The sequence below is a fragment of the Pinus tabuliformis genome, chromosome 1_1 (genome assembly GCF_031772625.1).
Source record: "Pinus tabuliformis cultivar Carrire ecotype Pingquan chromosome 1_1, CPIR1, whole genome shotgun sequence".
NCBI lineage: Eukaryota > Viridiplantae > Streptophyta > Pinopsida > Pinales > Pinaceae > Pinus > Pinus tabuliformis.
Genome location: NC_142297.1, coordinates 837108254 through 837252432, shown reverse-complemented (window position 1 = coordinate 837252432; position 144179 = coordinate 837108254). Strand labels below are relative to the sequence as shown.

General features: G+C 38.5%; 2 protein-coding genes and 1 pseudogene across 3 annotated transcripts; 2 read left to right on the top strand and 1 right to left on the bottom strand.

The window, feature by feature from the left end:
- The first annotated feature begins 3386 nt into the window (after nucleotides 1–3386).
- On the top strand, nucleotides 3387–3986 carry LOC149216743 (protein DMP3-like; annotated as a pseudogene).
- Nucleotides 3987–29619: 25633 nt separating this feature from the next.
- LOC149216741 (uncharacterized) lies at nucleotides 29620–131577 on the bottom strand. 2 transcript variants are annotated; one of them, XR_016251135.1, is made up of 10 exons: nucleotides 131374–131577; nucleotides 126189–126301; nucleotides 124666–124737; nucleotides 91470–91505; nucleotides 70227–70272; nucleotides 39543–39630; nucleotides 39028–39085; nucleotides 38579–38652; nucleotides 29976–30026; nucleotides 29800–29868 (listed from the first exon to the last, which is right to left on the bottom strand). XR_016251135.1 is itself a non-coding variant. In XM_089392833.1 (9 exons), exons 1-8 carry the CDS (start codon nucleotides 131450–131452, stop codon nucleotides 38602–38604), a joined length of 543 nt encoding a protein of 180 aa, XP_089248959.1. In that variant the 5' UTR covers nucleotides 131453–131577; the 3' UTR covers nucleotides 29620–29868; nucleotides 38579–38601. The 2 variants fall into 2 exon arrangements, 1 of the variants encoding a protein (XP_089248959.1); XM_089392833.1 differs by lacking the exon at nucleotides 29976–30026 and having other exon boundaries at nucleotides 29620–29868.
- LOC149216742 (ATP synthase delta chain, chloroplastic-like) lies at nucleotides 119472–119995 on the top strand. The gene has a single exon (XM_089391272.1). The coding sequence runs from the start codon at nucleotides 119472–119474 to the stop codon at nucleotides 119985–119987; it is 516 nt and encodes a 171-aa protein (XP_089247398.1). The 3' UTR covers nucleotides 119988–119995.
- Nucleotides 131578–144179: the final 12602 nt, after the last annotated feature.

Here is a 144179-nt window from a genome sequence, read left to right as displayed (position 1 = left end):
TGATAGTTCTCCAAGGCAACCAATTATCCAACTGTGTGTCCTAGAAATCTTTCCAGGTGTGGAAAAAAATTTGGTAGAGGTCTTCCCTTAAAAAAGGAAAAAGAAAAAAAAGACACTATATGACAATTTTGTCAAATCCTTTTAAGGATACCTTATCTAGGGATTTTTAAAAGGTTCAACAACACCAATTATATCATAGTTTTCTGAAAGAAGTTTCTTACACTTGCATGAATATCACTTGGTAAGTTTGTATGTAATCCTATACAATAATATGCCAAGGCACATCTCCATTCATGTCTCTTGCAGCACATTTGTTACAAGCACAACCGCTAGTTGTGTATATTACTCAAACATGGAAAACAGGATAAAAAGATAGAGATAGATTTTCTCTATAATTCGGTAAAAATTGTGTATTAAGGAATCATCCCCCAGAGTGATTCTCTTAAAATGTCATTGCTCTCACCATTGAACTACAAACTCCTTTGCGAAAATAACATATTTAACACTTTTCTATCTCATTAGTGACTACATTTAATAATATTATGGGATTCAAAAGAACTTCTAATCACTAGAAAACATATTATATATACAACTGGACCTTTCCCTTTGCAAAAAAGCAATAGACTATATCAAAGAAAATAAGAACTATCATTGAATAAAAAGTATATTAACAAGGTTCTTATGTTGTACTTTAGACATCATATCAACTTCTCGTGCAAATTATTTCTCCAATATAGCTTTTTCTTCAGGAGTCTCACCCCTTTGAATTATTTTGACAACATCATTCTCACCCTAGTACCTATTAGGGACTAACAATGTAGGTCAGTGAAAACTACTCTTTAACCTAAGCTTAAAAGGTAACATACTATCAGGCTTAGTAAGCATCAAACCACCATACACTGCACAATTTCAAAGCCCTGACAAACTAGGATAAATAACAATCTAGCTAAGTGATAGATAGAAAAATTTAAAGTAGAACGGACCTCATAAAAAATACCACACTTAAGTTTACACAAGTATAATCTCGGCTAAAGTGAACCATTTAAAACAACATATTTTAAACTCAAACAGACCTCAAAAAAATCACCACAATTCACTTCAAATCAGTGTAAGCCGGTCAAAAATAGATGAAATGGAGTTAGCCCCCCTCTCAATTTAAAGTGACATTTTGGAAAGAATTGGGGAGGGTGGTTTAGCGAGTGAAAAATTATGTGAAACTTGAGTGTTGTTGTGACATGTCCTGCACATAAAAATAAAACACAAGTAAAATAAACAATATTTTTTAGAAACCCTTGTTGAAAAACACAAGTAAACATTATTTTCTAGAAACCCTCATTGAAAAACAAAAGTAAACATTATTTTCTAGAAACCCTTGCTAAAAACTATAGAGCATGGGCTCAAGCAAGAACAACAAACTAGAGGTGGAAGAGACTCAACAGCATGCCTCCTGAGAACGGAGAAGCCCCCATGAGTGCTTGTGTTTGAGGTAGTGAGAGTCTTGTAAAAAAATGCACATTCGTTTTTGGCTTTAGTAGAGCGGGAGAATCCACATCACTGCATGACCCCTGGAATAATGAAACTACACCTAAGATCTAGTTATTCCATGTATGTTCAACCACAATAAACAAAAATACTACCTCATCTTCTTGAACCTAAGTAAAATGCACATACCTTTCGTCTGTCTCTTGTTCAACCTGCAAAAAGCATCAAAGAAAGCTCAAAAGGGAAGATAGTGGAGGCAGGCCCATGGCTGACAGGATAACCAGTACAAATACTGGAACAGTGAACTAAAAACAAAATACAATTTGAATCCTAGGAACAACGAAATTCAGACTGACTTTCCTTCGCCACCGACGCGACTTCCATGAAACAAATTACAAAGAAGTGAACAAAAAAATCCAAAATTAAAAGCATACATGAATTGAGAAGGAGTTGAACTCGCCATGTAATGTTGAGTTGAGTGGTTGTAGACTGCACCTACGCAGAGCATCCCGATCCGAGTGGTTGTAGACTGCACTTGTGCATAGCATCCCACCACAATGTAACAAAAACAAAAGAAAGATTGAAGAAATGAATGGATGGATAGGAAAATGATTTCAACAAGAGACCGTGAATAAACTATATCTCTCTCGTCCATAAGCATATTGTGAAATACCAAAACCCTCAAGGGTTGTCAGAAACCCTGCCAGTCGTCTATCTGTTTCAATGGACTACCACACTAAAAGACAGATGTAATTGTGTAAAACATTTGAACTTTGGACAAAAGTTACGCATTTGGATGGGGACATATGTCATTCTCATACCAATGGGATAAATGTATGCCTAGAGGAAAAATGATAGACAATGCTTGGCTTGATCATTTTAAAAAAGAAACACCTATCCAGGTAATAAGTGAAAAATAGTAATTAAAACACAATGTACACATTTTACTTTGTTATATTAATTAATTAATTCATAACAAATAAAGAAAATGAGTATCACCTTTGGAAATGAAAGCAAAAGATAAAAGGATTGTATAAGTCAATTTTTAATCCCATCCCTCTTAGAGACATGGAGTTTGCATCCAAGAGCTTCCTTTGCGTGAGGACGACTCTGAAAGAACTATATAATTATTCGTCAACGTTCCCGTAATATCAAATTACATTTTATTGACCAATCCTTCAACGTTTGTGTTTCAAAAGAAATCATTGTCAAAGGCTCTACTCTAATGACCATCCTTCAACGATCAAGATAATTTGTAATCAATTTTTAATTTTTAACAAGTCGATATTTTATTTTATATAATTTCCACGTTTGGCAAAAATAAAAAATTAAAAAATGTGATTACAAGTCTCAATTTAACACGGCTGAAAATTGTTTTCAGACGAATGAAAATAACACTGTAATGCCATTTTTTTGGGTCATGAACACTTTCAAATGACATCTGTTAAAATTATGAGGACGAGATCAAGAAGATGTGATGAATTAGTGATGGTGGAAAATACAAATCCCATGTGTATTATAATGTTGAGGAGGTAGTTTGGGATAATACAATGGCAATATGCAACATGACATTCAAATTTTCCCCAACAGTTATCCATCATAATTGACAATTTCAACGACGACTACAGTAGACAGAGTAACCTAAACGCGCGCATTAATCGGGGTTACTGTGATCCACCACGCAAGTAATTTCTCCTATGCATCTTTGTAAGAAGATTCACTTGCCAGTGACAATTACTTATCAGATCGCCTATACTGATGCATGAGTTCAGTGTTCATCAATAGCAAGGAAACCAAGACCTTGCCCATATATTTGATTTTGGTTTGTGCAATATCTAATTTTTCTATAGTGCATTTTTGCAGTTTTAGAGGTGTTAAATAGAACGATAAAGACAAGTTGAAACATGGGATATTCCACTGGTGACAACGAGACAAGTACAATGAAGGCCATCAATTACTCTTTATCATCTTTATTTAATCTTGCAAAAAATGTTGCCCACAACCGTTATTTTCATATTTGAGATGTTGTTGAATCGTCTCTCCCACAACAACGACTATGGAAAGGGAAATGAGGTTTTGGTGGGAATTTTCCTGGGTATTCTTGGAATTGTGTGCTTCATTCTCTTATTCTTTGATACGTTCACAAAGAGCAATAGCAAAGTCCATTACAGAATCGCCACCAAAAGTGAGATAGTTACGTTCGGTAGTAGGAAAAGTAAGTCTAAGCCTTCAAACGTCTCAGAGTATTAGCTTACATTAAAGATATTTTGGTAGTTGGTTTAGCAGTTATGGTCTTCACAGTTGTGTCTCTCACAGACAAAAATGTGGTTCAGTGTTTGTATTCGTCAACTCAAAGCAACATACATAAGTGGGTTCAAGCTTTACCTATAATGGTCAGTGTGGTAACTGGTGTGGTGCTCGTTTTATTTTTATCCAAGAGGCAAGGAATTAGTCATCCTGTCACAGCAAAATGGCATTATATACAAGCATGTGTTCACCTCTGATTGTTGTCTGGTTGTCTAGGCGACTCTCGTGGTGCCTTTGTAATAGTTTATTAAAATTTACAATTCAAAAAAAAAAGATAAGTGTAATTGGGTAAAGCATTTGAATTGTGTACACATATCATTCTCAGACCAACTGGATAGATGTCAACACAAAGGCAAAAGGGTAGACAATGCTTGGCCTGACCATTTTCAAAAGGAGAAAGTAATACATGAGCCCCACGTCCTTCATTTCGAATTCTCTTATAAAATCTTCTTTGCAAGATTTTATCATCTTCTCATCACATGTTATAATCAAATCATCAATGTATAATACTATAATCAACAATTTACCTTCAACCAAAATATGGTAAAGGTTCATATCTGCTTCACTTTTGGTAAAGCCCAACTCAATGAAATAGTTGTCAATTGTGGTGTACCAAGCATGTGGTGTTTGGTTTAGTCCATACATCACTCGCTTGAGTCTGCACACATGTGACTCTCTGTTGAAGGTCTCAAATCCTTCCGGTTTCTCAATATATACCTCTTCCTCTATCATGTCGTTGAGCAATCTTGTCTTCACATCCATCTGATGTATCTTCCATCCCATCTGCGTTGATAATGCTAGAATAGATCTGATTGAAGAGTACTTTGCTACTGGATCAAAGGTCTCCTCATAATCAATTCCCTCCACCTGAGAGAATCCTTTGGAGACAAATTTGGCTTTGTGTTTCTCCACACTCCCATCTGTTGCTTGCTTTACCTTGTAAAGCCATCTAGAAATCACCACTGACTTGTCTATTGGTCTTGGGACTACTTCCCAAACATTGTTTCTGATAATGGAGTCATACTCCTCAACCATGGCATCAACCCATACTGGTTGTTGCACTTCTTCCTCGAATGGGGATGGCTCAACCTCTACACTCTCGCTCATTACAGTGATGTAGGCAGTGTACCAATCTAGTGACCTCCTCTTCTTGCGGTGTGATGTGGTTGCTCCGACATTCTCTCTAGCATCATGCATCAATATGTCAGCCTCTTTGGTTCACTTCCTTCCATCTCTGGAAGTATCTGCATGAGTGGGTGCTTCCACTCTCTCCTCCTGTGCATGTGATTGCTCCACATCATCCTGAATTTCCTCCTTTGGAGCTAAAAGTTTCTCTTTTACATGTAACTGAAGCTCCCTCTCAAGGGAACATCTCATGGACTTCTCTTCATCGAACTTCACATCTCTATGAACCATTTTCATCTTGTTGGATGGAAGGTACACTCGATAGTTGTGAGGTGTATCAGTGTACCCCACAAATATTCCCAACTCAACTATTGGCTCTAGCTTTTTTTGTGCATCCTTGGTAACATGACAGTAGACTGATGAACCAAAGATCCTGAAGTGTGCCACATCTGGTTTCTTACCTAAAAAATCTTCTTCTGGTGTACTCATCCTGAGAATTCAATGAGGGCTTTTGTTCTGCAAATAAACAATTGTGTTGCATGCTTCAACCCACAAGTGCAACGATAGGCCTTGATCATGTAACATCGCCCGTGCAGCTCCCACAATACTTATGTTCTTCCTTTTAGCCACCCCATTATGTTGTGGGTTATGAGGTGCTATTAACTCCCATTGAATGCCTTCTGATGCACAAAAGTTCTTGAATTCATTTGACACATATTCTCCATCATTATCGCTTCTGAGAGCTTTAACTTTCTTGCTAGTATCTTTCTTGACAAGTGCTTTAAATTCACAAAATTTAGTGAACATCTAATATTTCTTATACATGAAGAAAATCCAGCACTTACAGGAAAAATCATCAACAAATATTACATAATACATGTGCTTGGATGTGGATGTTGTCGAGAACAATCCACACACATCTGATTGAACTCGATCAAGGATCACTTGCCCTCGATTGTCTTTATCATGAAAGGAAGTTTTGTGTACTTCCCTAATGTACACCCTTTGCATGTGTCTCTTTGCTCTAGCGTACCCTTGGGAAGTCCTATATAAATTTGTTGCATGATCTTCAAGGCTTTGTGGTGCAAGTGACACAATCTTCTATGCCACAACTCATCGATGTCTCAACTTTGCACTTTATTTTCTTTAGTGCTCAAACCAACGCAGTCTTCTACAACCAATTTGTAGACGTTCTTCACCTGAACCTCGATCTGCTTCACCTGAACTTAGGCTATGTGACGAAGGGAAGCATTTCCCTTGCTAAATATCATATCGTAGCCACGGTCCTCCAACATGGAAACTGAAACCAAATTCTTCTTCAAACCCGAAACATACATGACATCTTTTAATGTGAGATGAGAAACAAAATCCCTCTTAACGATTACAATACCAATGTCGGTTGCGCTATACCTCCCATCATCTCCCATCTCGATGTGCATTTGGAGGTCCTTCTCCTCCAAGTCACTAAAGAACTCTTTGTTGTTGGTCATATGGAATGAGGCTCCACTATCCAGGTACCACACACTACCCATCACCGATGTCACCATGCAATCAATGAGGGTGAAATCCAATTTGAATTGTGAAGCAAGAGCTTCACCTGCTACTCCCCCTGAGGGCTTGTTACCGACCTTCTTGTGCAGATACTTTGTGGCATAGTGTCCCATCTCATGACAGTGAAAACATTTAATCTTCGACATGTCCTTCTTCTTGCCGCCCTAACTGGAATCTGATTTGGAATGGGATGATTTCCTCTTCTCTTTCTTCGCCTTTCCAACTAAGGCACAACTCTCCTCATCCTCATGCTTGGATGAGGACCCATCTCTAGTGTTCTGCTGAATCTCTTCTTGTACCAAGTCGGACCACAATCGCTCCCACTCTGGTAGTTTCTCCCTTCCATTAATTGATTCCTGGTAGTTGTGCCAGCTCTTGGGGAGGCCTAAAAGTGTTAGGCTCACCAGATCGTCTTCAACAACTATAACACCAACACTTCCAATCTCATCCCAACATTGGGTGAACTTGGTTAAGTACTTCAGTATTGTGTCGCCCTTTTCCATCTTGATTTTTCTGAGCTTGTCCTTCAATGCCATCTCCAGTGGTCACTGTTGTTTTGTAACAAGTATGCCAAGGCCTTCCATAATGCAAATGGATTTTCCTTACCATGGAGGTTCAAGACAATATGATCTCGAAATCCTTCTAGGATAATCTTTCTCGTCTTTGCCACACACTTTCTCCACTTTGCCAAATCTTGAGCATCAATTGGCTTAGGAATATCTTTGTCTATGAATACCTTAAGCCAATTGTATTCCAACGCTGCCTACGTCCTATCCTTCCAAGCAATATAATTCGAAGTACCCTCAAGAGAATATTCGAGTCTCAATCCGCAAAACGACATCCTACTAGCTCTGAATTATGATACTGCAAATTTGATTTCTCCTGCAAAAGACAAACTCGTATTCTCCTCTTCTATAGTGATTCCATATCTGATACCATGTAGAAATTCCTTGTAGATTCAAACTGAATATTGTAATATGCTAAAATAATTGATTTGAATCTACTTTACTCATCAACAAAAATAATAATTGTTCCATGAAATCACGAAGCACAAAAGAGAAAGAATTCAATCACACATAAAATAATGATTTTCTGGGGAAAGCCACAACTAAAAACCCATGCTATTTGTATATTGCATTAATAAAAAAAAAATGAGAAGATTACAATGATTTGCTCAAGCCCGAGTAACCTTTACACTATCTCACTGCTTCACAAACCAACACAAGCCAATACTTAAGCCAATTTCGCTGCATGCTAAGCTCCTATTTCCTTGCGCATTTTCTTAGGGAATTATCCCATATTTAATCAGGAAATTCCACAAATATGAATTGTGCAATCCTCATAGGCCCGCCTCTAATTGCATGCACAGCTTATACAATTTGGATGATTATACAACTGATAGTACATTGTCCCTAAACTCCAATCTCAACTGGGTATTTCTCTGATCTGATATGCATGAGTTAATTATGAGTGAATCTTCAATTTACTGGTTGATCAGTGTTAGTTAACCCCACTACTGCAGGTTAAACCCCACTAATTCCTCCATCAGTTGGAACTAGTTTAACTGAATTTAACTTAGTTAAACTAAATTAAATAATTACAACTCAAAATAAGCTCAACTAGAGCTGCTAAAAAGGTAGGAGACACTCTACATGACTCTAGTTAGACTCCCAACTCGAATTTACTGAGCCAATTAAGTCAAATTAACTCAGTTAACTATTACAAGTTGCTATGAGAAATGGAATTACAATTTAATTCTTAACTTAATTTAAGGACATAATTAAATTAGGATTTCCTTGTTGCATTTTCAACAAAAATTAAATACATTCATTTTTAGGATGTGGTTATGGAGCTTCATTTTCAAAATCCATGATACCTACGATGTAGTAGGGAATTGACACTTCACATTAATTTTGATTTAAACAAGCCATTTTCGAAATGGCGTTTTAAACCATTCTCCATGCTAGCATATTAATAAATATGATAAGATTTACATTAAATTATGTATTTTTAAATATTTCCTTTAGGTGTTTAAGGGATTTTTTTAGGTAGAATGATATAAAATGTTTAATTGAAAAATTAAATGGGCTTAATTTTGATTTTTTTTCAACCAATTTACAATTAGATCATAACCTAACCAATTTTTTATATAACAGAAAATATCTAAATTTTTGGTCAAGTTCGTATAGAAATTCTGGCTTTGGGGATTCTTAAGATAACTCCCATGCAAAATTGCTTTAACTAATTATGATAAAATCCCACCTTAAATCATGTTCAACCCGAGACGTTATTGGGTGTTTTTTTGTTTAGGAATGGCCATCCTTAACATAAAGACTTCTTAACTACGATTAACTTACATGGTCACTCGTTATTTTGGGACCTGCACGCGCTGTGCAAAGGCAACCGTAATTACTTTTGGAAAGATGAGAAAGAAAGAAAGAAAATGATAACATCCACAAGGCTAATGATAGCCTATTGGACCTCTTATAGAGTGCAAAACTTGGAAAAAAGTATGCACCTCAAGAGATTTAATCCTCTTTAAAATGGATCTATATTGGTTCTATGTATGCATACAACATGTGTATCTTTTCATTTTTAAAACTGTATTTTTGAATGCATAAATGGATACAATGCCTGAAAGTTTACATGGACACTTGGATTTTGTAAACTACACCACATAAATTTGCAATTCCAAGAAATATTTGCTAGAAAAAATTTAAATTTAAATTTAAAACTGGGATTAATGGCTCCAAATTAATTTAAATTAAAAAAAAAGAGCTAAAATTCTAAAACAAACTCTTTTATGTTGATTGTAAAATATCATGAAATCTAAAGGTCACTCCGGTGAAAGATGCTCTTTATTTAATCTCATTATCAACACACACTGACTTTAGTCATTTCCTATGTGCAATTACATTTTTGGTGCGTCAGTGCCCACGAGGACCTATGGTAATGTTTCTCCTCATTACCTTGCATGTTATAGCTTGGATATAATATGTATATAAATTTTTGACATAGTGATATGATTGGAAAAAATGATTTAGCTAGGTGGTTCGAGCAAAGTCTGTTAGACATGCATCGACACAAGTGTGAGACTATTGCAAACTTGAACACATTTCCTCCCCTCCATCCTCCACCTTTTAGGTTGTTATCTTTCCTTTGTTGCAACATTTTTGCAGTGACATCATAGGCATGTTCAATTCCTTCAGTGTATCTATGCACCTTTAAGGGCAATTGCTAGTTTTAAATTGACTAGCAGAGACTAAGCTACCCTACAATAACAATAATGTTAACTTCTAATTACTTGCATTTGATCACGCCATCAAAATGTCAAGCTTAATTTTCCGGTATTTTTTTCAAAGAATTATAGGAGGATAACATGCTTTGAACAACTTAAAAAGAATATTAAGTAAATTTAACAAATAAAATATAGCTTATGATGACATGGTCTCCATTGATCTTCTCTATACACTCTTCTTGTGAAAGTTATGTGTATGGCTAATTTTTTTATGTTTAAATTGATATTTAAAAAATGAATGTGAAAATAAATTTATGTACAAATTCAAAATTTATTTTAATTTTGAATTTATTAAGTATTCTAGTGGAAGTTTAAATTTTTTAATTTGTTTGAATATTTAATAAATTTGAGATTAAAATAGATTTAGATTAATTATAATAAAGTTTTCATCTATTTATTATTTAATAAGATAAATATATATTCAAGATTTAATGAGTAGGTTGTTAGCGATGACAGGATGAGAGTACAAGCGGTTTGTGTGAGGAGGGGAGGACAATTCCTCGACCTCTTGTTTTAGCTTCTCACTGTGGTCATTTTATACGAGAGGTGTTGTATTTGGACCACATTTTCTCTAGTCTGGTCTGTGTTTCATTGGAAGAACCTCTCAAGGTGGTTATTTTGTTTTTTGCAGTGGTTTTATTGTCTTATATTTCTTCTAGTGTGCTCTGGGATCACTTAGAGAAGCTTCATTTTTGTTCTTCTTTGGTATTTATTATATCACCTGGATTTTCCTACTCTATACATTCTAGTGTCTGGGTCTTGGAAGTTGAATTAATTTGCCGGTGGGTATCTTTGCTTCTTCATTCCTCTTCTGGTATGTATTGAGGGTCACTTAGTATTGACAAGATTTAACTTCTACGTCTTGACTTTGTGCCTTAATTTGTTGATTTTAGGGCATCTATTGAGTTTTCCAATCTTATATACCTTTATGTCAAAGAATTTGGGGGAAAATCAATTTTTTTCTTCCAGTGTGTCAGTGGGATTAATTTCTTGGTCGTCGGGGGTTATTGAATGGATTTTGGAGGTGGTTGTAAAGGTGCCTAGATTTTTATTTTTTATTTTTTTATTTTTTTTCTCTCTAGTCCAATTGTGTTTGGGTATGTTTTTGGTCGCACTATTTGTTTGTAGGTTCGGTGGGTTGTGGGGATCAAATGTTAATGTATTGTTGTTTCACTGTTGGTTATATGTTGATTACTATATTTCGCCAGCAATTGGTATCAAAGGATTTTTTTGGTCTATGGTTACATGGTTTCATGATCCAAACTAATTGTAATTGGTCTACTACGTTCTTGAAGTTACTACGTACAACAAATTTTGAGTTTTTAATTGATTTCACTTGTTTCTTGTATGTTGATTTATCCTCTGTTGTATCCATTTGATATGATGTATGTTTTATGGTGCGTAGACGTATGGTCTCTCTGGTCTAGTAGAGAATATCTATGTCGTTATTGTTGTTGGGTAGCCTTTCTAGACACTGCTTGATATGGTTGTTTCTTTGTTCATGAGAATAGTGTGATTATGGGCATTGTAATTCTCATTATGTAAACCTCAATTTTTGATGCAATATGAAATACTTATTTTCACAAAAAAAGATAAATATACATTTAATAAATTTTAAAAATTAACTACAATTTTTTAAAGAAAAAATCCATATATATATATATATATATATATATATAAGTGACAAATGACATATTAAACTAATTATTTTGGTTTAAGATGGAAGGACGATTTGCCCAACTATAAGATGTTGTCACCAAGATTATATCATATAATAATTTTTATTTCACAAGTTGGCTCCCATCCTCACCCCCTTCCATGAAATATGAACATGGGACCTAATAGGAACTAAACCATACATAAACCAATAAGCTACATCTCATAAGTTAATATTAAACCATAGGATAACCCCGAGGAGGGTGTCCCAACACAAGCATGATGGAGTTAATAGTTCATCAGCATAGGAGAAGGCACAAAAGAACAACACCCTCCACCTAGCACACAACCAATGAACTTGATTTCAAAGGGGTTGTTGCCACACCTTGCCATACCACCCTATGCATTCAAGGTGCTTGCAGTGAGAGTGTAGGTATGATTACTAGTTGGAGAATTGACTATTCCATAGAGTCTTTGAGGCACCAATCTATTATGGAGGATGCAGGGGTCAATTACAAGAAGGATACATGCATTAGTGTCAGGATAGGAGGTCCAAAGATCATGCAAATCTTTGAAGGTCAAGGACTCTCCACTTGCTATTAAACTAGGTGTTTCCATTCCACCCTTGGTTGTGTTTCCTGTTAATTTTCTCTGCTCCAACTTTTTTGTCTCCTTAGTTATATGTCATTTTATTTAGTGGTGGGCTATCATATGGTCACATGCTTTGCATGTTGTGGGGATTTTTCAAAGAAAGGAAGGTTACTCTTGTATAACTGGTAGTTGACAATTCCAAGATGTATGCAACTTGCTACTGTTGGCTCTTTTTGGTCACGTTTTTCCTAAATAGAAGAGGATATCTTCTCTTTGGAAGATGTTGAGTTCAGGATTAAGAAACTCGCTAATGGGAAAGCTAGGGATATTGAAATCTATCAAGTTGAAATTCTCAAAATGGGAAGGTCTGTCATTTTTCTTCATATACATAAACTCCTCAATCTTGCAGTGAAACAAGGTTTCCCTAAGCCTTCGACGCAAATCGTTATCATTCCTATCTTTAAAAGTGGGGATAAAAACATTCTCTCTAACCACAGGACCATTATGATTAACCACATTTTAGCCAAGTTGTATGGGGTCATTTTGGAAAAGAAGATTAGCCTTTGGTTTCAAAGCCATGGTAAAAGAGCTAAACGACAAGCTAGATTTAGGAGACATCACTCAACTATAGACCATCTTGTTGCTCTTTGGATCATTGCAGAGGAATGTCAAAATAATAATACTAATCCCTTATGTTGTTTTGTTGACTTTAGAAAGCCTTTCGACACCATTCCTCGAGATAAGCTATAAAAGAGGCTAGAAGAGATGTCCTCTCGCATTGAGTCTGTCGTGACTAGGCTATATGAGAATGTTATTTCCAAGCTCAAGACATCCAAGGGTTAGTCAGAATAAATTACATGCAATATCATAGTTAAACAAAGATGTTCCTTATCCCATACCCTTCTTGGTATTTACATTGATAAGCTAGAAGAGTGTATGGAAGTCGCAGGGTGTGATGGCCCCAGACTCACTAGTATGGTCACTACTCTTCTCCTTTGTGCTAGGATATCATTCTTGTAGCTAGGAGCCATAACGATCTCAACAAGCAACTTAGAATCCTCCAAGATGGATATGACTATTAATACTGACAAGACTAAATTCATGATAATTAAATCCAAAAGTATCAACTATAATAATTTCATTTATGATAATAACTACTTGGAGAGGGTTCCTCATACAAATATCTGAGAATCGACATTCATCACTAGCTCAATTAGAACTACAACATTGGAAAAAGGATAGTTGGAGGTTGGAAAGCTTATTATGGGCTTGAAAACGCGTGTAACTAGATTGATCTTTGGGCATGGAATTAAAAAATAAATAAATAAATGTGAGACTCTTGTCACCCCTATTATTGTATATGGATGTGAGGTTTAGGGTTGTAGTATATGTAGAGAACTGTGGGGGAATATTGAGTTGATCCAAAAGCAATGTATAACCTACAACCTCAAGATTAAAAGAAACACTCTCTACCCTATCCTCCTAATTGAATTTGGGCATTTTCCCAATTAAAAGCATGGCTATGACTAGGTATTTCATGTATAAGAAGAAGTTATACAACATGGGAGCCAAGAGGTATCCTAAAATTGCTTCTAACTCTAGCCAAAACCCCCACCTCCAGCTCAAGCGCGACTAGCATAAGGATGATCAGTCCTGACTAGACCATTGGGGGTAAAGGAGGAGATCATCTTGAAGAATAAGGATAATATTAAAAATATCTATACTTGCAGATTTAAGGATAAGGAGTTAGAGGGAAAAACGAAGTTAAGGTATTATAAAGAGGTGATCAACCCCAATCTAGAAAACCATAATTATTTGACTATCTTGACCAGTGTTGAGAAGAAAATGAATATTGCCGATATAAGAACTAATTTCTTGTGAGCTTCGAGTGAAATCATGCGTCAGTCTATTCCCAAAACACCTTGGGACAAACGAGTTTGTCACCTTTGTGACACTAAAAAGGTTGAAGATGAAAAACAAGTTTTTATTAGATTCCCAGCTCTTACTGACATCTGTTTTAATTGTCATAATCTTTGTCACACTACCAACCTTCTTGACATGTTCAATTTGCAAGACTTATCTTTAATCATGGAAATAAAATGTTAAAAAATCTCAATTAATTTCTTACTTTTTTTTAAAATCTGATAGACCACACTGAACTTAATGGACATTAATCATCGTCATCATTCTTAATACCTTCAAATTGATTAACCATTCAATTCGACATTTGAATGTCTCACAAGAAATTAGCATAGTTCTCCTAAAAGATTAACTATTTGATGTATATTTCACATGGAAAGATATCTTTAAAAAGACAACCACATTAAAGAATATTACATACAAAAAATTAGGACAAGTCAAAATTAATTATAATGAAATTCAATAATAATAATAATTATTTATTTTTATCATTTATTTTTTTATAATTAATATTCCATAATAATTTTAATTAGTTATACAAAAATAAATAATTATTAATGTTTATAAAATTTAAATTACATATAATACTAATACAACCATATAAACTAAATGGCTTGATAGACATCACTCCATAGTCACTTCATGATACATTTCAAGTTGCTAAAAATTAAATAATAATAACTATAAAAACTAATCAAATTATAACCTTATTTTAAATTACTATTATTAATTATAAAAAAATCAATATAAATTAAATACATATACATTTAAACAAAACAAAAAACATGGAACATAATTCTTAATTATGGAAAGTTACCTCTACTTTACCATGGAGATTCTTGATATGTAAATAGGTTTTGTTATAATACTATGGCTTATCAAAACTACATGCCTAAAAAAATCATAATTCATTTCATATGACATTTTTAATTAAATTTCGAAAATAAATCTCAATCTTTTATTTGGGCATATTATTAAAAATATTCTAAAATATTTTATAAAAGTTAAATTTCTACTCTCCACACAATAAGTATTAATAATTAAATTAAAATTCTAAATTTTTTATTCCAAAATAAACATATCTCTGACCATAATTATAAACTATTTTAACATAATAATATTTTTTTTAATCAAAATTTCATTTTATGTGTGAAAATTAAAATATTCTATAAATATTATAAAATAAATGATTTATAAAGCATCCATCAAATTTTCATTTTATGAGTATTCCTGTAAATTAAGTAAAGATTAGAAAACTTTATTGGCATATATCATAATTATAAATTATTTTAATATAATAATATATTTTTATATCAAAATTTCATTTTATTTCTATATGGAGATTAAAACATTCTATTATAAAAAAATTATTTATAAACCATCCATCAAATTTTCATTTTACGAGTATCCTGGAAAATTAAGTAAAGATTAGAAAACTTTGTTATATATAATAATTTTATTAATTGATATAAAATTTAAATTAATTTTTTTTAAATATAATTTTTTATTAAATTAAATTAAATTAAAATTATATCAAATAAAAAATATATTATATTAATTTATATTAAATAACTTAAAAATTGTCCCTAATATTTAGGAATACTTAATAAATCTTGATTATTCATAAAAACACATTTAAAAAGGATGGTAATGAATACTTAATAAACCCATATTTAAAATGGATGCTTTTCATGCCAATGAATACTTAATAAGTCCATATTTAAAACAAAGATATTGATGAAGAAGCGTCTAGATAGTCAAAAGTGGATTGAATTTAAAAGAAGAAGGATATTGATGAGGAATCCTCTCGATAATCAAAAGTGGACTGAATTTAAAAGAAGGATATTGATGAGGAATTGTCTCTCCATTTGCTATTAAACTAAGTGTTTCCATTCCACCCTTGGTTGTGTTTCTTATTAATTTTCTCTGCTCCAACTTTTTTGTCTTCTTAGTTATATGTCATTTTATTTAGTGGTGGGCTATCATATGATCACATGCTTTGCATGTTGTTGGGATTTTTCAAATAAAGGCAAGTTCCTCTTGTATAACCTGTAGTTGACATTTCCAAGATGTATGCAACTTGCTATTGTTGGCTCTTTTTGGTCACGTTTTTCCTAAATAGAAGAGGATATCTTCTCTTTGGAAGATGTTGAGTTCGGGATTAAGAAACTCGCTAATGGGAAAGCTAGGGATATTGAAGGCTATCAAGCTGAAATTCTCGAAATGGGAAGGTCTGTCATTTTTCTTCATATACATAAACTCCTCAATCTTGCAGTGAAACAAGGTTTCCCTCAGCCTTCTGTTTGGTCAATTTAGTGTGTCCTAAATTGCTATTTAAAATGTCAATCCGAGAGTCGTAAACTGCTTAAGTGAAGTGCATTGTATATGCAAGATAACCGATTTCTTAGTTCTTTGTCGTTTTTGAGTTTTTGGTTTGTTTTTGGGTTTATCTTCTGTTGATTCCCTAATGTGAGATGGCGGAATTGAAAGTCAAGTATGGATGGTAATGTTGATTTCGACAATGATTTTCCAAACTTTAAAGTTCTCAAAAAAGTTTCAAACTGGCTGTGATGAAATCAATTCTCAAAAGAAAATAAAAATGTACCAAAACAGTGAACTAGTGACAATGAAGCCCAGTATCCTTACTGCTGTATAAAAAGAAAATAAAAACTGAACTCAAAGCAATTCAAAGACTGTAAGCAAAGCAAACTAAATCAAACTACTTCAACTCATATTCTGACCCTTCACCTTTCGACTCGCTCTGGCTATAGGAAGTAATCATAAACAAATTGAGTAATATGATATCTAAATTGCAGGAAATGAAATTGCATAAAATGAAACTAAGATTTAAACTACTCATTCATACTTCAATCCCTAAAAATGACATAAGTAATTTAATCACTAACTTGAAGGAAAGTAAACTAAATCATACTACATCAAGTAATATTCTGTTTCCTCACTAGTTGAGTCGCTTGGCTATAGGAAGGAAATCATAAACAAATGAGTAATATGATATCTAAATTGCATAAAAGTAAATAAGCAAAGCAGAACTGAAAGAAATGACAATGCTGGAATTAAAACTCAGAAAATGAATCAGCAGAAAGGACAAGATGATCTCATGTCATTAGTCATTAAAACTATGTAAATTGCCCGGGTTGCCTACAAGAACCTGAAAGAAAAACATTGATCAGCTAACAATCATGAGAAAGCATAAAAGGAAATATGGACAACAGTTAACATGAATAATATACAAGTAAACGATTATGAAAGAAGTGACATAATGAAAGAAAGCGAGAAACTATACAGTAGATACAGAGCCTTGGTGTACAAGGGCCCTCTGCAACCTCGGCCAATCAATACTCAGTCACAAATTGAACTTAAGAATGTTGTCTTCTCATATATTGAAGTGCAGTCAAAACATAAAGATAGAGCATGACACAGTGGGCTCGTAAACACAGTCAAGATTACATGTAAAAGCTAACTATCAAGCGTATGATAACGCGTTATTTATAAGAGAAGGTGCTATAACTGATTCCTAAATTCTACACTGCCAAACAGACACGTAAATCTCCACGTCCTGAAATCTAGCAGTATGGTAGCCGTGACAAATAAATCTATGGAGTGGTGGCTATTCGATTTGGTTCACGGATTGATCCACAAGTGTTAGCACACCTCCGCAGATTGAGGAACTTGCCACGCAAAACTTCACGTGGGCAAAACAGAGTCGTGTCACCGCAAAACTCTTGGTTTGACCACTCCTTTGACCGTCCTTGACCATGGCTGTTTGTGAGTGATTCGGCTGAACCAAGGGGACACGCTCCATGTACATGTCATTTGCAGCTTGCCCATGTGGTCAGATTCTCCATTGGACACCTGTAACATAGTCTTCAACAAAATGGCTGCAGAAACTTGAGCTGGCTACGGAAAGTGACAAGTTCCCGCAGCTGATTGAACAAAAATCTAAATCAAACAGCAGTCATAAACATAGTTAGGAAACCATTTTATAAGCTCTTTTTAAACTAATATGCAATGGTTTGACAGCGTGGTGGGTCAAGTAAATGGAAAAGAAGGCTGAAAAGGTGTAGAAGAGACATGCAAGTTTGGGACTCAAAACCTTCGATGCAAATCATTATCATTCCTATCTTTAAAAGTGGGGATAAAAACATTCTCTTTAACCACCGGACCGTTATGATTAACCACATTTTAGCGAAGTTGTGTGGGGTCATTTTAGAAAAGAAGATTAGCCTTTGGTTTCAAAGCCATGGTAAAAGAGCTAAACGGCAAGCTAGATTTAGGAGACATCACTCAACTATAGACCATCTTGTTACTCTTTGGATCATTGCAGAGCAATGTCACAATACTAATATTAATCTCTTATATTGTTTTGCTGACTTTAGAAAACCTTTCGACACCATTCCTCGGGATAAGTTATAAAAGAGGCTAGAAGAGATTTCCTCTCGCGCTGACTCTGTTGTAACTAGGCTATATGAGAATGTTATTTCCAAGCTCAAGATATCCAAGGGTTAGTCAGAAGAAATTACATGCAATATCAGAGTTAAACAAAGATGTTCCTTATCCCATATCCTTCTTGGTATTTACATCGATAAGCTAGAAGAGTGCATGAAAGTCGCAGGGTGTGATGGCCCCAGACTCACTAGTATGGTCACTACTCTTCTCCTTTTTGCTAGGATATCATTCTTGTAGCTAGGAGCCATAACGATCTCAACAAGCAACTTAGAACCCTCCAAGATGGATATGACTGTTAATACTGACAAGACTAAATTCATGATAATTAAAACCAAAAATATCAACTATAATAATTTCATTTATGATAATAACTACTTGGAGAGGGTTCCTCATACAAATATCTGAGAATCGACATTCATCACTAGCTCAATTGGAACTACATCAATGAAAAAAGGATAACTAGAGGTTGGAAAGCTTATTATGGGCTTGAAAACACTTGTAAGTCGATTGATCTTTGGGCATGGAATTAAGTTAAATATATATATATATATATATATATATATATATATATATATATTTGAGACTCTTGTCAACCCTATTATTTTATATGGATGTGAGGTTTAGGGTTGTAGTATATGTAGAGAACTATGGGGGAATATTGAGTTGATCCAAACACAATGTATAACCTACAACCTCAAGATTAAAAGAAACACTCTCTACCCTATCCTCCTAATTGAATTTGGGCATTTTCCCAATTAAACGCATGGTTATGACTAGGTATTTCATGTATAAGAAGAAGTTATACAACATGGGAGCCAAGAGATATCCTAAAATTGCTTCTAACTCTAGCCAAAACCCCCACCTCCAGCTCAAGCGCGACTAGCATAAGGATGATTAGTCCTGACTAGACCATTGGGGGTAAAGGAGGAGATCATCTTGAAGAATAAGGATAATATTAAAAATATTATTACTTGCAAATTTAAGGATAAAGAGTTAAAGGGAAAAATGAAGTTAGGGTATTATAAAGAGGTGATCAACCCCAAACTAGAAAACCATAATTATGTGACTATCTTGATCAATGTTGAGAAGAAAATGAATATTGCCAATATAAGAACTAATTTCTTGTGAGTTTCGAGTGAAATCATGCATCGGTCTATTCCCAAAACACCTTGGGACGAAAGAGTTTGTCACCTTTGTGACACTAAAAAGGTTGAAGATGAAAAACAATTTTTTATTAGATTCCCAGCTCTTACTTACATTCGTTTTAACTTTCATAATCTTTGTCATACTACCAACCTTCTTGACTTGTTCAATTCGCAAAACTATGGGGATCTAGGAATGCTTATTTCCCTTATCTTTGATCATGGAAATAAAATGTTAAGAAATCTCAATTAATTTCTTACTTTTTTTAAAATCTGATAGACCACACTGAACTTAATGGACATTAATCATCGTCATCATTCTTAATACCTTCAAATTGATCAACCATTCAATTCGACATCTGAATGTCTCACAAGAAATTAGCATAGTTCTCCTAAAAAATTAACTATTTGATGTATATTTCACATGGAAAGATATCTTAAAAAAAGACAACCACATTAAAGAATATCACATACAAAAAATTAGGTCAAGTCAAAATTAATTATAATATAATTCAATAATAATAATAATTATTTATTTTGAGCTCTCGCTCTGCGCCGCTGCCCTCTGTTGTGTCTCGCTCTGCGCTGCTAAGTCTGGGCGCTGCCCGCTCAGCCGTCTCTCGCCCTCAGGGACTCTCGGCTCTATTCGGTTCCCTCTTTTCCCTGCTCCTCCCTCGGGGACTCTCTAATCCGTCCCTTGCCAGATCTGCTGGGTTCCGCTCCTCTGCCTCGGGGCCTCTTCTTGCAGGGTCTAACCAGTTCTTTTCCTGCTTCTCTTCAGCTCTGAGATGCTTCGTCTTCTACTTTTGCTTTGTGCAGTTTGGGTTTTTTGCTGCTGACCAAATCTTCTCGGCCATGGAGACCTAGGGCTCGCCCCTCAGTTCTTCGCATTCTTCTCCCCCTGATGCTGAAGCTGCTTTCTCCACTTTGCTAGCTTCGTTGCCTAAGAAGAAGAAGTCTGAAGCCGCCAAGTTTGTCAAAAAACTTGCTGATGTTCCTGAGGTAAACCTTCCTTCTGAGGGCCCGATCCAGGTCGCTTTGTCCCTGGTAGATCGAGCCCTGGTGGGTCAGTTCACAGGCCTTTGGCCCTCGCCAAAATCAACGGAAAATTGGGTTGTTAAGAACTGGATCCCGCTGATCAAGAACAAAGTCACTTCATATTTCCTGGGAAGAGGTTATTTCCTGTTTGAGTTCAACACTAAGGAGGACAAAGACTTGATCTTCAGGAATGGGCCCTATTTCATGGGCCCTCAGGGTCTCTACCTAAATAAATGGACCCCTGACTTCGATCCGGCCGTGGATGTCCCGACGGCAGTCCCTGTCTGGGTTCGGCTCCCTAATCTTCCAGTGCACTGTTGGAACTGGGAGTCCCTCATGCACATTGGCAATGCTTTGGGAAAGTTCATTGACAGAGCAAATAACAACGATCAGTATGATTGCGCCCGAATCTGTGTCGAGGTGGACTTAGAGGTGGGACTCCCAGAGGCTATCAAAATAAAGGTTGGCAGTTGGATGCATGTGCAAGTGTTGGACTATGAGCAGCTCCCTTTCAAATGTCGTAAATGTCACGTCTACGGTCATTTTGCAAGAGGGTGTCCGAACAAAGGGGAATCAGAGAAAGGAAAGGAAGATGGTTGGAATCAAGTTAAGCGGTCAAAGACCTCTCACAAGAAATCTGGGGCCCCAAATGGCCAAGGCTCCCAGCCTGCCTCCGCCCAAAATGTTCCTCAGCCAATAAGTCAAAAAAATAGGTATGAGTTCTTAAGCTCTGAAGAAGAGGTTCCTCACGAAGAGGATAGCCAAGATAAACCCTCAGAAAGAATGGCCTCAGCAGGAACAAGACCTGAAGAAAGTGCCATAGCAAGAAATAAGGATAAGAAAACTGAAGCCTCTGAGGAGGAACATGACTCGAAGGAGTCAAAGGAGGAAGGAAAAATAGGGGATACGCAGACATCGGTCAGAAGATCAACAAGGGGTCGCAAAACAGTTAGAGAAAAGAGAGATCAGGAAACTTATAAAGACAAACTTCAGGGTAGTCAGCCCACGCTGGAGAAACCCCTTGGCAAAACTCTGAAGATACATAAAAACCAAGCACAGGGTTCCAAGGGGCCCATCATCATAAATCTAAATGATGAAGATCGTCTCCTAGAACTGTAGAGGAATGGGAAGTAAAGTGAAAGAAGAAGCAACGAGAAGCCTTATTAGAAGAGAAGCCCCAGATATTCTTCTAATCCAGGAGACCAAAATGGAGGACAATGGGTTTCTCCAAACCAATAAAAAATTCTGGAAGGGAAGCAGAGGCCAAGTAATTTCAGCTCGGGGAGCCTCTGGGCGCTGGGCTCTCTCTGGAATCCTCTAAAGTATAGGTTGGTCTCTGAGATTCAAAATACCCACTGGCTGTTCTTGAAGCTACAACCTGTGGACTCGAGGGAGACATTCTGCCTTTTTAATGTCTATGTCCCAGTAAATATAGGGGAGAAAAGGGAGTGTTGGGACTCCGTCAAACACCTGTTGGAGTCTGAGAACTTGGAAAACATCATTATTGTGGGTGATCTAAATCTCACTCTGCGCATGGAGGAAAAGCGAGGAGGCACAATCGTAAGGGACCCAGCAAGGGAGTGGGTGGAGGATCTCATGCATGACTGGGATCTACTCGATATCCCCACAGAAAATGGTAAGTACACCTGGTCCAATAAAAGAATAGGGCCCGGTCACATTGCTGCTAGACTTGATACCCGACAGCTACAAAATCGATCATAGGGTGGGAGGCTAGAAGAAACAACACTTCCATCTTCATAGTTGTGAGGGGTAGACTTCCTTGTTTGCATAATTTTATTTTCCACTATGTAACAAATCCTTTTTACTCTTTCCAATTGTTGTGGTATCGCTCTAAAGAAGGTGTTACTCTTTGTATCCTCATAATGTGTTATCATTTCCTCCGTAAAGATTGACCATGTAACAATTTGTTTATGAGAACAAAGATCATACCATAAAAATTGATCCGGTTCTAAATATGAAGATGCAATACATACCTTTTCTAACAGTGGTACACCATGTAGATCAAAATATTGCTCCATCTGAAGTATCCAATTTACCGGATCCTTGCCATCAAACTTCCTCATCTTGCTTTTTCTTGATTTTAGGAGCTTGATCTTGAAACGACTGTAACTCTGTACTTTTAGATCTTTAATTTCTAAAATTGCGACCTGAAGTAGCCCTTTGCGTCCTCTTTCCAATGCCACCAGTCTGATCCAAATTGGATTCTCCAAGGAAGAGTTATGTCAAATCTCCCACAATGATCTGATTATAGACTAGTTCAGTAGAGCGAACTTGTACGACATGCCAAGTGTCATTGTTTCGACCATTGGCTCTGAAAAATATATACAAGAAACTACAGTTCATCCTCTTTCTGTAACTTCTTACGAAATTTCAATCCGATGCTCAGAGAGAAAGTTATGACGATTTTCCTCAGGTCACCTGTTTGGAATGTAATTCAGAAGTTTGCAAAAAGACCAACTTCCTCAGATCATATCTCCGCAAATATAGAGCGAAAAGCTCTGAAATTCGGACCCGAGGTTCAGCGCGATTTTTCCTCAAGTGCATTTTTTTCTTTAGCTTCTGAAACGTCGCAAAAAAAAAATTATAGCAACAATGCCACGATGACCTATTTGGAGCAACGAAACCCTAGAATCCAAAGCTCTGATACCAAATGTTATGAAACCAGCTCACAAAAAGATAGAAAAGATAGATGAAAGCCTAAGAAATAAGCCTCTTCAAGGGGGAAACCTCCTTTACATTACACAAATGAACAATTATTGGATGATACAAATGAAAAGACCTCCTTTCTATATATAAGAGTCTAAGGGGTCATAATATAATCAGAGCCGACATAGCAATAATAATGTAAGGGCACAATAATAACAATAGTGGGCTTCTATGGGGCACAATAGTAACAATATGGGCACTACATGGGTACATTAATATAATAAGGAGGTTGTACTAATAACAATAAGGGGTTACACTAATAGTATAGAGGCCTAACAAGACGACAGCATCATGATGCATCCCCCATTATCGAGCTACAGTTCTCTGCATGTGCTATGACCGTGGCTGGAAAGAGCAGGTTGCGTTTCTCTTTGGGACATCTCGCTGTGGGCTGGCAGCAACTGGCTGCGATGGAGACTTCCGCCTGTTCCTCCAGAGCTGATACAAGAACGTGATCTCCTTCTCACTCTGTTGAATGGTAAGGCGCCTCTGCGCGTTGGAAGGAAGGACGCCCGTGGTTGGGGAGCCGCCCCAGGGCTGTATACTGTTGCGCAGGGGTATAAAAGCCTCCAAGATCGTCCTCACGTCCCTCCAGACCCTGCTGTGTGGAAGGGGCTCTGGACTTACAAAACCATGCCAAAAGTTGACTCATTTTGTTGGTTATTATGCCACAAAGGAATTTTAACAGAAGACAGATTGAAGAAGAAAGGATTCCAAGGTCCCTCACGATGCCACTTGTGCTGTGACAGTGAAGAGAACGCCCAACACATTATCTTGGACTGCAAATTCTCAAAAGAAATCTGGCAGAACCTCTTGAGTCATTGGAAAACAGAATTCATCTTACCTACGTCTATCTCTGACTTATTTGCAAACTGGCGAAACTTCTACCCAGAAACGCTCCCAAAAAATGAAAGTTTCAAAGCTGCATGGCTCTCCTTGCCGAAATTTATCTGCTGGCAAATCTGGCTGGAGAGAAATAGAAGAGTCTTCAGAGATGAAAGCTTAAATCCGCAGTTCACCATCATCAAAATAAAAAGTCTATGGAAAGAAAGTCTGGGGGAGCATTTGTCGGACTCGAACCTAAGCCAGCAAGACTTAGACTGGGGTGCCTCGTTGGATCTCCAATTCTCTGGAGAAACAAGGCAACACAAGGATACAAAAGAGTGGCAATTCAGAGGGAAGGAGAATGAACTATCTGATTTGCTCATCAGGCAAGCCAGATACACTCTGTTCTTTGATGGGGCAGCGAAAGGCAACCCCGGATTGGCTGGGGCAGGAGGAGTTATAAAGAATAAGGAGGGCAGAATTGTGACTAAGTTCGCTTGGGGATTAGGACAATCCACCAGCATTCAAGCAGAAGCCTTGGCACTTCTTCAAGGTCTCAAGCAAGCAAAGGCCTCTGGTCTATCAGATGTTAATATTATAGGAGGTTCTTAGTCCATAATAAAAGTCTTATTGGAGGATTCTTCTCCTGCAGATCTTAGATTGGCAGTAGTGATTTCAAGAATCAGAATTCTGGTGAAATCTGTCCAGACTGCAAATTTCCTTCATGTATTAAGGGGGAACAATAAAGATGTTGATTTGGAAGCCAACAGGGCGGTGCCACTTCCCGCTGGCTCTCTCTTGAAAGACGGAATTGAGGAGTGGGACTCCATACCATAAAATAGATTTATGTTTTACTGCATTATTCTGAATCAATTTGTTTGTACATTTAAGATAGGAAAATTAACGGAGATAGATTCTCTAGTCTCGAGTAAAATACGTGGATCTCCAAATTTTGGGGCCTATGATCAGTTAGTGGAAGAAAATTCAAGGGCTATGCCCGATCTATTGTAACCGGTGAAAGGCATTTTGGCCAATATCTAATATAAATCCATATCCGTTTCTGTAAAAAAATAATAATAATAATAATTATTTATTTTTATCATTTATTTTTTATAATTAATATTCTATAATAATTTTAATTAGTTATATAGAAATAAATAATTATTAATGTTTATAAAATTCAAATTACATATAATACTAATACAACAATATAAACTAAATGGCTTGAGAGACATCACTCCATACTCACTTCATCACTTCATGATACATTTCAAGTTGCTAAAAATTAAAAAATAATAACTATAAAAACTAATTAAATTATAACCTTATTTTAAATTATTATTATTAATTAAAATAATAATAATAATATAAATTAAATATATATACATTTAAACAAAACAAAAAACATGGAACATAATTCTTAATTATGGAAAGTTACCTCTACTTTACCATAGAGATTCTTGATATGTAAATAGGTTTTGTTATAATACTCTGGCTTATCAAAACTACATGCCTAAAAAAATCATATTTCATTTCATATGATATTTTTTAATCAAATTTTGAGAATAAATCTCAATTTATTTGGGCATATTATTAAAAATATTTTAAAATATTTTATAAAAGTTAAATCTCTCCTATCAACACAATAAGTGTCTGAATAGTCAAAAGTGGTGGATTGAATTTAAAAGAAGGATATTGATGAGGAATCTTTTGGATAATCAAAAGTGGATTGAATTTAAAATTAAAATTCTAAATTTTTTATTCCAAAATAAACATACCTCTCACCATAATTATAAACTATTTTAACATAATAATATATTTTTATATCAAAATTCCATTTTATTTGTGAAAATTAAAACATTCTATAAATATTATAAAATAAATGATTTATAAAACATCCATCAAATTTTCATTTTATGAGTATTCTTGTAAATTAAATAAAGATTAGAAAACTTTGTTGGCATATATCATAATTATAAATTATTTTAATATAATAATATATTTTTATATCAAATTTTATTTTATTTCTATTTGAAGATTAAAACATTTTATAATTATTATAAAGTAAATGATTTATAGCCCCAAGAGTTAGCTCAATCGGTCAAATCAGTGCCTCGCCAATCGGGAGGTCACAGGGTCAATTCCCGAAAGCTCTTGGGGTCAGGTCAGCATAGGCCGAGGGGTGTGCTCCCCTTCGGGGTCGAGCTACCCAGTTCTTACCGTGGACGTAGCGGCTGCCCATTGACCATGGGTATCCGTGAACCACATGTGAAAAAAAAAAAAATGATTTATAAAGCATCCATCAAATTTTCATTTTACAAGTATCCTTGTAAATTAAGTAAAGATTAGAAAACTTTGTTATATATAATAATTTTAATGAAATAATAATTTTATTAATTGATATAAAATTTAAATTAATTATTTTTTTAAATTATTTTTTTATTAAATTAAATTAAATTAAAATTATATTAAATAAAAAATATATTATATTAATTTATATTAAATAACTTAAAAATTGTCCCTAATATTTAGGGATACTTGATAAACCCTGATTACTTCATAAAAACATATTTAAAATAGATGACAATGAATACTTAATAAACCCATATTTAAAATAAGAAGCGTACTTAATAAATCCATATTTAAAATGGTTGCCTTTCATGGCAATGAATACTTAATAAGTCCATATTTAAAAAAAAGATATTGATGAAGAAGTGTCTGAATAGTCAAAAGTGGTGGATTGAATTTAAAAGAAGGATATTGATGAGGAATCTTTTGGATAATCAAAAGTGGATTGAATTTAAAAAAAGGATATTGATGAAGAATTGTTTGGATTGTCAAAAGTGGCTGGAATTCAAGCAAAAAAAATTCTAAAAATTTTGCACTAACGGTGTTTGAATCGTGTTTTTGATCATGGAGATGGATTCAGCGCCATCAAAAACCTCTAACGCACCCAAAATCTTGAAGTTTGACAATTGTGACCTGGATTTACAAAAATCTGCCAGACTTTATAAAAATCTTGCCAAATTTTCCATGATTTTCGAGAAAAAAACAATGTCGTAGTCTAATGATTATGCTTTTTTGCCCTCAAAGTTATGGAAATTCCGGCCATATTTTGAAAAAATCCGGCAGGGATTTTTGTAAATCCATGTAAAAGCTGTCAAGCTTCATAATTTTAGGTGCTTTCAAAGTTTTGGATGGTGCTGAATCCATATCCACCATTAAAAACACGATTCAAACACTGCATCTACAAGATTTTTTGAAATTTCTTGTCCGAATTCCAGCCACTTTTAGCTGTCTGAGCAATTCCTCTGCCTCCGTAGACGACTCCAAAAACAATCTATTTAGACTCCGGCTATTTAAAATGGATACCTCACATATAATTGCCTTATATGGCAATGGCATTGATACTTTAATGTAGAATAATAATTTATGACTAAAAAGAAATCGTACCTGATCTTACTCACTGCTGAATAGATCCATCTTTCAAATGAATCCGTCACACATGTGGCAATAATGATGCTTTAACATAGACGAACTTTAACATAAACGAATAATTTATGACGTAGACTTTCAAGATACGAGATCTAATAATAGAGATTGCTTCCCAGAGAAATCCATTAGTGATGATAACGTGCAAAGGAAAGGATATGAGAGTGATCTAACAATGGACGTTACAATTACAAGAAAGTACAAAACCAGTTTTCGCTTTCGGATACGTACTGATGATGAGTGTGTGTCATTCAAATAATTCTGTTGGCGATATATCATACAGGGTATGTTACAGGGCCCTCCAAGGCTTAATCCATACTCTAGGGTCACTCAATCCATTCTCCTGATGATATATTATTATCAAAGGGTCATCATATAGGGCCTTCTGAAGCGTGCTCCATACTCTAGGGCCCTCTAAAGCTTATATTCCACACTCTATAATGTAGGCCCCTCTGAAGCTTATTCCACACTTCTATAACGTAGGCTATTCTAAAGCTGATCCCATACTGTATATTTGGTTCCCTGTACGGTATATACAATGAGTATACATCGATCAAAGTATTCCGTTCATAGGATGTTATACAGGGCCTCGTATAGGTTGGTCTCCTCTGAAGCTTATTTCATGCTTCAATCCAGTGGTTGCCTAACCATTAGCAAGTGAAAAAGAACAGGGAATGAAGCTGATGATGAATTATAAGATCTAATTATTTATCCTTATTCACAGCACAATAGCTACATATCTCTAACAAGAAGCAGAGCCAAATTATTTAAGTTGGCAGTTGCCTTTCACATTTTTCAATGTCGTGTTCCTTGGATATATATATGGAAATATCTAGGCAAAATTCACCCAAAGGATCACATCTCGCCAGTTTATCAGCTGAACCTAACCCCGAGGGTATCAAGGAGAATTGACACATGACTTCCCATTACTAAGGTGCTCTACCAATTGAGCTAACCCTCGGGACTATTTTTTAGATAAATATATAAATAAAGGCTCAAGATTTAAACTCATGGGCAAGTAAAGTTTAAATTCTGTGCATTTATATCTAAAATAATTAAGCACCAAATCACAATAATTAAATTTAGTGACGTATAATGACATGAAAATCATGGACTTTGCTTTACTCAACTGAGCCTGATTCCCTTCGCCTTGCATCAAGATCGTGCTTCAAATTCTCTTTAAAACAGAAGAATTTAATGGAATCTCATCCGAAATCAATATTATGGATACTCTGTTACTCACAATCTGACGTACTAGTGGCCACAATGCAGTTATCCGGACAAATAGTAATCCAATAATCGGATAGTAGAATCATCCCCCAACAGTATTCCATTTAGAACTTGGTGTAGTACAAATTCGGACAAAACGTCCAGAACATGACAACATTATGGCAGAATGAAAACACATCCTAAAGGTAGTCTTAACAGAAAACTTGAGAGAACACTTATGCCCAGAGTTACAATACTCGATGCCTTAAAAATTAATACAGCATTTTTGCTCTAATCCTCTTCCGCTCTGTACAGAGGAGACTGATAGGTAAGGTGGTTCAAATTTCCTAAAGACATCTCCTACAGTACGAATCCCCATCAAAAGCTATGCAAAATTTAAATCCAAATGCCAATAAAGCAGAATCATTTATGTAAAAGCAACCCGCAACAGGATACAGTTAAGAGTGGGAACAACTATGTAACAGTCAAACATTGTGTAGAATGTTTGACTACTAGGGTCCGGGCAAGAAATGTACGGGTCTGGACAAGAACTGTACCATCATAGCAGTAGTCTAATGCGGTGTAGTTTTTGGTTTAAAACAGTGGAAATTCCAGCATGATTTTGATAAAATCCGGTAGAAATTTTTGGAAATCCGAGTTACAGCTGTCAAACTTCAAGATTTTGGATGCCCCAGATATTTTTGATGGTTTTTTTTAATGGTGTCAAATCCATTTATACCATAAAAACATGATTCAAGCACTGTCAGATTTTTTTTCAAAAAATGGACAGATTCAAATGATTTTTATTCAAATAATTTTTGGCTGTCCGGGAGAAATTGACACCACGATAAACAACGCCAGTTCAATATCTTAATCATCATAATCAAGTGCCATTGTGTATGCAAAGAACGCATCCTAGCGCTGGAAGTATTTCAAGTCTGATAGAACGAATCAAGAGTCAATACAGTATAACTGTATATGGGCAATCGTCAACATGCCCACGAGCATCATAACATCGAAACATGTGATAAGCTCCTCCTACCAAATAGGAAAAGGTTAATACAGATGTCGTCATTATCCAAACAGAAAAATAAGAAATCAAATCTTGCAAGCTTGAGAACACCACGAGAGTCAAAACAACATACCATGATGCCCATGCAAAGCTGAATTTCAAAATGTACTGCTCTAAGCATAACCTAATACACAAATCATAACAAAGGCAGATAAATATAAGTAGGAAACTAAACCATGCATTGTAATGCTGCAGGCAGATTCTAATATACGTTTCCAAACATGAACAACAATACAAACCAATACGATGATATACCAGAAAGAAAAGCCATATTTCAACAGGAGCGAAGAAAATCCAAGAGGCCAAACCAGATAAGTTACCTAGTATATTACTTTATTCAGGTTTTCACAGGTTCGATTCACTGTATGCAACCTTTTCCATGGAAAAGGAAATCTCAGAGGACCAGAAAGATTACCTATTGTATTACTTTATTCAGGCTTCCGCAGATTTGATCCATTGTATTCAAGATTTTTCATGAAGCCCTGTATTCAATTCTTTTATACTCTGTACGGTTAAGACAACCAAGCTGAGTCCTTCATCAGGACCCTTGAAGAAGTAGTAGGCTTTGGTAGTCTGATACATACGTAAGAGTATAGAACTGAACGCAGGGTTTCATGAAAAATCTTGTATACAATTTTTGTTACTTGTCAAACATATATATATAATCAGAACTTGAGAAATACATATTTTACTTATTTCCTTGTAAGGCGGATATATTTACATGTTCATAATATTATAATAAAAGCATAAATCGGTTGGGAATACTGTCTAGCGTAAACAGTCTCTGACAATGGAAAAAATGTTGGCGATGAACATTCATTAATCGAACTGTAAAAAAAATAGATCTCCTCAAAAGACACAAGCCAAAGATTCATCCTAAGTCAATGAAAAATCCTTTAGGAAGAACTCAAAAAAATGGCATCTCACATTGTGTTAAGTGCAGTAATAACTAGTAAGTTCCAGAAAAGAGACAGAAATGCACAAAAACGTCAGAACAGAATATATTTTTTAGAGTCAGTGACTCAGTACCAATTACCATCAACCACCATCCAACTGTACTGATTAGTTATCTCAGAGTCTTTTTGCAAAGAATCTTATATACAATTAAATCAATTTAAATATATGTAAGCACAAAAAATTATGATAAACAACTGTGGACCTTGAAACATGTCAGCAGGCACTTCAAGAAGGAAGAAAAGGTGATACAAATTATTTAGATTCAATTCAACTTACCTTGACAAAATGGCTTAACAGATGTCTGTGAAACAGGCGATTACTAAAATTAAATTTATTTTAATTTAACAAGCTAAGTGAAATAGTTGTTACTCATTTTTCTGTCAACACAACCTGTTAAATTTATTTTAATTTAACAAGCTAAGCGAAATAGTTGTTGTTACTCATTTTTCTCCAAAAACCCTATCGATAAAGGATGGTGTGTCATATCCATATAATGCTCTGAAGGGCGTCATCCTAATGGATAAATAGTAGGTGGTATTGTCGCAATGCTCCCCAAGGTACCTGTCACATAATTACGCAAGTACCCTTCAATCCACTTATTTGTGATTTTTGTTTGCCCATTTGTTTGTGGTTGATAACTAGTGCTAGGGGTTAAATTTGTTCCCACTAGCCTGAAGAGTTCCTGCCAGAATGCACCCATAAACTTGTTGTTCTAGTCGCTAACTATATTTTTAGGTAGTCCATGGAGTCTAAAGACATTTTTGAAAAAAAAACTTTGCTACTTATTTGGCCAAGTAGTCTGCCGAAATTGCAAATAACTGTGCAAACTTCGTTAGTCTGTCCACCACGGCATAAGTACAATTTTTGCCTTACACCTTGGGTAGCCCTGTGATGAAATCCATTGAGATGCTATCCCATTTTTGTTCAGGAATAGGTAGAGGTTTGAGAAGCCCTACAAGATGTGTGCGCTCAACCTTAGTCTATTGGCATGTCATGCATTCCTTGTCGTATTTCATTAGATCTTCCTTGAGACCTTTGCATGAAAATCATTCCCTAATCTGTCAGTGGGTTTGGAAGAACCCCTAATGTCCAACTGATGGAACATCATGCAAAACCTTCCAAATTTTCTCCTTGAGAGCAGAGATTTGAGAACCAGGTATATCCTATATTTGTAGTAAATAATATCATCAACTATTTTGTACTTGTCATCTTCGATGAGTTTGTCAGTAAGCACACGTGCAGACCAATTCTTGGCATATTCTACTAAGAGGTGAGTCTTCCAATCTTCTGCGACTTCTATGAGGGAACATGCTGCCAATTTCCTAGAAATTGCATCAACCACAACATTCCTTTTCCCTTTCACATGCTTAATAACAAAAACATAGGCTTGAACTTTACTTACCCACTTCTGTTGTCGTTCATTCAGGTCTTTTTGCTCCAAGAAATGATAAAAACTATTGTGGTTTGTGCTAACTATGAACTTGTTTCCCACCAAATACTACCAGAATTTTTCCAAAGCGTGCATGATATCGAGCATTTCCTTATCGTATATGGAGTAAAGCTTCTCGGTATCCTGGAGCTCTTGACTTTCGAATGCAATGGGTTGGCCCTTTCGTTTTAAGACAGCCCCTATCCCTTCTCCTGATGCATAGCAAACTAATACAAAGGTTTGACTAAAGTAGGGGAGGGCCAAAACTGGACATGAGCTCATTACTTCCTTGAGCTTGTTAAACGTTTTGTCAAATTCTTCTATCCACTTGAATGCTCCCTTTTTAGTTAAATCCGTCAAGGGTGCACTTAACTAAGAGAAACCTTTGACAAACCATCAGCAATAGTTGCAAATCCCGAAGAATCCTCGTAACTCGGCTAGGCTTTTGGGTGTAGACAGGTCAATATTGCCTAGATCTTCTCTTGATGAACATGTACTCCCTTTGCACTGATTATGTGACCCAAGTAAAGAATCTTTGTCCATCCAAGCTCACACTTTGATGCTTTGGCATAAATTCAATGTTCCTTCATGATGCTCAAGATTTTATCCAAATGTTCTAGGCGATCATCCCATGTCTTGTTGTAAATGAGAAGATCGTCAAAAAATACTAATAAGAACTTCCTTAGCTGCTTGTTGAAGATGTTGTTCATGCAAGATAGTAAGGTGGTAAGAGCATTGGTTAGCCCAAAAGGCATGACCAAAAACTCTAAGTGTCTGTAGTGGCAACGAAATGTTGTTTTCGGCACGTCCTGCTCTCGAACTCAGACTTGGTGATACCTTGATCACAAGTCAATCTTTGAAAAATATACTGCTCCATGAAGCTCGTCCAGTAATTCATCAATCCTGGGAATAGGATACATGTTTTTGATGGTTTTCTTGTTGAGAGATCGGTAATCAATACACATCTTCCATGTGCCATCCTTCTTTACCGAAACAACAAATGAGGCGAACAAACTCGAGCTAGGTATGATATGGCCCATTGTTAATAATTCTTGGATGGTCTTCTCTATCTCGTCCTTGAATTTCTTTGGATGTCGATATGATATGGTGATTATAGACTTGGCCCCTTCTTCCAGCTCTATAGTATGTTCAAATCCTATTTTAGGCAGCAATCCTGGGGGAATATCACTAAATACCTGACCATGCTTGTCCATCATTTATCGAATGTTCGCTTTGTACTATAGTTTGTCATTGTTGGGTGTCTTTTGACTCGTAATCTTGCATTCTACTGCATATGCTACATATTCATGCCTAAAACTGGCCTCCATCCTTCTAGCAAAAAGAACTTGTGGTCCACCATTTGCCATACCCTCAAAACTACCCTACTACCATTCAATGCTTTAAATTCCATTTACAAAGCTTAGTAATCCATAGTGCGTTTTCCCAAAGGATACAACCATTGAACCCCCAATACCATAAAAGTCAATTACATAAAAGTCACTAGTGAAAGTATAATTACCAAGTGTTACACTCAAACCTAGGATCATCCGTGTGCAATCCAAGTTGTACCCATCCGCTACTATTACATCAAGTCCTTCGAATTCTTCTATGGGAAGCCCTCTCTTTGCTACTAACATTGCATCAATGAAGTTATGTGTAGCTCCCCCATCAATCAAGGAGGTGATACGTTGTCCCTTGATGACTCCCCTAACCCTAAAGGTGTAATATCTTAGTGTTCCTGAAATAGTCGCAATCTTGACTTGTGGTCGGGATTTCTTTTCTTCAAGGGGTTTTACTTCCTCTTTTGCTTCTTCCCGTGGGTGTTCTTCCTTGGGGCTGTTAGGTTCAGCAGGTTCATCATTGCTAGGTGTGGATTCTTCTCCTTCTTCTCCGTCATCAAGGAGAACTTCGATGTAGTGAATCTCCCCCTTTCCTAAACAGCAATGTCTAGTTTCCCATAGTTCCCTGCATGTAAAACATAGCTTTTTCCTCCCTAGTTCGCCTCGGGTTTCCTCATCTAACATGTCCCTTTTGGGCCAATCACATTGAGGGGCCTTCTTCTCATTATCTTTTGGGGGAATGAAAGGTTTGGGAGGGGCTTTAGATTTGACTGCTACATTTCCTATATCACAAGTCTTTTTGATAGCATCTTGAAGGATTGTGGGATTGAATGTGTTTACCCAACCCTATAGTGGTTTGGATAAGACCTCCATAGAAAACATGACTAATCTTTCTTCGAATATATTTGTTACCATGACAGCGATACATTCAAATTATGCAATGAACTATTCATGCAATCCCATTTACTTGAGAAGTGCCAATTCTCTGAAGTGGATACTCTGGGTTCTTCCCATCAAATCTTTCTATCAGCCTTTGCGTAAAATGTCCATAAGAAGTAATGTTGGCATGCCCCAATGCTACTAGACCATGATACCACCATTCATGTGCTTCCCCTTCTAGATGCAATGTGGAAAATTGGATTGCGTCTACTTCCGCCATTGGGTTGAGCCTGAAGTAGGTGTCTAATTTTTGCACCCAAGCTCTTGTTGTAATTTTTGATGACCCGTCAAATGAGGGAAGGGAAAGTTTACTCACCTTGCGTATTAGATCAGAATTAGGTTGTCCGCTAGGTCTGTTTCTGAATCTGAAATTACTATATTCATTGAAGACCATGGCTACTCGCATGTTTTATTCTAGTATTGCATATTCCCAAAAGTAACCGTCCAACAATCTGTTTGGTTCAACAGCGTCTTTGTTTGTCGCAGCTTGATTATTTGTGAATTGAGGAAGCAATGGTTAGTGACTATTTATGTTGGTTTCCCTGGTATTAGGAGGACTAGGGTTATGATTACCACTACCTTCAATGATGGTTTTGTTGTTGCCAGTAGCATTTTGTTGTCCTGTGAGATCAACAGTTAGCTGAGTGAGTTATTGTTGTCCTTGAGCCAATACTTGTGAAAGTTCTCGCTGCCCTTGAATCATTTGTCACCCTTGTTGTTGCAACTGTTGATGCATCTGTGGTTGTCCCTGGATTAATTCATGTAGCAGAATGTTAGGGTCATATTCTCCCTGTCCTGCGCTATCTCATATGGTTGAATGATGGATATTCCTCCTTCCTCTTATCATGGCGTTTCTTATATCTGCAAGAAGCATACAAGGCTCATATACTCACAATTGGAAGGATGTTGGCACTTTGATACCATTATAATAGAGTAGGGTAATTTTACCCTAGGGTTTGTTGTAACAATAACTTCCTTTTTCTAGTATAATGGATTCAATGAATACGATCCCAATGCTACAGTAATTCATCAGTTTAGTACTATTATAACAGGACAAATAATTTAAACAAAATATTTTTCACTCATGCATCAATTTCCTTAATACAATATCGAGTTTTCCACGGTAACTATGTATATGTAATCCAACAATAACCATGCATACTTAATCCTCACTAACCATGCATAAGTAAACCAACAGTCTTTGATGAAAAAGTTAGAAGTTGTCGTCCATATATTCAAATTTGGTAAGTGTAAACACCTAACTAGTGACTATGACCGCAACAATCACTCCTAATTAATTAGAACCCTTGAACCTGCTTCGTAACGTAGCTAGATTTGTCATGTTTTGGTTCAGTATTTCTTCTGTACATGCGTTCACGATCTTCGTCCTTTGTTTGCTTCAGGATCACGCGTCAGGAGATCAACTTCGACCAATATTTGTTTCGGGACTTGAATTGTAGGAGGTGATGCTTTCCATGGCAGTGTCAATGTTTCGGTCAACCCACAAGATGGACGCGGCCGGTGGAGTGATACAAATATGAACGTGGGTGGCCCAGAATCGCCGCAACTTAACCTCAAATCTCTTGTTCACAGACAAGAACATGCGACCAACATCACATGATGCCCTTTCATAAATGCCCAGAACCTTAATCAACTCAAAAAATCCCCAACGAAACCGTTAAAACAAAGAGCAAATTGTCGTAGAGTTTTCTCTGGATTAGCCGCCTTAATTGAATGGGATTTGTGGCCAAAGCAAGGAAGAGAACCGAGCAATTTCAAAAATAAAGGATTAAAACCTCCATTGCTTCTCCAAATAATACCCTCATGCCAGGTCTAAAATCAAACAAAACTTCGTTGTGTCTCCAGAACAAAAATAAAAGGCAAACAAAGAGGAGTCAACTAGGGTGGAATCTTTCGCAACCAAAATTGACAAACAAGAAGGGGTCTTAAAACCATCAGAGCTAATGCTCAAGAAACAATTGAATTGATTCACACTTGATGCTCCACAATGAATTCAATCCTCCTATATTTATAGATTTCCATAAGGGGTCTTTTCTACTTAATTGATTGAGTAAATTTTACTCAAAGCCTAGTTGCCCCAAAACTCACCCAGAATTGGCTATTTTCTGGTTTTCCCCCTTTATTAAGGATTGTAGCCAATGGGGATCGATAAGCTATTATATCTTTCATTCATCCTCAATTTGTAGAGGACGTTACAAAAAGGATCTTCTATTTGAATTGAGAATTTGTACATAATAGATCTTGATACCATAACAAAACATTTTTCCACAAATTTTTCTACTGCATGAGGGTCCTATAGTTGTTGAATGATCTTTTATATCTTCTCATCTAGAGCCCCATTCTATCCATGCTTCTTTCACCCAATCAGATTATGGAATGGAAATAGCGCATAGTAAACCATTTGTTTTCCTCTTTCCTTGAGAGTGCATCCGCCACGATATTTTGTTTTACCCTTTTATATATAATTTCAAAGTCATAACCTAACATCTTGGTGACCCATTTTTGTTGCTCCTCTGAAAAAAGTCTTTGCTCCAAGAAGTACTTTAGAGTCTAGACTATCATAATCTGTTTTTAAGTTGTAGTGTCTTCCTATTAGGTACAAACACCATTTCTTAACTGCATGCAGTACGGCCTACATTTCCTTTTACAGATGGGTCTGAGTAAGTTTTTTCCTTTAAGTTCATTATTAATTTATTTTCAAAGGAAAGGGGCCTTCCTTTTTGCATCAAAACTGCACCAATGCCATGACCTGAGGCATCAGAACAAAAAATGCATTTTTGAGCTATAAAAAAAATTGAAACATTTCAGATCAACTTTGGCCTTGTTAAGGTTAAGGGTTGACATAAGCTTGGGATAACAGTATGGCAGGACAACTTAACCTTCACTTCAATACACTGAAAACATAATTGATTGAGTAATCCATATTTTTCAAGTGGATATGATTGTGTTTACATATGGCCGTATGTATCATTTGCTCAAATGGCTACCCCTCACTCCTCAGAGTCCCAGACATGCACAGGATTGCATTGATGTTCCTTACAGCTTGGATTCAGAAAAGAAACCGATTGATAAAGAACTCCTTACCAAGCTTTCAAGGAATATTCACAGGTCCATTCAAGGAAGAAAGCTGGTCAATGTGTGCCTGAGCTTGTGAATTCAAGCATCAATCATTGTGATTTAATCTGTAAGATTGAAATAGCTAGGATAATCTGGCATTGCATAATAGCTGCACATGAGATACAACCTAACGGATAACTGCACCCTATAATTCTCCACAAATGCCTCGTTGGCAACCTAAACCTGGCAAGTAAAAGGTTCCATATTGTCAAATCTGTTTCTCTGATTGATAGTTCAGTGTGAGTCAATGTTCCAATTAGCTTGTTTTACGGAAACCACAGAGACCAGGCAAAAACTCAGTGACAAATGTGAAACTCTATTACTTGATAACTCTAGTAATCCTGAATGCCTGATTCCAATGAATGCATAGATGTATAACAATGACATAAATGTTTAAGATAAGCCTACATACATGAAATAAGCAATTGATTGCAGTTATTTTTTCCAAGGAAAACCTTGTGGGGAAATCTCCAGGCACTTCCCCACACTCCATGGATGGAACCCAATGTAAACCACCAGTGCTCATTACAACACTTGACCTGTAGGGACATTAAGTGAGGCATGCAATAGAGATATTCATCTCGAGGAATTGACCCAGAGACCTCATGTATGAAACCCAAAGCACTCAACTACTCAATCTAACCCACCAGGCTTTTGATTGCACTTATTTACGAGTTATTCCATGTTTCAAGATGTTCACATATTTTTCTATTGAAAAGGGCAATTCTATTATGTTCAAGATATGCAACAATTCAATTTGCTAAACAATTATATTTCGGAGACATACATAAGACAAATGAAAGAAAATGCTTGTAATAAACATAATTGAGAAGAATATGACATAAACATATATAGGGCTTGAATATTACTTACAGAGTCTAAAGTAATGATAATCTCTATTCTTTCGACGTTATTACCAGCAAACCCAATGCTCCTATCAGAATGTACTGGTAAACAAAAAATTCATAATGTCAGAGATACAACATGAACAAACATAAAAGGAGCATCAGTAAACATCTACAGTGACTGCAATCCTTGAAAGCCAAATACAACTTCAATAGTTTGGAGACAAAGTATACAGCAAGGACAGCCTCTTGAAACCCCAATTTAGTGGAGACCTGATAAGGATGTCATGTATGCTTATAGACTAGAAAGTGAGTACAATGGTCATGCATCATACCGATCTCCATCCAATGCTATTTACTACTTCATTAGCTAGCTAAGCACAGGATATTGCCATGAAGCTCGTTGTTTGTCAAGTAAACTAAAGTGTGTAGCATGCTAAGTTAACAGGTATGATAAAAAAAGTTGCAGAAACATACCTTGATTAAGGGCTTTTCGGTCATAAGAATTGTCACCCAGCCAACATATGGTAAAAACCTGCACAAAGGGCATCAAAACTTTCTTTGAAGTTCTATTTAAATTTTAACATATATGAAGGAACACAACTATAACAAACAAGTGTAAGGACAATATAAAAAAATCAAGCCAATGATGGTCAAATTAATTTCATACGCTTCCAATATACAAGAAAATTTAGAAAGGGGTGAAAACCCTTCACTACAAATTACTAAGTTTTTCTTTTCTGATGTACCATGGAAAGAGGAAACCAAAATGAAAGTGAGCAGATCCACCATGGAAAGAAGAAACCAAAATGAAAGTAATCAAACTACTTTCTTCCAACACAACACAATGGAAAGAAGCTACATATAGGAGTTCAAATAGCAGAAACAACATGTGCCTGGTTTTAAAAACTCAGTTTTCCTTTCCACTACTCAATCATTTGACATTACCTCCTTTCAATGATGTGAAGCTTAATCTGTGAAAGAATGTTTACCCAACAGCGCGGCCCATTATATGATGCTTCTGTAGCCATAGCTGACCTTGAGCATACAAAAGCCTATCATCTCCATCATTGTTATCCCCTGCAGGATGATAAATAACCACCACAGGAATAGTCAGCATATGATGTTTTAATGAGATTACTTACCAAAAGAAGTGAAATTTAACTTTTATCATGTCTCTATGAATATAAACATGTTAAATGCTTATATATCGGAAAACGCACAAATTACTGCTTTAGTTATCATTGATCAATAACTATCGGATTGAAAATAATAACTGAGACTTTGAAAACATGAAACTTGGGCATATTCCATATAATTACATGAAATTGATCTTTCGTATCAGTAAGACCATGAAAATATATCCTGTATAAAACAAATTGTACTGTCAATGTTTCTAACTTCATATATATTTTTTCTGTTGAATTTGTATCATAAAACAAGAAAGATTGCTGGCAATCAAGATATGAAATATTTAATATACAATTTCAAAAGTGTCTGCTATCTTAATAAGGCTCGATAATTTTGTAAAAGAAAATTAAATGAAAAAACTTATAAATTAGCCCCAGGAAAAGGCATATATATATTGAAAAGATATCACCTGAGTCTGCAAAGAGTAAGGAAGACAAGAACATCCACATTTGATCTAAATCTAAGCTTCATGATACAGGAAATCAAGTACACATTTCCAAAACGGAAATGCAGTATAAACATACGCATGATAAAATTCATACTTGTGTACACACACACATATATATATCAAGTAGGTGTAGCCGGTTATCCTCCCCACACAGGTTCCAGTCCAACCAATATTCACATGCTCGCTCCTTGGGAGCCATTTCTACATGAAAGATAACCAGCTTGCTTAGACACGAGGGTTTTCCGTGGATATAGCTAGTATCAATCTCTGGTACAGTGAACCACACAATATATATATATATATATATATATATATATTGTTTATCTCAAGTGGTTGGCAGGAATGATTGTTATCCTCCCCACCCAGGTTCAATTCATGCAAGTGACATGTTAAGTTCATAATGAGTATATTGTTATAATGGCTTTGAGCCTTGTTGTTATACATCCTTGAGCCCTTGAAAATATCTTACCCTTGCCCTATGGGCTGGGGGTGGGGTGCGAGAGAAAACAGTTGAAAAAAATTATATATATATAGTGCTATTATATAAATATCACATTACATTGAAACCTAGAAGGAAAGCATTATGAACAAGAACATTTAAATGACAAGCAACGTTCCAACTGCCACCATCAGTTATATTGTGATTCTCATCATTATCACCCTTTGCCTCTACCTCAATCCTCAAGGAACATCAGTCAACACCATCCGATTTTGATGGAACTACCAAATCCAAGCTCTAAATATGGTAGAAAAAGCTTAACATGCCAAATCAATGATTTTGGTTTTGAGTGAGGTGTACATTTTTTCTAAGACCACAATAGAGGAGTCCAACAATCAATATATAGTACTACTACATAAATATCACATTATATAGAAACCTAGAAAAAAAGCATTATGAATAAATGAGCAAGAACATTTAAATGACAAGCAATGTTCCACCATCCCTTATATTGTGATTCTCATCATCAGTATCACCCTTTGCCTCTACCTCAATCCTCAAGGAGCATGAATCAACACCACCCAATTTTGATGGAACTACCGAATCCAAGCTCTAAATATGGTAGAAAAAGCTTTACATGCCAAATCAATGATTTTGGTTTTGAGTGAGGTACACACTTTTTCTATGAAAACAATAGAGGAATCCAACAATCAATATCTCCAACATCAAGATACATAAAGAGCTTGGTGCTCTTGATTAATTGCCAATCCCATACCCTCATAAATGATAGACTAATGAAATACCGCAACCTTAAGAATTCTGAAATCATGAAAACTCTTAAGCACCAACCGACAGGAGACACCAATCTTCTCTGCTACATTGTAGAAACAAACCTACAGTGGACACCTAAGTCGAGTGCATAACTATCAACGCTTACACTTCTTAGCACAGTTCCTTCATTAACCTTTTTAAATAGGCGCTTATACATATAGTCGAGCGCTATGCTAGTGCTTTACTATTTCAGGGAGCTCCCTTCAATCCAACCTTTTCACTTTAGTGCTTATGCATATTATTTCCACATGCCCAAACAAGAAGCCCAAGAGATTTTATATCAATAAATCAGAGAACTCAGCACAAACTTTAACTCATATCGAGACGGGGCAATGGAGGCTTCTGAAAAACCAAATTTCAATTTTTATCAAGAAATCAAAAAAAAGCATGAAATCACTTAACATTGGAAGAACTCATAAAACATGAACCTTCAACGTACAGACAATGGGAAAAGCTTACGTCAATTATCGATGAATATTTTGTCAATTGATGGATCAGGGGCACCAAATATCAAGATATCAATGTTTTCAACATATTTGCACCTCAAAAACATTCGAGTGTTCATATGTCAAGCTAGTGCTAGGCTTTTCATAACCAAGCACTGTGACCAAGAATAGTTCTATCAGATATTGGAAGAATTTAACTAACCTACACCCTTTTGGATATAATGTCGATGTGAAGATATGACAAGGGCTCTTAACCCTCGGGTGCAACACCTTAAAAATCCATGTAACCGAAGTTGTGACCAGGGGTTACTATACCAGATATCATAAGAATTCAACAAGCCTAGGCCCTTTTTGTTGATATGGTTATATGTCGAGGGCATTAAGCCCTTAGGCACAACACCTTAACACCTCCATAACCACAGGTTTGACAATGGGCTACAATATGTCGAGGCATCAAGAAAATGGTGAGGGTCTGATAGACAGATGAGCAATTGACGCCCAAATGTTCGTTTGTTAACTAACAATAAAGCCCTGAAATTGTGGATTTTGCTAGGCTTTCGCGTTATAACCAATTTTGAAGTTTCTACAATAAATTTGAGGTTTCTTCCTTGTGCTCCCGCCTTAGAGCAATTTTGGCGTTTCTTCAATATTTGCCCCACTTCTACTTTTCGTGCCTAAATTGGCTCTCGCCTTAGATTGTGCTCCCCTTTGGGTCGTGCTCCCACCTTGGGGCCTCCCCCTAGCTTTGACATCAATGACAACATTATTCAACAATAGAGACCCAGGGGTGACAAGTGTAGGGGGCATAGTCCTTGCTCCTAGGGGAAACAAAAATTGAATTGTGAATTGTGAATGAGGTATCAAGACAACAACAAACAACCAGGCAGAGGCTTACACACTCCTACAAAGAATAACATTTATAAACTCATCCAATGTGAAGACTTTGATAACCATTAAGGACCAATGTTATTGAAAATGGCCAATCTGACTAGTTTGGAGGCAAAAATAGTCCAACCACTTGCCACAAACCGGAAAGGCCCAATTCGATACTTCACGGAATTGCCCAACTCCATACATAACCAATCGGTTATGTATGGCATTGTACGATGCAACTAAGAACCCACAAAAACTCAAATTAAAACCAAAAAACAAACATAAGAGTGGGTCAGCCTAATACTTAACCTTAGCGACCTAATAATAATATGTAATTAATTGTAATATTAAACTTTTAAAGTAAAGGTGGATCCAACCTCATTGGATTGCACATGGGGAAGTCGAATTTTAGATCCCATTCAAAATTCAAACAATTTTTAGGATTTCAAGATTGGCAAGATTCCAATGTTTCCATTGGAATATTTTATGCATGAGGGGGTATGGAGCTAGCATTTAATCAAGAGCACCAAGCCCTCTATGCCCCTTGATGCTGGCATTGATTATTGAACTCCTTTGTCATGACCCTAGTAAAAATGTACCCTTCACTCAAACAAAATCGTTGATTTGGCATGTTGAGCTTCTTCTATCTTATTTTAATGCTTAGACGGTGATATTCATGATGAGGATCCCAATATAGGCAATGTCTTTTATGATATATAGTTACTTGTAGCATGATTTCTTTTGGACTCAGGAAGCCATTTAGAGCCTCTTTGTTAATGTATTTTTGGTTTAGAGATGGATTGCACTCGATGTTAGTTTTGTTATATGCACCCTTACTACATACATGAGAACTTTTGCATATTTGTGTATAATGGTTTAGATTCATATGGATACACACACACACACACACAACCATATATATATATGAATATTTTATGTATTTTTTGGCCAATCGACTTTTTGGACCATTTTTTCCCGATTCTAGTCCAGTTCATATCTTTGGGGTCAATCGGTTCAACGACCAGTCCAATTATCATAACATTACTGGAGACTCATCCATAACTATCAATCTAATGACAACTTTAAATCCCCATAAAATAGCAAGTTGGGTCATCTCATAGCTAGAATTAAAAAGGAGGTTCTACATTTCAAGGATATCAAGATTTTTCATGTTTTGAGGAACCTAAATCGACAAGCAAACAACCACACCAACAGGACCTCAATATTAAATAAAGGAATCCTAAGAGAAAGCAAGGAAATTTCTTTTTAAGCTAACCCCCAAGTTCATAATTCTATCCTTATTTGCATGTTTCTATGTTCCAAGCGATTTTGCACACAAGTCATTTCATTAAAGCCAGCATATACTATATAGATAGAGGTAGGATGTAGTTTGCTCCATCCTCAAAGCATCCTCGGACGTGCCACTCTTAACTCATTTTTGGCATTTTGGAACAATGGGAAACTTAATGCAAGAGGAAGGTGGGAATATGGATTATGACGAAGGTGACGAAGTGCAGTGAAGACTGGTAAGGGACTTCTGTGATTGTCATCTCTGACTTAGCTATATTTCCAAGTAAGCCATCTCAATAGAGCACTGTTGGTTTATACAATTGTTGGTGAAATTATTTTGGGGCAAACCATGTCATTTTAGATTTGATTTGGTGTTGTTTGTATCTCTTTGCAATGGATTTAGATTGATGTTTGGTGTCTTCTAGCTTTGGGGTCTTTTCCTGTTTCATAGAACTAGTAGCAAGGGGTTAAGTATCTCACCCTCTGGATTTCGAATAGTCTTCTACTATGGCTTGCTTTGAATTTTCAATTCTAGGTAATGTTGGGCAATGTTGGTTATCTTCAAAGTGGAACTTGAACTAGCAATTATGTTGAGAATTCAATAGGGAAATGTATATATTAATTCTCTTAACTTGATAACTGTTTGTGTTACCTTTTTACTTATTAGCTTTGATATTTCTTATTCCAATGTGCAATACATCAAACAGCTACCAAAAACAGTAAAAACAATGACACAGAATATAGGCTGCAAGCCAGGGCCATCCATGTGTTGGTGCAGACTGAATCAAAGTGGTTTCACTTATTCATTTACGAGGCATGGGCATACAAATTCTCTCTCTCTGTCTCTTTTTCTCTCTGGAAATTATGTAATTCCAGCCCTTGCCAACCTCGAAACATTTAGAAGCTTGAAAACTAACATATCCAACAGTAAATAGATAATAAAATGTACCCAATAATAGTATTGTGACAACTATTATAAACTTTAATGCATGCCCTTTTAAATGTATCAAATATGCAAGGTAAAGTTCATTAATCTCAAACTTCAGAGCTAATTGAAAGTAAAAGTAATGTTCATTAATCTTTAACATTAGAGCATATATACTTTAATGCATACACGCTTAAATATAGTAAAGTTAATTAATGTTTAACTTTATACATATTAAAAGTAAAATATGTTCATATTTAATTTCAAAATTAAAGTTAATATATTAAAACATATTTAATAAATAGCTAACCTTACCTTTTATATTAAATACAATACTAAATATTGTTAACTCTACCTTTTGTATATTTAATTTAGTTAACTTCAAAGCATAAAATTATTATATTCAACTTTTTTAGTGTAACTCACTAATATTTAACTTATATAAAATCATTAATGTTGAATATTTATAAATGATTCGTTAATTATAAAATTATTGATCTAATATATTAACTAATTAATTATATACTTATTTAATATTTCTATGTGAATTTCAATATTAAAATTTATAAAAATATATTTATAATTTGTGTACTTGTCATTTTCCTACTGTATTCAGATCCTGGTTTTTCAAAACACTGGAGGATCGATATCTAGATTCGCGCCCTAATAACTTAGGTTGGAACCACTCTCAATTCCTAATTGGATGTAGCTCAGGTGGTTTGAAGATATGATGCTATCCTCCCCACCCAAATTTAATTGTCACATGTGGCATGTTATCGTTGACTCTATAGGGACTCGAAAGGCTCCCTCTCAAATTTCTTCTATTATCAGGACTAGAGATGTTTATCCCAGTGTTGCCAAAATTGCGATTTTTTTTCATTTTCCGGACAATATCGCGCGATTAATTCAACGATTTTTTCATTTTGAAAATCTGGACTTTTTTTGGCCGATTTTTACCGATTTTTACAATTTTTCCCCTCGCCGATTTACTCCCGATAACGATTTTCGCAACACTGGACATTATCCCTCTTCATCAAGGAGATTTTCAGCAATAAATCTCAATTCTTGCATGCCATGCGCCACCCTAAGATGACCAAGCCAATTACCCCATACTTCCCTATTGGTTTGCCAAACCGAAGCAACAAACAACAAGAGAGATCTAAAGTGGACTAGACAACATGATGGTGAGACCCTAGATTTCTCTTCAACCTCGCCCTCCAAGAGACCACTCGATATTATTGAGACTAGCTTGAAGGTGTCGGTCTATACATTACACCACACATTCTCAAAGCATTAGAGAGATCAGCTCCAGACAAATCCAATGTAGAGCACCTCCCACCCATTAGACTACCTCCCATTGTAACCAAAGATCCATTCAGAGTTTCCTTCTTTTGAGATCAGATGCTAGGATTATCCCTAGTTTGTATTTTGCACATTAAGTGGGGAGGGGGAGAGGGGAATATTAGAGAAAATAAAACTTATTTTCTCAAATATTCTCCCCACCCCCACTCTATATATCCCCCCCCCCCTCAACTCATTGTACAAATGGGGGATACTCCTAGTATCCGAGGTTGAGAGAAGGAAACTTAGAATGGATCTCTGGTTACTCCACCAGATTTGGGAGGTAGTCTAATGGGGAGGAGGTCCTCTATGTTGGATCTGCATGGAGTTGATCTCTCTAATTCTTTGAGAATGTGTGGCCTAATGTATAGATTGACACCTCCAAGTTGGTCAAGGTTCACACTAGCCCTTCAAACAATCACAGGCTAATCTGACAGGGGGCATGATGAAGTCGGGAAGTTGCACGTTGAGCAGTCGCAATCCGAGTTGAATTACAGTCACAAGGTCAATAGAGAGAGGGTGAGTGAACGCAATGATCTATATTGAGATACAATGGCAGGTGAGTAGGGTAGAACCATTCAGAGCTCCTAGAACAATCCATCTTATTTAAAATAAGAAATTTGTGAAATTGAAGGACCATGGGGGATGTTTGAATTAGAAGCACATAAATCAAAGGATGGCTATAGAAAATAACTTAGTACACAATATATGAAGATATTGCATGGGAGAGAAAATAAAAATGGCATCTAAATTGCAACAAAAAGTTGTTAAGTTTTGCAAAATAGTCAAGCTGAAATCATGATCTTTTTGACTCATAGTCACCTTGGAGAAAATTAAAAAAAAAAAACAAAAAAAACAAAAAAAAACAAAAAAAAAATTACATAAACTATTTAAATCTTTGAATTTAGGCTTATGTAATCCATATTATGAAAAGTAAGAAAACTTTCAGTAAAATCACATCATCAGAGTTTTGTCGATGTGTTTCGAACCATCCAATGTGGTTCATCGTTAGGACAAGATTACTAAGAAAAAATATATATTTGTGCACATAAATATAATTACGCACAATTACACATCAAAATGCATAAAATTCATTAAAGTAGATGGGATCACTAAGAAACTAATAAATAAGCATATGTTCCAAATAGAATCATAGATGGAGAGTAATTGAAGGAACTAATAAAGCTCGGACATCACAATCCCTTTGACTCAAATTTGACATGGACAAAATTTGAAATACATAAAGCATTCAAATTTTAAATTAGAAAATGTGTATTTATGCCCATCAATGTAAATACAAACACTTAGACACTAAATATGCATATTTGTTGATTTACATAGAATGAAGGGATCGCAAAAGGGTAGTCTTAGAATAGGGTAGTCCACTGACCCAATGGATCCTTGGATCACAAAGCCAGATTGGACGCCTGTCACTTCCAACTCCTACTGCCTGCCACTGCGTAGTACCAATGCCAGCTGGGAACCCCACGTGCCATATAGCTACTCATTGAATGTTGCTAGTAGACGGATATCTGATGCCTGCAATCAACTCAATGTATGCGGAGCTGCCTCGCTCTTGCCAACCATCACCATTAAGTCTGCCATCCGCACTCTCGATGATGTGCCAATATCATGTCTAGATCCGAGACACCCACTAGAAAACTGTCTCAATCATACACGGCATCTTTTGCTCATGCAAAATCCCAACATGCCCTACAAGAGTGGCACGTGTCTACCACATGATCAGATCCCAAAATGTGGGCTTAGTGATGAATGGCATACCACCCTTGCTGAAGATCACCTCATCCCCTAGCCTATGGTTGCCAATTCGTGCACCGACCCTGCTCCTCCAGTGGAGAATCTCTAGTGTGCCCCTAATGCACTAAATCTCATATATTCGTCTTAGGAAAACTCCCCAAATCCTGTTATCCACAATGTGGGCCTCAATCGAACACAACAAGGCTCCCCTCAACTGCACAGAATGCCAAAGTGTGAAAGATGCATGGGTTCTGATGGGTATGACCAAGAACCTGTGTGGAGGCTCTCGCCCAACTTTGTGGTCGATCCTCTCTCCAAACTCGGGTGTGTCCTCCATAATGGCATGCCTAACATCCTCGTCAAGAGATCTCCCTGTTAGCAGCACTCCCCCAGTCTGTTGTTCATCCCCACACTCTACTGCATATAACCATGTATCCTTGTGCCCCTTCGCATACAACTACACCCAATTGCACATCTTTGTGCACAATTGGACCCCGCTACATTTTGTCGCATCACCCCAAATCAGTTGGTATCCCTCTTGTATCGAGGTGTCTATCATTCTATGAAGATATGCACTGGCGATGTGAACCACTCCTCCTACTCTGCAATGCAACCCTGCACACCACTGCGTACCACCATGCACCTCCATGCTCCTCTGCATACAACTGCTCATCGTTACACATCCCTATACCCCATTGGATGTCATGGTCTAAAACTAAGTCAACATGCATCAATCTGCATCTTGCCACTATCACATATCCATAACTACAAGTGAGTAGGCCTCCCCTCCTAATCCTCCCTGAGAGATAGGAAAGGAAAATCTCTCTATGTGCCAGTGTTGGTGACACTATGGCGATGCTCCTCAATGACCTCTGCACCACTCATATCCGGAGGGAATCCTCATCCCCATCCCCATACAAGGCTTTGTCTAGTGGCCCGCCAATGCCACCTCCACCAATCAGTCCCTGCTAGAGTACGTTGATCATCCTATGACCCCATGCATGGCCAACATGCCAGGACAACTCATGGAGTCTATCTGCAACCCTATAAATCCAGTCGGTCACTAGTGTTGCTCGGGACTCTAATGGAGATCTAAAAATGTGTGTGCACTCAATCACCGAATCCATCACACAGCTACTACCGTCATCGACAGACTCCATGATGTGATGGGGAATCCCGCCTGGATCCCAACAATAGTCTGGTCCTCAGACCCCTCTGGTAACCCATGGCCCCTACTAAACTATGGCCATGGATATATCCAGACACCTAGCTCACTCCACCCAGTGCCAACTCAATACCTCTCACCATCCACCCCCATAAGAGGGATTGAATGCAAGAACATTTGTACACATAACAACTCCACCATGAGAGTGTTGCACTTTGCACGATCTGTGTCACCTCGTCTCCTTGTCCTGGTCAACGCATAAGATTTGTCAAGATAACTCTACCTCTCTCTCTCTCCAATGAACAAAGGTAACCTAACAGTGTTGCAAGTCCCCTCTATGTGTGCCTAAAGAGAGCTATTGACTAAAAGTACTGTAGCTCTGTAGGTTGCAAGTGCATTTGTTTTCTCCTCATCAATGGTTGTTATAATTGGAAACTAGGGCCAAATTCCACCTTGGGACAGCTCATTTGATGACGATGGTGTTTGCATTAAATTCCACTTTTTTAGAGGGGACCAAAATTGATCTAAAGATCATCTAATTTGGACAAGCAGAAGTATGTTTTTGAATTTATGCCCACACATGTGCAAATTGTTCGGGTCGGCCACATCATCATGTAGGCTCATGAAGCCCAATGGACACGACTCTTCACCCTCAACGCCTTGTATAAATACAAGTGACCTCTTACCTCATTTGGCATCATCATCACTCACACATTCTTCTCTCTCCTCCTCTCATTGGTTCATACAACATTGGGCATCTCTCTCTCTCTCATGTGTGGCATGAAGAGGACGAATTTATGGACAAAATTGCAGGGCCGAAAATTTCAAGAGTTGACTAGGGGCTGTTTGACCAGAGTTTTGACTGCAATTTTTGGAGGAATATTTTTTATTGACCAAGCAGCATTGACTGTCATGGAAATCGATATCTTTTGGGTTGTTTGACCTGCGTTGACAGCAGAGTTAAACGCAAAGTTGACCAAGTTTTATCGCAGTTTTCAGGATTGTTTTGGGCTGACTTCGACCACCTTATCAGACCGAATTTGACTGGGTTTGACTGAGCTCCAAGTGGATTGTTTGTTGTTTCATTGACCGTCGTTGACTTCCCAGTTAAGGCTAATTTGGTTGTTTTTAACTAAGAGCAGTATTGCAGATTTTACAAGGTTGCTTTGGTTGGACAATAATTTGGCAAGTTAATTTTGACTTTGACTTTGTATTATTGTATTCTCTCTCTCTGTTGAACATTTGATATAATAATAAGAAGATTTGATCAAAGGGTTTTCCCCACATTAGAGTCTTTCCCTGGCAACCGCCACATCTGGTGTCCTCTTGTCGTGGCTTGTCTTCTGCATTTTATTTTATGTTCTATCTACAGTTATTATCTATGTGATTGATGATTAATGTGATTGCTATTGGAAATCTAAATTGTCATTAGGCTAAAGAAAGATTAAAGTAATTGTGCTAAGCATAGAACATAACATTGTTAACTAAAATTAACATGGTATCAGAGCCCATGTGAAGACAAAACCCAAGCAAGAGAGAAAAGAAATCACTAAAGGAGATCTGTTAGATAAGATCATTGGACTAGCCTCAGTGGCTACTACATCTTACTTCAAATCTGACTATCATGCATGGAAGATGAATTTGGACTTGACTTTGGAAGAGTGTGATGCTATGGATTATGTGCAGGGAAAAGTGGTGAAGCCTCCTTCAAACGCACCTGCTACTACAAAGATAAAGTACAAGAAAGGTAAGGTCAAAGCTAAAAGAATTATCATAGACTCCATTCAAAAGCATTTGGTTGCCTATATTTCTGATTTGGGAACATCTAAGGAGATGTATGATAAGCTGATTGGGATGTTCAAGTAAACAATGCAAATCAAATATTCTTTCTCAAGAACAAGGTTAAGGACATCAAGATGGACAAAGGGGATTCTAATCAATCCTACTTCATAAGGATCACAGAAATCAAGAATGACCTCTATCTATTGGAGAAGTAGTTGTTGACAGGGAGCTCACTCTCATCGCTCTTAGAGATCATACAAGAACATGGGATGTGTTTAACACCACCATTCTCAACAATGGCAGAATTCCTAGTTTCGATGAATTGTTGGCTAGATGAACTCAAGAGGAGACAAGGACGATGGAGAGAGACCAGCCCTCAAATGGAAATGAACCTACTGCTTTCTCCACTCATGCAAAGAAGAAAAATAATGTTGCTCCAAGAAAACAGGGTCAAAGGTTCAAGCAGGGATTCAAAGAAGGAAGGAAAGGAAGGTGCTACAATTGTAACAGGTTTGGTTACTATGCTAGAGAGTGTCGTCACAAGAAGGATTCTCCAAGGGATGACAACAACAACAACAATTACAAATGCAATTGCAATCAAAGAAACAACAAGTTCAACAAAAAAGGAAAGAGGAATGCTCCCACTGCTCGATATGGAAAAGGTCGACCTCCCAAAAGGACGAGAAATTCCAGGTATGAAGAAAGTAATGTTGTAGAAAAACAAAAGGAGTTTTATCTTATTTCCGCTCTATCTACTGCCACTCCTCCAAATACTTTGGATCTAAGTTGCAGGAAACGCAGGTACAGGGTTCGTTTCCGGCCGGAAACGAAACGAAAACGCGTTTCCGCGTATCGTACGGCCTGGAAACGCGTTTCCGGCCGTACAGGCACGTTTCCCGAAATGGAAACGTGCCCGTACGGCCGGAAACGCGTTTCCAGGCCGTACGGGCCCCGTTTCCCCAAAAAAATGACTTGTTTTTTAATTTTTTTTTTCTAATTAGTTTTTAAATTTTTTTAGGGTTTCTAAGCTGTTCTAGAAACCATTTCTAAAGTTATAAAAGAGCAGTGCTAACCCCAGTACCATAGTAAAAGTCTGCGCCTCATATCTGTCCAACCATTTCTAAAGTTATAGTTATATATATATATATATATATATATATATATATATATATATATATTCGCGTTTCCCCGTTTCCAAAATTTGGGGAGGTCGCGTTTCGTTTCGCTTCCGCGTTTCGTTTCGCTTCCCCGTTTCCCCGTTTCGTGCAACTTAGCTTTGGATCATTAGTTGATTAATAGTGGAGCCTCAAGACACTATACTAGGTACAAAGAGGCCCCCTCAAATTTGATTGAAAATAAAACTAATTTGTAGATCATACTTGGAGATAATGCCACCTACCCCGTGAAAGGGAAAGGCACTATCACTACTCACTTGAATCAAGGTCAAACCATTCATCTACCAGAAGTGTTGTATGTACCCGATTTGAAGAAGAACCTGGTGTCTATTTTTGCGATGGACGATAAAAGTTTCAAGGTAACATTCATTGATGGAAAGGTACATATTTGGCAAAGAAACCCTAAAGATGCATTTGTAGAAATTTCTGTTTTCCCACCCTGGTTTTCAATTTCTCCTTATTTCTTCCATATAGTTAAATGCCCTTTCTCATAACCATACATTTAACACGCTGAAAAAAAATAAATTTGCTGAAAACACAAATTCTGGAAATTTTACAGAATGCTGGAAATTGCAGAAATAAAAATCAGCAGTAATAAACAGCGATTAAAACACATTTAAACACTGAGATTTTTGGTCAATGTGACCCTGGAAAAACCCCCTACAACTCTTGGGGAAAACCAGTTTGAGAGCTCTTCTTTATTTCTGAAAATTTCCTTTTACAGTGAGAAATTTTCAGCAAAAATCAGCAAGCAAATTTACAACTTATCTCTTTTCCCATGCTTCACAGCAAACTGGAAATTACAGCAAACAGGACAGCAATAAATGTTGTACGGTCTCCTCGATTTTCGTGCCCACTTTCAGCATTAAATGCTGTTGTATGGCCCTCGTTTTGCGTGCAGAAAAACCAGCAAACTGCTCCTCGATTTTTGTGCAAACCTCTCCTCGAAAATCGTGCCAAAATCTGCCTTTCACTGTGTGCTGAATCAGCTGTACAAATCTGCTCAACTGCTGCCTTGGAATGTGTGCCAAGCTGCTGTCTCCTTCTCCTCCCTGCTCAGAAATCTCTCTTGCTCTCTTGCTCTCCTTCTCCCAATCTGCTCATGAAAGAATTGAATCGAATGTGATATTTTCCTCATTTTCCTCCCTTAATATAACTCCAAATGACTTTTGGGTGACCCAAGTGACTTTTCGGTGATCTCTAAATCCAATGGCTGAAATAGATTTAGATCAATGGCTGAGATTAAATGCTCATTTAAATCTCACTTTTTATTTTTTAATTCACCCCACTTTAATAAAGACCCACTTAGTCATTTATTTCCAAAGTCACTTTTCCTTTCTAATTTTTCATTGACTTTATAAAAGTCACTTTAAAATTAGACTTAGTAACTTTATCACTTAAAGTCACTTTTAAATTAGATTTAACTTTATAAAATTATAGTCACTTTAGGAGAAAAATTAAATTCTTTTGGACACTTTTCCCTAGGCCAAAGATCAAAGCCTAAGGGAACCACCTGTCCTCCGGTACCAAATTTCAACAGCATTTACACTTGGATTTAAGGTTGAAGCATCAAGTTGGAGTAAGTCCTTTGGGAGCCTTGACTTTTGATACTTCTCTTCAATCTGAATTATGGCACCGGAGATTTGCCTACCTTCATTACAAAGCCTTACCTGGGGTAAGGAAAATGGTCTCAGGTATGCCCAAGTTCAACATGAATCATTAAGGGTTTGTCAAGGTTGTGCAGTTGGGAAACTTACAAGGGGACCATTCCCTTCAAGTGAAAGTCAAACCACCGACATCATTCAATTGGTCCAATCTAATCAATCTAGTATGTTGCCAGTAACATCATTAGGAGGATACTTATACTATGCAATTTTTGTGGATGACTTCTCTTGCAAAACACGGATCTATTTCTTGAAGAAGAAGAACGAAGTGTTCAGATGGTTATGTTCTTTCAAAGCCTTGGTGGAAAACCAAACAGGGAAGAAGATCAAATACTGAGGACTATGAATGGAACCGAATATGAATCAAATGAATTTAATGACTTTTGCAGAAACCCTGGCATTAAGAGGGAGACCACCACTCCATATACTCCTGATAAAAATGGAGTTGTTGAAAGGAAGAATCGAACATTCATGGAAACCACTCGTGCCATGCTCCATGATCAAGGCCTATCAAAGTTTTTATGGGGAGAAGTTGCCAACACTGTCGTGTATGTTCAAAATTGAAGCCCACATCAAGCATTGGATTTCAAGATACCCGAAGAAGTTTTCACTAGTAAGAAACCTGATGTTTCTCATTTTAGAATATTTTGTTGTCTCGAGTATTTTCATGTGCCTAAAGAGAAAAGAAACAATTTGGAAGCATCTAGGAAGAAAGGTATATTTGTGGGCTACAGTGAAAATTCAAAGGCATATATAATCTATGTGCCTAGTCAAAGAGAAGTGGAAATAAGCCATGATGTCACTTTCGATGAAAATACAACCCTTGGGAAAGCCAGAGATCTCCCTATCCCAAGGAAGGACAATGATGATGTTGCAGGAAAGCAGGATGAACCTCTGACAGATGATTCGATGCCCAATGTTGAAGGCCCGATGGATCCCATAGATCCAACTCCCAGTGGTCCCTCTTCCTCAAGGAAAAGACCTTTGTGGCTCAAAGATACTCTCGAAGATGCTAAAAGACATATTGCTCCAGGAGGGACATTCTGCGAAAGTAAGAAGTCGAACAGGTATCAAGGGTACTTAGCTACTATGAGTATTATAATTCAATCTGAGCCATGTACATTCGAAGAAGTCATAAAGCACCAAGTATGGAAGGATGTGATGAATGAGGAGCATGAATCAATCATGAAGAATGATGTTTGGCATGAAGTTCCTAGACCCAAGGACAAGTCTGCAGTCACCTCAAAACGACTATACAAAAATTATTAAACATGGAGTTGATGGGAGTGCTAAAAAATATAAGGCAAGGTTCGTTGCTCAAGGCTTCTCTCAAAAGGAAGGAGTGGACTATGACGAGATATTCACATTGGTTTCACGATACACCACTATATGATCTATTCTTGCTCTCGTTGCCTCTCAAGGATGGAGCCTTCACCAAATGGACGTTAAGACTGCTTTCTTGCATGGCTCGCTTAAGGAGGATGCCTACGTGGAACAACCTCAAGGGTCCGAAGTACAACATCGAAGGACACACGTATGTAGGTTGAAGAAAGCCCTCTATGGGTTGAAGCAAGCCCCAAGGGCTTGGTATGAGAGGATTAATAGTTATCTTATGAAGTTGGGATTTACAAGGAGCGATGTTGATCTTAACCTATACTTCAAGGTTGAAAAGAACATGCCTCTCATTCTGGTCCTTTATGTAGATGATCTCTTTCTAACAAGTGCAGACCCTCTCATTTATTAATGCAAGAGGGAGTTGGCTTCCGAGTTCGAGATGAAGGACCTGTTACCCACCACTTTGTGGGTGATATCCCTAAGAGAAAAAATTCTCCAAGATGGTCCTCAGTCAATAGCCAGCAGCCCCTTGTAGCCACAAGCTAGCTCAGTGTGCCATTTCTCCGCCACCCGAGCCACCCATGTGGTCCCTCACCCATCTATCATGATCGTATGTTTGAAGGTGGGCCTCCCAAACCTAAAGGTATGTCTTGTCATTTTGTAATTGAGTATTGAGTTTGCTTATCATGGACACTTATGCGCATGGATTAATGGGGGGATTCGGCGAAAAGAGTGGGCTAGGTCTATGCTTCTGACTCCTAGATCTCTTTTGGATGTTACCCTTGGATCTTAGTCCTATGGGATCTCTTTTACTGACCATTTGGTTTTAAGGTGGTACTACATGAGAAACCCTTAATTTTGTTGCATAGTCCTGCTCCCTCATCCACATATATCAATCCCCTTCCAATTATTATAACCCCATTCACCATCTTTCCCATCTAGGTCCACATAGGGTTGGCCTCCCCGTTCCATTGCCCCCACCTTGGGTTAGGCTTGGAACGATGCCCCGAAGTTTGAAGCAGCTAAAAAGAAAAGCAAAAGCATAAATGGCGACATTCAACAAGAAAATGTACCACAAGATGCAAAAGATGGTCGAGACAAAAATATTTAGCACGTGGGCAAAAGCCCATGCATGAGCTCTACCCCATGTATCACACTAGTTCCATAGGCCGTAGATGAGCTTTCTTTATCATTCAAGAACACATGATTGTCCCAACCCCTGGAGGGCAATGAACTGCCCCACCAAAAATGGGGTATCCACTATTAGATCTTACACATCATGCTCTTATCCTTTGAGTCCCGAGCAGTTGATCAAAGAAAGATCATAAAAGACAAAAGGCATATAAAGAAGGGTGGTAAAATCGAGGTCGAGGTACCTGATGTACCATGATTGCTCCCTCCTATACATTATATACCCAGTTGTGGGATTCCCTTTTTCTAACTACCATTGTACCCCGATATGTGGCTCAGGATTGCCCCTTTCGTTCCCTACTCCATTCACCTCTTTATCACATGCCACCACCATTTGAAAGAACGTAACTTGGACATACTATCTCCTCTAAAGGTAGAAACCACCTAATAAGGTACTCGGTTAACCCCCTTTGGAGTTTGGAGACATTAGCACATGCCAAAGCCCATTGTGAAAGGGTGTGCCATTATGACGTGTCCACTTGTTGACCATGGTTTGTAAGCTCTTTCTCCTGATTATTTTAATGACTTGTTGTGTTGGAAGGCTAGGCGACGCATTGGATCTTCTACGGGATTGCAGATGGTTTCCATTCTGAGTTTCGTCTCCCTATACGGGGTCCTAACTCTCCAGAGGTCTACATTAGCACGTGAACGGTGTGTGTAGAGAGTTTAGGCCTCCACAACAGTAGACAACACTCCATGGATCCCCAAATATGTTCAAATATTGCTCGAGATCCACCTATTGGATGAGGAAGATGCACCTAGTACACCATGCTTAGTCGGCCCCATAGTTACACCATACACTTGGCAGGTGACCCAAGACTTGTACACTGATGTGGCATCATTTATTCCATCATTTGAGCCCTTACAAATGGTCTACAGGCATCTTCGACTTACCTGGAGACCCATGAGGTTATTGATGTGCCCCCACACCCACTAGGAGCACCACAGATTTTTTGTTTGGAGAACAAGGAACCACCCCCTTGTCCATCACTTTTCAGAGTCCCGCTCATCATCATGGCACTTACGGACCTCATCATGCCTCTTGGAGGACCCAACAACATGCATTGCTTATCATTTGACCGCTTGAGAGGCCTATTATTTTATTTATGATCTAATTTAGGGGCTTTTCACCAAAAGTTAGTTATTTGCAAATTATTTTATTTCAGGGGCTAATGTAGGCCCAATTAGGTAAGTCGAACTCCTAAGAAGTGTATAAATAGGAGTGACATGATTTCATTTTGGATCATCACTTGGATTGGATCATTCTCTTTCTTGAGATTTTCGCATTTCCTTCTTCGTGGACAAAGTTGGAGCATGGATGAATTTTGATGTTTGGATTGGATTTTCTTATCTTGGAGCTTCTTTGTTGGCAAGTGCATTGATAGTTGGATATATTCTCTTACATGTGAATATGATATTGATGTTATTTTCTTTTACTTTGTCACACACAATGATCATGGGATTTTCGCTATTTTAGGGCTAAATGTTGCATGCATTTACTGCTTCATTGTAGAATTATGTTTCTATATAGCATATCTCTATGTATGGGCCATGTTTGTTGAACGAATTGTCCTAGAGATCGAAGTTATCTTAATAAGCCATCTTCATTTGCAAGCGAAGTATAAACGCTTTAAGGTCACTTTCTTTTCTTCCCTAACATTGGACGAAGTTGCCCTTAGAGCCTCCTTGAGCTAGAAACAAGATCCTTCCTCATAATTCTTCTTGACTCCATATCCCTAAAGGAATTAGGCACTGATCCACCATAAGGTGATCACCTTAAAACCTTTTTTCTTCACCTTTTCCCCCTCTTTTCTAGGTCTAGCCACGCTAGGCCACCTAGGGCATCATTTTCCCAACAAAGTAGCCATATAAAAAGTTCGATCTCCTAGCCTCTACTGCGTTGGTGTGTCATCAAGGCCTCCTCCAATTTGAAGAAATTATAATAGTGGGATTGCGAGATATCCCAAGCCCTAGCTCTGAGATCAAACTTTGCCCTGGTGTTCCCAAGGCTAGTGCCTCATAGGATCAATTTGACACCTTTAAGTGAAAATTCTTGTTTTGATCCCTTCCCCTTCCTTGTTTAGGTTAAGATCATCATCAGTTGCTAAACTCCGTCTCCTTAACCTAGGTTGGGTCCACTTGGCCCTGTGTGGTCTCATTTCTCATCAAAGGCAATTCTTCTAAGACAACTCGGGAATCCAAGTCACATTCCCTTAACCTAACCCTTAAATCATATCCATTCTTAAACTTCTTCTAGGGAAAGGATCATTAAGGTCACTTTCAAAATCCATGAGTGGTTGTAGATATACTTTGTTATGCTTTTGGTATGCTCTACAGTGTTCTTGATGCAATCAATTTTACCAATATCCTCAAGCATGAGGTCTATGCAATGTGCAGCACATGGGATCCAAAAGATGGTTACCTGTTTTTCCTCTAACACTTTACCAGCAAGAACATAGTTAGAGGCATTATCCGTGATGATCTAAACCAATGTGGAAAAAGTCGAAGTCGAGATTAATTCAGCAAGGGTCCAAAAGTTGAAAAACTCATCAAAGTCGGGAGTTTTTTGAAAAAATCAACAAAATTAAAAAAAAACACAAAAGTATTAATTTTTTTATATTTTTTTTAACATCTAGAGTATCCACAACATCAAATAAATGCATTTCCACATAAACATGTAAAGAAAGCTATATATAATATGTATATGAAGTCTAGTTCTACATCACATATCAAAATAGTGAATCAACTCCTGGATTTTGAGTCCTGTCTGAGTCTCAAATCTCAAGAGTCAAAATATCAACAAAAAATATAATAAATGTATATCATGAGTCATCTAAAAGTCATCAAGTAATCAGTCACTGAGATCCCCTTCCCCTTTTAATTTTTGCTTCCGCTAATTGTATTAAGAAATAAGTCATGCATTTATCCAATAGATTGTAATCTGCTTGGGTAATAAGGTTTCAAGTGGTAGGTCGAATGAAAATTGACAGTGAGTATCACAGTAGAGATGTGAAAATTAACGCTTGGTGACTCCAAGCTGCTTATTTTCTAAGAAAACAGTAGATGTCAGATTACTAACCTAGCCTTGACATCTATTATTCAAAAACTCTTGGAGGTAAAATCCACTTCTGATACATAACCTTTCCCCACATTTACAGGGAGTTCACCACTAAATAAGATTCCCTTTCAAAACATGCTCTCATTGCAAGAAGGATCTTTGCTGTAACAAGATTTCACAGGTACTTTGTTCTTGTCTGAAAAAGGGGTTCTTTCTTGCGGCACTGATTTTGTTTTTTTGGACAGGTTGTCGCTGTTTGAACTTCATGACCTCCTCTCTGTTGTTTCTTCTGGAAGCATTCAACAACTGTAACAACGTTTTTGATGGTGTGGAGTTCTTCCTACGAAAGATTGTTGTATGCCTGTCCTTTTGGTACTTTTGTAATCTTTTGAAGGGGCAGTGGCTATTAGAGTCTTGATCACTGAAATCCTGGAGGCTTATCCAATGTATACTTTGCTTTCTAACTAGAAATATGAAGTATAAAGATTTGTTTTTCCTTGGAAAACAAAATCATATCTTAACCTCAAAACTAACAGATTACAAATGAGACTGCTATGCTCGCAAGAAGTATGACAAACAATACAATGCAATAACTTGAAAATGCATGGACGGAAGCTTCAATTTACAATTTTTTCACCTTTGCGGCCTCTCTATCCGCGGCCTGGGAAGGGAGGCCGACTTTTTGTGTCAACTCCCGATTAAATCGGGAGTATAACGAAAAAATCACGATTTTTCCCTTTGTGAAAAAATCACCAAAAAGTCGGGGGATTAAATCGTTTAGTTCAAAAAATCGCGTTTTTAGGATTAAATCACGATTTTTTGCAGACCTTTTCCACACTGATCTAAACAACATTAGCTACCCCCACCTGTTCAACAACCTCATCCAAAAGTTGAAACAAGTGTGCATCTTTCACCTTATCAAATGCATCCACTAATTTTAGAAACATGGTTCCCTGTGGGCAAAAGATAAGAAAATTTATGATGGTATGGTTCCTTTGATCAGTGCATCCATCTGACATAATGGTACATCCTGTTTTCACCCATGAGCTTTTGAAATCTTTCAAATATTCATCAATGGACATAACCTCTTTTTGCAAAAGAGATCCCCTTAACTCATGCATCGTAGGGCCTTTGAAGCCCTTTCTAGCAGCAAATAAGGCATCAAACATATGTTCATAATATGGTGAACGAGAAGCATTGAAGGGGATATCAGCATCATACCACCATCTAGCTATGTAATCACAGGCAGATTCTCTCAATTCTTTCTTCCAATGGTCATCTAAAGTAAGCTACATTTTACCTCTATTAGCTTGAGGACCATGTGCACTATCAAAGGGAGAGGAAGGTGTGACTGTGAAATAGTTTTTGATATCACCCTTCCTTTTAATTTTACGCTTACCCTTTTCTTGAATAGACTCCAAAGAGGAAGGAACATAGCAAAAGGGGTTGGATGCATCAGTGCAAGGGATAGATGAAGAGCCATCATAATTAAAATTGGGGTTGGAAGCCATCATGTGTTTTATACTCCTCTTCCTCCCTATTTCAAATTCTATTTCTTTTTGCCTAGCATTTTCTTCCTCAAATTTCTCAAATTTTCCTAGCAACTCCTTCCTAATATCCCCAATTTGTTTTGTTGGTGTTGCACATGGAACGATTTGGCCTCTAATACCAGTCAAGTGTTGTTTCAGCCTATGAATGCCCCCTCAACCTCCCTTAATTTTTTTATGACAAAATTTGCAATGCATTTGATTATCAATCATCTGAGCATATGCCAATCAGCATCTTTCATTCTAGGACTTGTTTTCTGATATTTGGACTTGGAAATGAAAGGAAAAAAGTCTGAAAATGAAAAGAAAAGAAACAATACCTCTAGGCTCTAGCCTCCTCAATGCTGCTCCAAAAACCAACTCCTCAATGTTGCTCCAATAATTGCCCAAGAAGCTCCTCACTGCTACTCTAATGATTGCCCAAGAGGCTCCTCACTGTTGCTCCAAAAACCAACTCCAACTCTTCACAAATGCTCACACAAATGCAATCAGATAATTGTGAGGAAATGTAAGGGGGTTGGTAGCTTTTATAGGCTTGGGAGAGTGTATATGCATTGAGGAAAACCAAAAAAAAAAAAATCACCTTTCAAGTCCATCTTTCCCTCCCTTTTCCATCGCAGACGAGCTTGGCCTGATTATGACGGGCTCAACTGAGTCGGCCGGTCTGTTACCAAACCATCCGAGTCAGTGTTTGACTCAGCCACTTTAATAACGGACCAACCTTCACACGTGTTTTTGCACCGAGTTGACCCGGGCAAGGTTCCGGCTCAGTGAACAACGCCAAGTCCAATTCGGACCAGCCTGGTTTAAAAACACTAGTGTTACCCCATGATGGTTAACATGTGTGTACGATGAGTAGTTCACCTTCCCCTATGATTGAGGACACGTATGTAGGGTGAGTGGTTCACCTTCCCCTACGATTGAGGACATATGTGTGTTGGGTGAGTGGTTCACCTTCCCCTACAATAGACATATGCATAGGATGAGTGGTTCACCTTCTCCTATGACATATGAGCAGGATGAGTGGTCCACCTTCTCTTGTTGATGCCACAACATACATCCTACCTATGCAGTCCGGGACTCATGGGAAGTACCTCTCATCTGTAAAATGAGTTGAGAAAAGTGGATAGGGACCATAGCACTACCGATGGACGCATCATGGTTCTTCTTCATTATTCATATCACTCTTTAGCGGAGCAAAGATGAGATGAGATATAGAGATAATGATTGACGACAGAATGGCATGATGATCAATGATGATGGGTACATTGGCAGGTGGAATTCTCCCTAGTTTAGAGGGAGTGTTAAAATTGGCAACTTGGGCCAAATCCCACATTGGGACAGCTCATTTGATGAAGATGATGTTTCCAATAAAATCCTCTTTTTTAGAGGACCAAAATTAATATCAAGACCATCCAATTTAGACAAGCAGAAGTGTGTTTTTTAATTTATGCCCACACATGTGCAAATTGTTCAAGTCGGCCACATCATCATGTAGGCTCATGAAGCCCAATGGACATGACTCTTCACCCTCAGCGACTTGTATAAATACAAGTGACCTCTCACCTCATTTGGCATCATCATCACTCACACAATCTTCTCTCTCCTCTCATTGGTTCATAAAACATTGGGCATTCACTCTCTCTCTCACACGTGTGGCACAAGGAGGACAAATTGCTAGACAAAATTGTAGGGCCGAAAATTTCAAGAGTTGACCAAGTTTGACTAGCGTTGATCAAGGGTTGTTTGACCAATTTTCACTGCGATTTTTGGATGAATATTTCTATTTGACTAGGCCGCATTGACTGGCATGGAAATCAAGAATTTATGGGTTTTTTGACCTGCATTGACCACCAAGTTGACCGCGGAGTTGACTAAGTTTGACCACAGTTTACAAGACTGACTTTGACCACCTTATCAGGGCGAATTTGACTGGGGTTGACTGAGCTCCAAGTGGATTGTTTGTTGCTGCATTGACCACCATTGACTTCCTGGATAGGATTGATTTCACTGTTGTTGACTAAAAGCGGTATTGCAAATTTTACAGGGTTGTTTTGGACAATGATTTGGCAAGTCAATTTCGACTTTGACTTTGTATTATTGTACTATCTCCCTGTTGAACATTTGATATAATAATAAGAAGATTTGATCAAAGGGTTTTCCCCACGTTGGGGTTTTTCCCTGGCATCCGCCACATCTAGTGTCCTAGCTCTTCAACATCTTGTCAATATGACATGAGAATTGTGTAGCCAACCATGCGACAATATCCAAAAGGATGTGGATAGTATAAAATAGGAGCAAGAAAATTGAGCTAAGATAGCAATAAAGTAAAAAGTTATTGATTATATGCACAAAATGTTGTGTTACCACATTCAACAACACTGAAGGGAACGTTGAAAGCAAAGAAAGGAAGAACCTAGTAGGCACCCACCTGCATAGATTGAGTAGGCAGTCAGCAAAAACCAGAGCATCACAGTGTGAAGTATTCGCAAGATCACACTTGTCCTTCCAAGTAGAAGACCAAAATAAAAGTCCATGAGATCTTGAGGTATTTGCAACATCACACTATCACAATGTGAGATATTTGCAAACACATTATGTATTGATCTTATAGGGCCAGGAGGATATAAATATTATATCATATAGAGGAGAGAATTCCTAGCATAAAAAAAATAGCTTTAGTAACATAGGGGAGGCCGATTCTGGCATCTTTTGATATTCACGTCATTTCTTTTTCTCGTTGTGCTTACTTCCCCCCAAATCTCATCCCTTTTAACTCTCAACTGTTTAGCTCTTCATCATCTTGTCAATGTGACATGAGAATCGTATAGCAACTATGGGACAATATCCCAAAAGGATGTGGATAGTATAAACTAGGAGCAAGAAAACTGAGCCATGATGGCAAGAATGGATACAGCTATTGATTCTATGCACAAAATGTCTATGAGGGGAAAGTTGAAAGCATAGAAAGAACCTATCTTCTCCTGCTTGTCCTTCTCTCTGAGAGGACTCTGGGTACTATAGTGGCCAAACTAGCCACAATTGAAGCACTTGACCTTAGATAGGTCTTTCTTCTTCTTCGTCTGCTCCCTCTGCCCCTGAATGGGACCCTTTGATGCGAGGGCCACATTCTCTTCCTCCTTCACCACCTTTGATCTGTTGTTATTGTTGCCACTGATGGAGCTCTTTAACAAAGCTCGCCTCAACTCTTCCTATTGCAAATCAGCCCACATTTTTTCCCACCTTGGTAGCATGTCTCTGCCCAATATACCTTGGATGAAGACCAGCCAATCTAGTGAGACGTTGTTGAGTGCCAATCGCACTAGCTCTAATGGTTGAAGCACTGCCCCAACAGCTGCAAACTAGTCTCGAACCTCCTGAATCCTAGTGAGGAAGGGATCTATGCCTTCCCCTTTCTGCATCCTGATGCATCTCAGCTTCTCCTTCAGGAACATCTTCCGTTGCTCAGAAGTACCCTAGTATAGTGTGGAGAGAGCATCCCACATTTCTTTGGTGGTTCCCTTGGCCGCTATATGTGAGACTATATAGTCCCGGACTCCATCCAGGATCAATTGCTTTGCCCGCCATCTCTTTCCTATATTCCTTCAGCTGATCGGCATCCTGAGGAACTACCACCACATTATCAATGTAGGCTTTCAGGCCATATTCATCTAAAAGGAAGGATATCCTGGCCTTCCATCTGACATAGTTGGATGATCCATCCAACCTATCCTCATCTCTAAGCCTTGTAGTGGCCATTTTTGAAATTGACGAAAACTCCCTCTTTCCCTTTGCTTGGTTGTTGCTACTGCTACTCGCACTTCCTTCTGGAATGCGTAGATCTGCTAGCAGCCACTGCCAATATGCCTGAAAAAATCAAACTTTTGAGACCCGACATTCCCTGAGAGATAGTTTCCCTCTGTTGTGTGTGCTTTTCTCTTCCACCCAATGTTGGTTCTACTACTGCAAAACCCTTTGCGTCTAACCAGAAATCTGCTCAACGAAAATTTTAGATGCAGTTGATCCCTCTAACTACTGGAATCACTAATTTGGGAAACTCGATTTTTTTTTACCACCCTGCAACTGAAAATCAAATTGCTACCCAGCGACTCGACCTACCTGTCAATGAACTGCGCTGCCTCTAAAAATTTCGGCCTACTACTCCCTCTGAGCAGCGAAAGTTTCCTCTTCGCTTTTGAGCTTCCCCGTTGATCACTCATGCTCAACTACCACGTGAAAACTTCATCTATCACAGCAACTGGAAATTATTCTCGTAATTGTTAATTTGATTTAACAATTTATTTGCAGTTTGCTACAGCAAATATCAAATAATTCACACTGATTTTCACAAGTAAATTGCGGAAGAAAACAACGCCGGAAACTAAGAAAATACTAGCACACACACACATAAAATGACACTGTTATTTTTGGACAAATGTCCCCGACAAAAGCCAACTTGGGAAAATCGATGCAGCAGTTAGGGTTTTTATTATTATGCAGCAGTGAGAAACTTCGAGTACAATGTGAATGTCGAAATCTAGCTAACCTACAGAGAAAATATTGGCAAAAATACTAGAGGGAACTTTACCCTCACTCTAGGCAATTCCAGCACTAGACTGCCTCTAAAAAGCAAGTTGTCCAACTGGGTCTGCATAGGCTCTGCGTCACTCTAAAGCAACCTGCTCTGCGTGCTACCCGAACTGATTGTTATTCAAGTCATCATCTCTGTTGTTGACTGGGAAAAATCTTCTTTGGCATCTTGGACTCCTCGGGCTCTGGAACTGAAGACGTCTTCCCCTCTCAGCAAATTGAACTGCCTTCTGAGGCTTTTGCGCAACGTCCTAGAGAAATCTCGGCCTCTTTGCAAATGTACTCGTTGGATCTGGAAAACTTCCTCCAACCTCATTGTCCCTGCCCTTCACTATCTTTGTTGCCTCGCTAAAGCTCGAACTCTCTGACCACTGACTATTGCTGCTCTAGAAAATCGAATTCTCCAAGTGACTCTGGTGCATCTTCTCCAAGTGCCCATCGACTTCCTCTTATAATCCATTGTTGGAACACCAACGTTCAGGATTAAAACTTAATCAATGGCTAGGATCATCTTGGAGTTGATTCATGTGAGTTTCGATATGATTCGCACCTTGACTTAATTAATTTTGATTAATTAACCAATTTTCCTAAGTTTAGACTTCGAAAACATTAGAAAATAGGTTAATAATCTAATAATCCAAAAACGATTTCTTGGTTTTGGAGATCTCATGTATTCTAGCCTCTCCGCCAAATTTCGTGGCTAGAACACATCCAATGCTACAAAAACTAACACATATATCTTTGCAGTAGGGTCGAATCTGAAGCAGACATATATCTTGGCAAAGGACCAAATCTGACACAAACATATATCTTGGGAAAACACCAAATTTGGGCAAAACAAATCTCTAGGCAGACTAAATTTGTGAGTTACTTATCTCTATTTGACCAGGTTTGACATGGATTGTCTCTGGTCATATTGACTTGATTTTAGACTGTAAATATTAGATGTATCTCTTGTTGATTTAAATAATTTCTCTAAGGAAAAGGTTGTTGGGTTTTTCCCCCATGTAGCATTTTGTTTCTAATGTTGATGTCTTCTATGTAATTACTTTATGATGAACATGAATGAAAGAAAGATTTCATAAAGAAATCATAAGAAGTAATTACTAGTTTAGAAGACCTATGAAGGGGGCACCTTTGGAGTGTTCAAGAAGCATAGTTCCTCACATAACAGTTCGAAAATTCCAAAATAAAAGCCATGCGAAACCATCTGAGTGGTTTTGGAACTGTGGTTCAAGCCTGCAAAACCGTTTTGGAACCGCAGTTTGGTACCGTCATGGTTCCAAAAGCCCAAGAACTGCAAAAAAAGGACGGAATCACGATTTTGCCCGACAATCATCGACGGATCCATCTGGGACACGAATCCACCTCCTGGACCAGGGGCAGGGGATAGTTCTTGCAACATTGCCACAGGATCTTGATGCTGGATCCACATCGAGTTAGATCCATTTTCAGATTTGGATACAAATACAGATTCGTGTAGCATCCACCACGTATATGGTTCCTTCAAACCCGGAGATGGATCCCATGCTACTGAAATGGATCCTGAGCCAGCGAGCTCTCACAAGCCAAATCCCAAGCAACTAACATTAGAGTTTCAGGTTTTTTAAGCTGTATAAGTTATTAATTCCGTGTAGCATGTAGGTTGTATGGCACACAATAATGCTAGCATGAAAGGTCTGGCACATTAAAATTCTAATTTTCAATTTTTAATAATGCTAACAGAGAATCTGTGGGAGAGCTTTGAGACAATATATAAATAATCGTATATAGTATATATATTTAGTTTTCAGTTCTTTTCGTGTACAAAGGATGGTTGTGTCATTATCAATCCCATCTGACTCTAGGTGGAGAATCCTCCTAGAATAGTATGATACATAGACTATAGCATATTCTCAAACAGTGTACAGTATTCATTTACCGTCATAACTAGCTGGGAATTTTTAGATTTTAAGGCCTATTTCAAGGAAGATGACAGGTTGTACATGAGTTGAAATATTCAGATGATGAGGATATAGACACATTATGTAGTTAGACCTACTCTAGATCATCGTATCAATAGAGTGATCATTAATGAGATACTAAATTTTGTATTTACAGTTATCCTTTTGTATAAGCCATGATGCATCATGATTTCAATATTCAGACTACAAATTATCTAATGGTTTCAGTTCTAATGTTGTGATTCATGAATGGTTTTGATTTTTAACTTAAAATATGTTTTTTAAATTTAAAAAGTATTTTTGTAGTTTCCGTATGTGGCATTTCCGCGCCATATATGAAACATGGCTTTTCAAAAATCTGGTGGATCTGTATCTGGATCCAGATCTGTATCCTAGTAACTTGGCCAAGAAGACCTTTTAATATTTTGGACAAGAAAATTGCCAAAAGATCGGCATTATAACTGAACATAGAATGTGAAATTCACCATTAGTATACCCCACCATAAGTTTCTCTAATGTGAAGAGGTTTCCCCAAATGTTTTCACTCCAAATCAGTGATTCTATATCCTCAAAGATTAGTTTTATATGACGGATGTCGGAGGGATCAATATTGTCTTGGGTATAAGGTGGTTAGTGACACTCCGGGACTATATAACCAATAATCAAAAGAAATATCCCATGTTTGAGCAGAGGAATCAATTATAGACAGTTACTCATATCCAACCCAAAATTGTCAATTTTGCTTTGTGGCTCAATTATTCCATATGGAGGTTCCTTCCCTAACCCATGAGGATCACCAAGTGTTGACTATCAATTGGATCCATCAATAGAAGGTAACATCGCTACCAACACCAACCAGCTTAGCAATAACATTCGTAGAATAAATTCAAATGGAAGGATCTTCTCGTAACAAACACTACACAAGAATCAGAATCCAAATCACCATCCTTCCCATTGAGGATGAAATATTTTATGAAGGAATCATGTTGATCCCCTAGCACAACCTAGCAATATGCACCATAGTTGGCTCAATATGGCTATGTTAGTTGTTTATAAGTTATAATTACATTATGTAATAAATGCTATGTCTGCTCGGATTTCTAATGATAGTATTCGATCATTTTGTATATATAAGCAGGTGGATGGACCATTTGAACATTGGGTTCACATTTTTCTTGTCATTCCACAATGGTAATCATCAATAGGTCTTTAATGGCGAGATCTCGTAATGGACAAAACCAAAAATTCCAGCTGCACACAAACAATAAGCCCGCAGTATCCTTAGTTGTATTTTGGGTGACAAACTGTCTAGCATAAGATATATCTGGAGGGATAAAGAAATAATTAGTAGATGTCGAAGAAACTGATCCAGGAAAAGTTTGACTTGAGATAAATGCATGAGGCTTAAAAGAGAGAAATAAAGTGTGCATATGCAAGGCAGATCATTGCATTATAGATACATGAATAATCAAGGATAGCAATGCATAGATAGATGGCTACCATGGTATTGAATAATCTAACAGTATAATGGGGATAAATGATAGATGCCTGATAACCTGCCTAGAAGGGATCTCTTCATAGCTTCCATGAGCATCATCAAAATAGCAGCAAACAGTAATTCATGGCAAGCATCATAAGAAGAGAAATTTCAAGATGTATATGGCATGTTAGAGATAACATTAGAAATACAGAATAAAATAACAAAGATCATCTTAACCCCGGATCCATTAAGCCCCAAGAAGGATTAAAGAAACCCACATGCAAGGCTCAAGCCTCCCACTGCATAAAAATTGGGGGTTAAAATGGATCTAAGCCAGTTGTTTTTACATCAATCTTTTCTCTTCTTTTCACACTAGACTCTGCCATCATTTTTTTGCATTGTAGTTTATTAGCTTTATATATCTCTTCCACTCAGGCTGTAGAGTATGCCTCACGCCTCAGTACAATATTTGGGGAAAAACTTACACAAAAATGCACCAATAAATATTGATTAATTAAAAAAATTCAAAACAAGGCTCTCACAGACACTCATCAAGAGGAAAGGATATAGAAGAAAGGTCAACCTTGGTCAACCAGAAAATAAATTATATGTTATTTTCCATTTTTAAATGTTAGGAAATTTTATGCACAAGTCAAAAGCTATTATACATAAGAAATCTGCTTGCTTATTTTTCTGCACATTATTTTCCTTATGAACACTACTTTCCTAGGCACACATCTTTTTATTTTTAATTCCTACCATGTACACAAATTCTCTCACTATTTTCTTGACCCGTATGTTACTGCATCACATCTGGTCTCTCCTGCTATAAGACATAATGCCATCTGCTACACTAACAAAGGCTCCATGTTAAAAAAATTATAATCTAATATCAGTGTAAAACAAGCATTTCGGCTTGCTCCAAGGCATTCTTCATGATCAGAGGAACAAGATATATCAGAAGGCCAAATTGGCATAACCCACCTTGACTGATAGGAGCACTAAAGATATGAAAAATGTGCTTGATAAAAGTTGTCAACTTAAAATTTCTGAGTGAATCTTACAATGCAGTACATGGAAAATGCTAGCAAATAACTGATTATGAACCTTCCAAGTCACAGCTTTGGTGCAAAAAGAACTAACTTTTTAGTACAGACATCTTACAATTCAATCTCTGCAGATTCAAACTTTACCATATAATTACCTTTAGTAAGGACTTCAACCTCGCCAGTTTCTCGTCGTTCATGTACCTGCAACATCAGACAAAATTTAACAATCTCCATAACTGACATGTTACAACTGTAAAAGCTACAAGACAAAGTATCTAAAGGAACTTTAAAAGAATGTAAGCATCACTTCAACCAAACAGGTTCATATTACATAACAATTATAGCAACGGATAAGATAAGATAATTGTACTAATACCCAATAAAAGACCACAAAAGTAGGTCAATAATACTGGGGAATACAGGCAGTTTGAATACAATGTGGGAGTGCAAGCACAGCTTCTAGAAATGCTCAAAATTAGCCACACTGATTCTTCGTTGACAAGCAAGATTTGTGTGCAGTCAAAAATAAATGTACATGATGATAAAACAAAAACTGCTCATTCCTCTTCCCTCTAAAGACTGCACTATGTCCTGTTGTCATCTGGAATTGCTTCAAAATTCAGTCAAGAGAATTTTGGACCAAACATATATGAGATGAAAATTCCCTACTTTATGAGCCATGCATTGGTAGAATGAAATGGTCTTTCTCCACCAATACCTAAATCAAACTTCAGAGGGTGATGCAGTTGTCTATGCTGTTCACCTAGTTAACGGCAGAAGTTAAAAAAATATAGTTATTAGACAACGGAGAATGGAAACTCCTCCATTCATTGGGAAGATTAGAGCTTGCATTTGCTCAATTCATACAAGGCAGTACATACAACAGCAACTCATGATGGAAGTACAAGCACTAAACCAGCCTACTAAAATTTGAATTATGAACAAAAATGGAGCCCATAAACAAGAATAACGAAGCATTTTATCCGATGTTATATTTAACCGTGATATTGCAATATACAACGATAAATTTCTGAATCCAATATTATAGACTCTATTTATTGCAATTTGCAATAATTTCACTTTTGAAATTGTTAATTTTCCACTGTTCTATGCTGACACAATCACTTGTTACAATTCTTCTTCAATTAGCAATCACTTTATCCAATAACTTCAATCTTCCAACAACAATAAGCAATTGTAGATAGAAAAGTAAACCAAATGCACAATAGAAGACAACCAAGAACAATAGAGACACAGCAATTTGGTCAAAGACCAGGGAAAAACCCCACAAGGGGGAAAACCCTTTCCAAATTCTTTTTCTATTAGATTGTCATCAAATGTTAATCAGAGAGATACATAATCCAAGTACATCAACAATAAGTCAAAGGTCAAAGCCTTGACTAGTTAAATCAACCATCCAATATCCAATCAAAGATGAGCCCAAAAGTCAAATCTGATCAAACTTGAATTCTGCAATTTCTGGTCAAAGTTAACGGCAATCAATGCATCCCTAACCAGTCCTTGGTCAACGGACAAATGTGCTCCAAACAGTTCAGTCAAAGAGTGTGTCCCTCTTTCCTTAGTCAAACCCTGTCAAAGCAGCTTCAAATTCTCGGTCAAAGGAGAGAGAAAGTCACTATTCAGATCTGCGGTCAACCCTTGTCAAACCTGCAGTCAGCCTTGGTCAACTAACCAGAGAAGTTTGGTCTCTTTCCCAGTCAATGTGGCCTTCCAAATCAAAGAAAAATTCAGAATTTCCAAGTCAAATGAAGTCAAAGCTGGTCAAGGCGGTCTTACAACAGAAAGTCAACAAACCAAACAGAAAAGTCTTCCTTCCCTTCACATGCGTGAAATCAACCTGCAATTTCAGACCAAGTCGAGCTAATGAAGAAGAATGACTGATGAGTTGATGCCTCCAAGTAATGACCCATTAGGCGTGTTTATATGAGGATGAGGAGGTTGAATTTCCTTGCCCAAGCCGACTTGTACTTTTGCGTAGATGTGAGTTCAGCATTAAAAATAAAAATTTTCCTTATGCAAATTAAATTCTTCCAGGAGGGTCTCCAAAGGATGAGGAGGGCTTCCCAAAGGAGGGAATTTCTCCCTGAGCTACCAAATTTCAACAGAAATTATAGCAATAATTTCCAATGATAGAGTAAGTCAATGCAAAATATCACCTTGTCACATCAAACTCGCTTTATAACTGGTTTTTTGGTTATTTAACCCTCATTCTACAAAAGTGAATGAATGGATTGAGCTCTAAGGATACTGCTGATTTTTTGTGTACCATCAGGAGGTATTCTCGCATGACTAAAGGGTCTTCAAGTCGGCCCTAGATGCATTATGTAAATTTTTATTTTACGAAGACTAGTCAGCCCAGGAAAAAGTCAAGACAAACATAAATCACAGAAGACAAACCAACACAAGAGTACACAAGATGTGGCGCCATCCAAGGACAAACCCCAATGTGGGGAAACCCTTGACCAATTCTTCTTATATTCTTCAATAGTTCAGCAGAGAGAGAGAGATAGTACCTATACATCAAAAGTCAACACTTTGACTTGACAAGATAAGCGCAAAGATCTTCACCATGAAGATAACATAATAAGGTAGCTGATCTGAAATCAGGTGAAGGCATACTGCTTCAATTGATCCTCCAAGGTGACTCCATCACCATGTTGCACCCATCACTGTCTTGCACCTCATCATCATGTTGCACACATCACTGTGTTGCACCCAATCACTGCGCTACTCTCATCACTATGTTGCTCCCATCATTGAACCGTACCTCATCATCATGTTGTACCCATCAGGCTTCTCTTCATCATCATTATGCTGCATCCTTCATGTTGCACTATGTTGCACCCTTCATTGCACTATGGTGCACCCAAATGCATACTGCAATACATCATCATCATGTTGTTGCTATACATCCATGTTGTTGTTATACATTCTTGTTGTTTCTATACATCCATGTTGCTACTATACATCCATGCCCATTATCATTGTGTTGCACCATGCAGCACACATCCTTATTGTCATCTATATGTTGCATACTGCAATACTTCTTGCTGCTGCACTACTCACATCATGCTGTTGTGCATCCAATTTGTTGCAAATACATACCAGCCTTAGCTGCTTGCTATGGCTTGCAGCCTAGCAGAGCAACTAGGCTATAGTTACACACTCCTTCAACAGGTCTTCATGACACAGTGATTAGGGTACTTAAGGGCAGCATTCAAACTCGGAGATAGAGGACCTTCTTCATGCTTAAGGTCATCTCCTATGACAGCGTTTAGGCAGCGTAGAGCTTCTCCATGATAGTGTAGTGTAGAGCTTCTTTAGGACAGTGTTGAGGACTTCTTTATGACTGCCTTGATAAGGCATCTCCCTTTAGTCAGTAGGGCTTCCTTATGATAGCGTGAAAGGTTTTTACAAGCAGCGCATAAGACCTCCTTTGACTGCGTCTTTGACTCTTTCATAATAGCGGATTAGGGCATGGCATATCTCCCTTAACAACGTCCAGATGTTCCTCTCTTCACTGCATTTATAGGGTTGCAAAAGTCCTCCTATTTTTTGCGGCTAGGGCATAACAAGACCTTTCTTTGACTACGTCTAGATGACTGCATTTAGGACATATACTGGCAGTGTCTAAGGGTCTGCGTTTAGGGCAAATGGATTGTGCTATGAAAGCCTCCTTTATGACTACGTTAAGGTCCACGTTTAGGACTTCTTTTAGACTGTAATATAGGGCAGTGTTAGGGCATCGTTAGGCTTCTTCTTGCTGTGTAGGAAGGTCACCTTTAGGACAGCGTAGAACCTTTCTTACACTCCACCATAAGGGTTGTCCTTCATGACAGCATTAGGCTTCTAGCCTTCTACAACATTAGGGCAGCATAGAGCCTTCCCATGACTGCATCTAGATCTAGGGCATGTCTTCTTAAGGCAGCGTATATCCTAGGGCACTCCCTCTAGATCTCATCTTCATCAAACCCAAAACAAAATGAAGAGAGATCACAAGAGTGAATGTGTCAAATGACTTAAAGTCCTCTTCTATTTATACTAAAACATGGAGGATAAGTGGGGGCACTTTGGTTGCTGGCCGACCTTGACGAATTGTCCCATAACAGAAATAAATTCATATCTCCGTGAATACATGTCAGAATCGGATGATCTTTAGATCAATCCTACACCTCTCGACGAGAGGAATCCAAGAAAAATATCAGCTGCCATAAATAAGAAGACCCACATGGAGTTTGGCCCTAGTTGCCAATTTTACAGAGATCAGCTATAATATCTCGGCTTACCAGTAATCAAACTTTTGTCGACTCAATACAGCGGAGGCAAAGTATATCGCAACCAGTGTCGCAAGTCAGGAAGCAGTGTAGCTTCAAAAGTTGTTTGTAGGGCTATTTGATTAGATGCTAGAGACCACCTTGAAACATTATGATAATCAAAGTCATGTCCAGATTTTGGAGAATCCAGTAGTTCATGACAAGTCGAAGCACATTGAGATCAAATATCACTTCGTTTGAGACATGGTGCAAAAGAATCAATGAAGCTTCAGTATATATCCACAGACGAGCAGATTGCAGACATTGTCACCAAGCCTTTGTCTAGAGCAAAGTTTGTATACGTAAGAGACAAGCTTGGCATGATGCAAAATGTCTCTCTCGAGAGGGAGTGTTGATGTTTTCTTGCACCATCGGTCAGACATTCTCCCACGAGGTCCTTATACTACTAGTGTAGCCCCTTATTGTTGTTAGTGCAACCCCTTTATTGTATTGTTGTGCCCATGTAGGCACCATATTGTTATTATTGTGCCCCATAGAAGCCCATTATTGTTATTGTTGTGCCCTTACAATATTATTATTATGTAGGCTTTGATTATATTGTCACCCCTTAGACTCCTATATATAGAAAGGAGGTCTTATCATTTGCATCATCCAAGAATTGTTCATTTGTGTAATGTAAAGTGCCCCCTCGAAGAGATTGATTTTGAAGTCGTTGATCTATCTTTCCTTCTATTTTGTGAGCTAGTTGCATCACATTTGGTATCAAAGCTTTGGATTCTAGGGTTTCGTTGCTTCAAACAGATCATCATGGCATTTTCGCTATAACTTTTTTCTACGAAGCTGAAATTAAAACCCATTAGAGTTGTAATCTTGATGAACTTCGTGTTCAAATTTCATGTATTTTCTCGCTATATTTTCAAAGATATGAACTAAGTTAGGGCTTTTGCAGGCTCCAGAATTCCATCTCAAACAAGTGACCTAGAGAAAATCATCATAACTTTCTCCCTGAGCATTGGATTCAAATTTCGTAAGAAGTGACAGAAATAGGACAAACTATAGTTAGTTGGGTATTGTTTTCAGAGTCGAAGGTCAAAACAGTCACACGTGGCACGTCGTACAAGTTCACTCTATTGAACTAGTGTATAATCAGATCATCGTGGGGGACTGGAAATAACTCTTTCTTGGGGAATCCAATCTCAATCAGACTTGTGGGGTTGGAAAGAGGACTGAGAGGGCTACCACAGACCGAAATTTCAGAACTTGGAGATCTAAAATTACAGATTTATAGTTGTTTAAATATTAAGCTCCTAAAAGCAAGAAAAAGAATGACTCGAATCAAGAAAATAGAAACACCTAGGAAGCAAAATTGGATGGATGATTTGAAGAATGCAATCGAAGCTAAGATAAATAGTTTTATCTAGGCAATGGAAGCTCATATCAATGGTAAAGAAGCAAAATTGAAAGGCAAGATGGAAGATTTGAGGAAAGACAAAGAAGGTTTGAAGGAAGGTTGGACAAAGTTGCTACAAGAAAGGCTTCCTAATGACGAAAAGGTAGTAGAGGAAACTCATGATGAGAACAAAAGAAATGTTAATCATGATTTCATAGAATCTAACATTGGATTGAAGACCCACCATATTCCAAAGATAGATATGAGGAAGTTTGATGGCAAGGATCTGGTAACTTGGATACTACAGATGGAGCAATATTTTGATTTACATGATGTGCAACCCTCACAAAAGGTACATATTGCATCTTTATATTTAGAACCCAATCAGTTTGTATGGTATAGATGGTTTTGTTCTCGTAAACCACTTGTCACCTCGTCAATTTTTACAAAGGAAATGATAGCACATTATGAAAATACAAAGAGCAACACCTTGATAGTACTATGGCCCTTACAAGGTGTTGCAAAAAATTGGTACTATGGCATTCAAATTGGAGCTTCCTGCATCTTCTCAAGTGCACCCAGTTTTCCATATTTCAGGCTTAAAGAAGGTTATAGGTAACAAGCTCCCATTTCAAACAATATTGTTGGAACTTGACGCAGAAGGAAAAATCATATTGGAACCTGAAGTAGTCACGGAAATAATAACCCGACAGCTACGAAATCGATCAATTTCATGTATCTCATCAAGTGGAAGAATTTAACCGCTGAAGATTTCCCATGGGAGGATGAAAATTTTATACAGAAGCATCCAGAACTACTCAAGCGCTGAGGACAACACTTTTTTGAAGAATAGGGGCATATTAGGTCCCTATACTACTAGTGTCGCCCCTTATTGTTATTAGTGCAACCCCCTTATTGTATAGCTATGCCCATGCAGTCCCCATATTGTTAATATTGTGCCCCACAGAAGCCCACTATTCTTCTTGTTGTGCCCTTACAATATTATTTTTATGTAAGCTTTGATTATATTGTAACCCCTTATACTCCTATATATAGAAAGGAGGTCTTGTCATTTGTATCATCCAAGAATTGTTCATTTGTGTAATGTAAAGGAGGTTGCCCCCTCGAAGAGGTTGATTTTGAAGTCATTGATCTATCTTTTCTTCTATTTTGTGAGTTGGTTGCATAACATGATTTGACTAGGGGTGGATGATAGATTCACCAAAGAATCCATGTTGATTTGGATGTTCCCTGTCGATTTGGCTAGGGGTGAATGGCCCAGGGCAGACATTCTTCCATTGGGTCCATCCTGATTTGGCATTCATAGGGTCATGTTGATTTGACTAGTGGGGGAATGATAAATTCACCCAAGAAGCCATGTTGATTTAGCTGGGCCATGTTGATTTGGCTAGGGGTGGATGTCCCAGGGTCAGTCTTTCTCCCAAGAAGTCCTGTTGATTGGTTGGACCATGCTGATTTTATCAAGAGAGATTGGCCCAAGATACTCATATTGCCTTATCTGAGATGGAGTGAACTATATCAATAGATGTGCATGTGAGGAGATACTACATCAACATAGCAAGCTCATGAACTTTTCTAATGGAGGAGTAATTTCAGCGCTAGAGAAATTTGCTTTCAGCTAAGGAGAATACTTGATTTTTTGTGTAGCATCAGGAGGTATTCCTACATGATTAAAGGGAGATTTTATTGGACTATGTGTGCCACCCATTGCATTGATTTAATGTTATGGGACATGGGAAAAATCTCATGGATCAAGAAAATTGTTGATTCACAAGAAAAAGTGAGTTTATCATCCCACAATTGTGCATTTCGCCACTAGCTTCAATTCTCTTCAGCCTCTCCACAATTCTATGTTGGAAGTATAGAGGACGTTCAAACAAATGAGTGGAATGCATTTGCCTGTAACAATAAAGTGGATGGGCAAGCCATAGCCCAAACTGCGAGACACAATAAAGATTTTGGAAGGGAGTGCAAGAGTTGTGTGCCATTACTAATCCTTGGGTAAAGGTTCTTCACTCGATTGATGCTGACAAGTTGGGAATGGGCTACTTGTATGAGACCAAGGGAGTTATACAAGGACAAGGGGGAGAAGGAATTCATTAGACAAGCCCAAATAATGGGTGTGATTGATGGGCGATGGAAAAATACTCTCCATTGTTTGATGATTGAATCATGCATTAGGGCTCTACCTCAACCACATGTACTATTTTATGCCTACGGTTTTATATTTGTTACTAAGGTTATGGATGGATTTTTCCAATGTGTTCAAAGCCTTCAAAGGATGATGTTGACTTCAACCAAACACTAAGATTTCCAAACAAATGGAGAATCCGAAATAGGACATTTGGTTATGATTTGGCTATCCAAGATAGGACGACTAGGATGTTAGGTAGGCTTCAAGTATAATTTGTTTCAAACTTACAAAATTCAATGTTTTTTTTATCTATTTGTTACTCCATGGAAATATACTACATTGTCATTCCTTTCCATTTATTCTTTTTAGATGCTTGGTGGACAAACTATGGCAAAAGAGTCCCAAAGTTACAAAAACCTGCCATTTGAGTGGGTTAAATTATGGTATGTTCTATTCTCAGAGCAGTTACTTCTTTTCTTCTTATTAGCCACAGATTAGAAATCACATATACATTAATTAAAGTGCAAATAGAACATTAAATGATCAACAGAAAACAAGCCAAGACAAGAGACACAAGATGTGGGGGCTAGCCAGGGACAAACCCCAATGCGGAGTAACCCTTTGATCAAATCTTCTTTTATCTTCAATAGTTCAGCAGAGAAATAGTACAAAATCAGAATTATGTAATTTTATATCAACAGCAGCAAACCCTACATCAGCGAGTCAAACTTGGTCAAATGAGCTGGAATTGACCTCCAATATGCTTGGTCAATTTCCAATCAACTAGCCCTCGAACAGCCTGAAGAAACAACCCCGAAAACACAGTCAAACTGTTGTTGACTGAAGTCAACCTGCTACCCAAAACTAGGGCAGTCAACGCTAGTCAAACCAGTGGACGATTGCCTCAATTTTTGTGCCAAAATTTGTGGCCTACCTAGGAGAGGCAGCAACAAAAAACAGCACCCTTATTGAGTCAACACAGGTCAAAGATGCCTTCAGATGCCTCAGTCAAACTCGGTCAACGCAATCAACAATTTATGCGTCCTCTTTCAACGTGCGTCTTCTTGTTTCCCACGTGTGAGAGATCCTCTTCCTTGTGTATACCCAATCATACAAGGAGAGAGCGAAGAATGAGAGATGATGAGATGATTTGAAATGAATCAATCTCACTTGTATTTATATGATTTGTGCCACACATTTAGTCGCTTGCCGACCTTGACAATTTGTCAAGTAATTACAAATAAATTCATATCTCCATAAATACTTATCGGAATCGGATGATCTTTAGATCAATCCTACACCTCTCGACAAGAGGAATCTAGGAAAAATATCAGCTGACATAAATGAGGTGACCCACTTGGAGTTTGGCCCTAGTTGCCAATTTTAACACTCCCTCTCAACAACTAGGGAGAACTCCATCTGCAATCCATTTGACCGTCGCTACTATCCCAGCCATCAAATGGATTGCCCTGCACTGCTTTGCCCTGCTTTGCTTTGCTCTGCTCGAACTATGAAGAAGAAGAAATGATCGAGGATGTATCATACCATCCTCCACTGACCCAAAGTCAATCTCAGAGTGTGTCATACCACTCTCACTGATCCCAGATCAGTATCATTGATCCCAAATCAATGGAGATCATCCTAGGATAGGGAGTTCGGTAGATATAACGATGCATCCATCGATAGTACTACTAATGGTCCCTAACCCCATTTCCCTACTAATTGATCAGATGAGAGGTACTTCTCATGAGTCTCAGACTGCATGGATAGGATGCCTTGACAGGAGAACTAATCATCTTGTCCATAGGAGAACGAATCATCCTGTCCAGCAGTCGCCACAAAGAACTAATCATCCTGGCCCACAGGAGAACTAATCATCATGTTCCACAGTCGCCACGAAGAACTAATCATCCTGGCCCATAGGAGAACTAATCATCCTGTCCTACAGTCGCCACGAGGTGTCATAGGGGAAGGTTGAACCTTTCACCCTGTACATAGTGCACCACCAGGGGATGGTGAGTCACCCTGTGGTCGCATGTCGCTCCAAGAAGTACCCCACGCCCCCCCTTGAGCTCCCAGAGCTCAATACATCATACTCAACCCTCATAAGAGGGTCTCTAAACGACACCAAGTCGTTCTCGAAAAGTCAAGAATTTGACCTTTCCTAGGGGCTTCGTCAAAATGTCAGCGACCTGTTCATCTGTACCGATATGTTGGAGCCTTATTGCTCCCCGCTGCACCATATCTCGAATATAGTGGTACCTGATATCGATATGCTTGGAGCAATCATGAAATACGGGATTCTCCGACAAACGAATCCCGCTCTAGTTGTCACATAGGATCACGGTGGTATCCAATGTAAATCCAAACAGCTCACTGAAGATTTTTCGTAACCAGACCGCCTCACAAGAGGCCATACTAGCAGCAATTACTCTGCCTTAGCGGTGCTCAAAGCCACCAACTTCTGCTTCCTGCTCATCCAGGATATCGAGGCAGATCCCAAAGAAAAACAGCACTCGGAAGTGCTCTTTCAGTCCGCCACACCGCCGGCCCAATTAGCATCGATATATCCATGTAGTCTCACATCTCCGGTAGTTTATCTCAACCCATGAGTGATTGTGCCACGAAGATATCTCAACAGATTCTTGGCACCAATCCAATGTGAGTGGTGAGGCTCAACCATATGTTGACTCAACGTGTTGACTGCAAAACATATATCCGAACGAGAGTTCACCAAGAACATCAATGCTCCGATGAGTTGACGATACTCGGTATCATTTCATAAAATGGATCCAGCATCACTACTGCTTAACTTCTTGAAGTCAAGCTGCATCAGGGTAGTCACGGCCTTGCAGTCCACCATACCAAATCTCTCCAATATCTTCACTACATATTTTCCTTGAGATTCGGAAAATCTCCCCTTGCTTCTGCCAGACTTCTAGTCCTAGGAAATAGCGCATCAGTCCTAGGTCCTTTATCGCAAATTCAGAAGCCAACTCCCTCTTACATTTGTGAATGAGAGGCTCTGCACCTGTTAGAAAGAGGTCATCAACGTACAACACTAGTATGAGAGGATTGTCATCTTCAATCTTAAAGTAAAGGTTAAGGTCTGCTTCACTCCTAGTGAATCCCAGCTTCATAAAGTAGCTATCAATCCTCTCATACCACGCTCAGGGTGCTTGCTTCAGCCCATAAAAGGCCTTCTTCAACCTGCACACTTGAGATTCTCGATCATGAATCTCAAATCCTTCGAGTTGCTCCACATAGACCTCTTCTTTGATCGAACCATGCAAGAACGTGGTCTTGACATCCATCTGATGTAGCTTCCATCCTTGCTAAGCAGCGAGGGCTATGATTGATTGGATGGTGGTATATCGGGCAACAGGTGCAAATATCTCGTCATAGTCTATACCTTCCTTCTGAGAGAAGCCACGAGTGACAAAACGAGCCTTATACTTTTCCACACTTCCATTAACTGCATGCTTTATCTTGTAAAGCCATTTTGAAGTGACAATTGCTTTGTCCTGGGGTCTGGGGACCACATCTCAGACATCGTTTTTCATGATGGACTCATATTCCTCAGTCATAGCATCCTTCCATACTTGATGCTTGACAGCTTCTGCGAATTACGAAGGCTCATTTTGGAAGATCGTGCTCATGATGGTCAAGTATCCCTGATACCTAGTTGGCTTCTTACTTTCCCGGAAGGTTCCCCTGGGTGCTATGTGCCCTTCAGCATCATCAAGTGTCCCCCTAAGCCATGAAGGCCTCTTCCTAGAAGAGGAAGGATCTTGCGGAGGGGGATCAATAGGATCCATAGGTTCTTCCACATCAGGCATGGTCTCATCTTCCTTTTCCTTTGGTTCCCTGGTGTCAGCTTCTTTAGATCCCCTTTGAGTAGGAAGATTGTCAACTTTGCTAAGAGCCATATCTTCGTAAAAGGTGACATCATGGCTAATCTCAATTTCCCTTTGACCGGCCACATATATTCTATAGCCCTTAGTGTTTTCGCTATAGCCCACAAAGATTCCTTTCTTTCCAGATGCATCCAATTTATTCCTCTTCTCCTTCAGCACTTGAAAATATACCGGACTTCCAAATATTCTAAAATGAGATACATCAAGTTTCTTACCAATGAACATCTCTTCGGGAGTTTTGGAACCCAATGCTTGATGAGGGCATCGGTTTTGCACATATACAGCGGTATTTGCAGCGTCGACCCATAGAAACTTCGAAAGTCTTTAATCGTGAAGCATAGCACGAACAGCTTCCACAATCGTACTATTCTTCCTTTCCGCCACACCATTCTGCTCAAGAGTATATGGTGTTGTAGTCTCCCTCTTAATGCCAGCTTCTTTGCAAATGTCATTGAACTCATTGGATTCATACTCAGTGCCATTATCAGTCCTTAAGATCTTGATTTTCTTTTCAGTTTGATTCTCGATCAAGGCTTTGAAGTGATGAAACCAAGTGAACACTTCATCCTTCTTTTTCAAGAAGTATATCCAAGTCTTGCGAGAATAGTCATCTGTAAAAGTGAGGTAATATAAATATCCTCCCAAGGAGTTCACAGGCATCATACTAGATATGTCTGAGTGAACCAACTGCAATATATCGAAGGTCTTGCTTTGGCTTGAGGGGAATGGTCCCCTTTTGAGCTTCCCTTCGGCACATCCCGGACATACACCTTCTTGCTCTACTCGGAACTCGGGCATCCCTGTCACCATTTGTCTTGCATTGGGTAGAGCTTTATAATGAAGGTGAGCAAACCTCCAATGCCATAGTTCGGACTGAAGTGATGTGTCACAAGACATGACACCCAGCGGACTTCCTCCAACCTAATATAATGAATCGACTCGAAACCCAAGAGTGAAAGCTTCTTTAAAATTCTTTTTCCATACACATACCTTGCCATCGATGAAGGTTACCTTGTAGCCTTTGTCTTCCATTGCCGAAACGGACACCAAGTTCTTTTTGAGATCAGGTACATATAGGACTTCTTGCAAATGAATCGACTCGAGACCCAAGAGTGAAAGCTTCTTTAAAATTCTTTTTCCATACATGCAACTTGCCATTGATGAAGGTTACCTTGTAGCCTTTGTCTTTCATTGCCGAAACAGACACCAAGTTATTTTGAGATCAAGTACATATAGGACTTCTTGCAAATGAATTGTATTACCCTGATTCAGTTGAAGAGTGACATTCTCTACGCCTTTCACGGGATATTTTGCGTTGTCCCCAAGAACAATTTCTAGGTTGGTCTCCTTCTCTATCAGATTAGAGAGAGCTTCTTTGAAACCAGTGAAGTGCCTTGAGGCACCACTATCAATAAGCCAATTTCTCAGCGTGTACGAGGGAGCGGTAGTAGAGAGGGCCGCTGGTAGACAATATTCATCTTGCTTATCGTTAACAACGTTAGATTCATACCTGGAGTTTCTTGCCTTCTTGAAGGGTTGTCCTCTTCCTTGATTTCCAGCATTTCTTTTACCTCTACCATTGGACCTGCCATTCCTTTGATTGCCTTGAGAGTGATTTTTGTCATCGTCATGGTGTGAGTCCCTTTTATCAATGCACTCCCTCACATAGTGGCCCATTTTGTTGCAATTATAACATTGACCTTTTCTTCCACCCTTAGGTCCAGCCTTTCTGGATTTAGCCCCAGAATTGTTTCTTCTTTTAGCATGAGAAGAAAAGGCAGAGGGATGGCCTTTAAGTGCAGGCATTTCTTGCTCTTCCATCCTTGTCTCTTCTTGAATACATCTAGCCATCAATTCCTCAAATCCTAGGAAGACATTATTGTTGAGAAGAGTGGTCCTGAATATATACCATTCAGCTGGCAGTCCTCCAAGAGTTGTGATAGTCATTTCCTTGTTATGAACTACTTCCCCAATAGATAGGAGATCATTCTTCACCTCGGTGATCCTTAACAAATATGCTTGCATACTCTCATCTTTGCCCTTCTTAATTTCCTTCAGCTTGTTTCTAAGGACCAGAGCTTGATTTGCATCATTAACTTTAAATAAACTAACCAATCTATCGTAGATTTCCTTGGAGGTTGTCAACTCGAAAACATAGGCCACCAGGCGCTTGTCGATAGAGCCCCGGATGATCTTCCTTGCTTTGACTTCTCCCTTGGACCACTTGCTTTTGGCAGCAGCAGATGCATTTGATGGAGGCGCAACAATATTGCCTCTCACATGGTCCAACACTTCCTGATCTTCTAAAGTCAAATCGAGAGACATCTTCCATCCGTGATAGTCAGACTTCTCACGGAGCTTGTCTTCGACAGGGAAGAGTGTTGAGGACCCCATGAAGTTTTTAGGATAGTCTTGCCAACTTTCTCTTCGATGATATCTCTTGCTCTTGCTCTTGCTTGGGCTTTGTCTTCACCTCAGCTCTGATACCATGTTAAATTATGGTATGTTCTATGCTTAGAGCAGTTTACTTATTTTCTTCTTATTAGCCACAGATTAGCAATCACATATACATTAAGTAAAGTGTAGATAGAACATTAAACGATCAACAAAAAACAAGCCAAGACAAGAGACACAAGATGTGGCGACTAGCCAGGGACAAACCCCAATGCAAGGAAACCCTAGTTGTATCCAATGAAACAAATTGGCAAAGCACCTAACACAAATGTCATTTCATTGGATACAACTTTACCAGAATTTTCACCTAAACTAAGAAAAGGACACCAATCCAACTATAGGTGCAGTCACATCAGTATCCACTCCCTTAATACCTGGCATTCAAACACGACTTCATAATTATACTATACAACATGTCATATGTGAATTTCCAATTACTGATGATGGACAAACGACTCGGTGGATGCACTAGATGAACTGCTTGTCTTTGAGTCATTCTATCCAACATTTTTGCAACCTTAATGGCTCACTTTATATTTTAATTCACATGCCATGTAAATTGTAATCACTAGGAGTCTTATTTTTCTCACAAATAAAAACTCCATTCAGGCATTTTTATAAGAGAAGTTGGAATCTCATAAAACCTTTTGATTTTCACCAACCACTTCAATAAAAGGTATCAAGCAGTAAAGAGAATCATGGTTGAACTGAATAGAAAGTCGACAACATAGAGTTGACAACATGAATGGAGAGCTGCAAAACTACCAAAAAGAAGATCAAGGGTAGCCTTTTTCAACTTCTATTCTCTGTTATAGATTTATGGAATTTGGAACTCATGAATCCTTTGTACTTTAGGTCTTAGCAAATTCTCTATGTTGTCAACATGAATGGAGAGCTGCAAAACTACTAAAAAGAAGATCAACAAGGGTAACCCTTTTCAACTTCTATACTCTGTTATAGATTTATGGAATTTGGAACTCATGAATCCTTTGTACTTTAGGTCTTAGCAAATTCTTTTGAGACATAAAAGGTTCAATAGATTGAGTTACATAGATGTACTCATTATTGGAAGCAAAACACTTCTAGATTTAGTTTGTTTGCAGGGATTGAAATGAAAATATTGTTCCTTGTATAATATCACAACACACAGCACCACCCTTGAGAAGCCTGATCCATGAGCCTGATGGATTTGTTCGCTTCAATCGGTTTGAACTGTGAACAGTCAGCCATGAACAGATATTATTAAATCAAAATTACATTTGGAAGCTAAATATATTGTCAAAAAGATCTGCAAGGAGATCGTAATGTGTGTTGTGCATTCCATTTAATTCATTAGGCAACCACCCAGAGAAAATCAGTTGCAATCTATGATGGCCATGTTGATTTTTGGTAGCATCAGATGTGCTCTAAGCCTCAAAATTTGCAAGGAGGATTGAACACATGTATGCCACAATACATAGAAAGCGTTTTGGGAAATTCCACTCGGAATCAGTTTTATTAAAATAATTAATTATTTTTAATGGAGGCCTAAGTCTAAACTTAGCAGATTAAAATAATTAAAGGATATTAATCTAACTGTGGGTGAAACTTCTAGAAGAAGACAAGGATCAAGCCAAAATGAACTGAGCCGTTGATTCTCAACATAAATATTATACGAAGAGTCTTGAAGGGCATTTGGAAAGCACATGGAGTGAAGACCAGAAGATCGAATTTCTGAAGCACAACAGTCGTCAGGAAGAGAATTCGAAGTGATCTTTTGCAATGAGGGACAAGGAGAGTATCCGAACAAATGATTTTCCTGGACCGGAGAGTACAAGGCAGAGAGGGAAAAACGACGTCCAAAGAGGTTGCCACTGCGCCACGCAGAGCTGACACAATGGCAACGCAGAGCATGAAGGGAGATCAAATTCCTGTTGAGGAAATCGAGTTTCTGAAGTCGAGAGTCGGGGTGTGTGATCGGGAGGCTGAGAGCTGATGTTTCCAGCGAACAAAGGATCAAAAGTTAGAGCAGCGCAGTCCCCAGCAGAGGTGACGTAGAGACTGTGTAGAGTTGACGCAAATTTGCGCAGAGGTTGACGCCGAAAGGACGCAGATTTGCGCAGAGGCTGACGCAGAAAGGATGCAAATTTGCGCAGAGGCTCACTTCTAGCAAATCATAGTCGGATCTTCCAATGACAAGGTGAGATCATCTCACTATTTCGTTTTGTCCAATTTCTCTCTATATCGGATTGCCAGTTGGGCCTCCAACGAATTGTACTCAGAATTACTACTACTTAAATAATAAAACCCTCAGTTGTTGCACCGGTTTTCCCACACTGGTTTTTTTCGGGGAGATTTGTCCAAAAATAACTGTGTAGATGTGTGTGATGTTTTTATGCTTTTTATAACTAATTCATCATTTTATATTCTTTTGTTGACCAAGTTTGACTTTGCATCTAAAATGATGAATTAGTTATAAAAAGCATAAAAACATGGATTAAACCATATATCATCAATCATCTAGCAGTTATAATCTTCATCAACCACATGGCCACAAATTACATGTTCTCATTTATATAGCATGTAAGCGTGCACATAACCAAAAGAGCATCAAGTGCAATCCATCTCTGAATGAAAATACATCAACAAACATGTTCTAGATGGCCTGTAGCATCCAAAAAATCCATGCTACAACAAATACCTACATATCATCAAAATCATTGCATGTCTTGGGATCTTTGTCATTAATATCACCCTCTAAGCATTAACATAAGATAGAAAAAATGTAGCATGTCAAATCAAGATTTTGTTTGAGTGATGGGTACATTTTTAGTAGGGTCATGATAGAGGAGTTCGACAACCAATGTCACTAACATCAAGGTACATAGAGGGCTTGGTGTTGTTGATTAAATATGAGTTCCATAGCATAATACATGACAAAATCCAACAGAAACATTGTGATCCCCCCAATCTTGAAATCCTGAAAAAATGATATGTGAGATCTAAAATTCTACTTTCTCCATATGAAATCCAATGAGTTTGGAACGACTCTCAAACATCCTCAGTCATTTTTTAAGAATTTAACATTGTCATGAATTGCATATCAATACAAGGGTCATAGGGTTCAATATTAGGCTGCCCAACTCAAAATTTCTTGTTTCTTCAAAAAAAAAATTGTGTTTGGAATATCTTTGCAAAGAAAAGCTAGGGAGCGAAAAAAAAATTGCAGGAATGTGCTCCCGAAAATCACTCCCAAACAAGATTGATGGGTTGGGGGGGGGGGGGGGGGTGAGGGGGGTTGCGCTCACCAGCAGCACTGTGCACAGCACACAGATTTCTATCAATACTTAGCTTCTAACTGGCTATAAACAATACTGAATCTGACTGATTATTTACAGAATATGCAACATGCTTAATCTGAACCTCTAGCATTATGTTACTCCTCAATTCATCAGCATATAATCCATTGGCCCATAAATGATCATAATTGGATTCATACAATTTTTCTCTCTCCATGCACATTAAACAGAAACCATATCTTGAGTTAACAGAATTACACATACAATCAGCAAGCTAAAATGGTCCATTGATGGAACTGACTACATAGGAGCAATTTGGCTCCCAAACATAGGCATCTTGGGAGATCCAATGTGAACACCACCACCAAGTTGGGCTATGAGGCAACAAAGAGAAATGGATTGACTACAGGCTACAAAATTATCCCTCTCAAAACCACCCATCCTTACTGCACTCCACTACCACCCTCTATTCATTGGTTCATGATTCATTGGCACTGAAATGATCATAAACTGATATCATAATAGAATGCATAATGTTACTCACATAATTTCTCTCTCTTCACGCACACATGAAAGAGAATTCATATAATGATTTAACAGAACTACACGTGAGATCAGCACACTTATCTGTAAAACAGTCTGTCAATGGAACCAACTGCATAGGAGCAATTTACCTGCCAAGTCCCAACTGTAGGCATCTATTGTTGGCACCACCCCCAAGCCAAGCTGTGGTACCACAAGGGTGAAGGACTGCCTACAAAACCTCTCTCTTTACACCAGCCAGCCTTAATGCCGCATGACTCAAGCCATAGAAGCAACTACCATGAAACACAATGATAATGCAACGCTTTCAAATCCTACAGCCAGGGGCCAGGGTGAACCAATAGCAAATTGAGGCAACCAATGGCTCAATGCAGTCAAGAACCAGCATAGGCATGTGTGAATGACAGAATATGCCTTCCTCAGTTCCTAAAACTGCTACAGCCATACTCTCAACCATCAAAATCAACATGAAGACAGTATCATATCAACCACATCTGGTCTGGATCAATACAGCCATCCTACATTCATCTGTCTCACCAGAAATCTGCAATCATAACAGTCACATATAAATAGGTTATTAGGTTCACTACAAGTTTTCCTGATTTGCCCAACCTAGGTCCTATGAGCCACATTGAATGGTTCACTACAGCCCCACGATTATCTATCAGGTAGTCAGGATGACGGATGAGGAAAACCATTCAAACAAATGGAATTAGAAGAGAACTACATTCCCCAGTTCAAAACAAAGGTTCTATATCATATTTTGCACGAAAGTATGTGCATCATCTCCAAGCATATAAGACATTCTCAAGGTGATAAAACTTAATGCACATGTCACATCATAGCCCTTCCTATTTCTAGCAGCCACTTTCATGAACATTATATCATTTCACCATTTTAGCTTTTGAACTTATGGTGTACGACTCCGACATCACCACATGGTACCTAGGAAATATAAAATGACTTAAACCAAAGTCCAAGCACCACCATTCCATAGCCGGCCCTTGGCTTTGAGCTTCATCCTGGGAATGTGCATACATCATGGTGGCCAATTTGCTTATGATGTTTTCAATCCAAGCCTCACACGGCCTATCACTTCGATCAAAAGTCTATCTAAACAAATTATTGCATAAAAGTACACAACTAAAGATAGCAGGATGGCTATTACACATATGTACCATATCTCAACAGAATATCGCATAAAACGCACACTGGATTAATACAATAAGAAACCCCTCAGGTTCATGAAGAATCTAAATCAGTGTGGAAAAAGTCTGCAAAAAATTGTGATTTAATCCTAAAAACGCGATTTTTTGAACTAAACGATTTAATCCCCCAACTTTTTGGCGACTTTTTCACAAAGGAAAAAATCGCGATTTTTTCGTTATAAAGTTGACACAAAAAGTCGGCCTTCCTTCCCAAGGCGTGGATAAAGAGGTCACAAAGGTGAAAAAACTCTAAATTGAAGCTTCCATCCATGCATTTTCAAGTTATTGCATTGTATTGTTTGTCATACTTCTTGCGAGCATAGCAGTCTCATTTGTAATTTGTTAGTTTTGAGGTTAAGATATGATTTTGTTTTCCAAGGAAAAACAAATCTTTATACTTCATATTTCTAGTTAGAAAGCAAAGTATACATTGGCTAAGCCTCCAGGCTTTCAGTGATCCAGACTCTAACAGCCACTGCCCCTTCAAAAGATTACAAAAGTACCAAAAGGATAGGCAAACAAGAGTCTTCCATAGAAAGAACTCCACACCATCAAAAACATTGTTACAGTTGTTGAATGCTTCCAGAAAAAACAACAGAGAGGAGGTCATGAAGATCAAACAGCGACAACCTATCCAAAAAACCAAAACCAGTGCCTCAAAAAAGAACCCCTTTTTCAGACAGGAACAAAGTACCTGTGAAATCTTGTGACAGCAAAGATCCTTCTTGCAATGAGAGCACGTTTTGAAAGGGAATCTTCTTTAGTGGTGAACTCCCTATAAATGTGGGGAAAGGTTATGTATCAGAAGTGGATTTTACCTCCAAGAGTTTTTGAACAATAGATGTCAAGGCTAGGTTAGTAATCTGACATCTACTGTTTTCTCAGAAAATAAGCAGCTTGGAGTCACCAAGCATTAAGTTTCACACCTACTGTGATACTCACTGTTAATTTCACTGGACCTACCACCTGACAGGCTGACACCTTATTACCCAAGCAGATTACAATCTACCGAATAAATGCATGACTTATTTCTTAATACAATTAGCGGAAGCAAAAATTAAAAGGGGAAGAGGATCTCAGTGACTGGTTACTTGATGACTTTTAGATGACTCATGATATTTTGACTCTTGAGAGTTGAGACTCAGACAGGACTCAAAATCCAGGAGTTGATTCACTATTTTGATATGTGATGTAGAACTAGACTTCATATACATACTATATATTAGCTTTCTTTACATGTTTATGTGGAAATGCATTTATTTGATGTTGTGGATACTCTAGATGTTAAAAAAAGTATAAAAAAAAAATGAATAATTTTGTGTTTTTTAATTTTGCCGACTTTTTCAAAAAACTCCAGACTTTGACGAGTTTTTCAACTTTTGGACCCTTGCCGAATTAATCCCGACTTCGACTTTTTCCACATTGATCTAAACACATACATTTAACATCCACTTTTTCATACAAAATTAAATAATAATATTTCTAATTAGCAATCTAAAAAAAGCATAAGCCTAGTGGGTTAGCTCAAGTGGTTGAGTGCTGTGAATTACAAGTAGGAGGTCACAGGATCAAGTCCCCGGGCTAGCTGCCTCTGGATAATATTGGATCTCACTCGATGTCCCTGCTGTCCTCAGTTTCCAAAACTACAACCGGCTCATCTACCATGGGTATCATCCTAGAAATGAGCAGAAGTGACTGGAAGGTTTCCCCAAGATGTATATTCCCTTGAATAAAATTAAATTATATTTACTAAAAACAGAGAAAAAGAAGATAGATTTTGAATTTTAAAAATAAACTATGATCCCTATGCTTTGTAAAAGCATAGTAGTATTTGCAACTTTGTAAAGGTAGAAAGTCTGTGATAACAATGAACAATCTTCATTTTTATACGAACCATGATAAAAGTATTGAAGCAAAAAAAACAAAGTAACTGAAATGAACAGAGGGTGTTGTGTATTGAAAATTGAAATTCGCAGTTGGCTGCAGAAATTAGTACAAGAACAAATTGTTAAAAAGTAAAACTAAACCAACAAAAGAACAATCAAGCCAAGTAAAATGCAGCAAAAAGGAACTACAATGTCCGCTGACAAGTTTGCATCTCCTGAAATTATTTAATCTTCATTTGGGAAAAAGAGCTCAGGAATTCAAAGAATGTTACCTTTATAACACGATGAACTATAGGAATTTCTCGACCCTGAAAAGCAATACAAAAGGATTCAAAAAAAGTTAGACTTCAGGATGTGACACCCTCAGCATGACCTGATACATCTCAAGCAATTAACTTCCTAAACATAAAACAATGCTTGTTCCCTCCGAAACAGGATGAACAAAAAAAAATCTAAAGTTTGTACCCAACACAAGTATAAAGCAACTGCCAATTAAAAACTCTATTTTCCAGTATCACAAAACAAGAATAAAATTTCATTTCTAGAATGAATATGTTTCGGCAACTGCTAATATGAACAATCTTAAACTATTTTATTTTCATATAGACACACAATTTCTCTACTTATTTTGCAGTAGAATAGGAACAGAAATAAACACAATTACACAATAAAAACACATTGTTTTTCTAGGGAACCTTAACTGGGAAAACCTTCTGCTTGATTATTGATAGAAATTAAGCAATAGATCTCTTACGAATACAATTTGTTTCAATCTGAAAACAACCTTGTTTTCCTGCCTTGAACCAAGATTGAAACCCTTGCAAGATTGCTGATCACTGCCTCCTAAATTTATGCGCACTCTTGAACCCCTTGCAATATTGCTGAGCCCTGCCTCCTAAATTTATGCGCACTCTTGAACCCTACTTCCTTACGCTAGAGCTCCTAAATCCTAGCGCAATAGGCCTCATATTAAATAGGGATTCCCCCTATTCCTGTGCGCACTCTCCAAGGAAATCTGCTCTCTATCAAACTCGCTCAAGCCTCAACACACAAGCACCAACCTGTGCTCTCTACTGCCTTGTCTCACCAACTCGTGCTCACAAGACAATGAATCAAACTGTGCCTTCTTTCCTCCTTTTAAAGGCAATTCAAATGGCTAAGTCTAGTGAGTTGCTAATTAAGGAGTTTGTTTTTGTGATTGATTGAGTTAGCATGAGTTAACTACTCAAGCAACTCGTCCTATCTCAAGTCAAGGACTTTCGGATTCAAACGCGCGTTCTTTTCCTCAATTAACTTGCACTAGAAGACTAATAACTTGGCCTTCCACTTTAACACATCAGTTAACTGCTTCATTACTCCTAACTTTTAGCAACAAATCTTAAATTATCGGAATTCGTCCTATCTTATAGGGAACTCGAGCATGGTAAGGAGAAACTCGTTGTGGCTCATTGAATTAAGGCACAAACCAAGGAACCTTTCTCGCTACTATTTTCAACACAAAAGCATAGAGGCATTGCAATGGCTTGGAAATAAGGATAACAGACAAGGATGAATGCAGAAGCTCAATTTCAAGAAACATAAGATGCCACATAGTGTTTCTTAAGATATATATCAAGATGACAAGATTCCAAACAAGATGTTTTATGTTGCAAAGTATTCAAACAAGCTATAGCTTGCAGCTCAAGAAGAAGAGTCCAACCATCTCCCCATTCTGTTCAAGTTTGATAAACAAGGATCAAAGCCCCCTAATCCCTTGGAAGTTCAACCCCTCCTGGCTGCACAAGGAGGCTTACATGGCCCTTATCTCTTCCTCTTGGTCTCATTTGCATCCCTTGAATAGGGCTTACCATATGCTACAGTTTGCTGATAATATTGCTAGGGTCAAAAAAATCTATCTTCAGTTGGCCAAAAAGTTCAATCATAAGTCTCAATAACAATTGTTGGAGACTGAGCAGAAGCTCCAGGCTTTGTTAGTGGATAACCAGCCTCAACTTTTCTCTCCGGAGGAAGAGGACTCTCTCAAGGGCTCTCAAACAAGACCACCTTGCAAAGGAGGAATCTTTTTGACACCTTATGAGCAGGGCTTTATGGCTGGCAGAAGGTAATAACCATAGTTTTAAAAACCAGAACTCTTACCCACCACTTGTGGGTAACACCCATAGGAGAAATTCTCCTCCCAGATGATCCTCAGCCAACAACCAGCAGCCCCTTGTAACCACCATATAGCTTGATGTGCCACCATATCCACCACCTGAGCCAGCCATTATGCTTCCTCGCCCGTTTGTTATGATCATATGTTTGAAGGTGGGCCTTCCAACCCCAAAGGTATGGCTTTCATTATGTAGTTGGGTTTTTTTGCTTACTTATCATGGACACTTTCGGGCATGGATCAGTGGGGGATTCGGCAGAAAAAATGGGTTTGCTTTGTACTCTTGTCCCCTTGTCCAATTTGGTGGTTAACCTTGTATCTTAGTCTCGTGGGATCTCCTCTATTGGCTACTAGCTTTATGAGTAGCACTCCATAGGAAACCCCAATTTTGGTTATGTGGTCCCGCTTCCTAACATCACATACATCACTCCCCTTTGCTCATTATAACCCCATTTCATATATTTCCTATCCGGTTCCACATTTGTCCATTGGGTCCACAAGGAGTTAGCCTCCCCCTTCCCTTCTCCACACTTTGGGTCGGGTGTGGAACAATTCCTTGTAGGTTGACGCAGCTAAAAAGAAAGTTAAAAGCATAATTTGGCCACTCAATATAAAAAGTACCACAAAATGCAAATGATGGTCAGGACATACAAATTTAGCACGTGGGAAAAAGCCAAACATGATCTCTACCCCATTATGGCCATCACCCTGGTTCCTAGGGCCCTCTATATTGCCCCCCTGCATCATTAAGGAACCCATGATTGTCCCAACCCTTGGTGGGCAATGAACTGCCCAACTTTAATGGGTATTCACCGTTGTATCTTTCACATTGTGCTCTCATCCCTTGGATCCCCAAGCAGTATTAAAAGAGAAACTAATAAAGGGCAAAAGGCATATGAAGAAGGGTGGAAAAACAAAGTTCGCAGTAGCTCATGTACCACAATTGCTCCCTCCTACATTCAATCACCCAAGTGTGGGCTTCCCTCATCATAGCTACCCTCGTATTGTGGCATGTGGCTTGGAGCCTTCCCCTGATGCCCAACTATGTTCCATCATTATATCACATGAAACCTACCACTTCAGGGATATACCATCAACCCGTCACTCCCTTTGAGTTTGAAACCACCTAATAGGTTCCTTGATTAACCTCTTTCTTGAACTTGGAGACACTTGTAGACTCTAAAGCCCATTATGGAAGGGCATACCACTATGAAGCATCCACTTGGTTCCATGCTTTGTAAGTTCATTTACTTAATTACATTGATTATTGGTTGTACTAGAAGGTAAGAAGGTTCATTGGATCTTATACAGGATTGCAGGTGGGTCTTCATCTTGGGGTTTGGTCTCCCTATACGGGGTCCAAGCTCTCCCGCGGGTCATATTGGCATTCGTAGGGTGTGTGTTGAAACTTGAGAGTCACTGGCCTCCAATATAGCAAAGAGCAGATAACCTTGTGTTAAATTGGCAACTAGGGCAAAACTCCATGTGGGTCAGCTTATTTATGGCAGCTGATAATTTTATTGGATCCCTCTCGTCGAGAGGTGTAGGATTGATCCAAAGATCATCCGATTCCGATAAGTATTTATGGAGATATGAATTTATTTTGTTTATGTAATTATTATCAAGCCGACCAGCGCTTATGTAGGCTCTAGAAGCCCAACCGACGTGTCTATTCATCATCCTCGTTGTGGTATAAATAGATGAGGATTTGATATCATTTACACACAAGCCTGAAAAGATAGTGTGTTTGCTGTAGGTAACATCGTGATGAAAGAGGTTGTTCAACACATGGTTTTAAGACTGTTTGCTAGATAATGAAGCCGCAGTCATAAGGTCTGACCTTAAGGCTTAGAAAAGATCAGTGTAGGGCTGAATAGCATATGTGGATTAGGTGCTAACATTAAGCTGAGTTCTTATAGTCCCATATTGCTGCGTTGATGATGTTTGTATAGCTGTTTTGAGAACATATGCTACAGAAGTTGCTATGTGCTAGGCCAAAGGCCATGGCATCATAGCAAAGGCTATTTAGGGCTGCTATTTGTGCTCTTATCAGATTTGCAGGTGCTGCAAGCTATCAGTGGAATGTTGCAGCTGTGAGGGTTACTAGATTGATGATCTGCTACAGCACTCTTATTGGTTGAAGACTGTCATGAGAATTCAGGATTGCATCTCAGAACTGTCATCATTAGTAGAATGATGGTCTTGCTACTGCTGTCATAAAATCTCATGTATTTGTACTATCTCTCTCTCTCTGCTGAACTATTGAAGAACATAAAAGAAGATTTGATCAAAGGGTTTCCCCACACATTGTGGGGTTTGTCCCTGGCTCGCGCCATATCTTGTGTCCTCTTGCCTTGGCTTGTCTTCTGCGTTTTATATTTATGTTGTATCTGCAATTTATCTTAATGCTGATGTGATTGATAACTGTGAAAATTTAAATAAATTGCTCTAGCATAGAAATACCTAATCTTAACACCTTGCCATGGGATCCTTCAGTGTTATCCATTGATCACTCGTGTTCCACCTATTTGATGATGTTGATGCACCTAGACCACCTTGCCCAGTCAGCTACACACTTGCACCACACACATGGCAGTGGATCTAGGGCCTAGATGGGGTTGTGTCTCACCATGGGAGACAAAGGGAGCGCTTGCATCATTGTTCCAGCCCTATAGATGAACTACAGGCTTGTTTGGTCCACTTGGAGACCCATGAGGTGGTTTTTGTGCCCCAAAGCCACTTGCAAGCACCATAGGTCATTTGCTTGGAGATCAAGGGGCAACACCCTTTATCATTATATTTGGAGCCCTTCTACTCATTTTGGCACATATTGGACTCCATTTGGCCTTTCAATCGCCCTCCTAGCTACTTACCTATCATTTTGGCCCTTTTGAGAGGCTTATTTTTCATGTTATGGAGCTATCTTGGTGGGTTTGTCACCAGTAATGTTGTTTTGCACATTATTTTATTATTAGGGGCATCATAGGCCTAATTAGGCAAATCGAACCTTTAAAGGATGAAATATATTGATGAGAGGATCATTCTATTTCTCATCATCACTTGGATTTGTATCTCTCTCTTCTTGAGAATTTCGCACTACCTTTCGATGGACAAATTGGAGATCAATTAATGCATTTTGATGTTTGGATATTTGTTATTTGTCTTGGAGCTCCATTCTTCCAAGTATAATGGATGGATATAATCTTCATGTCATGTAAGTCCTTTCTTTTATGTGAAATTTTACATGCTTATTGTCTAATGTATGGAAGGATATTGCTATGGATATTTTTGTGCCCTAAATGTGATGTGAAGTCCTTAAACACTTGGTAATCTTGGCTCGCTGCATATGTTATTCATTTTTGGCAAGAAGATCAAAACAGTCCTAAGGGTGGGTTGACTCTTTGCACCCTGAAACTCCATTACTTGGCAAATCAAAGTATAAATCCTTGTTGTTGCCTTGCAGCTTCCTTTCTAGGGCATGTGAAGTTGCAATAAGGCTCTTTGATGAAGCAAAAACCCTAATCAAAATCACTTTGACTCCATTCTCCTCATTTAGCAAGGCACTGGTCTACAAGTCCTTGGTGATCACCATACTTTTTACCTCCTTTCTCAAATTCTTCTACCCTAACCCTAGCCATCTTATCTAGGGCTTCCAACAATTTCCAATCTAGCCATTGTTTTGCCCAACTAGTTGGTGAGGAGCTGCGTTGGGGTGTCCTCCACATGCCGTCCAAGTTTCAAGTCAATCCTATGGTCAATTTGTGGGATACACAAAGCCCTGTCTCCCAAATCGTTTAACCCTTGGTCCTTCTAGGTTAGCAGCCTTCAAAGGGATCTATTTTGCTAGAAAAATCAAAGGAAATTCATCTATTTATGATCCCTTCTTTCCCCTTGCTTGACCTAGGCTCTTTGTTTGAAGATTCACCCGAAACCCTAGGGCTCGTTTGGGTCCCCTTGGGATTCTCTTTGGTACCACATCTCTACCATTTCTTATTACACAAGGCCACTTAGAAACCTCCTCTTTAGAAACCTTGGGTCTAGGGCATCCATTGTCAAGAGAGATTTCTAATCCCTAGGTCTAGACCTCCTTCCCTCAAACCTTTCATAGAGAGCCCTTCTTTTGCTTCTAAGATAAGGAAACCTATTATCTGAGCCTCTCATGTGAATGGGCTTTGGAAATCACATTGTACATTGTTATTGACCTCATCATTCTAGTGATCTCCACCATACTAGGACTCCTCCCATCAGTGAAAAGAACGTAAAGAGTTGGGGACATCAACTAAGGCGACAGTGGCTCCTTGTCTCGTTGTTGCCACTTGGTTTATTTATAGTCCCTTTGGAATCCCCCTAAGACCCCTATTAAATTGAGCATTAACATTTATGGCGCCGTTGTCGGGGACACAAGACGTGTTTCCCTTATGACAATATTGATATATCATTATTGGCGACTCCATTGGAAGAACGAAGCCCTAGTTAAATGTTTATAGGGTGAAGCAAGCATCTATCAAGGCATCCAAATTCACCTTGGCAACTCCATGTTGAACCTATATGCAAAGACATAAAAATGGTATATGACTTACCTCCATCTCCCTATGATAGCCTTGATCCTAAAGAAGTTCTAAGACTACTAGAATTGAATGGGCGGAATAGGTTTCCCAGGTTCAAAGGAAGTCCCGATCAAGATGCTAATGTTCACATAGATTACTTCTTTTGGTACCTGGGCTCGTATAGAATTAAGAATAATGACATAATTATGTCGTTATTTGCTCTATCACTTGAAGGTCAAGTTAAAGATTGGTATAACAATCTTCCATTGAAAGTGTTGTTGATTATGATAGATTTGAAGATATCTTCCTAGGAAGATGGAGCAGCATCCCATACCAAGAAAGTGGTCTTTATAACCAAGAGAAAGAAGCTCCCTTTCTAGGAGATCAAATAGATCCCTTTCTGCATGATCAACATAAGTCAAGTAATGGGACAAGTAATCTTGAAGGGGATCTTGATAAGAATGTCAATGTGGGATACGCCTTCAAGGGTGAGGCTACTAGTGTCCCTTTGATTCTTGGGGATAGTCCTCCTCTCATTAAGTATGACAAAGCCCCAGAGGAAGAGTCTTCCCTGCCTACCAATAAGGATGATTTTGAGGAAAATCATGATGACCAAGCAAATGAAGAACCTACAAACGATTTTGGGAAGGCTAATTGGGAAATTGGGTGCAAGCATGGCATGAATGAAAACCCCATTGAAGTCCATAATGATGAACATGATGAAGTAGGGCCTCTCATTCAAGAAAGGGTGCTAGAGGAAGGAATATTGTAGCTCCTTGTGAGGGTAACATTTCAGATTTATTTTACGTAAATGAGGGAAAATTGGGATATTAACCATCATTTCGATAATGACCCTATTTATGATACCGACAAGGAAGACGCGATTAAGGTTGGTCTTTCCTTTCTTCAAGGCACTACTCACAATGACATACTTATTCGAACCATTGAGAAGGAGGATCTGTTGGAAGTAGCTAGCCCCATTTATGATACCGACAATGACCCTGACAAGAGCCCTACTTTCCCTTGCCCTCTCCAAGATCCCAATGGCCCTTGCTTTGCCCTTTCTCATACCATCACCAATATTGATGAACCCTTCCCCCTCCTAAGTATGATGTTGAGGAAGAGCCACTCATTAGATGTATCCCTTCTCCCCAGTCATACCCTCAAGATTGTGAGCACACAAATGTTGCCCCTTTTCAATGTGACCATCATATCATGCAATCTATTTGTTGCATCTCCTCTTGTCCCAAATCCCCTTTTCCTTCCCATCATGACCATGAGGCTACCACAAAGCATAGAGTAATGAACAATGATCATGATAGGGAGTTCTTGAACTTGGTCATTCATTCTTCCATTTTCTGCTTACAGGAAAGGCTCCGAACTTCTAAATTGGTATCCTTCCCCTCATCCAAGATTCCTTTCTACATCATATGGATATCATATTCAGCCCCCCTCCCCAACCCGAATCTTCCTCCATGTGTTTGTTTATATGTTGGCTTTTGGGTTTGTTGCATAAGTAATCATATGGGCAAGAATTCTTATAATGATCTAATGATATGTTGGTTGCACTGGCTGTATGATTACCAATGTTCCACCAAGTTTCCGGGACGTGGGGACAAGGGAGCGAGGAAACGCAAGAGCAGCCTATGCAAAAGCTCCCCACCAATTTTTAGGAAATGTGGGGGGACATCAGGGTCTTTAACAAAAGGGACTCCTACAAAAATAGTAAAATTAAAAATACGAAAAAATTATAAACATATCATTCAAATTTTATAATTTAATTGTCTTTATCATTATGTAACACTTACATCATGAAGGATAAATCAATGAATCATATAACTGAATCAAATTTAAAACGAAAAGCATAATACAATCATACATGTAACTGTAACAATGTACAATGAAAATAAAAGTTTAAAGTTTCGACCATACTGAAGTTCCAACTGTGAATATTGAATATTGAAATAAAAGTCAAGTTTGATACATCAAGATTCAAATTTTTATTGAGTCAAGTCTAATATATCATATATCAAGATTCAAAACAAAGTGAAGTCTACAACTTAAGTTTGAAATAGAAAAGTAGATAACATAAGAACATATCAAATGACAAAAGAGCATAACTGCTCAAGGTAATGCCCTACTAGTCTCTGCATCCAACTGTTGCATGAATAAATCAAGATCAACCATGTCACCATCTGAATCTGAATCAGTTGCATTCTCAAACATGCTAAGTGGCACACCAACCAATCCTATCTGTGTCTCATCAAGTCCCTCATCCATATCTACCTTTGCATCATTCTCTGGATCAACATCCCATCATGTTGTTGGTCCCTTCAAATACTCAGGTGTCTTCTTATGCTCAAGACGTAGGGCACTGTGCACAGCGACTAACTTCTTTGCTCTTCTAGAGGTAATCTTGTTCTTCTTGATAGAGTGAATGAAACTATATGTGGACCAATTCCTCTCTATTGAATAGGAACTAGCAATCTGAGACAACAACCCAAGATGTTTGAGCTTTGGAGCACCATCCCCATGCATCGTCCACCAACCAATCGGATCATCTTGGGCTAGATCTATGCGATCTACCCAAGCACCATGTGTGTTGAAGGGGCCACTAAGAGATGCAAACTAAACAAATTGTCTTCAAAGTTTTTCCCCCTCCTCATTGTGCATCTTTGCAAATGCATCTAGGAAGTCATTATTTACCTCAGGATCATCAATAGGAGGCACTCTCCCAAGACTTTCAACATACCATTTTGGGTTTAATGCATATGTTGCCATGTGCAAAGGTGTGTTCATGTGATCCCACCTACACTGAATGAAGGGTCAAATCTAGAATGTATAGAACTCTAATGAGGGCTCCCTCTGATGAATGGCTACTTTCACACGACCCAACATGCTATCAAAGGTCTCATAGATTTCTCCAAGACTAGGAGCATTTGAATCGGTGTAATGAATGACCTCCACACTAGGGACTAAGAATGACACCAAATAAGAACAATCTGCGCACCAATCATTTTTCAACACCTGAAGTTTGACCTTGTTCCCCAAGTATGTATTTGATTTTGACCACCTTACCCACTTTGGACTCACAACCAAGGATTGTAGTGGTGCTTGCACCTCTAGCATCCTCTCCAATAAGAGAATATAGCCAGCATATCTAGTATCAATGGGCTTGAGGAATTCCTTCCTTGTGTGAGCTTTGTACATGGCCAAGGAGGTGTTGTGGTTGCAGATAAACATCTACACATCTCTAGCAGTTGTCACCAAGTCTGATATCCACTAATGCCAATGTCCTTCAGTGCATTATTGAGTGCATGCATACAACAAGGAATCCAAAAAATATGTTGATGCCTGCTTTGAATCAATAACCCAGTTGATCTACAAATTTTTGTTGCATCTGTCACAACTTGAACCACACTATCAACGCCAACATCCTCTATAGCTTCTCAAAGAAGCTAAAATTGGAAAGATGCATCCTTGAGCTTTCCAGAACAGTCAACATCTTTAATAAAGAATGGACGTTCTGCAAATGTCACTATGATGTTGATTAATGGGCTTTTTCAGATGCCAGTCCATCCATCCATAACAATAAAGAATTTTGGACACTTGTCTATCTAAAATTGTTGTTTTTAGCTTATGTTCTCCAGTTGGTACATATGAAGGCCCTATTTTTGCAATTGCTTGAACCATTTCCTTGTAATAAGGAGAACGAACAACATGGAAGGGAATTCCATTAGCAAAAATAAATTTGTCAATTGCATCATCTATGTCATCTCGATCTAGAACATTGTACATCCCAATCATTGTAGCACCCATTGCATAAGAACGAGATGTACCAATAGAACCCTTTGTCTTTTACGATGAAGCATTGGCTGGAGGCATATTTGTGCTTGGATCAACATTTTTCCTAGAAAACAGTCCTTTTCCACTGACTGCCCTTTCTAACCTCCAAAGTTGCTCTCTTTGAGTTGGATTCAGGTTCACCAAGGGACATATATTGACTCCTTTACCTCATACCCAAAATATGTTGCTTCACCTTGGTATAGCTGCCAACAAAGTGATGCCCACAAATATTGCAGACCCGATCACCTGAGCCGCCACTAGTTTTTGGATTTTTTCAGTTGTTTGGCTACATAGATTAGAAGCGGTTTTAAAGAATTAAATGTCCCCTTTGCAAAATTTTCCAGATCTTCTGGTGGGCCTTCAAAATTTATGCTATGCAAAGGCCTATTCTTTATTTCCTTCCCTCCTGTGACTACTTTCAATTTCTTCTTGCGCATCATGTGACTCACTACCACTGTAGCTACTATCATTGTTTCCAGAATAACTCATAGTTGTAACTTGTAGGCTGCAACAAAGCTTTTGAATTGATTTAAAAATTAAAACAAAAAATATGTAAAAAAAAAAACCATGTTCATTTTTTAAAATTTTAAATTGTTGATTGATGAATCTAAATCATTTAAATTTCATTTTTTAAATTTGATTTATGCAAAATTTTCATAAATTTTTGAATCCAAACTTATCCTCCTTCGTTGCTTATCTCTTGTCACTTAGTGTCTCCTTCATTTTCTCCTTCGTTGTTAAGTGGCAATGTTGGCACGATTCCTTGTAGGGTGCCTAAATTGCTGAAGGTTGGCCGCTAGAGTATGGTTATTTTTGTGCCCTAAATGTGATGTGAAATCCTTAAACACTTGGTAATCTTGGCTCGTTGCATATGTTATTCATTTTTGGCAAGAAGATCAAAACATTCCTAGGGGTGGGTTGACTCTTTGCACCCTGAAACTCCATTACTTGGCAAATCATAGTATAAATCCTTGTTGTTGCCTTGCAGCTTCCTTTCTAGGGCGTGTGAAGTTGCAATAAGGTTATTTGATGAAGCAAAAACCCTAATCAAAATCACTTTGACTCCATTCTCCTCATTTAGCAAGGCACTGGTCTACAAGTCCTTGGTGATCACCATACTTTTTACCTCCTTTCTCAAATTCTTCTACCCTAACCCTAGCCATCTTATCTAGGGCTTTCGCCAATTTCTAATCTAGCCATTGTTTTGCCCAATGAGTTGGTGAGGAGCTGCGTTAGGGTGTCCTCCACATGCCCTACAAGTTTCAAGTCAATCCTACGGTCAGTTTGTGAGATACACAAAGCCCTAGCTCCCAAATCGTTTAGCCCATGTTCATTCTAGGTTGGCTGCCTTTAAAGGGATCTATTTTGCTAGAAAACTCAAAGGAAGTTCATCTATATAAGATCCCTTCTTTCCCCTTGCTTGACTTAGGCCCTTTGTTTGAAGATTCACCCAAAACCCTAGGTCTCGTTTGGGTCCCCTTGTGCTTCTTTGTGGTCCCACATCTCTACCATTTCTTATTACACAGGGTCACTTAGACACCTCTTCTCCTTCAAAATCTTGGGTCTAGGGCATTCCTTTTCAAGATATATTCTAATCCCTAGGTTTGGGCCTCCTTCCCTCAAGCCTATTATCTGAGCCTCTCTTATGAATGGTTTGGAAATCGCACTGTACATTGTTATTGAGCTCATCATTCTAGTGATTTCCACCATACCAGGACTCCTCCCATCGGTGAAAGTCTATAAAGAGTAGGGGACATAGAGTGAGGTGATAGTGGGTCCTTGTATTGTTGTTGCCACTTGGTTTAGTTGTGGTCCCTTTGGAATCCCTCCTGGGACTCTTGCTAAATTGAGCAGTAACAAGAACTAGGTTTCAAATCGATCGCCTATCTAACCATGATTTGAACCGGATTCAATAATCCAAAATTGGAAAAAAAAATGCATAAAATAATTATTTTTGAAAGAAAACTTATTTTTAAGATTACAACCCATGATTCCAAACCATTAGAGACAAAATATGGAAATCCTTCTCATCTATATACCATGAAAGGGTGCATATATCAAAAAGGCATTGAGTGCAATACATATCAATGACATTATCGACAAAATATATAACCAATGAGGCTCTAAATGGCTTCCAGAGTCCAAAAACAATGCTACAATGACGTTCTAAATGGCCTCAAGAGTCCAAAAACAATGTTACAGCTCAAGCTACTAGGCCACTAGCCTACTACAAATCATTGATCAACATGATCACTCATCAAATTCATCACCACTACTACATATGGGATCATCATCAGGAGCTACATAAACCTCATCTAGCTCGGAGTCTAAGGACTCAAACTCCTCTCCAGCCTCAATAGCAATACTAGTAGTAGCATGAGCAACAACACTAGGCCTAGCAGAACTAGAAGCATGAGTTCGTCGTGCTACACGACCATTGTTTCCCTCAGAAGTTGCCATGTGCCATGCTTGGTCTTGGTGGTTCACTTCCTTCATCTCCTGGTTCAACTACTAGATCTGCATTGTGATCAACACACCCCCAACTCCACTAGACAGCTCCAAACCAACTCCACGATGACAAAGAACCTCCAAACCTGTTGCTATTGCTCCAAAACTCAATGTTTTTGTAGAACTATCCAAGCTTTCATATGCTCACAAACACTAGAAACCAAATGTGTGAGGCAAATAGGAGCTTAGGCATCATTTTATAAGCTTAGGGGGCTATATTTAGGAGGGAACTTGCCATGGTTTCCCAAAAACCACCTACGGGTCCCATCAACAGCCCAACCATGTGGCTTCCTAACTAGCCAGTTTGGTACCCAATTGGACCTAGCCAACCAACGAATCAGATTATTGGGCTAGTTTGATATCTCAAGGAGCTAACCAGCCAATTTGACCAATTTTTCAGTTCGATAGATCCAATTTTAGAACAATGGCAATAGGGCACCCCTCAAATTCTAAGAAAAGCCTTTCAAAAAAAAACTCCCACCTCAGCGTTCTCTTTAAAGAATGTAGCGGGGATATCATCAACATAAGTTTGCTAATCATAGAAAGAACAGTAATGTTATTTGGGAGATCTCCAATGTGATGGTATCCCTGCTACATCCTTTGAAGAGAAGGTTGAAGCGAGAAATGTTTTTTTAAGGCCTTTTTCAAAATCTAAGGGGTGTCCTATTGCTGAAATCCTCAAAATTATTAGTTTGTTCCCTCAGCTCTTCACTGATGAAATGTTGAATGTGTCATGTCTCTTTCCGAGTGATCACTACAAGGGGAATGATTGATTTAATTAGATTACTATGTGACTATGAGAACAAGGTGAACTCTATAAAGTCACATTAATATCAATTTACTTACCCATGGTATTGGTGCCCATGAAATATTTGATCGTTGTGTTGGAACCCATGGTATTGACACCCATTGAGTACTTACCCACGATATTGGTATTGCAAGAATACTTACTCATGGTATTAGGATGGCCAATGATTATGAAAAGGAGTTCAACATCATTCTTTAGGCATGTTGATAGATGATTTCTCGTATTTGATTTTGAGTTCTTGTGGCTAAGGAAGGGGTAAAACCCTATCCCAAAAGAAAATTGGGTTCAGTGTTGAAACTATACACCCTAGCAATCTAAGGAGGAATCACTAAGGACTTCTCATTGGAGCATATTGATTGGCAAGATAGGTTTGCCAGGAATTTGAGATTTAATTTTGTTTGTAGGGTTAAATTATTGAAGAGCAGCAAAAAGGGTTTCCAAGGAACCACAATTAATTTAGCAAGAATGAGAGATTTAGAAAGGGAACCATATTTTTATTGAGGCCAAATGCATTTGAGGGAGGCTGATAATTTGTGGAGTTAATTTTTGCAGGAAATTATCACCATTATTTTGGAGGTTGAGTTGTGTTACTGCAGGGTTCATAAAAGTAATAGAGACCGAGCTTGAATCAAAAAGGGGCCGAGCTTGTTTATTTGGCACTATGAGCCAAATTCTTTGAATAAATAGTACTTTACTTTGGAGGCCATGAGCGCACTAGTTGGAGGGCCAAATTTCAATTTGTTCAGAGGAGGATTTACATCCCTATCCTGGGCCGTGAGCATTTGGGAGTAGGACAGGGCGGAATTCACCTTAATTCTAGCAGGTCGAGACCTTTTTCCTGTGGCAATCAGGTTCATTGATAACCTGTGTGACAGTTGTGTGGCTATTAGAGGCTGAGAGTGCTTGCAAATAGGAGGAGCAGGGTATAAATTAAGACCACAGCCTGCAGGGGTTGCGATTTCCAGTGGTAACAGCAGCATATATATTGATGCAAAGTCCCATTTATTGTCATGTCAAGGTTTCCCTGATAAAGAAGGCCAAGGGCACACTAGATTTGACCATTGGGGAAGAACTAGGTACTAATTCAGCATAGTTGGGGCTGAATGCATTGCACCATCAACAACATAAATTCTGGTTCACCTACAGCTTAATTCCAGAGGTACCAAGATTGTCTCCAAATGTGGCAGCGACCATTAATACTAGCAATTGTTCTCTTCCTCCTTGGAAATCCAAGCATATATATTACATGGGCCTTCTACTGAGAAATCACCATCACTTGCTACAGCCAGAGTAACCTCACAGGGGGCGAGTAATCAATGAATGAATTGAATTGATTTACAATGAGCAGTGAAGCTCAATAAATAATACAACTATATTTACAAAAACAGCAAGTTTCTCCTAAGAAAGTAGAAACAGCAAGTTTCTACTAAGAATATAGAAACAGCAAGTTTCTAACAAGAAACTTCTAATTACAATCATAGATGAGCATTAAACACTAAAATAGCATTATTCTAATACCCTCCCTTAATGCTCAATTTATTTACCACACCTATAAACCCTCTGAATTTTACAAACTTATCAGGACCAAGAGGCTTGGTGAAGATGTTTGCTGGCTACTCTGTTGTGGGAACATACAGCAACTGAATGGATCTGTCTTCAACAAGCTGTCGAATGTAGTGACAATGGGTTTCCACATGCTTTGTTCGTTCATGGAAGACTGGATTCTTGGCGAGTTTGAGCACTCCCTGATTATCACAGAACAACGGAGTAGGACCTGCCTGGGAAACATGCATATCCACAACCATACGTCGAAGCCAAACTGCCTCACAAGATGCCTTAACTACTCCCCAATACTCTGCGTATGTCGAGGAGCGAGCCACTGCCTGCTGCTTCTTACTAGTCCATGTGACAACGCCAGATCCCAAACTAAACACATACCCAGCTGTAGATTTACAGTCATCAACCAAACCAGCCCAGTCTGAATCTGTGTAACCACTAAGTGTAGGATCTGAACTCCGAGTGTACAGAAGTCCATAATCAGGAGTGCCTCTTACATAACGCAGCACACGCTTTGCTGCTATCCAATGATCAGCCTTAGGAGTTGACATGAAGCGTGAAATGTAGCTCACTGCAAAACTGATATCAGGTCGAGTGGCAGTAAGGTAGATGAGGCTGCCCACTAACTGCCTGAATAAAGTTTCATCCACAAGTGGTGAGGATGACTGAGCTGAAAGTTTGAGCCCTGGTTCCATAGGGGTCGTGGCAGGTTTGCAATCCTGCATTCTGAACAAGTCCATAAGATTTCTGGCATACTTGGACTGAGAGAGAGATGTTCTCAGTCTGCCAGACTTTCACCCCTAAACAATAATGAAGAAGTCCCAAATCTGTGATATCAAAAGTGCTGCACAAATCCTGTTTGATCCCATGGATCAAATGTGCTGAACTGCCAGTAATGATAAGATCAACCACATAGACAACCACAAACAGAATATCATCACCAGTATGTTTGATATACAGGTTTGCATGAGATGGACTCTGCTGAAAGCCATGATTTGTTAGGTACTTGTCAATTTTTATGTACCAAGCCCGAGGGGCTTGTTTCAGACCATAGAGTGCTTTGACTAATCTACAAACTTTCTATTCTTGACCGGTAACCTTGAATCCTGGAGGTTTCATCATGTAGACTTCTTCCTGTAAGTCACCATTCAAAAAAGCACTCTTTACATCCATCTGATGGACTTTCCAATTGAACTGAGCTGCTAAGGCAAGGACAAGTCGTATGGTACTCATCTTGGCTGTAGGAGCAAAGGTCTCCTCATAGTCTATACCTTCCTTCTGTGAGAACCCTCGAGCAACAAGGCGAGCCTTATACTTGTTTAGGGTTCTGTCAGCTTTGTATTTCACTTTATACACCCATTTGCAGCTAATGGGCTTTTTCCCTACAGGAAGATCAGAAAGGGTCCAAGTGTGATTCTTCTGAAGACTCTGGAATTCAGCGTCCATAGTTTGTTCCCACTCAGGTGTACCCTTAGCCTCTGAATAGGTTTGAGGCTCAAAAAAACTGTGTAAGTTAGCCATAAGAGAAAAATTTACTGTAGACTGTTGTTTGCTCTTATTTCTGGAAGTTCTACCTTCAAGAAGCTCATTATCCCGGAGATCACCAATAGTTTTAGCCCACCATTTAGGCCGGAGAGTAGAGGAACCAATATCAGGAGGAGGTGGAGGAGGCTCAGGAACAATAGGAGCAGCAAGAGGAGGGTTATTTTCCAGAGGAAGCTCAGGTAGTGCATCATCAAATACTGATGCTACACCATCCCTCCCATCAGGTGGACCTAACGGAAGAAGAACACTATGAGGCTGATCCTCAGAACACTGCTCAAAAGGAGGAGACTGAAAGAACCCTCTGTCTTCATCAAATACTACGTCCTGACTGAAGCTAAGACGACCAGTGTCTATATCGATCAGCCTATAGGCCTTGTGGTGATCATTGTACCCTATCATCATGAGTTTCTGGCTTTTGGAATCCAACTTAGAGCGCTTAGCAGCTAGAATCCAAACATATGCAACCAAGCCAAACACTTTGAGGTGACTAATCTTAGGCTTACGGCCAGACCAAACCTCTTCTGGAGTCTTCCCCTTAACAGCCTCAGTAGGTGATTGGTTAAGAAGATAGACAGCAGTAAACCCTGCTTCAACCCAAAATTTGTTCGGAACATTCCTGTGTTGTAACATGGAACGAGGCATTTCAACAACTGTATGGTTCCGACGTTCAACAACACTGTTCTACTGAGGAGTGTAGGGTGTAGTTAACTGTTGTTTGATGCCATGGGTATCACAGAAGTTGGAGAAAGCAGAAGAACAAAATTCCCCCCCGTTATCTGTCCTACAACCAAACTCTTTTTCAACTGAGGACTTAAACCTTTGAAAGATATCAAATACATCATATTTATATTTTAGAAAGTACACCCACATCTTTCTACTGAAATCATCTACAATAAGCAAAAAATATTTGCAACCAGTAACTGAAGATGTATTCATAGGACCACAAATATCAGCATGAAGTAATTGGAGTACCTTAGATGCATGCCAAGATTCTCCATCCTTGAATGGAGACCGATGTTGCTTGCCAGCGTGACAGGCAGCGCACACTCCCAAATGCTGAGTCTGAATATCAAGTAACCCTGACACAAGTCCTTCCCGAGATAGCTGAAAGAGATACTCAATGTTTAGATGCCCATATATTTGATGCCACAGAGTGCTGATGGGAGAAACACGCGCTGCTAAAGACACTTCTGGAGAATCACCAAGGTCAAGAAGTCTGTATAAGCCATGATCCTCAAGGCTAACAACAACCGTAAGACGAGTGTCCCTGTCAATAATGGAGCACTTGTGCGCACTGAACACCACATCGAGTTGAGGAGAGTTCCTCATAATCTGGCTGAGAGACAGCAGATTAATTTCCATACCAGGAACATAGTACACATTCAGGAAGATGAGTGTGCGCCCACCAAACTGGATCTGAACTGTACCTCTGCCAACCACTGCGTACTCCTCACCTCCACCGAATACCACGGAATCACTGAAAGATGAGAAGTCAGTAAACCAATCGCGCCTGTGAGAGAAATGACGGGATGCACCAGAGTCAATGTACCAGGAAGAAGATGGGGCATGATCTGAGGACCTCTTAGCCATAAAGGCGTAAAAGGAAGATTCCTTCTGCTCGGAATGTTCAACATTCACTGTCCGATGAGACCCTCCCTATTTCTTCTGTTCAGAAGCAATCCTCTGTCGTTAATCTTTCTTCATATGGTTGAACTTGTGACAGTAATTACACTGCACATTTTTCTTCTTAGCGGGCTCAGAAGACTGAGAATAACCTTTCTACTGAGAGGACTGATTTTTGGTAGCAAAAGCATTTTCTGAGGAGGCTGATGAAGCACCACTACCAAACTGCTATTTCCAACGATCCTGTTGTAGGAGTTTGGTGCATAACTCCGGAAACTTCAGATCAACATTAGTGGTGGTAATGTTGAGTGCTTCAATGAAGCGTTCATAGGGTTTCAGTAGACTTTTCAGAGTGATGACTACCATATCTTCTTCCTCCATGGTCCGACCAATGGCTTCAAGCTGATCTCGAATGTCTTTAATCTTGTTAAGATGTTCCTGAAAAGACATATGTTCATCCATCATGATGGAGAATAACTGATTCTTTAGAAGGAAAGCTCTGCCCTTGTCGGATGTCTCGTGCAATTCCTTCAAATGTTGCCAGATTTCGGCAACTGTCTTGCCGGAAGGAATCTGTGGTAGTTGATCATCTGTCACTAAGAGTTTGAGAAGCATAACAGCCTCTCGATTTCGATCATCAAACTTATCTTGATCTGCACCAGGTCTACCAAGACCGAGTTCTTTTCCCAAAACAAGCTGGTCAACACACTTATATTCAAAAATGGTCAACATTCTCTGTTTCCAGATGTTATAATTTGTGCCATTAAAGCATTGACTACCTTCCAAAATCAGATTGGTTAGCGAGGCCATCTACACGTTTCCCAGACATAGAAAGCAATAAAGGAGTTTGGCACGGATTTCAATGCAGATGACGGCTGATCCAAACAAAATCTGACAGATGCTGGTGTAAATATGAAATAGAACCAGAAATCATTCTGAGAAGCTTAGGCAGGAGGAAATGCCAAATGTTGATTCTTCCACGCAAGATCGAACACTGAGAAGCACGATTTACTTAAATAATCACTGAATTGGAATTTCTGAGGTTGCGCCACCAATTCTGGTTAATTTGGAAGTGAACAATGGCCACAAGAACTAATATCTCATCTCCTGGTAGCTGCCCATCTGCACGACCCTCTGGAAAAAATACCACAGCTCTAAAAGAAGTAACACGACCCACCATACAAATCTGGAAATGAGGCTCAACCTATACACCCAAATTTCTGAATGTCTGCGTGGCCCTCTTAGGAAGCCTTCTGACGAGAACTCAGACCCACCTGTGGGTGGAAACTCACTGCCAAAAACTCAGTCCGGGTGCAATGAACTTGGCAATGAACTCGGCCAAGGGAAAGCTTTAATTTTAAAGACAGCAAAAAATGAGCCGCAGAGCAACGTGCAAACTAACCTTTGAATCCACGATAAAAAAAATTCTTCCACGAGAAAAAACGCGGATTTCACAAACGCTGGTCGTGTCTACGATGAAATTCAAGGTTAGCGGAATGGGGGATCCTGCATCAGAAAGTCTTCGTCCCTGGCATTAATCACACTGTAGGAATGACTCTTGGATCATCGGTCGAGACTGCCGACATTTCGAGCGATCAAAGATTGCAACTTTCGAAGCCTGTGGTGGCTCCTTTCAATAGCTCGGGTTACTCGTTGTGCAGGTGAAAGGTTCTGCCCGTCGAGTAACGGAGAGAGAGGGGAGTCTCTACGTATGAGATCCACTCGTAAAGCTTCAAGGGTCTGTTTTGATGAAAGACCAGTCACGGCCTCCACTGTCACCCAACTACCCAGCGATAAAGCGAGAGCAGCTATAATTAACACAACACGTGAAATAATGTCGGGTCCTTCCAAGGTCACAGGGCTGCCAAGCACGTGTTGTTCTGACATGCAGCAACTAGATCGTTCATGTTCGATCAAAGAGTGTTCATTCGAAACTACAGTACTAGATCACCCCACCTTTCCCCTGGAGGTATCTGGGCAATCATGGCAAACTCCTCCTCCTTGATCTTTGCGGCTGCAGCCTGCAGATCATGTTTTGTATCCTTTTCCTTCTTCTTGAGAGGACATTGTGTAGCGTAGTGACCAAGTTCACCACACCGGAAACATCTGATCTTGAAGACATCCTTCTTCTTTCGTCGTTGCTCTTGTTGCCCCCTAGATGCAAGCGCTACATTTTGTTCCTCCTCCTTGGGCTTCGTCCCACTGCTGTTGCTATCAAGTTTGCACTTGACCAAGTCTCTCCTCATCTCTTCCTACTGAAGAGCAACCCACATCCCTTCCCAATTGGCAATCTCTCTCTGCCCACAGCTACCAACGAGTCTCGGATTTCCTGAAGCTTCGTTAGAAACGGATCAATGTGTTCCCCCTTCTGCATCTATGTCGATCTCATCTTTTGCTCCAAGTACATACTTCGCTGCTCGAAAGATACTTCGTATAGCGTGGCCAATGCTTCCCACATTTGTCACGTCATATCCTTGCCCACAATGTGACACACTACGTGATCTCTCACTCCATCGAAGATCAATCATTTGGCCTTCACCATTTCAGCCTTGTACTTCTTGAGCAAATCTGGATCCATGGGTACAGCTACCACACTATCGACATAGGTTTTGAGATCGTGCTCATCCAGAATGCATGAGATCATTGCTTTCCAGATCACATAGTTGGATGCACCTTCCAACCGATCATGATCGCGTAACCCACCAGCTACCATCTATGCCAATAAAAAAGTTGAATTGCCTCCTCTCTCCTCTGCGCAGCACCAGGCTAGCCTATGCACTCCCTGTTGGAGTTAGTAGATTTGCTCCTCTCTGTTGCTACTCAACAATAAAGAAATTGAATTCCCTGGCTAGGAATCCTTTGAGAAATAAATTCCCTCAACAGTGTCTCTCTTCTTTCTTCTGACGCTTTTCTGCCCCAACAACTGCTACAGAAAACTGCGTCACACCAGTAACCTCCTCTACGCTGAAGCTTTTGCGCTACCCCATCTGACATTTGCAAACTTCGATCTAGAAGTCTTACCTCTCTATCAACTCACTCAGAGAGAGACCTTCCTCAAAAAATTTGCCCTCCTGGCCTGGACTGTGCAATCCCTCTGGGATTCAATTTGCTGCCTACGCAACGCTTCAACCCTACTTCTCTTCAACGTTGGGCTATTCCAGCTCTGCTCTCTTGTTTCCCCTGCAGCTCTGATACCATGTGAAAATTTGGAAGGCCCAAATTTCTACTACAACAACTGATTAAGTTTCCTTTATTTGTTAAATTACTGGACAAATTATTCAATGCATCCTACAGCAAATACTGAAACTAATACACTGCAAGCTTCACCAATTAAATTAATTGTGAAAACAAGAAACTGAGTAAGAAAAAGCTACACAAACATGAGACCGTTATTTGTGGGAAAACCAGTGCAGTAGCTAAGGGTTTGTATTATTAAGCAATATTTTTCTGAATACAATCTTTGGATGCCTTGCTGGCTATCCAATACAAAGAATCTGACTGGCAAAAGATTAGTGAGAAATACCTCACACTATCACTAGCGATCTGACACTGATCCAAGCCCTAGATGGCTATCCCCACGCTAGATTTGCGCAGTGACTACATCAGCCTACGCAGTTATGCGTCAACCTCTCTGGGGATCTGCGTCTGCCTGCAGCTTTGTTCCTCTAGCTCTCCAGTCTCACACCCCGGCTTCTGGCTCTAGAACTCGACTTCCCAACAAAATTTCGGACTCCCTCTGAAGCTTTGCTCTGCCTCTGCATGGCCCTACGCTGCCCAGCATGGCCTCTGCGCTGCCTATTTTGGATCTCTCTCTGCCTCCTCTGCTGTGTATTCTCGGATCAGGAAACTCTCCAACCGGAACTATCCCTGCCCCTCACTACAAAAAATCACTTTGATCTTCTCTCTAGCAACTGTTGCGCTGCCCTCTCTAAGAAATTCGATCTCGTGATCTCTCACTCGATGTATGTTCCAATTGCCCATCGAAGTCCTCCTTATAATCCTCCAATTGAGTAATCAAATTCTAATCAATGGCTCAATCATTTGGACTCGATCTTTGTCTTCTTCTAAAAGTTTCACCCTCAATTTGATTAATACCCTTTAATTATTTTAATTTCCTAAGTTTAGACTTAGGCCTACATTAAAAATAATTAGTTATTTTAATAAAACCTTCTTTGGGTGGAATTTCCCAAAGCGATTTCTCGGTATTTTGGAATACATGTGTCCAAGCCTCCCTGCAAATTTTGAGGCTTAAAGCACGTTTGACGCTACCAGAAAATCAACAATGGGTGGGCAATAGGCCTAACAGCCCACCCAACCAACATAACAGCTAGTAGCGGCCAAGGTCGCTTAATCAACAGCACCCCACACAAAGGTAGCTCGAATGATTATAGTGGTTGTTGTGGAGATGTTAGAAATTGTGTGTGGCAAACAAGGAAGCGACCGACACAGCAAAGTCAGCAACAAAGACTATTGGGGCAACAAACAAACCACGACCCATGGAGTGTTGGGTTTGTGGACCACTTCTGTCAGGCCAGGGTAACTCCAAAATAGGCAGAAGAAAAACTGATATGTAATTTCATTAGAGAACTATTGATTATATACAAAAAGGAGACGGAACAGTTCATCTTCTTGATGACTGTTCACGTTCCAGTTCACCCATCCGTTGAGGATTAGGTGTCAACATTCCCCCCCTTAATCTGAAGGGATGTTGGTGAGTCCAAGCATCGTTCTGAATCTTTCAAGCTTTTCTCTTCCAAGCGCTTTGGTGAAGATGTCTGCAATTTGCTCGTTTGTGGAACAATGACGGAGATGGATTGTTTTGGCCTCAACATGATGTCGGATCAGATGATATTTAGTATTGATGTGCTTAGTACGATCATGGAACTTTGGGTTCTTAACTTTATTGCAGAGGTGTTATCAATCATGAGTGGAGTTGATTGTATTTGTTTTACCTGCAAATCTTCAAGAATTTTCCTGAGCCACACAATTTCTTTCGTTGCTTCAGCTGCTGCCACGTATTCTGCTTCTGTTGTGGAATCTGCTGGTACTGATTGTTTGCGTGATCTCCAGGAGACAGCTCCTGATCCAAGACTCATAGCATATCCTGAAGTAGATACCCCAGTTTCTTTGTCTCCATCGAAGTCTGAATCAGAGTATCCAATCAAGTTGAAGTCGTCCACCTGTGTATACTTGATTCCAAGGTCTTGAGTTCCCTTCAAGTACCTTAGAACTCTTTTTGCAGCAGACCAATGTCCCTCACAAGGCTTTTGCATAAACCTGGAGAGGATTCAAACAGCAAATAAAATGTCTGGTCTGGTAGTAGTGAGGTAGATGAGACTTCCTACAAGCTGTCTATACTTTGTTGCATCCTCAAATTCCTTTCCTTCAATAGATGTGAGCTTCAAGTTTTGTTCCATTGGAGTAGAAAGAGGATTGCACTCTGTCATGCCAAATCTGTTTAACAAATCTCCAATGTATTTCTTTTGAGAAAGAAATATGGATTTTGGATGTTGGGTTACTTCAATGCCAAGATAGTAATGAACATAGCCCAAATCAGTCATTTCAAAACTTTTTCCTAATTCTTTCTTTATGGATGCAATATAGCTTTCATTGTTCCCTGTCATTAAAAGATCATCTACATAAAACACAAGATATACAACTGTTTTACCAACTTTCTTGACAAATAAAGTTGCATCATCAAGATCAAAATGTTTGAAGTTGAGTTTCAGAAGATGCTCAGTTAGTTTTTCATACCAGGCTCGTGGTGCTTGTTTGAGGCCATACAAGGACTTCACAAGTTTGCATACTTTGTGTTCATGTCCTTTCACAGCAAATCCTTCAGGTTGGGACATAAAAACATTCTCTTTTATATCTCCATTCAAGAATGCAGTTTTTACATCCATTTGATGGACTTTCCAACCGTTCTGAGCAGCTAGTGCAAAGAGTGTCCGGATGGTGGCCCATTTTGCTGTGGGGGCAAAAGTTTCCTCATAATCGACCCCTTCCTTCTGTGCAAAACCTTTTGCCACAAGCCTAGCTTTGTGCTTGTCAAGTGAGCCATCAGCGTTGTACTTGTTCTTGTAGACCCACTTACAGCCAATTGGTTTGGTTCCAAATGAGGATCAACCAGCTTCCAAGTGCCATTCTTTATGAGGGCATCATACTCCTTCTGCATCGCTTCTTTCCATTCATCATGAGAAGCAGCTTCTTTGAAGGAAGTTGGTTCAAAATCTGAAGACAAGTTCAATTCACAATCATAAGTAACATCCATATCAACAGGTGAATTAGAGTTATCTACATCACCTCCATCTTGTCGGTTTGTATTTCTGGTTCCTGTTTTTCCAATTTCATCAGGATGAACACTTTCAAGTGTCTTTGTCAGCCACTTTGGGGGACCTTTCTGAGATGGTCCAGGCTGCTCTGTTGATTGAGTTGGGACTGAATCAAGATTGAGTCTCCCAATTCTATCAATTACATCACTTAAAGGATCATCCGGTGTTGGAGTTTCATGCAAGGGAGATTGTTCTTCAGAAGAAGATTCCATATGTTGATCTAGTATAGGAATCCCCCCTTCAAGATGTGGAATCTGATTCTCAAACTCTTGAAATGATTTCGTTTTTGTGAATCTATCCAAGCGATCAAGTTGTCGCTCAACAACACTGTCAAATTTGGATGATTCAAGAAAAATGACATCTCTAGATACAACAAACTTTTTATTTACTTCATCATAGAGACGGTATGTTTTAGAGGTGTTTGAATACCCCAGGAAGATACACTTACGACTTCTAGCACCAAGTTTGTTTCTATGTACCTTTGGTATTAAAGCATAACAGGTGGAACCAAAGATCCTGAGATGTTTTACCGAAGGAACATGTCCATACCACAATTCATAAGGAGTCTTGTTTCTTATAGCACTAGATGGACATCTATTCTTTATATATGCAGCACATAGAACAGCATCAGCCCAAAACATTATCTTTACATTTTTGAAGAAAAGCATGGATCGGACCATATTCAAAATTGTTCTATTCATTCTTTCTGCTAAACCATTCTGTTGGGGATTATAAGGTACAGTTGTTTGATGTTTGATCCCATGTTGGCGAAGATAGTTTTCAAATTCATTTGATGTATATTCTTTTCCATTATCAGTGCGAATAGACCCAATATGAGATTGTGCATCATTTTCAATCCACTTATGAAAATTCTTGAATGTTTGAAAAGCATCAGATTTGTTCTTCAATAAATAAACCCAACACATTCTGGTTTAATCATCAATAAATGTCATGATATATTTATTTCCATTTGCAGAAGGAACAGGCATTGGACCACATAAATCTGAATGAATGAGTTCAAGCTTTCTATGTGCTCTTGAATGTGAATCATGAAAAGACTGTTTGCTATGCTTTCCTAGAATGCAAGCATCAAATTGCTTATGTTTTCTAGGAATTGTAGGCAAACCAGCAACACCATTTTTCTTCAACAAGCGGAGACTATCATAGTTTAAATGTCCAAATCTAGCATGCCATAATAAACTTGACGGAAGTGTACCTTCTTCATGATGAGAAATATATGAGAAATGTTGTGCATGAGCAGAGGTTCCTTGCAGTTTAAGAAGTCTTTCTTCTTCTATACCCCTCATGACAAGTGAGTGGTCAGATGCCTTTCTTACCTCAAGCTTTCCATCAAACATATGAATGGAGTGACCTTGCTGGCGGATGTGGACCAGGGACAGCAAGTTTCTCTTGAGCTGTGGGAGATATAGAACATGATCCAGAAGAAAGTCTGGAAGACCAGGCAGTTTAAGCCTGATTGTGCCAAGCCCTGATGGCTTGATTTTTGACTGATCTGCAAAGTATACTGCTCCATCAACATTGTCAGTGAAATCTTCAAAAAAATCTTTCCTATGAGTCATATGACAGGTTGCTCCTGAATCAAGCAACCAATCATTTTTCGAAGAAGCAAGTGAAGCATTAAACAAATCTTCATTTACTCCAATGTTACATTGTGCCTCAATATAGTGAGCGGATTCAGGTGCTTTACCTTTGTCTGTGTCATCAGTTTTACCTTTCTGCTGATTTCTTCTCTGCTCAATTTTGTCCCATGGTAGCTTGCATGTAGAAGCATCATGTGATCCATTTCGTTTGCAGCGAATGCAATGCAGATCTGCTTTTTCTGCTTGAGAATGTCTGCCCCCCTGCCTCTGAAGTATCTTCCTCTTCCTCTTCGTCCACCTCTTCCTCTTGTAGAATCTTGAGCAGGATGCTTTTCTTTATGAGCAAGGCAAACAGTCTCTTCAGAAGATTCAGGGACTGTTTTCTTTCCAAAGGCTTTCTCTCTTTCAGCAAGCTTTTTCACAAGAGACTCAAAGGTTATGTCTTTAAGATTTCCATTTGCTTGTAAAGACTCAAGATAATTGGAGTAGGTAGGATAGAGTGCTTTGAGAAAGGCAATAAGAGAGATATTCAGCTCAACCTTAGTGGATTTAATATCATGCATTATAGACTTTATTTCAGATGCAAGAGCAAGGGGATCATTATTTTTCAGTTCAAGAGTGAAGAGTTTAATCATGAGCTGAACAACTTCAAGTGCAGAATGTGAATCATAGAGTTCTTTCAGCTTTTGTAAAGCTTCAAAGGCAGTGGAATAGGATGAAATATGACGACTTACTTCTTCATTTACAGATGCTGCGATCAATGCATAGGCTTTGTTGTTCTTGTTTTCCCAAATGACAAGTTCTTTATCTGATGTAGGCTGCACAGGGTCTTTGTCTTCTTCTCCGACACACACTCCTTTCCACAACTCATTGTAGATGAGGGTGTGTTTTACCATCCGAGACCATTCAGAATAGTTCTCCTTGCCAGTGAGAACTATTCCTACCATAGAAATGATTGAATGCATTCTGTAAAAAAATACTTCTGCTAAAAAAACTTCTGCTGATAAAAAAAAACTTCTACTGATGTACAGTGAAATTGTACTCAAAAAAGGGCAAATACTTTACTGTTTCTTCAAAGCCCTCCAAAGATCCTCACCATATTACATATGTATAGACTACGCATTCAAAACTCAAACGCTGGTTAATGTAACCACAGTGCACACATATATACAGCGTTAGTGCACATATAAAGCACCGCTATCTCAGATAAAAGGAACACCGCATATAAAGTGATCATAAAAAATTTCAATGTATTGTAAATACACCAGCATGCAATCAACGCACATACAATCTCAGTTTAGCAGCAGAATCTATTACTGTAAACGCACTTGTTTTTCTACAAGTCCGAAAGGACTTCTCCACAGAACTGAATCACCACAGGACCAAAATCTGAAAGAGATCCTCGCAACACCTAATCACCACATGATCAAATTTTTGAGGAAGACTATTGCACATCCAAGCCTTGCTACTGATCCAAGACAATACAGCCACGGGTTCGAAGCAGATTCGAGACTTTTCAATAGTTTGAAAATTAACTAGGTCATAAGTCCAAAACTTTTCCACAGGTGACAGGTCTGAGACTCCAACAAATGACAAATCTGAACAAATTCTTTACAGGTGAAAGGTCTGAGATTTTAACAGAAGAAAGGATCGAGTCAAACCAAATACATTGACCTTGGCAAACCACAAAAGGCTTACGGGGCTTATATCTCGGGGTTTCCTCGTCAGAACGTCTCAGCAGGCCGTCCTATTGTCCAGATGGATACATTAACGCAATCCCTCGCTTCCTTGAATGTACATTCAAGATCATCTGCACAAGCGCTTCACGCTCGGGAACCTGTTCAACGGCTTCCTGATGCTTTGTCTTCAAGAATCCCACATGCAAATGCAAAAAGTCCTGTACGACGGGCTGTTGTTGTGACGCGTGATTCTGCAGCGGGTGGATATGCGGCAGCTCTTTTGCAATTTGCACAGGCAAATAACATGTTAGAGGTGATTAATGGGGATATGGAAAGACTTTCTCATTTGTTGAAGAACCAGGAACTCTACGATTTTCTCATCAATCCTATTACTGAAAATGGGAAGAAGAAGAGCATTCTCAAGTCTATTGCAGATGATGCTAAGTTTCAAAACTATACTCTGAATTTCCTGAATCTTCTTATCAGTAAGCAAGAGATTGGCATAGTAAAGAATATCTTGAAAGAATTTGAATCATTATACAATGAACTGACATGGACGCGGAGACTCTATGCTATTCAAAACCTACGAGTGTGAAGACCAGTACCGAGGCGCAGAGCGATTGTATGTGTAACGTTTGAATAGCTCAGTGCTTATGGACGCTAAAACGGTAAGATACGTTCATAAAAACAATGCGCAGTCTCTGGCGTTCATGTTAGTCAGAGAGCGCAGAGAATCATCATTGAGACGCAGGACAGAGGCGCAGACAATCAATGATGCGCAGAGAATCAATGACACTCAGGGCAGAGCAGCGCTCAGGACAGAGGCATTATTAGAGGAGTTACAAGGAATATGGGACCTGCGCTCTGATACCATGTCAGGCCAGGGTAACTCCAGAATAGGCAGAAGAAAAACTGATATGTAATTTCATTAGAGAACTATTGATTATATACAAAAAGGAGACGGAACAGTTCATCTTCTTGATGACTATTCACGTTCCAGTTCACCCATCCGTTGAGGATTAGGTGTCAACAACTTCCAATAGGGAAGTGTTGTTGGAAATGTTCGACAGGTTACAGATGTCGTGCAAGTAGTTGAACAGGCAACGAATCAATGCAGATGGTGGTCATGTGGAGGTGGCCAATAGGCATCATGAAAGCGAGGTAGGCATCTATTGTAGCCAACAATCAACATAGCAACCACGCAAAGGAAAAGGCCCATGAAAATAGGGGCCACAACCAAGGTGCACTGGTACAGGGAGGCCCTACGATGGGTTGCAAGTTGCAACCTAGAGGTGGGCGAGAGATGGACCAAGTACAGCAGCTACAAAGGGTTGCAGATCGAGGAGTCCAACAAGGGTTGAGTGAAGAGCAATAAGCAATCGTAAATCTACATAGACAGCGAATGGGGCAGTCAATTCAGCCAATGGAAATCACTAAATTGGGCTTGGAGAGAAAAAGCGGTGAGACAAACAAGGTCGACAACAAGGGAGCTATCGAAGTCTGTCAAGGCGAGAGGCGACCAGCTGCCAAGATAGTGCGAATATAGATGCAAGGTCGTATAGGTCGTATGGCAGCATAGTCAATAGATGGGCACATGTCAGGCTAAGGAAGGATTTGGTGACCAACTTTGTGAGTGCAAAAGTTAGTCTGCAAAAGATCATGCCACGAACAAAATGTTGCGCTGGTAATGGTCATGTTGTTGCAGGATGCAGTGGCTAACTAGAAGTTGTTGGGCAGCCAATGGTACCAGCATACTCAGTATGGCATCATAGTCAATAGATGAGTACAGGTCAGGCTAAACAAGGATTTGGTGACCAAGCTTGTGAGTGGAATAACTAGTTTACAAAGAATCATGTCGTGAGCAAAATGTTGCGCTGGCTATGGTCAAGTTGTTGCAGGATGCAGTGGCTAGTTAAAAGCAGTGTTACTAAAATTGTGATTTGATCGCAAATTTTTCATTTTGAAAAAATAGTGATTTAATCACAATTTTTTCCCAAAAAATCATATTTTTTATATTTTTAATTTTTTTTACTTCTAAAATTTTGTCGATTTTTGCCAATTTTTACCAATTTTATCTTGATTTTTATGATTTTTTCTTTTTCCAGACCCTCGCCGATTTAATCTCGATCGTGTTATTGCAACATTGGCTAGAAGTCGTTGGGCAACCAGTGGTAGCATCCAATAGAAGTCACTAAGTATCCAGTGGCTACCTAGAAATGGTCGGGACAGTCAGTGGTAGCAACCAGTGGAAGTCATTGGGCAGCCAGTGGCTAGCTAGAAGTCGCTGGGCCAGTCAGTGGTAGTAGCCAGTGGAAGTCACTGAACTGGGCTCACAAAGAAAAAGCAGTGACACAGACAAGGTCAACAACAGGGGAGCTATCAAACTCTGTCAAGGTGAGAGGCAACCAGCCGCCAAGACAGCGTGAATACAGAGAGGCAGCCAGCCGCCATATAGGCCATATGGCAGCATAGTCAGTGGATGGGCACAAGTAAGGCTAAGCAAGGATTTGGGACCAAGTTTGTCAGTGCAATGGGTAGTCTGCAGATGGTCATGCCATAGGCAAAATGTTGCATTGGGTATGGTCAAGTTGTTGCAGAATGCAGTGGCAAGCTAAAAGTCATTGGGCAAGGGGTTTATTGTGACAGGCATGAGCCAGCAGTTGCTAACAGAGATAGTACAAAAGACGGTACCAACAGCAAAGAGTGTTGGCAGAGGTCAGACCTCAAAGGGAGAGAGGGAGACCGTACTCATCAGGTGATTGGCAATGGATTTCATGGATGTCTTCAAGGACCAAGACAGACCCACAACAGTGCTAGGACGACTTAGAATGGGAACACATTGTAGAAAATTATGCATTGCTGTAGCCCAACCCAGTTTTCAAGTTTTGCATGGTTTAATGCCCAAACACATCGTCCTATGTTCCAAGCTAAATGCTAATACAAGAGAAAATTGCAAGTGCGCACAAAAATTTGACACTCTTGTTTTTGGTCTAAGACCCTGGAAGAACCCACAAGGGAAAAACAAGTATTCAAGGAGGATTTTACTTGCTGCTTAGAAATTTCTTACAAGAAATTACAAGAAGAAATTTAACTTATCTCTTCACTTGAAGAAGCATCTCTGAGGTCCTCTTTACACTGAGATTTGGACTGTTATTTTCCTCACACAGTCAACTCTCCTTCCAGTGAAATTCTCAACCTTCTGTCTGCTCCTTCAATAATGGAATTTGACCTTTGTACAGACAACACTTAAGCTTAGAAAACTCAGTTATCTTCAACTAGAAATATGCACACTTGAAGCAGCTATCTCCTCCCTCAAACCACAAGCTAAACCACTGTCAAAACCTGGCCCGAGAAACTCGCTAAACAAGCCCAAGATTCTTGTTGTACGTGCCCAAGAACCTCGAACTTAACTGCTCCAAGTACGCACAGGTTTTGGTGACTGTTTCCTCCCAAAAATGCAAATTGATACACCTCTAAACAGTCACTAAAATTTTGCTGGCACTCCTCAGCAAGCCCAAAATGCTCACTAACAAGCACAGGTATACGTGTAGGTTGCTTGAGAGAAATAATGGTTGCCTATGCACTATTGTTCAAACCTGGAAACCTCAAACTGAGTACAAAAGTTTACAGTGACTGCTCCCATGAGATTCGAGCCCCTCCAAAGACTTTAACTTGGCCTCCTAAAAGGATTCAAACTGTTGGTGCTTTTGTTCCTTGATCTTCTTTGTTGTAAGATTTCTCACACAATTTCTCATCCTCCTCAAGCTGCTCTCCTTTCCTCAATAGCTCTCGAGCACCGATCTAGGGCAAATTTGCTAGATCAGATCCAGGTTTATTTTGTATTATGTATTTTCTCAGTTGGGTCATTATCCCAAGACAGGAGCCCAAGTAGGTTCTGAATCATTGTTAATGATGAACTGATTTGATTGGGTAGAATTTGTTTGTATCATTTTATGAGATTGGTTGTTATATTTTTGCTTCCATTGAATGTTAAGAACTTAGCTGTGCCTTTATTCATTAGATCTGTAATCTGCTAGGTCAATAAAGTGCCAGGTGTTAGGTTTGGAGGAAAATTAAGAGTTTACAGATTTCTGAAGCACGATTTGGGTTTGTGGGGTGACCAAGCAGTGGAATAGAAATCATATGTGGGCTTGCTCTGCTCCAATTATATTCAATTGGATGAAAGTGCTAAAGATGTTTTATGCTGGTCAAAGAATTCTGTTTCAAGTAGCTTCACTCTGAAGTTTGGTTACAAACTTACAAAGCTCAAGCTGAAGAAGATTTTTCCAGAGTCAAGCTTTGGTGGTGGGAAAGGGATTGAAAAACTTCATGCCCCTCTGATGGCCAAGTTCATGTTATGGTAGGCTCTGGCCAACAAGTTGCTCACTCAGGATGATGAGTTAAAACATGGCTGAAGTGGCCCTAATCATTGTCAGTTGTGCAAGTGGGACTCTTTCATCATTTCATTTCTTGCTCTTTTTTTGTGCAGGTCTGGTCTTCTTTGAGTTCCAAATTCAGTCCGGAATCTGGCTGGCCTCTGGAACTCTCCTTCTCTAGAAGACTGTAAAAATTTGGTTGTGTAATGCTTTGATCTCCTGCTATGGTTAATTTCCTTGTAGATAAGTGTATTTTATTTGGTGGGTTAGAAATCTCAGTATTTTCCACGATCCGAAGATTCATGTGGAATATGATTGACAGGATGACGAGGGAATATAATTCTGAACCTATAAAATATAAACCTAGTCATCCAGTTATGCCTTCTCTTGAATTTAATGTTTTTTGGGGCTACTTTGATAGTGCTTCCCAAGTGTGGTGTGGAAGCTGTTTTGTATTTGAAATTTGAATGCTTCACATTACTTTCATTTAAGGTATTCTCCTGGTTTGGGTTCAAACATGAAGGCCAAATTTGCTGCTCATCTGGACACTGTTGCATTTTGTTAGAAAGGTTGGGCTGCATTGTTTCAAAAGTGCAGTTCTTCAAAGAAGGGGCAGCATGAATATAAACACATGACTATTGTGGCAGTTAGATTTTAAGTGCTCAATGTAAAGAATTATCTCACATTGCCCACCATGTGCACATGCATATCAAAAACATATTAGGTAATAACTCAAACGAGATCAACCCTTTCAATAGATGTGCATTCAGCATAAGCCAGATAAATTGCTCAAACTTTCCGCTTATTTGAACAGAGGATCTAAACATTGGACAGCAAAAGATTGGAACATGCAAAATTATATTAAATAAAGTAAAGAAACAGAGTAAAGTGACATACATCAACATTAAAGACAACGATTTCTCCAGCACGAATGGGTGCTTTACTCATATGCAGAAACAATATATCACCCTGCAAAAATGACATAGTTTGTCAAAATTGAACTATTTAAAGCCAATGTAATTCCCAAAAGAAATATGCTGACAAACATATAGTCCTCTTAATTCAAAGGCAATGAGACAGGTGTTTATTCTATTTTACATCTCAGAAATAGCATACAAGAGTTTGGTGCAAAATAAGAAAAGCTACAAGAATCAAATTGAATAACACAGTTCAAATCAAAGTTGCAACTTCACCACATGAAAATGAAAGCGAATCTGTCCAATGTTTTCAAATTTCGATAGATCACCACAAACACAAACAATGCCATATATTCTGCCTGAAAACTGAAAGGAAATCAATGAAAAAATATCCATTTGCAGGTGCAATGACATAAAGGCTTTGATATGCTACTCAAAAATAAGAAATCATATACATCAGAGGTTTGCTACAAAGCTGACTTACTAAGTTGTTGGAGAAAAAACGGGTAGTGCTAGGGTTTCTCTGGAGTCATTATGGCTTCTTTCAATTGCTTGTTTAATGGCTTGTAGCCTAATAACAGAACCTCTGAGTAATTGGTTGCACTGCTATTCCTCATATAGAAGCTGAAATAACGAACATTTTTGTGTCACAGGGATTCTCCCATTCTGTCTTCCTTGACGAAAAGATCTTAGATCACCATTGAAGAAAATTTACATATGTCTGGGACTTTGAAGGCACTCCAAATGAAAACGTTGAAAACAGAAAATATATAGATGTCACATAAAAACATGTTGAGTGATTAACCAATATATTGAGTCGATATCATTTGATAGTCTATAGACATAAGGCTGAAAAAGATTATGTATGGTGCAGAATGTAAATCTGAATATTTAACCCAGTGGGCTAGCTCAAGTGGTTGAATGTTTTGAGCTTCAAGCAGGAGGTCTCAGGGTCAATTTCCCAGGATGGTTGCTTCTGTTGTGTGCCTTACCCAATGCCCCTGCCAGGTCAGGCATCATCACAGGCACCAATGGGTTTGCACTGGGTACAATCAGAAAAATCTGGGATGTGCCCGGGAGTTCCCCTGCGAGGTTTTCCTAGGGAAAAGAAAAGGGCAGAGATGGGTATTCCAGATATTGTGAAATGAGAAGAACGATAAAAATCATTGTTAGTACTGATCTGAAAATCACTCTTATTTTTTTGAAGGCACGTAGACAAAGTTTAAGAAAACCAAGATAACCACAAACAATTGTCTCCCATTGAAGACCTGAATAAGTTCTGGCATGTACAGGTAACTCTTCTTTAGAATGTTTGAATAGACAACATCTCTAGCAAATATAAATATAGGCATCTTGTTACGAAAACCAAAATTAAAAACAAAGTGTGCCATGCTCTCAGTTGTTGACTAGATTGATAAGTACACCTTATCAGCAAACAAAACAGTTGCATTATTTTATATAATTTGCATTGTTCAATCAAAAAATTTCATATGTAAGACTCACCCTTTTAAATCCAGGTTCCATGCTACCTGAAAGCACAACTACAACTGGTGATTCACTTCCTGTGACACACATCAGTCCTTTCCATATTATCAAAGCTGACGTGACAATCATTCCTGTGAAATAGTCAAACGATGAAACCTTGTAAGCTGGATTGCAGATATGTTTTAACAAATTCACAAATCTGCAAAATATATTCGTTAGGATTTTAGAAACAAAGACAATATTACAAAGAAAGCATGATACATTATCCATATGATTAAACTCGCACGAAATTTAATTAATGACCAAAGTAGGTCAATGGAACTGGAAAAATACATCAAATAATAACAGCAAAATAAGGAATTCCTAGGGCATTTCCTCAATACAGAGATAAAGATAATTTGAGATAAGATAATTTTATTAATGTCCAACAAATGACTAGAAAAGTAGGTCAATGGGACTAAAGGATACATCATACATCCAACGTGAATACAATGTGGGAGTGCAAAAGCAGCTCCTATATAATGAGAGAAAGATACATGAAAACCGAAAGTAAGGTCTAGGTAAACAATTGACAAGGCTAAGCACCAAGTCTATGACTATATAAGACCAAAAATAAAGTGCACATAACAGTAGCATAGGTGCAGTGATATAATGTGAGAGTGTCCAAGGTAAGAGTTGGACAACTCGATACTAGTCAAAAAGGAGATAGAAATATCTGATGATGAAGGCAATGAGATCAAAGTCTACTGAATCTGATGATCAATGGCGAGGGGGCCAACGGTGGTTGCACTGGTTCACTGTCGGAGCCCTTGAGTACCATAGGGGAATCCATCTATATGACTCTAGGGGTGATGTAGGAGCAAGGAAGCTTAGATCTCCTACCATCCAAGGTCAAAGGAAAGAGAGTCTGAATAGTTCTTGGACTGCTTCGCTGGGGTTGGGAGGCAATCCAACAGGTGAGAGGTGCCCTCCTTTGGATCTGTTTGGAGCTAAACTCTCTGTCACTATGAGGATGCATGGTCCTGCACCTTCGAACCCATCTCAAACATATCAGTCAATCTTCTAGAGGGAGGCTAAGAGGAGACTCGAGGTCTCACCACTCTACGACCTGAAGTTACTTTAGAACTCAGTTTATCACTTGTTGCTCCAATCTGATGACAGGGCATAACTAAATTTAAGGTAAATATAAAAAGTAATATCATAATAGAATGAGTTGAATCCATAATGGATAAACCCTATGCAATATAGTATAACCCTGAAGGTAAAGATACTGAGGTCAAGGAACGCCATAGAAAAGAGAGAGCTGAGGCACTGGAGAATAAATAATGCAGCAATTTCCTTTCAACTCTCAAACACACTTTCCAACATATATGGAGAGCCCATTCTCCTCTTCCAAAGTAAAAAAGGCAATTTTCATCTCATAGTAAATACGAGTTGTGTACTAGACTTAACTCTTGACATCGCTTGCTATGAAGACGTCCTATGCACCTAAAAAAAATTGGTAAATTTGTACAAGGAAAACTCAAGCTGCTTGTGGAACTCCATGCATTGATTAAACCAAACAAATTATAGAGATCACTAGAATTTTACAATGGTTCATAATCATGAGTTTAAACTTTTCATCAATTTTCTCACAATTTTATCAAGAAAGACACATTGTGAAAAATCAACTTAATGGGGCTTGGTTGAACTTCATTACACCTACAGAAAACAAGCAGACAGGACCTTTCATATCTACCCAAGTGGTGCCCTTACAGTATGCCAGCAGACAGCAATCAATGTCATGGACCACATCTTTAATATAGATTGATTAGGGCAGATAAGAAAAACTGTTGTCAAATTCGACTTTCTTAAGAACCTGAAACCAGTGTTGTTAAAATCGCGATAATATCGAGATATTATCGCTTTATCGCGATTTTTCCCTAAGCCGATATTATCGCGAGTAATACTCGCCTTTTTTATACGCAATTTTTTCCCAATTTATCGCCGAGGGTTGGGGCAGTGCGGTTTTATAAGGGATGTTAAATGTTCGAAATGCAATTTTTTTGAAAGAAACAAATAATTTTTGAGTGGGGCAGCTTAATGATCAAGTTTAAGCCCTAGTATTGATATGCTATTCATGGTAATGTTAAATTCTTAAAGTAAAAAGATGAAAATTTTCATCCTTTTACTTAGATTTTTAACATTACCATGAAATGACTCAGGATGTTTGAGAGTGGTTCCGGCCTCATTGGATTTCATATGGAGAAAGTAGAATTTTAGATTTCATTCAAAATCCAGCAGACTTATCAGTTTTTCAAGATTTCAGGATTGGGAGATTGTAATGTTTCCAGGTGAAACCACCTGCCCGGGCTACCCCTGCCACCAGTAGAGTACGTGGTCTACCTCCTATAGCTCCTACTTCTAGTTCTTCAGCTTCTAAAGCATAGCAGACTCCACTGCCAACTCCACCAGCACTAGCATCTACATCTAGAGGGAAAGGGAAAGTTGTGGCATTTTCTCACAAGAGAGGCAGAGAAAATCAATAGGATTAGACTTTAGTTATTTTCTTCATTTTATTGTATATGACATTATGACATGATGAGATACATTATTATATTTTTTGTTGATATTTTGAGGCTGAGTTGGGACTCAGGAGTCAGGACTTACTATTTGGGACATGATTCAATGTTATGTGTGATTTTAGCACTAGAAATGATATTAAACATCTTATATATTAGTTCTTTTATCATATTTATGTGTCAATGTATTTATTTTATGTTGTAGATGGTTTAGATATTAAAAAAATTGAAAAAAAATGAACATTTTTGTACCAAACGATTTTTTCCCGATAATTACGATTTTTTCCTCGCGCCGATATTATCCCGATAACAATTAATGCAACATTGCCTAAAACAATAGAGTTAGCTTCACAAAGGCCAAAGCAGGGGGAAACCAACCATTCGACTAGTACCAAGCTCTAAGGCATCCACTAGACCAAATATAGCAGTCAAGCACTTTACTTTGCCACTTGCAGCAGATACATGAACTTGACAACCAGTAACTCACCCTCCATATCATCCCTCAATTTGAACCTATCACTTTGAAAGATTTTCTGTCCCCTGGTGTTAAGACTTTCGCAGAATTTGTAACGAAGCACTATCTCTTATGATTTTATCTAAGTGTCAACAATTTCCAAAACTCATGTTTTCTTTTATAAATTATTTTGAGAAACACACTATGAGATGGCAAGCTGCACCATATAACAGAGTTCCTGCAGTTTACATGCCAAATTGTTATGAGAAACGCACTATGTGATGGCAAGCTGCACCATATAACAAAGTTCCCACAGTTTATATGCCAGGTCTGAGATGTAAGTACTCTATCAAAGTCACCCAGTGCTTGCAACTTCACCCATCATTTTTTGACTTGCCATTCAGGTGGCCCGGACCACACATATGGACACTTGTGGATGGCTTAATAATGTCACAGTCTAACTGTTTTATGTTTTGACTTTTTGTTGGAATCCGGCAATAAAGTTTTGTTCAAAAATGTGATTTTTCATTGTTTGAAATGCATTTTTAATGCCTAAATTGATTTAGCTCTCTGAAATACATCTGAGGAGCTCAGATTGTGCAGACCACACAGATCAAAGTTGCCATTCCAATAAATCCCTGCTAGATTTCAGGAAAAAATGACCAGAAGATATGCTCAGAAAAGGGCCAAAACATAGAAGAGTTATAGATGCTTAATAATTATTCACCTTGCCAACAAACGAAGGCACTTTAGGCCTTTTCAATCTTTATGCATGTTTTGTCAGCTTCAAAGTTTCAAACTATAAATTACAATACCAACATTTTAGCAGCCCTTGAAAGTACTCATTAATTTGCTTTTTCTTTGAAAGTTTCTTCGAGTTCACCAGCCCTGAAAAGTCAAGAGCTGGACTACTTCCTTCAGATTAGGGGCCCAGTCTAAGGAGCATCTATTCCACCGAATTTGCCAGGACTTACCCCTGGCCTCATACCTTTTGCCGTTCACGAGGAGCAGACAACGGTGTGTACAGAAGCTTGGTGCAGTCTGGAAAACCTTATGAATTCGTTGAACTCGCCAGTGAACCAAAAGCCCCAACGTCCTTTTCAATGCTCTGGCTTGTTTTGTCAATTGTATATTAATTTATCCACAAGTAGATCTTCCAGATCAGTGTTGTAAAACTCACCAAAAAATTGGTCAGTTTTCCATATTTCAGCAAGTGCAACCAAGAACGATAAATCGCAGCTAAGGAATTGCATTTTTTGGATAATTCATCAGACTCACATGTGTGTCAAGTGATGCACCGTTTTTTGGCCATCGTGTCGCGTGAATATTTTCCTATTAAACCCAGTTTTGGCCCTCATTTTGTTCACTCAAAACTGTTGATTGCAGTTCTGCCAGTGAGAAGTTCCTTTTAGTTTTAGAGGGAAAACTTGGTGATAGTTCTGTGCCACGTAGCAACGAATCGTTTGTGAAGTGGGTGAAACAGAGATTTTATGCATTTCTCTGTTGTTTTTTGCTTTCAATATTTTTACTGAGTTCGACGATTTTTTCCCAAGACATTCATTGATTACCCTGGTCGAGTTAATCATGAATAACAGTTTTGCAACATTGTTCCAGATGAACCAGTACATGCCTTGCGGTGTTTATAACGGCATTCTAAGACTACTTGAAAGTGCTTATCGAGTTACCATAACATTTATTTATTTCATCAGTTATCCCGCATTGTTTTCTGTTAAGCATTTATGCTAGAATATCATAGGTTAAATCCAACTAAAAGCTCTGCTGTTTTCGGTTTCTTCCCCATATGGTCGAAGACCTACTTTCAAGATTTCACAAATTGTTACTGCAATCCAGTCAAAATCTCAAACTAATTGATCTGTCTTTCTTAGAGATGTAGATTATTGCAAAAGCAAAATTTAGTCTAGAAGATATTCTGAAACGGTGATCTCAGTTCCGATTCCGATCCACAAGCCCTGTGATAGGTTGACTCTAAACAGAAAAATAAAAAGAAATAAATAAAATAAAAAAACATGTACGTTTACATGTTGGAACGATTATTTGAATTCGCAGGCCAGAACCCTAGGGATGTTTGCGGAAACCTCAGATAACTTGCTTGCCATGGATGGGAATTTGTTGACCTTGATTTGGGTAAAAAATAACACCAGGAAAATGGAGGTTTCAAAAAGCATACCGAGGCTGATGGCCTGCATGACCACCTGTCTAATCTGGAGGGACCGGAGGGATTCGATCGTATCACCTATCATCCCCATTTTTTCACCTCCTCGGCTCTGCTCTCCTCTCTCGACGATGTTCGAGTCTGTGCCTCCGGATCCAAACAACAAAAGGAATTATAAGAACATGCGCGTTAAATATTTTATATTTTTTCTGAAATAATTCGTTTGTCCTATATCTATTTTTCCGCGGATTTACATCTATCTATCAGAAGGGTAATTTTGTGGTATTAGCAAGGTAATTATAATATAAATTTAAAAAGTTTGGAATAGATTTTTGGCTTTCGGGTTTGATAGGAATTTGGTAAAAAAGTCGGGAATAAAAAAAAATTTGGAAAATGTTCGATAGGAATTCGGGTAAAATTTTAGTTTATTAAGTTTATTGGGTGTGAAATAGTCAATAATTTGTATGGTTAAGATATTATTTAGGTAAAAGTTATGAATTCAAAACCCCTAAATTTATTTTAGAATTGTTTTTATAAATTATTTTATCTATTTATTAATTTAATTTTTATTGGAATATATATTTTTTCCTGTCAATTTTTTGAAATAATTTATATAAAAAAAATAAGTATCTATATAAGTTAAATCAGAATTATTTATATTTATCTCTTTTGTGAAGTCATCATTGAATATCCTAGGATAACCATCAATTATATGCACACGTCACCTTTTCGTCAGCTATTTAACAAGAAACAAATGGAGGTCAGCGTGAGTGGTTTGGGTGTTATCATTAGAGGAATTCTAAGTCTTTTCATTCTCCACCTACTCCCCACCATGATTAAGTCTACAATTAATATCTAATGCAATTTCATAGTATGTCATCTAGTAGGGATGGCAAGAGGAGGAGGGGTCTTGTATAACCCCAAAGGAAATCGTGTTAAGAGGTATGCATGGGGATTGGGACAAATGACAAACAATCAGACAGAAATGCGTGGATTGTTGCAAGGTCTACTACTAGGCAAAGCCACACAAGTGTCCAACATAAAAATCTTGGAGGACTCACTTATCATCATTCAACACTTATGTAAATGAACTTCGTCCAAGGACAAACATTTGGAGAACATATTGAAGAGAATAAAGAGGATTCTCGAAGACATTCCACACAAAAAGTACTTTCACATACTAAGAAGTCAAAATGAAGAAGTTGATGATTGTGTTTAATCAAGCTTTCCAACTTCAACCACAGCAATTAGAAGTAAATGGAGATTTGGGATGGTGGAACCTACTGTGATCCTAAAGGATTGAGCATTATTTTGTGGATGAAAATATGAGTTATTTTTCCTTACTAATAAATTATTGTAGGGACCGCAACAATCAAATAAATGTTTGGGGATGGCGTCATTATAAAATTTGGTAAGGGGGGTTGACTGATGTCATGGCACCTCCATTATGTTTGGTACACGCAGATGACAAAAACTCACATCTTATATTAGGGATTGAGACAATTTGAAGGACGCAGTGCATAGAAGACAAAGGACAACCACACTTGGTGATGATGCCATTCAGGGGGAGGCATTTATGAAGAATAATGTTGTGATTATGTAGGACTAATGTGGGATTTGGGTGATAGCATGTGAATTGACATCGAAGTAGCATAACATACCACTAAATATTTCCATTTTGGGATGTAAGCTAAGGACAAAACGCCGAAGGAAGCGCGGAAGAATTTGACAAGTTCCATGGAACATACCCAACAGGCACCTTGGTGAGTCATCTTGGTATGTGATAATTCAATTACAAGTTGGCTTTTGGCCTTGTTTGGGGTTAAGGATAAATAGCAAGAATGCTTGTGGTGTCGTTATAGGTTTTACTAGGGTTGGCTTCTGGTTACAATGGATGCAACGAAAGCACTGGGAATCCAGCATGTTTGTAACCCAATGGTGAAGCTCTGCCATAAGGGTATGTGTTTGGCTTTCAAATGGACATCTTAGATTGAAATTTGTTAGAGGAAGGAGCGCTCGGTTGATGTATAGAACTTACTGCTAGTCTCATAGCTTGACAATCTTTGGGAATCAAGGAGAGGCATGTGGCTAGCCCTGTTTAGTCTCTACTTGCGAATTAGGGCTATATCTTATTTTAAGGCCCTTCTCTGTAATCGAAGTACTAAGAGGATGCATAGCTTATGCAGAGCAAGATAACAAATGTAGATCAAGGGAGGGAAAGGCATATTATGTTTATGGGCTGAGTTCCTTTAAGAACAATGAACCAAATTGGGAAACACATAATTGCATTAAGCAAGGCTTGAGTGGAGTAGTGACAGAGGGTATCCCCTGTTGTAGACCAATTCGGCTTCTAGAGATGGGGGTATTGTGGGAAATTAAGGGTTGTAGTTTCCTTTTCAGGAATGATTAGCTCACAATGATGTGTGGCAGAGAGAATGGCTTTGGCACCAACAATCAAGAAAGGCGTACTAATTGCAAGTGCAAGCAAAGGGTCATTCAGTTATCAAAGAAAATGGATGACTTCCAACTTGATTTGATGGTGATGAACATGAAATTGAAGGAGCGACTCGAGGCAAATGTCAATGTGGTGGAGGAGGTACAAAACTTGAAAGAAAAGTCAGCCATGAAAGAGGATGAGTCAGAGGCTCTTCATAAGCAGATTGTTGACTTGTAGGAACAAGTTCAACTTTTGTACAACAACCTCAATGTATCCAGTTCTACGAGTTGTAAAGAACTACAAAAGTGTCTAGACCTCAACAAGCCATCGATAGAGGAATATGACGATTTAAAATAATATATGTATTGCTACAAATTTTGTCTTTTATTATGAAGTTATTGTAGGTTGTATACCTATAAGAATGTAATTAATTTTGAAAAAATATGTAGTCCCTCATAAGAGTTAGTCGTTAATACCAAACAAAGGGATTAGATGGAAAAAGAACAAGAATGTAATACATTTCCTAAGTACTTGTTGTGACCAAGCATATATTTAGTAATATATGTAAATACTCACTCTTGTTAAAAAAGAAAAAATTGTACATTGTTTAGCATCCTGTGCCTCAAGTACTACAATTCTCAACACATGATTTGTTAAAGGAGGCGTTATTTCTTTTCTCCCTACAGGAGAGCTTTAACCAAGCAAGATGTGTTGTTTTTAAGTGGATTAAGCAAATCAATGCTTCGTTTCTTTATTTTGAAATCCCACATTTTCCTTTGCATTTTCAATTTTGAAGCTTTCCTTATAGGCCTTCTCTATTTCTAACCTCTATCACTTGATTTCCTCTAGGTGCCCAGAGATTATTTCCCTTCATCCCTTCCCAATGCATGGATTGGCAGGGCTTGCTACTCTTGGTTGCTTGTTTCCTCTTGGTGTCCCCTCGTTGATCTCCTCCCACCATTGTGCTACTCTCAGGCCCTCACTTCTACATTTCCTTTGGCTTCCCTATATTATCTTCCTATCGGACGCCTCTTGCTCTTGCACTCTCATCGTCCCCTTCTCGAGTGTTCAACCCCTACTGTTATTCGACTAAGCAGTGTAGCCTCTCCCTCCCTCTCTCTTACCAATTTCACTACAATGTCTCAAAGGGATTCTGCACTCTTAGGCTTAAACACTAGTAGATGTGAGCCCTATCCATGCACTTGAGCTCAAGCTAGTGTCGAGGAAACAACTCATGAGTACAATGAGCTCACTTCTCACTCTGTACATGAGAAATTGGAAGTGGCTAAACGTGAAGCTCGTGTCAAAAGAAGGTTTATGTCTGATATATAGTTAAAAGAAAACGTGGGACAATGGGTTCCAGATATGGGCAACACCCATACTAGGAAAACCCAGTACATGCAAAGAGTGGACATATATTGGCAATTAAAAATGATACTGGAAAAGGAGGCTATAGAAAGAATGAAGTCCACGAGGAGATTCTTATCTGCATCGACACACTACAACAACAACTAATCAAAATGGACAACAGAATTTTAATATTTGCCAAGAAATTGACAAACCTGAAATTTCACAACAATGAAGAGGGTGATCAACCCCCTATTCCTATCTAGGTGGGCTTCCCTAATAGATAAATATGTTTATAATTTTTGCCTAAGGCTTCTTATTTCAACTTGAGGTGGATGAGTGTAGATTTTCATGTAGATTCACAACTCGTGCAATTTCCTAGAACACAAGACAAGAATCTACTCTACTCTTTACAGTGGAAGCATAAAGATTGATGAAAACAGTAATCGACAAGAGGAAGATAATCAATGGCACATAACACAATATGTACTCAAGGAAAGCCACAGCTCAAAACCCCTACTATCTATATTTCATTAATCATAAATCCAAGATGAGAATGCAATGCTTGTTCTCACAAGAATGAGCCCTGCACAAGTATAATCAACTCTCAGCTACCAAGTTAGCTCAAGCTAAATCCTTAGCCTATTCTGCAACTCTCCAAGCCCTTATTTCCTTGCGCCATTCTTGGTCAAAGAATCTAGATGAATATAATATGCTCTGCTCAACCTTGAACTCAACCTACACAAATATTTCCTAACCTTTGCCTGATGACTTCCTTTGGCCAATACTTAGACAAATTCCTAGCCTTCAAGCTCCTGATTCATTGCACAATTCCTAAGAGAATTAGCCTATATTTAAAGAGAAATTCCTCATTCATAACTGCACAATCCAACCATAGGCCCTCAACTGATTGTATGCACCATCTGTACAACTCGGAAAATTATACAAATGATAGTACATTGTCCCTGCACTCTAATCTCAACGGGGTCTTCCTCTGAACTGACATGCATGAGTTTCTCATGAGTGAATCTTTAGTTAGTTGGAGTAGCACTGAGGATGCACCAGTGCACCAACTCACTACTAGACCTCTACTAGTTCCACAAACAGTTAGAACTAGTTTAATTGACTATAACTCAGTCAAACTAAGTTATCTAATTACAACTCAAATAAACTCAATTTGGACCCATAAAACTTAGGGATCACACTTACATGACTCCAAATAGACTTCCAACTTGAAATTCCTAAGTTAATTAAGTCAACTTAACTTAGTTTAATTATTGCAAGTTGTTTTTTTTTCCCGTAAGAAAAAGCGTAATTTTATTAATAATAACAAAATTACATTTTGTAGATGCAAAATCGCATATGCAAAAGTAGATCAAAAGACTGCTGTCAAAAGAAAAGCCAGAAAGTAGAAATTAATGTACAATTGAGAAAATTTATGTTTTTCTCCCTTTTTTCTTCTCAACCTTTCGCCACTCCCCTTTAGTCAGTGAGGAAGAAAAAAGTACTAGAGAAGTGCCCTCCACAGGGAGAGGATTGTCCTTGTCTGAATCAGAGTGCTCTGAAGAATGATGTCTTTTGGCTCCACTGGTGTCCATTATGTCTGGTATCTTCTCCGGCAAAGAGTCCATGAGATCCTCTGCTACAAATTCCTTAGTTTTTGGCACCTTGTGTGTCTTGGGAATGGTTTCCATAGCTACCTCCTCAATTGGGCCATCATCAGGAACTAGTGGAGGGATAGTTGCCTCCTCATCCTTTGCTGCTTCATATAGATTCATTGTGCGTTACCAGCCTCTTGGTTGTTGTGATTGCTTCTTATTTCTTCTGGTGTCTTTTTTGACTTGTGGGCAGTTCCTGAGAAGCTGACCTATTTGTTGACAGCCACGACACCTGAATGTCGTATTCTCATAATCTAATGGTTGTTTCCACTGTGTGTTGTTATGGACCAGAATTATGCTGTTAGGTAAACCTTGACTAAGGTCTACCTCTACACAAATTCTCGCAAAAGTATGTATGCCTCTTGAAACTCTTTCCATGTAAATCTTGAGGTATTTTCCTATTGCATTCCCCATTGCTTCAAAGACTCTCGGTAGCCAAAAATGTAGCAGGAGGTTATGTATCCTGACCCATACCGGCATTTTGGAAACCACCATAGTAGTGGCATCAAAACCTGGGAACCATGGAATCATGAAGAGTCCTGCATTGCCCCATAACCATGGACCCTCGTGGAGGACATATTCCCTTTCCTTGACCGTGTCGAAATTGACAATAAAAAAACCTCTGGAGCATAAATGGAGGTCACAATTTGTTTTCCATGTGGAAAAGATCCATTGTTGTAAGGCATCTGTTTTGGGCAAGAATTATTGCAAGTTGCTATGAGAAAAGAATTACAATTTAATTTAAGGACAAATTAAGTTGGAATTTCTAGATGTTATTTTCTAACATTTCTTGTTTTTAGTTTCAACACTCCCTCTCAACAAGAAAGGAATTCAACTCTATCCCGATCCTGAACCTTTGGAATGTTCTACATGCAACATTTCTCTTTAGCGTTGTTGCTACAACAACTCCTGAAATTGAAAAAACATCCAACCCGAATCAATATGATGCATTTGTCATCAAAGTCTCTGACTGCTACTGCCTATATTGACTAAAAACTTTGCGCTTCTACTGACTCTGCCTTTCTGCAATGTTGTGAACTCTTCTCTGTGCTCTTCAATATCTGACTACTTTAGCCTTTGTCACTTTGATCTCTGACTGTATCAATCGCTATTGATTCCTCCCGCTACAATGTACTTTGGGCTCCCGTAGAAAGGCACGATCCATAAGATAAAACCTCTCAATGGACCCTGGCCAATTTCAGCGCTCTTGGGACTATCACTTCACATCGCCCCACCTCACATCTAGAGGTATGATTGCATGTGCTCCCTCTGCTCACTTGGCTCGAAATTTCCCCCTACTGGAGGTCTTTGCATGAGTGGATGCCTCCACTCGGTCGCCTCTCTGCTTCTCCAGTTGTGGCTGCTCCACAATTGTCTGAGACTGCTTCTGAGGCTTCTTTTAGGGCTGCATGTTGAGAGGTAATGCATGCTCCATCTCAACCACCAAGTCTCTAACATTTTTCTTTCTCCTCAAGGCTTTGCATGCATCTTGTACCTCAAGAGCATACAGGTTCTTGGCTCACACACCAATATCTTTCATTTGTCCTATCGTCACAAAATTTTATGAAAAAAGAGCTGATTTTATATCGGCGATATCTCCCTCAGTCAAACTCTGATTCAAATGATTTTTTTTTGGGGGGGGTATTTTTCGCAAGGAATCCAGATCTGCTATTTTTTTTTTATTGAAAATTTTCAACAAATAAAGTTATATCTGCTTTGCAAACTCGTTGCCAAAAAAAATCCTGCTCCTCAATCTGCCCACTAGCAGCCTTCTAGCTCCATTAAGAAGTTTTCACATAGGGTCTTCTGGATTTGCCCTGAACTAGAGCTCCATCAATCAGCAAGGACGAATTCAAATTCTTCTCTTCTATATTGTCTTAAGCTCTGATACCATGTAGATTCAGCCACTCATGTAATGTACTAAAACACAAGACAAGACTCTATTCTCCTCTTTAAACAGTCGAAACCAATAGATCGATGAAAACAATAATTAGTGAGAGGAAGAACATCAATGGCACATAACACAATATGTATCCAGGGAAAGCCACAGCTCAAAACCCCTACTATCTATATTGCATTAATCAGAAATCCAAGATGAGAATATAATGCTTGTTCTCACAAGATCAATCTATGCACAAGTATAGTCAACTCTCAACTCACAAGTTAGCTCAAGCCAAATCATTAGCCTATTCTGCAACTCTCCAAGCCCTTATTTCCTTGCGCCATTCCTGGTCAAAGAATCTGGTGAATACAATATGCTCTGCTCAACCTTGAGCTCAACCTACACAAATATTTCATATCCTTTATCTGATGACTTCCTTTGGCCAATACTTAGCCAAATTCCTAACCTCCAAGATTTTGATTCCTTGCATAATTCCTGAGAGAATTGGCCTGTATTTAAAGGGAAATTCCTCATCCATAATTGTGCAACCCAACAATAGGTCCTCCACTGATTGCATGCACAATTTGTACAACTCGGAAAACTATACAACTGATAGTACATTGTCCCTGCACTCTAATCTCAACTGGGTCTTCCTCTGAAAGGACATGCATGAGTTTCCCATGAGTGAATCTTCAGTTAGCTGGAGTAACACTGAAGATGCACCAATGCACCAACTCACTACTAGACCTCTACTAGTTCCACAAACAATTAGAACTAGTTTAACTAACTATAACTAAGTCAAATTGAGTTATCTAATTACAACTCAAATAAACTCAATTTGGACCCCTAAAACTTAGGGATCACACTTACATGACTCTAGATAGACTTCCAACTCGAAATTCCTATGTTAATTAAGTCAACTTAACTTAGTTAATTATTACAAGTTGCTATGAGAAAATAATTACAATTTAATTAAATGACAAATTAAATTGGAATTTCTAGATGCTATTTTTTAACATTATTGTTGTTATTTTCAACAATGAGGATCTATTGACTTTTTATTTTTTTATTTATTTTTTAATTAAGGCCTAGATTGATTCTGCGAATATGCCCAACATATGCTTAGATTGATTATGTGAATATGCCCAACATATGCTTAGTCTTAATGCTTATCAAAGGTTGTAGTGTATTAAAGAGTTTGTTAGGTTGCATTGACTTTTAATAGATTTAAAAAATTATATTCGTGCTCCCCCACCAATTTCCTAGGGATTTGAGATAGTTCCAACTCTAATGAGTTCCCCCATGATAAGTTCCTCATTATTATTTATAACACTTATTTATAATAACCTTTTTTTCATAAGTTAAAGTTGACCCATAACCTTCTTATACATGGTTAATCAAGTAAATGTGTGCATTAGTAAGGCATTATTCACGCTGCAATATCTTTTTGGATATATTTATGAAGCCTTCGGCTATATCAACCACATTAATATTTTGAATGTGGTTGTATTAGTCTTAAATACATCTTAAGATTACTAGTGCGGGCTCAAGAGACATGCAATAGTTGAAATAAACTTTTAATTTTTGATGTCTTAATTAGTCTCAATTTTTTTTATTTTTTTTATTATTAGCCTTATTTTTAAAACCTCACAAACACTATTGCACATGGGTTTAATTTTCTTGGTTGAAAACAAAAAATATAGGTTATATAACTTTTTTAAGTTATCAATATAATTTAATCTAACTTATTAAAATAAAAATAATAACAAATTAGATTTAGGTAAAACTTTTTTCAGCACGAAAAACACTATATATTTATATTATATTCGTGATATGATCCTTATGTACATAATGTCTGAGAATATTGCCTATTGCATATACATAAGAGTGGAATGTGCCACATCTTGAAGTTGACAAAAAAAGAAGGATGACCAAGATACAATGTCGAGACTAGGTGGATATGAGTAGATAAAGAGATCAAGGAGATATACAAATCTGCAATAAGTGACTGCAAAAAAAGAGTTACCTTCACTGCGAGATCTATCATGATGGATTAGAAAAGTACAAATATACCTAAATTCTACCATTTTTTACTGCAATATGCCCTGAAAAACAAAATCCTAGATCGGGTAGATGTTGTTGTCCTCCATGATCTGCACTCTCCATATACCTTGGGGTGAAGTTAGAGACTGATGTTGTTCTTCCCGGATGTATCGAGGGCACTGTATATGGAAATAATAGATGCAGTTACAGAAGAGCTAGTTCCACTTTTGAGTTGAAGATACTGCCATTTCTCCATTTCCAAATACCCCAAATGACCAATAAGGGAATGGCTCTCCATTTTTTAAATGGTTCAGAAATGGATGGGAAGGAAGAGAGTGTGAAACCATAGAGAGCGGCAATATTCTGCCAGATGCCCGCTTTGTAAAAACTTCATCCTACTATAATATTTTATGTCTATTTCTCTAACCCACTCTCAATAAAAATGCCTTCAACTTATGTTTTTAAATTTCTTTAAATAATAATAATAATAATAATTTATTTTTAAGTTTTTAAAATTAATTGTTTTGATTATTTAAGTTTGATCCAAATATTATTTTTATTATATTATATTATTATATTGATTTTATTAATTATTTTATTGGGTTGATTATTTAGGTTTAATCTAAATATTATTTTTATTTTTAGATATTCATTTCATTAAATTGTTCCATTTGATTAACTATTTTCCTTAATTCAATATTAACAACTATATTCTAACAATTATTTCCTTATATTAAAATATTATTTATTAATAAATATTATCTATTTAGTCAAATCTAACCAACTAAAAAAATTTCTCTTCGTCTATCTATTTAACTTGATGCCAAGATTTTTTCATTTTATCCTAACAATGAACCACAATGGATGGTTCGAAACGCGTCCACAAAACTCAGAGGATATGATTTTTACTTAAAGATTTCTTACTTTTCAATAAATATCATTTTAAAGTAATTATTTGCATAACAAGTTCCTTATGCTATATTACATTTACTTGGCATTTTTGGAATAAAAATATCTAGTCTAACTTGATTTTGAGTTTTTAAATTTCCTTAAAAAATAAATATCAGATTTATTTTTTGGTCAGACTCATATTAATTTGGGTTTCTGTATTTTGCCATCCTTTAGTCTTCCTCTGTTGCTTCTTGTTCTGATAGGGGATGTTTCTTGCCTGTGGACAAGCACTATGAAGGTGGCTTGTTTGTAGGCATCCTCGGCATCGAAATGTTGTGTTTTCATAATCCAAGGATTGTATCCACTGAGTATTATTAAAGTTCAGTGTTATACTATCTGGTAGCCCCTGGCTGAGATCTATTTCAACACATATTCTGGCGAATGTAAATATTCCCCTTGTAATTTTGTCTTCATTAATCTTTAGAAATTTCCCTACGGTGTTGCCTATAGCAGTTAAAACCTTGTCGTGCCAGAAGTGTAGTGGAAGGTTGTGCAGCCTAATCCAGACTGACATCCTTGATACTACCATTGTATTGGCGTTGAAATCTTGAAACCATGGGGTGATGAAGAGCCCTGCGCTGCCCCAGAACCATGGCCCCTTATTAAGGATGTATTCCTTGACTTGTTCTGTGCGGAATCTTACTATAAAGAAACCTTTTAGGTATAAGTAAATATCACAGTCTGGTGTCCAAGTAGTGTGGATCCAGTGATGTAGGTCGTTAGATCTGAGCCAAAACCTGTTGAATCTACAAATTATTGCGTGGGAATATAGATCTAAGTACATAGAATTTACCTTAGGCATTGCAATGGTGAGCACAAGATTCTCAGTTTTTTGTTCTACAATGTAGGGCCCGGGAAGAACAGGGGCTGTTGCAGGATTGGCTTGTGCTTTCCCTTTACCCTTGACAGCATCCTTGAAGGAGCCTGTGTTCTTGTAGTTGATGTTCTTTGAGATGGTTCCAGAACATCCACCTCGCAGATGGAGGTTGATGATGATGGTCGAATCTGGGGTTATGTTGTAATCCTGGAGGGCATAATTGTCCTATAGGCTGCATCCCGTGTAGAATAAAATTTTCCCCAGTTCCGGTATGCCATGTAAATTCTATATTTTATTCCTTAGCTCTTGGATGCTGCTGCCCTTCCATGACCTTAGGCAGTAATGTTTGCCTTCTGGTGCTTTAATGAAGAACTGTATGTATTCTTCCTTTCTAGGGTTTAAGTCTGACTAAGTAGGGCTTGAGTTTGTCTGTGTTTGCCCCCAATCTGCTGCCCGGATCATCCCATTCCCAATCCCTAGATCGTCAGCAAACAGACGACACTCTTTTGTGGTTGTAGCCTGGGAGTCATGGCATAGGGGACTCCGAACGGTTGTGTGTCCCCAGATCTGGTTTTTGTGTAGGCTGTTGGTTCTTCTGAGTTCCAGATCTGTTGGTTCAATAGCGGATTTGAGCCACTGACTGCCTTCCATGGCCAGGATTCTCGATCCAGATCTGTGCATTGACCCTGCAAATACATCTTGAACAAGTTCGGGAAAATAGGGAGGGTATATAACATACGATTTGACCCTTACCGCATATATAATGCCTTGTATAGATCCAGCTTTCCGGGCCTCCGGGGTCATGGCCTCTTTGGCTGGGTCCGTTGCAGCTCTCGGATTCCATTCATTGGCATAAAACCTTTCATATTCAGATGAATACAGGGACGCAGTAGGCCGCATGGTCCATAACCTCTCTTGCGTAGTCCAATCTGGCCATATTGCCTCTCCTTGGGCGACGAATCGATAGCCAGGGTATATCTCTCGCTAATCTGATCGATGCTTGAGTATGTCTCTCGTACCATGTCCCTTATCCATAGTTTCATGATCCTCCCAATAAGATTTACCCTGATTCGGGAGGAGAGGGTGCGCCTTTGTCCTGTGCGGGATTCGATCTACCATTGTGGGTTCATTTTCTGGTTCAAGTCTGAGCCAAACCATTGACGAAGTGTCATAGTCGGCTAACCTAGCTGCCAATTTCCTGTGGGAGCTTCTTGTGTAGCCTCCATCTTTGTTTTGCAGTGCGGCGACGACGCAGATCACCGTTTCAGAAACCCTAGCCATCCTTCTCCCTATATCAAATCTTTTTTATATGAAAAATAAATTCAAATTCAAATATCAACCATATAAATAACTTGTTTTCTCTTTATAATTAAATTTAAGCTTTAACATCTTTTAAAATGTAACACAATTTCTTTTATTTATTTTTAAACCAAAATATTATATATTCTCATTATCACTTTCTATATTTTATTATGTCTGTACAACCAAATTCCAATGTGAATAATGTACAAATAAATTTCTACTCTATTATTACATAATAATTTATTTGAGAAAATAAAACATAAATAATAACATACTTATTTATAAAAACAATAAATTTAAATAATATATATGTAAAGTTTTATTTTATATGATAATATATTTATTAATAAAAGATAAGTTTAACTAATGCATTTTCTAACCATA

Excerpts from the sequence above, each read along its gene's own strand:
- LOC149216742 (XM_089391272.1), top strand. The coding sequence starts at position 119,472 with ATGGATACATTAACGCAATCCCTCGCTTCCTTGAATGTACATTCAAGA.
- LOC149216741 (XM_089392833.1), bottom strand. The coding sequence starts at position 131,452 with ATGGGGATGATAGGTGATACGATCGAATCCCTCCGGTCCCTCCAGATT. Across the intron at positions 124,738-126,188 it reads TGGAACCTGGATTTAAAAGG|GGTGATATATTGTTTCTGCA; the intron begins GTGAGTCTTACA and ends TCATTTTTGCAG. Across the intron at positions 91,506-124,665 it reads TCGTTGTCTTTAATGTTGAT|GGTCGAGAAATTCCTATAGT; the intron begins GTATGTCACTTT and ends ATTGCTTTTCAG.